The sequence below is a fragment of the Lampetra planeri genome, chromosome 43, assembly GCF_965212315.1.
Source record: "Lampetra planeri chromosome 43, kcLamPlan1.2.h2, whole genome shotgun sequence".
Taxonomy (NCBI): domain Eukaryota; kingdom Metazoa; phylum Chordata; class Hyperoartia; order Petromyzontiformes; family Petromyzontidae; genus Lampetra; species Lampetra planeri.
The window spans coordinates 9,684,044-9,828,222 of record NC_136149.1 but is presented as its reverse complement, the minus strand read 5'-3'; the positions used below and the strand labels follow the sequence as shown (position 1 = coordinate 9,828,222).

The 144,179-nt window shown below is 48.5% G+C and overlaps 2 protein-coding genes across 10 annotated transcripts; both read right to left on the bottom strand.

The window, feature by feature from the left end:
• Positions 1-24,868: 24,868 nt before the first annotated feature.
• LOC144732707 (uncharacterized) lies at positions 24,869-115,873 on the bottom strand. 6 transcript variants are annotated; one of them, XM_078614288.1, is made up of 22 exons: positions 115,693-115,873; positions 87,640-87,696; positions 83,033-83,117; positions 80,696-80,766; positions 70,842-70,913; positions 66,425-69,968; positions 64,665-64,753; positions 63,916-64,014; positions 63,195-63,314; positions 61,832-61,975; positions 57,953-58,220; positions 56,530-56,630; positions 50,763-50,840; positions 48,505-48,642; positions 47,558-47,679; positions 44,390-44,566; positions 39,557-39,665; positions 37,317-37,431; positions 34,346-34,552; positions 33,860-33,996; positions 33,156-33,357; positions 24,869-31,102 (listed from the first exon to the last, which is right to left on the bottom strand). In XM_078614288.1, exons 1-22 carry the CDS (start codon positions 115,696-115,698, stop codon positions 31,026-31,028), a joined length of 6,018 nt encoding a protein of 2,005 aa, XP_078470414.1. In that variant the 5' UTR covers positions 115,699-115,873; the 3' UTR covers positions 24,869-31,025. The 6 variants fall into 6 exon arrangements, 5 of the variants coding, with proteins under 5 accessions (XP_078470414.1, XP_078470416.1, XP_078470417.1 ...); XM_078614290.1 differs by lacking the exon at positions 115,693-115,873 and adding an exon at positions 86,890-87,096; XM_078614291.1 differs by lacking the exon at positions 44,390-44,566.
• Positions 115,874-116,554: 681 nt separating this feature from the next.
• LOC144732706 (putative GTP-binding protein 6) lies at positions 116,555-142,151 on the bottom strand. 4 transcript variants are annotated; one of them, XM_078614285.1, is made up of 10 exons: positions 140,693-142,150; positions 139,691-139,828; positions 132,562-132,632; positions 131,450-131,580; positions 130,587-130,657; positions 129,898-130,056; positions 129,178-129,386; positions 126,404-126,552; positions 125,152-125,301; positions 116,555-118,782 (listed from the first exon to the last, which is right to left on the bottom strand). In XM_078614285.1, exons 1-10 carry the CDS (start codon positions 141,039-141,041, stop codon positions 118,653-118,655), a joined length of 1,557 nt encoding a protein of 518 aa, XP_078470411.1. In that variant the 5' UTR covers positions 141,042-142,150; the 3' UTR covers positions 116,555-118,652. The 4 variants fall into 4 exon arrangements, with proteins under 4 accessions (XP_078470411.1, XP_078470410.1, XP_078470412.1 ...); XM_078614284.1 differs by having other exon boundaries at positions 125,152-125,304; positions 140,693-142,148; XM_078614286.1 differs by lacking the exon at positions 132,562-132,632 and having other exon boundaries at positions 125,152-125,304; positions 131,496-131,580; positions 140,693-142,151.
• Positions 142,152-144,179: the final 2,028 nt, after the last annotated feature.

Here is a 144,179-nt window from a genome sequence, read left to right as displayed (position 1 = left end):
GTTTGTAACCATGAGGTGTGTAACCATGAGGTGTGTAACCATGATGTGTCTAACCATGAGGTGTGTAACCATGATGTGTGTAACCATGAGGTGTGTAACCATGAGGTTTGTAACCATGAGGTTTGTAACCATGAGGTGTGTAACTATGATGTGTGTAACCATGATGTGTGTAACCATGAGGTGTGTAACCATGAGGGGTGTAACCATGAGGTGTGTGACCATGATGTGTGTAACCATGAGGTGTGTAACCATGAGGTTTGTAACCATGAGGTGTGTAACCATGAGGTGTGAAACCATGATGTGTGTAACCATGAGGTGTGTAACCATGATGTGTGTAACCATGAGGTGTGTAACCATGATGTGTGTAACCATGAGGTGTGTAACCATGAGGTGTGAAACCATGAGGTGTGTAACCATGAGGTGTGCAACCATGAGGTGTGCAACCATGAGGTGTGTAACCATGAGGTGTGAGACCTTTTTAAAACCGAGAAATTAAGTGAGCGGCAAACCACGGTGGCAGAGATAGAATCAGAACATTTCATCATACTGGAAGTAATCATATTAGCTATAAAGCTATTTTAACAGATGTTCAATAGGGGCGGGTCGGTCCATTACAACAACAAAGTGTCTCAATTCAGTCTCCCGTTGCGACAGTGGAAAGAATAATGCAAGATTCCCCCCTCCCCGCCTTTGACTACCGCAGTAACGTCATTTGGCAAATTGCACGCGATGGGGTAAAGCGTAGGTATATCCCCCACCTCTTCTGACACGTCTGGTCGGCGTGGTAAAATCAAACGACACCCCCTAAAGCTCCCTCTTAGTGAGAGGGCACATTTCACCATCACCACAAGCAACACCAATACCAATACAACCGCCATTCACCACTAAGTGACAGTGACGTCCCCACGGCGCCTGTGCCAGGCCAGGTACACTTTAATGCCACGTGAAGTGTCGAAGGCTCGCTGACAGGAGGTCTCGGAACAGACCCAGGTACCATGGGTTGGCTGACTGAGATGACTGGTAGATGCTCCAGCTGTATCCCCGACTGTTCCGACATGCTGTGTTTTTCCCGCTCGGCGCTCCGCTCGTTGTTGTGAGCGTCGCTCGTCTGCCCTCTGTTCTTGCTGGAGGGCGACTGCCTCCAATTGCCCAGTAGCGTCCTTCACGAGCCTCCTCCATAGAGGCCGATCTTGACATCGCTGGTACCACCAGCACCATCGTCACCACCAGAACCATTACCAGCACTACCAGCAGCAGCAGTTGCGTGAGCGAGCAGTTGCAGGACTGCGCCGTGACCTCAAAACAGAACCGAGACGCGCACTCACGCACACAGTCACTCACACACTCACTCACACACTCACTCACGCATGCACTCACTCACGCACTCACGCACTCATTCACACACTCACTCACACACTCACTCACGTACTCACACTCACTCACTCGTGCACTCACTCACTCACACACTCACGCACTCACTCATGCACCCACGCACTCAGTCAAGCACGCGTGGTGCCACGACCGTAGAGCAACTCCGCAAGCACCGCGATTCCTTCCCGGCCCCCGCACTAAACACACAACCACACGCAGCGCACCCGCGCAGTGTCCTGGCGGGGGGGTTGCCTGGCACATCGGGTTTTAATCCAAAGGGCCCCTAGAGGGAAAGTCCCACGGTTTCCCGGTGCCAGGAGATTGGCCGACCCTCACAGGACAGGTTACATTGCGGTGCCCCTAAATTGGCTTCAAATTGTATGGGCGCAGAAGGAAAACATTCACTGGGCCAACCGCAATAAGTTATTCACGACATTGGGAGAGGGGGAGGGTGGAATATTAGGCAAGAAGTGCAGACCAGTAGGTTAGAATTAGTGCGCATGGGCAAACAATGGGTGGGCGGAGCAGCAGCACACTCCGCGGCACTCCATGTACACGGTGCAGGTAAGCGCGAAATTGGCTGCGCGGTACAATGCAACCCTGGGCCTTTGAAGTGAGGGGATTAGGCCACGGTAGAGACGGTGGAAAGGTACGGCGGCGCGGGTAAACGAATGATTGGCTGCGTGGTACAATGGCACCCCGGGCCTTTGAAGTGAAGGATATAAGAAGAGTAGCCCGGGACGATTGGGGGCAGTTGTCTTCAACCTCCGGGCCGTCAAGACCCACTCCCTGCCGTCCTGCCTCCTGGAGCCGCTCGCAGCATCCTTGTGATGCCAGCGAGTGCTGCTACAAGGCAGTTATATGTGAGGTTTTCGCTCGTCCTTCTCCCTCTGACTCTCACAGCGTCTGTGCAACGCCGTGAGTACAGCTACGAGGTACGTGGTAGGACGTTTGAGTGACTTGGTTCGTAGGCAGAGTTAGGCTAAGCTATTCTCGCAAAATATTCCCCCTCTAGGTAGAGTGTATTTGCGCCGTTAATAAACTTTAGTACAGAGTATCGGTGCAGTGTGATTTCTGTGTGTGTGGGTAGAACCTCGGCATGGTGTCTGCGATTTGTGTGTGGTGCGACTGCGCGAGAGAACGAGTGCAGGGCTGCAGCGTCAGCGCGGTGTTGGTAATTTGAGTGTTTGTGCGAGGTGCGCGTGTGTATTAAAACATAGACGGCCGTTGACGCGCCCGCGTCTGAGCAGCCATGCCGCGCGAGTATTAGGGCGGGGTGCGTTAACCCCGCTCGCCGACGCTCGCGCATGTTTACGCAGCAGCAATAGCATTAACGGCGAGGCACGCGCACAAATTCGCATAGCACTTCGGCGCTAGCCTTTGTGTGCAAGCAGATTAGTGCTTAACCCCCCGGAGATTCGCGCGCATATTCATACCGCCGTTTTTAGCTCGAGCCTTTGTGCGAAATAAGCGCCTGTAGGGGCGCACGTGCACGCCACCACGTTCTCTTTTGTGGTGGTGTACGTGGGCGTGTGCGAGATAACCCCGGGCGGTGGTGAGCAGGCCGATTAGCTATGTCCCTCAGAGAGGGCGCTGGCGCGGGGGGGGGCGATCACCTGATCGCTTTGGGCCCTGCGAGAGGCGGCCGACGAGGAGGAGGGGGGAGTGGAGGGGGTGGATGTCGCACCCCGCCCGCTCACAGGGAGTGGGGAGGCGGGCGTCACGCACTCACTCACTCCCGCACGCACTCACGCAAGCACTCACTCACGCAATATGCCAAGCAGCTTCCACTCACGGCACTTTCACAGCCGATGCAAAGACAATGCCGCTCAACTGATTCGGAGTGAAATGTCTGCCGCCGATCAGAACTGGCTATGAGCACACTCTCACTGCTCGTGTGAGAGGCCTCTCGGCACCTTGTCACCCCACTCACTCGCGCGACAGTTAGCGAGGGCCTGGGGTGCGTGGGAAGGGGAGTGCGCTTGTGACGGCTGATTTGACGGGCTGAGTTGATTTTTTTTATTTTGTGCCCTAGGGGCAAATGGGCCTCACTGCCCCAGAGAGAAAAAAATGTGCTTGGCAGCTGAATAATGTCACGTGTGAGTGCAGGGGTTTGTGGGGATGTGCGGTGGGGTGTGCATGTGTGTGTGTGCTTCTAACGTAGTGTAGCGGTTAGCGCGATGCGCTACGAACCTGGCGACCCGGGTTCGATTCCCGTTCACGGCCAACACCAGTGACGATTATTTGCACCGGTCCTGGGCCTCCCCTAGGTCGACTCGGCCTCAAATAAATACCTGGTGCGGTGTCTAAACATCGCCACTGAGGGGACAAAGGCGGGCCGAGCGTGGATTTTTCCGGCCACACCAATCTTTAAGGTTCCATGACAGCCTTAATATGTGCTCGCTTGTATATATATATATATTTTTTACCACTGTAATTGTGAAGAGTAGCAGGAGTTGGCCGCTTTCTACCGACTTTAGCGTCACACTCCGGGTGGGGTGGGGTGGGGTGGGGTGGGTTGGGGGGCGGCGAATTAATTGGTTAACCAATTATTATTGTATTAATATTTCGCCTGTTTGGGTAGGAGGGCCCTGCTATGTTTTGCACCAGGGGCCATGGGATTCCCAATTGAGCAATCTACGAGAAATATTTCTAATTTGGCAAAATAATTATGGAGTTACCAAGATATGTAAAGCAGTTTAGAACTGTATGATATTTGGGTAGCGCAAATAACAAAAATGATGTTTGGATTGTTCTAGTAATTCCAGTTATGAGAATAGACTCGTCTAAATATTAGCACCGAACGTCATATTTCTTGTGCACCTAGAAAGTCATTATATTAGCATTAGCCACTCGGTGACAATATCCTTTGTATATTAGATTAGATAACACGCTTCCGTGTATCTGTCCATCCAGATACAAAATGAAAAAAGTATGTTAATTTTTGTTACACATTCCATCAGCTACACGGCCCTCTGAGAGTGTATCATTTAAGCAGCATTAATTCATCTATGAATAATTTGACACTCAGTGTCCCATCAGCAGTCAGGCTTGCCTGGACCAATGGGTGGTGAACTTCCAGATGTTTGTCGGCAAAGAGCCCCCTCTCAGATATGAGTCATTGTTTTAGGCAAAATCATACACTCAAAAATAAACGTTCTTTTGTACACATTCAATATCAACCGTAAGGCCTTCTGTGAGTGATTATTGACACGTGCAAACTTTGCACCAATTTCGAAATTCAGTATCTCATTAGGAGAGGCAGGCTTGCTTGAAACGAAGCTGGTGAACTGCCAAATGTTTGTAGGCAATGGCCCTCCTCTGTTAGACGTGGGACCCAGTTCGACGCCAAACCTTATACAATGCATAGCACAGAATTACAATTAGCGTCATCATGTGGAACACCCAAGTAACACGCTACGTGTGGAAAAAGAAATATGTGCAAAAGGGAGGGGAATTGTCCACCGATGTATTTTATTATATCCTCCACAAGGATGCCAATGGTGATTATTTAATATATTAGACATGCAAGTCTGTGTTTGTTATCTCAATACAGCGACTTAGTAAGAGTACTTGGGATGCGTTACTGCCCTGACGCCTGCCATCACCGCTGCCCGGCGCACCTCGCTGAGAGGCTGATTGATTTGGCTGACCTTCACCAGCAGGCGACGGGCGCTCTGAATTTAATTTCCAAAAGAATTTCGCACCGCGACTCTTCGGAATGGAAATATCCCCGTGAAATGTTGAATTGGAGGCCATGGTCAGGTCAAAAAAAGTCAGGTGATCCATTTCTGAGTGCGAAAAATAGCAATAAATAAATAAAGAACACCCAAACTAAAATATTGAGAGCCTTGCATGGAATTGCCCGCGATATTCAGCGAGCGTGGTCACAGGTCACAGGTGGGGCCTTACCATCAGCCCCTCCAAAACTAAGCATCTGCCTTGGTGTTTTGTGTTTTCAGACGATCCACCCTTCAACCCCCATTGGTGATGGGACAGTTGAAGAAAGAGTGGACAGGTTTCCATACTTGGGCAGTGTGCTTATGAAAAGCTCCGGTTTGACAGCAGAGGTCTCACTGAATCAGTCGAGTGGCAATATATTTTAATCGACTGCGTAATGTTGTGTGAAAGCTACCTAATCTGTCGTTCCACATGGAGCTTCTGGTTTTCTCGGCCAGTCATACACTCCCTTCTCTATGCTTGCAAAACGTGGACCTCCCTAATTGAACATCTGAGCCAGTTAGAAACATTCAGGCTGACTTGCCTACGATCCACCCGGGGTTTAATCAGGCTGGATTGTGAGGAGCTCCCATCGGTGAGCTACTCCGGCAGGCAAGGCTGCGTTAGCTGCATCATATAGTCCGCATGTCCGGTTACTGCATGCCCAAGCAGGTTTAGTTTAGCTGGATAGAGCTTGCTAAACGGGCACTTCACGGGCTAGAGAAGAGATGGACTGATGTGGTAGAAGACAATATGGAGTTGAGTTGAGTTGCTGATGACTTGTACCAGCGGTGTCAAGGTCGGCCTCTGTGGAGGAGGCTCGTGAAGGACGCTGCTGGGCAATTGGATGGAATGAGTCGGCCTTTAGCAACAACAGAGGGAAGAGGAGCGACGCTCACATCAATGAGCGGAGCGCCGTGCAGCTAAAACACAGTCAGTTGGCATAGCAAGGGGCACAGGTGGTGCATCTGCCAGTCATCTCAGTCAATCCATGGCATCTGGGTCTGTCCCATGACCTCCTGCCAGCAAACTTTCGACACTTCACGTGGCCTCACGTGAAGTGTCGTCACCACGTACAACAACCGCAAATGGCGGTTGTTGTACGTATGTGGGGAGCGGTAGCACAACAGTTAGCGCAGTGCGCTATGAACCTGGCAACACGAGTTCGATTCCTGCTCATAAGCCAACACCAATGGCAATGATCTTAACCGGCCCTGTGCCTCCCCTAGATCAACTCAGCCTTAAATGTGTACCTGGTGCAGTGTAAACATCAGCACTAGAAAGACAAAGGCGGCCGGGCGTCGTGTTGGCATCCCGAACCCTCATAGATGTGCCGTGTTGACCTTCATAGCTGCTCACTAACAGCACTTGCCCCAACAGTCTGTTCAGGCTACAGGACGGATATGAGTGGGGTAAGGGTATTTTGTATGTCTGTGAGAGCCATTCGGCACTACGAGGCTAAGTGAATGGTGGTCGCGATTTGCGGGCAGAAGTGGAAGCTGCCTTGACAGCTCGTGACTACAAATCACTCTTCAGTTCCATCACAAACCCAACCCCTCTCCCTATTCGCCTTTCCCCAAGGGGTAAGGGGCCATCCATTTAGTACGTATGTGTAATGTGAGGTTATATCCGGGTCGTTGACGGATTACAACTCGTCACGACGATTGGCTCTGCCGGTCCTGGTTCATAGCCAATGGGGGTAGCCTAGGGGCGTGGCCCTGACGTAATAAAAAGGTGACAGCTGGTTGTAGAGGATTGGTTCTGCTGGCTTTAGCCACAGCCAATGGGGAGACAAGTCAGGGGCGTGGTCCCGGGAGCCTCTGGAATATTCCATAGAGGCTAACCAGGATTGGTGGAAACGTACCACGTGACCCGGGTATTAAATAGGGGTGGAGACGGACGACACGTGGTCAGAACGGGAACGAACGGAGGAAAAGGGCCACGCATGAGCGGGGCTCCGGGTTACATGGCAGTGCGTCTCTCTCTATCTATCCCTCTCATGCTGCCTGTCAGCAGCGTGAAGGAAAGCTGTAATGCAAAGTTGAATAAAAGACCGGATTCCGGAAGTCGCCTCAACGACCTTTATTACATTGGTGTCAGAAGCATCTCTTGAGACCGTTTGGACGATTATTTTAAAATGTCCAAGCACCTCAAGAAGAGAAACCCACCGGACCCTCCGTCGGAGGAAAAGGTTGAGGCGGATGAGGATGAGCTGCTTGGAGCTGCGGGTCCTCTGCCTCCAGCTGCTGCTCTCCCCGACGCCGCTCATCGCCGACAGGCTAGAGAGGCGACGTCTGCGACTGCGGACGAGGGATGGCGGCGATTGGCGGAGCAAATTGATTCGCTCCGTGCGATTTTGCTGAATCTGGTGACGGCGGTCGCATCTTTAGGGGCCCTCGGTCGACTGCGTGGAATGCAACCAAGAACCGATGGCCAGGATTTTCAGCGGGATTCAACGTCCGCCATTGCTCCTGCCGCGGAGGGAGAGGCCTCCATCTTGGGCGGGCTGCTGCAACGAAGCTGCCGAACGCCATCTTGGGAGGGGCTGCCAACACGCAGCCGCCGGACGCCATCTTGGGCGGGGCTGCCGACATGCGGCCGCCGGACGCCATCTTGGGCGGGGCTGCCGACATGCGGCCGCTGGGCGCCATCTTGGGCAGGCCTGATGCCACGCGGGCGCCGGACGCCATTCTGACGGAGCTGCGAAATACGCGGGAAGCGGGATTGGGGACGCTCGAGGAGTTGGACATTCACCACGGACATCGCCTTCCTCAAATCAAGGAATTTGTCGCTGGGGACGATTGGAGTGCGTTCACGTGGCGCTTCGAGTCAGCCTTTCGGTCGGTGCGATGGACGGAGGCGGAGGCGCTGGAGGCGCTGCCCACGCTGTTGGATGATGTCTCCTTGGCGGTCTTCCGATCCATCCCGGCGAGCAAGAAGAGGACGCTACGTGACGCTTTCACGGAAATGGCGGAGTTTTACGAACCGCCGACGGCGGCTACAAGGAAATTTATGTCACGTCGTCGAGGACCAGAGGAATCGCCCTTGGCGTACCGAGGGGCGCTGTTAGCGCTTGCCATGGCCGCCTACCCTGACTCGTCAGCTGATCTCCTGGATCCTCTCATCCTTTCCAGAATGATTGAGATGGCCCAGGAACTTAACATCTCGTTGCCGGTGTGCGGCCACGAACCGCTTACGTCACGATGGGTCGCGCGCTGCTTGGACGCCAAGTTCAACCTAAAACGCTGGGATCAGATGACGGCATGGACGGGGAATCCCGAAATAGACGGTCCACCGTTGGGGTGGTCTCCACGTCGGGTCGTCCACGGCTCCAATGACTTCAGCGACGACGAGGTGATGGCTGCTGTTCCTCGCTGGGTCCTGAAACGCCGGCCGCGCGAGCAGCGTGATGGGGCCGGACGACCACGTGCAGAGACCGGGACGAGCGACCGCCGGGCGACGGTGGCCACGTGTTTTAAGTGTGGCCGACGAGGCCATTTCGCCCGGGATTGCCGCTGCCGACCTCTGTCTTCTCAGCTCCCGTCGGGCCGGCTTCCATCTCCTCCACCGGACGCGGATCCACGGCACCCTCGGGCAAGTCGGCACACATCAGATACCCGGCAGGTCTTGTCACATCACCCATCCACTCGCATACATTTTTGCACTCCGGACGGTAATTGTCGTGTACCTGTGTCGATGCCGCACTTTGCGACACAATGGAAAAAATTGGCCCATAGGGTGGTGGCAGCCGCGTCGGGGTCCTCGACGGTACCCCGTACCGTCGAGGACCCCGACGATGTTCGGATTTTGGTAGACACTGGCGCGTCTGCCACCATCATTTCCGATGTTATTTTTCATCTCCTGTCCATTCCTACGTCACGGATCCGACCGGCTAATGACGCGTGCGTTGCTGCTAATGGGGGTAGCATGAGTATTTTGGGGCGAGTTGATGTGCGCATTGCTATCGGGAATATCACCGCGGAGGGACCAGTGTTGATCTCACGTTCACTGGCCGTCCCATGCCTATTGTGCACCGATTTCTTGCACCGCATGCCAGTTAAGATACTCGTCGACCAACGTTGCTTAGAAGTGCCAGGGGGCCGTAGGATGTCGTTCTTGCCTTCCCTGCTGGGCCGTTCGCCCCCGGGTAACGCGGTTAACGCGATTGTTGCTGCCACGGTGGAGGTGCCGTCGGGCTCGCAAATGCTTGTTCGGCTGCGTTACCGAAAGCGGTTGTATGCTGCGGACGGTGCGACGGGTGTGCTGTTGTCCCCGTCGAATTCGGTGGCAAGATCCTTTTCCCTAGTAGCGGCTCAAACTATCGTTCGGCCTGGTCAGGCCCCGTTCATACAGGTGTTAAATGGGGGCCCGAACCGGGTCGTCGTCCCGGCTGGATCGGTATTGGCTCACGCCACTACCGATTTCACCAGCTTTGAGGGTAAACCACCTACTAAAATGGCCGTTGGCGGGCCTCGATACGATCGTTCACACGATCGATGGATCGCAGATTTGTGCGGGGAAAATACATCTTTGTCGGCCACGCAAAGGAGTGCTTTGCAATCATTATTGTTGGAGTACGCTGACGTTTTCAGTAAAAACGATTTGGATCTGGGCCATACCTCGCTCTTGTTGCACCATATTGACACCAGTGCGGCGGGACCGATTTGTATGCACCCGCATCGCATGAGCCCTGCTGAAAGGGAACACGTGCGCGGCGCGGTAGAAGACATGTTGGCGGCCGATATAATTTCGCCGTCCAACAGTCCTTGGGCGCGCCGGTGGTGCTGGTTAAGAAAAAGGATGGTGGGATGAGGTTTTGTGTAGATTTCTGCCGATTGAATAAGATATCCATGGCAGACGAATACCCCTTGCCACGGATGGACGACTCGTTGGGCGCTTTGTCAGGGGCAAATTTTTTCTCCACCCTCGACCTGTCATCTGGGTTTTGGCAGCTTCCCCTCGATGACACGTCCAAACCAGAAACGGCGTTCCGCACGCCACAAGGCCTCTTTGAGTTTAACCGTTTACCTATGGGCTTGAATGCGGCACCGGCGACGTTCCAACGCTTGAGGGAACTGGTGCTAGCGGGGCTGCAGTGGGAAACATACCTCATATATTTGGACGATATCATCGTATTCAGCCGCACGTTGGAAGAACACCTCCAACGCCTGGAGACTGTCTTTCAGAGGATGCACTCGGCTGACCTAAAATTTAAACCGAAAAAGTGCCACCTTTTGCAACGGTCCGTCTGATACTTGGGTCACATCGTCAGCTCGGACGGTGTGTCCACGGACCCTCAGAAAACGGCGTGTGTCCGAGAATGGCCCACGCCCACTTTGGTGGGCGACGTACGGCGGTTTATTGGGTTTGCATCCTACTATCGCCGTTTTGTTAAGAACTTCGCGACGCTGGCTAAGCCACTGCATGTTCTGACGGGGAAAAATCAGAGATTTAAATGGGGCCCGGAAGAGGAGCGCTCTTTTCAATCTCTTCGGGATCACCTCGCCACCGCGCCGACGCTCGACTACCCGGACTTTTCCCAGCCATTCATCCTTGACACGGATGCTAGCGATATCGGCATAGGAGCCGCTTTGTCGCAACGGAAAGACGGGGTCAAGCGAGTGGTGGCATACGGCAGCAGGGTTCTGTCCCCTGCCGAAACGCGATATTGCGTGACGCGACCTGTTAGCAATCGTACATTTTGTTCGCCAGTACCGGCCGTACCTGTATGCAAGGAAATTCCTCGTACGCATTGACCACGCGACCTTGCAATATTCGTTGAAATTGGAACAACCATCGGGTCAATTGGCTCGGTGGTTCGAATCATTACAGGAATTTTCCTTCGATATCACATACCGCAAGGGTACTCGCCATGGCAACGCAGACGCTCTCTCCAGGTTGCCCCCGACTCCTCCCTGCGCCTGTCTGACGGATACGCACCACTGTGCAGCGCTGCCTACCTTGCCCTGTCCGGTTATGGGGGCGATGTCGAATGATGAAGGCCAGGATGTACCCGTTGGCGCCAACGACACGCTGCATTTGCCGCACTCGGTGTGGCTACACGAGCAGGAGGCCGATGCCTCTCTGGCTCCGCTGCGGAAACTGATCGGGAAACCGAGATCTTATTTGGCGGGATGTAAATGGCAGATGTTCCGGGGCCAGGCGGGATTATTGATGTGTACGGATGGAGTGTCTGACCGTTCACGCCTGGTTGTGCCGACATCCCTTCGCCACGACCTGCTCCGCGCTCTGCACGCCGACAAACTGATGCACCTCGGCGTGCAAAAAACGTTGGCCGCGATGCAGCAGGATTTCTTTTGGCCCGGCATGACGGCAAATGTCACTAACTTTATCCGGTCATGTCATGATTGTGCAAAGAGGAAACCGCCTCGTCAAAATTATATTCCGCCACAACGTTCGATTGAGGTGTCCCGTATTAATGAGCTAGTTGCTCTGGACATCCTGGGCCCGTTCCCTCCATCGGCTAGGGAAAACAAATACCTTTTGGTCGGGGTCGAATATTTTTCTCGCTGGCCTATGGCCTGGCCTCTGCCTGACTAAACGGCCTCGTCCATCACCGAGGCTTTCTTGAATGGTTACGTCATGGATAAAGGAGCACCAGAAGGGCTGCTCACGGATCAAGGACGTAACTTCTCCTCCAAATTGCTCAAGGATGTATGCGCTGCGCAGGGCACAAAGAAAATCCGCACTTCCCCTTACCATCTGCAAACGGATGGCATGGTGGAACGGTTCAACCGCACCCTTTCGGCCATGCTTTGTCACACGGTGAGTGAAAAACAAACCGATTGGGACTTGCATATACCGGGCGTCCTGGCGGCATACCGCATGGTTCCGCACGCGTCCACAGGATATTCGCCATTTTTCTTGATGTATGGCCGTGAGAATGTACCCCCGATTGATGTACAACTGGGTGCGGCGGGTAAACAACCGTCCCCTTCCTTGCCTGATCACGTACGGGACTCGCTTAAACGGGTTACGGAGGCGCGAGAGGCCGCCAGATGTGCGACGGCCCGTACGCAGGCAAGGAACGAGAGGTATGCGCGTCGATCGCGAACTGACATGCCCTGGTCGGTGGGCGATCTGGCATGGCTCCATTGCCCTCAAGTGCCAGTGGGCACGTCCCCTAAACTGCACAAGCCTTGGCGGGGGCCTGTGAGGCTGGTGGACATTCGGAATCCCCAGAGTGTTCGCATCCAGTACGGCCAACGTCATTGGTATGTCCATTCGTCACGGCTCAAGCCCTACGTTGACCCACGTGCTGGCCCTTCATCTCCACTTGTTGACCTGCCGGGGTCTGGCGTGCCGAATGTGCCACTTGCCTCGCCGATTGAGCCGATTGATCCCCAGCAGGGCTGTGTTCTACCCCCCGCAGACGCACAGGTTTTGAAGGACGATGAGACCCCGGACGTTCCACCTCCAAAGGGGCCTGTCCCAGATACAACGGAAACCGAAACTTCTTCTTCTCCACGGCAACCACCTCCTGCTGAACAGTCGGCGAGGCACCCACGAACGAAAGGAGAGGGTCCGGCGTCGCGTACGCGGTCGAAGTCTCTCCCGTTTCGCTAATACTGCTTGCCTTGCGGTCTGTCACCCTGGTGTTACTGTACTCCAGGGGCGCCCTAATGTATGTCTGTTGTTAATGTTTTACATTCCTCGGCGCGTTGACACCTACTCCCCCTTACCTTGTTAATGTGTCTCAGACGCCCTAAGATTATTCACAGGGATTCGGCCTGTCACCCCTTTTCCCAGCCGAGACGGCTGACCTTTTACACCGGGGGGGGGGGGGTGATGTAATGTGAGGTTATATCCGGGTCGTTGATGGATTACAACTCGTCACGACGATTGGCTCTGCCGGTCCTGGTTCATAGCCAATGGGGGGAAGCCTAGGGGCGTGGCCCTGACGTAATGGAAAGGTGACAGCTGGTTGTAGAGGATTGGTTCTGCTGGCTTTAGCCACAGCCAATGGGGAGACGAGTCAGGGGCGTGGTCCCGGGAGCCTCTGGAATATTCCATAGAGGCTAACCAGGATTGGTGGAAACGTACCACGTGACCCGGGTATTAAATAGGGGTGGAGACGGACGACACGTAGTCAGAACGGGAACGAACAGAGGAAAGGGGCCACGCGTGAGCGGGGCTCCGGGTTGCCACGTGGCAGTGCGTCTCTCTCTATCTATCCCTCTCACGCTGCCTGTCAGCAGCGTGAAGGAAAGCTGTAATGCAAAGTTGAATAAAAGACCGGATTCCAGAAGTCGCCTCAACGACCTTTATTACATATGCAAAAATCTGTCAAAAGTTGACTCCTCCCCCCTCCCTGTACGCACGCGTACTTTTTACACCCCCGCACCCCCACCTGCGTACATACGCTTCACGCACACGCCCCCCCCTGAATCCTATAGAACGGCCGATATCACTGGTCAACACACCTTTTCTGGCATAAGGTATTCCAACGGTTTTAAGGTAATTTTGGGGTGCTGATTCCAAATCTGGCATCAGTTTTTGTCTATCACATCAAGTTTTTGAGATATCAAATATTTCATTTTCAATAAAAACTGCAGAAGAAAAATATTAAATAAATGTGGATATCTACATAAAATGATATTATAAACACACTATCCTAAAAATACAGCACCATATTTTAACACTAAAGCAGTCACTGACTCGCAACAACTTGCAATCATAAGTGACAGAGTTAATTTTGGATAAAATAAATGAAAATGTGGTATGCCGATAGCATAAAATGAGATGTGATAGAGCAATTCTGAGATCAGATTTGGAATCAGCACCCTGAAATTAGTCTAAAACAGCTGCAAAAGTCCAGGCCTGCATTTTTTGTTGTTGTTGACCAGTGTATTTAATCCACGCAGAAACGATCAAGGATTCATAATATCAACGTGTTTAAGCAAACAGATAGTCCACCGCCGGACTATCTAACTCATTTTAAAGCCAATGTAGACAAATTATTATAGAGGCTTCACCCCCCCTCCCTCTTCGTTTCCTGTGCGTACGTACATTGTCAATAGACCCCCTATACGCAGGCGTACACATTTGGGTTAACCGCCCCCCCCCCCTCCATGCGTACGTACTAAATGGATGGCCCCTAAGGACGAGGACCCAATCTCCCAGCCCCCAAGGTCGGTCGGGCCTGGTGCTGAGCATCCCTGCGAGACGTGGGGCGGGGGGGGGGTGAGCGAGCGAACTCATTCAGACGCAAAAACGACATCATGGGTCAAGGGGCTTAGGCCACGTGATGAATCCGGTCAAATTAACGTCAGAAAAAGTCTCCCATCCCTCCACCCCGAGAGCAAAACGAATGAAATCGTCGCGTGGTGTGACGTGCATTTAGAGCGCTGATTAGGATCGTTTCAGCTCTCTCACCGGTGGCGAGTTGGAGAAACGATTCTCACATCCACGTGTAGCGGCGGATAATACAATTCAATTACGAATCATAACACAGTCCGTTCTCCTATAACGTGTCGTTCCTACAACGCAAATTGGATATAACGTGATGGAGTAAATGGAGCTATGTCACACGAGTAGGAATACGCGGGCGTATGGCTGCCTCGGTGTAGCATCGCACAAGGTGGGATGCTGCTGGATGCTACTATATGCTATCCACGCACCTCGGTCTTTTTTCAGCCTAAGTATGCATCTCACATGTTATCATGGACTGTGCTTTACCCTATATTATATATTCTTCATTATAACGTGATTTTTTTCCATAACGCAGTGTTCTTCAGGAACGCAAAACCTACCGTTATAGTAGTAGTTGAGTTATAGGATGACTGCATGTGGGCCACAGGTTCTGCAGCACATCCTCTGGTCCGTATACTATTTGACCATTTTACTGGTTTGAGCTGTACCAGAGGAATTTTCTTCTGGTAGATACAATGGGAGGCTGAATGATGTCCGGGTGCGGTTAAATGATGTGCTCCCTACTGGCCAATCATGTTGTGTATTTCGATGATCTTGTAATTGCTGCTCTGCCTGATATATGAGTTGGAGACTATGCCTCCCCACCTGGAGTTGGGGGCCATTACAAGACGTCACCAGTTACATGACACCTCCCGAAACGACGATCGAAGCAATGGTGCAAGTTTCTTACAATATCACACCGTCTATTTAGGAATACACTGTAAATGGGTTCGCCATAGCCACAATACTGTAGTGGTCAGCAGGATACCGACTGGACTTGCAATGCTGAGGTTGCCGGTTCGAATCCATCTCCCGTGGCAGTTGGAATGGGGGGCACCGCTCCCCACGGTGAAGTCACCACCGCACTTGTACCAGGCCATGTGCACTTCAAGGCTACGTGAAGTGTCAAAGGCTCGCTGGCAGGTGAAGGGACAAACCCAGGTGCCATGGATTGGCTGACTGAGATGACTGGCAAATGCACCAGCTGTGCCCCCCTGTTGTGCCAACTTGCTGTGTGTTAGCCGCACAAGGCTCTGCTCATCATTGTGAGCGTTGCTCCTCTGTCCTCTGATGTTGCTGGAGGGCGACTGCCTCCCACTGCCCAGCAGCGTCCTTCACAAGCCTCCTCCAGAGGACGACCTTGAAATTGCTGGTACCAGTCTTTGGCAAGTCCAATCAGCTCCAAATGGACGAATTGGAGATACACCGGTGCAGCATAACACACCGGTCTTCATAAAAGTCTAAAATCTAAATTTGAATCAGCAAATCTGTTAATCATTCTTTAATTGACTCTGTTGCTAAGTTTGACGCGATTCGAAGGTTTATTCAGTCATCTGAGACTTGCTACAAAAGGTCAACATTGACCGTTTATTTGGGTCCGTTAATTATATAATCAAGGAATAGTCCAACTAAACTAGATTGAAAGCTTTCGTGACTGCAGGAATTACTCTTTGGTTCTTTCGGTAAATTCTCGTAAAAAGGATATAAATTATTTAATAAAATAGGGGGAGGGGTGAGAGAGAAAGGGGGGGGGGGGGTTGGGTAGAGAACAATGAGAGAGTTGCGTGGAATTCCTGCCCATAGCGGCCGGAGGAGAGACAATGGATATATAAACAAACAAGCAAGGCACAAAATTTAGAGAGAGATATAGGAAGTTTGAGAAAACAAATTTAGTAAAATTAGGAAGTGTAATACAATGCAACACAGAGAGTCGATTAACACACAGTTAACGCATAGCCTGGTTGATTACGTTCTCACAAAGATTGCTAAATTAGAAGTTAAGTGTGAGTTGAGGAAATCCTCCCCGTAGAGGTGGTTCAAACTAAATTCGAAGCTTTTGTGACTGCAGGAATTACTCTTTGGTTCTTTCGGTAAAGTCACGTAGAAAGAAAAGAAATAATAAAAGAGAGATAGGGGGGGGCAGAGAGAGAGGGGGGGGGGTAGAGAACAATGAGAGTTGTGTGGAATTCCTGCCCATTGCGGCCGGAGGAAAGAAAATGGACTTATAAACAAACACCAAGTCTAGAACGAGGAGTCAAATCTGCCTTTGGAACACGGAGACAATCGTCAGCTTCAGGGTAAGCCCACCTCTTCCAACGCGTGGGGTCAACGTGAAAGAGTAGACCAAGTACCACTCTAGAGTTGCTCAAGGGGAGGTCTATTCTCAAGCAGGGGCGTGAGTGAGTACTTGCAGGGCCGCCCCTTTACCCGTATTTAAAAGAACCAGGTATACGTATATCGTAATTATCATTGCACAGTGGAAATGTGAAATTAAATGTGATAAACAGAGAACGACTCTTGCATTTAAAACCACTCGACTGTGTTCTACGACACAGCCCATCTGCTGGCACGAGTCTGAGTGCCGGGGAGTGAATGCAGCGCACACAAAAACACACACAAAAATTGCCAGTATAGCTTTACAGACTTGTAGGGGCAAGTGAGAGTGCCTTAATTAATGCCGACACAAGAGCGCAATGTGTGTGTGTGTGTGCGTTGTCTCAAATGAGTACCTGGTGTGGTGTGTAAACATTGCCAGTAGGGAGACAAACACGGCCGGGCGTGGTGCTGGCGACCCACCCCCTCGTGTGCTGTGCGCTAACAGCACTTGCCCCAATAGTCTCGAAAAGGCTTTCGGGGGGATGTTTGTCTTTGTGGTCAGAAATCATGCCTAGCCGCCTTTGCCACACCAGTGCTGCTGTTCTCACAGAGCGCCACAGGCTTATGGCTGAGTTCACCTAGGGGAGGCCAACCACCAAAACAGGTGCAGATGTCACTCGTCGCTGGAGTTAGCAGTGACTTTTCAAAAGATAATGATCAAATAGCGCAAGTCAAGATCTATAAGTATCTTGGGGTCATCCTTGATTCAAAACTGAATTTTCAAGAACACATTGATTATATTGCTAAAAATTTTACCCGTAAAAACAAAGTTTTTCACTATAAATCCTTTATATGCGTGGCGGCTAGAGTCCTCTCGTCCTCTGGCTTGAGATGGCTGCCACCTATGGGTCAGATGATTGCCTGCCACCATTAAGCAATTGGTTATTAAATATAATATTTTTCCCCTAAAAAGTGTAAAAATTTGGAAAAAAATGTTCACGAAAATTAATTGTCACGCACAACGAGTGTGTGTGCAAAATGTCAGCTCGATTGGATCACGGGAAGTGGGTTAAAAAACGACCGAAAGATTTGCACGGTCGTAAGTGCGCAAGCAAGCAAGCAAGTGAACTTAATATAAAGGATTTAAAAAAGTAAAAATTGGTTTTCTGTATCGACACATACACTGTTTCCACCTATGTTCCGTTTGGAATTGATAAAAGCTACCATAATGCCTCTACTTGATTACTGTGACATCGTTTATAAATCAGCACCCAGTACTGTTCTGAAGAAGCTTGACTCAATATATCACTCAGCCTTAAGATGTGCATTGAACTGCCATATAGGACCCACCACTGCGATCTCTACATTGGGTCAAACTTAACATCTCTTAATGATCGACGTCTTATGCATTAGATATTATTTGTTTATGATGTACTTACAAAAAAATCCGCAGATTACCTCATGGATCTCCTTATTGTTTCGGAAAACAAATATGAGCTAAGATCTTCGCTCATTTACCATCTTCGCATTCCTAATTGCCGTACAAATACTGGAGAAAGGGCTTTTGCTATAGATGCCCCCAGGGTCTGGAATGCTATCGCAAATAAACTCCAGCTTGGATCATTACCAACAAAACAACCACTCAAAAATGCTCTAGAGTAGTCGTACAACCATAGCTGCCACTGCTATCCTGTGGCCTGAAATAAAAAAATATAGCTATAGATGACCGATGTATGAAATTATTATGTATTTTTCTTATAGTGCGCTGCTACTGCTATTGTTAACCTGGCTGTTATGGATTGACTTATGCAGCTAGCGAAGAATGCTAGGTTTAGTGATGTGTGTTGTGTGTGTCGCTATTGTAAACGTTAAATAACATTTGTTGGGAAAACTGTTACGTTGTTTATATATCATTGTTTTAGTAAGTTTTGGAGGGGCTTGGTTTGACCCGATTTTTTTTATTTAGTATAGATTTATACTTAAAATGTTGATCTGTATTGTATGATTGTTATTGGGATCAAACATCGAAATTGAAATTTTTGCACTTTTTGTACGCAGCATGGACGGGTGGTGCTTTTTCTGTAGGATTTTATTGTTTATGTATGCGATGTTTAGATTTGTGTACAATGAATTGTAGGTGTATCTTGTTTGTTGTGGTTGCACCCAAATCAAGAGCCAAATGGCTCACATGGTAAATCCTAATAAATGAACCTGAAAATTTAAACTGACTCACACGTGACCCATCCATTCACAAATCTGACCTTCCAAATTCCACATATATCACACTCAAGTCGCCACAGTGGCGAGATTTAAACTACCTCGCCTGATATACGGGAGGTCGTGGGTTCGATCACGAGCCTGACGCCTGTATATTTGGAGTTTAGCATATCTCTCTCCCCATGGTTGCGTGGATTTTTCTCTGGGTCCTCTGTTTTTCCCTCCACATGTAGAAACACGCGTTTATAGAATATGACTGCTATAAATTCCCACATGATGATAAGCCACTTCGTTGAGCTATCATTTGCGATAGCCAAGTCGCTTCTGAAAAATATCTATATAGATCAGTGGGCCTTAAGTCGCTTACCACGTAGTCACACGACCGTGGCAGTAAACTGTTCCTGCACTGGACTGCATAGCAACACGAAGACAATGCAGACAACCAAGTCCCAACACCGCTTCTGGGATACCACCGCTGTTACCATGTCTTGCTATAAAATGGGACTGCGATGGAATTACACGTCACGTCGATGATAGCCAATCACAAAAAACACTCGTACATCACGCACATCTTCGATTCATGAATGGAAAATTAAAGACACGAGCTACAAGCGTGCGATTTTGTGAGCGTGCAATCCAAACTCTGGACCATATAGTAAACCGACAGAGACACATCCAGATACATTGGGACACACAGGTGGCCATAGACGCTCACAGAGATACATATAGAATCATAAAGACCAGAGATAAATTATAGACAATCCACAGAAGTGCGATTGTGCCCATGCAACCCAAACTCTAGACCACACAGTAAACCACTGCCTTCTTGTGCGCTTTAAATGGAAGAGGATCAGCAAAACGACACAAACTCTCTCCTGAAGAGCTCTCGTCGCGACCAGCAAACTTCGACATTGGCATCGAGTTCCTGAGCGCGTTGCTTCTGCCATCACACGCAAGAAGATTAATATCGGACAATCCGCTCCCCTTGCACATACGGTCCCTCCACACGCACCTTGTCGCCTGCATTCTCCACAGCGACGCAAGTGATTGTGTCTTGTGTTGGAAAGCTTTGCCTCAAACTAAGACCAATGTCGCACAAGAGCTATGAAGTTATTTTTTTCACAGATGTCCAGCACTACTGGCTAAGGGGAGCCTCACTGAAACAGTGTGGCATGGACACCCCAAAGAATGGACATTAGGTAGCTCAACAGCACAGAGCCCGTCCCTAGGGTGGCACGGCATATCAGGGCGACTGCACCGGGCCGCGCGCTTTGGGGGGGCCCAGATGTCATACTATAAGGTTGATTTCGAATGCGTCTTTGGGCCCACATGGCGCGATTTGCCCCGTGTCTCGCACCCTACAATGGACGGCCTTGGCAACATTTATATAATGACGTATGCAACAATACAAAGACAAGTACTGTATAGTAAATATATAATGTGGCAATGCGCCTCCTTTCCTCCAAATAAACACAGAGGTAGTATGTTAGACATCCGATCAGCCACACGTCCCATTAGGAGTGCAGAATTGCATACTATGTACAGGGTATAGTGTACATGCAGGTATCGTGTACATGTATGCATTGTATACGTGTATGTATAACGTATATGTGCGTATAGTGCATGTACAGGTGTAGTACACGTGTGCATAGTGTACATGCAAGTACGGTGTATGTGCATATATTGTGCGCATGTAGGTGTCGTGTACATATATAGTGTATGTATAGTACACGTGGAGAGGAGTAGTGCGAGCAACCATGAGGGGGCGAACAGAGGGAGGTGCGAGCGAGTTGAGAGTTCAGGATCACGTCATGTCACGGGTGGTGGAAGAGGTACCTTCGGGAACAAAGGTGGGTGCTAGCTAAGGAGAGGAGCCGCAAAATGGGTACTTAAGGGGGACCCCGTGACGAAGGTGGGGTCGTTGTGGGGAGCCAGGGCAAGGAGCGGCTGGAAGAACAGAGCTAAGGGGTTAGCCGAGAGTGGGGTCCGGAGTATTCAGTTGGGGTCGGCTGAGAGAGGGTTTCTCTCTTCTCGTCGCCGGACAGTGTTGGCTGAGCCCCCGTTCCGAGCAGACGAGTGAGAGAGCCCTAAAAGATAGCCGAAGGCAGGAGCAGGTACTGTTGAGAGTCCAGGGTAAGGACCCAGAGAGATAGCACCTACTTCTGGTGTGAGTTAGAGTGTTGAGTTCAACAGTGTTTAATAAACGGCAACAGCCCTGACAGCATTCCTCGTCTCCGCGTGGTTTTACGGCACAGCACACGCACAGGAAGAGTGTACGAGCAACTGCTGCGAGGAGGGGGAGGTGTCTGAGGCTCGGGGAGATGGATCCGTGCCCATTAGTGGAGGAAATTGCATTTCTAGATGAAAACATGAGGAATTCGGAGCTGTTAATAGAGGCAATGTCACCCGCAATGCATAACAAAGACGCATGCACACACACACACACACGCAGATACACAGAAAATCATCAGCCATGATCGATGCACTGCTGGATGAAGGCCTCCCGAAGCCGCCTCCCCCACCTCTCACGACCCTGAGATGTAACAAATCCACTCGGTTAACCAGCATACCCAACATGGGCGGAGGAATCAACGAACGCCGCTCACGGTAACAGCGGCCATGGCAGTAGCGATAGGAGAGTGATAAGGAGGCGACTGGCCGACGATGAGTGAGAGAGTGACCAGAGTGAATCGGTGCTGGATGATCAATCATTCTGACTGCGTCATGTTCTTTCTTCAATATCATTCATCCGTGGCTACTATCATTATCGCTGCTGGTGTATAAATGGGTGCCTTCAACATCCATATGAGCTCATTCAGTATAACGTGCGCAGGTAAACAGGAGACAAAGAGCTCTCTGTAGCTTACACCGGCCTGTTTGGACAAGTGCTGTGAGCGAGCGCCTATGAAGGCCCCAGGACTGGTTCAGATATCAGTCACACTGATGTTAGCCATGGTCGGGAATTGAACCCAGATCGCTGATTTCGTACCACAGATTTCGTACCGCAGTGCGACAACCACTGCGCCACCGCGCCCATTATATAATACTGTACTGGCCTTTTGCCCGTTCAAGGACGGGAGTATTTCAGTGGTATTAATTGCATGCATTCGTGTGCAATTTGTAAGGCCGCGATGACACAGACCTATTTCATTTTAAGGTCATAATCCCTTGTTCATCATGACGCCCTTTTTACTTCTATGTCTCAATATCGTTACGGAGATCGCGTGACGTGAGGGTTCTGCCTTTGTAGTGAGGGTTGTAAGTTGACGCCGAGAAGGGAGTAGGGGCCTCTGCCCCCCATGGAGTGACATCAGCCGCTAATTATTATGAATGGGGGGGGGGTGTCCATTTGGAGGACGTCACCTGTTAATGAATATTAATGAGAGGGGCTGGTCGATATGAAGTGACGTCACGAGCGATAAGGAGATTCCTGGGTGATTATAGTAGGTATTCGTACATATGTAGTGACATCGCAGCTGTCACTGTGGTGTCGGCCCGAGCGAGGCAGGGCGTGCGATGCATTGTCATCGCGGACACCCCGTAGGTGGGTGTAGTACCAGCCCTAGAGGGGGCTCGGTGAGCGCTGGGATAGCGCAGTGGCACCACGCGTGGCGTGCAGTGCCGACTCCGACGGGAGGGAGTGTGAGAACGTCAGCCATGGGATGAGGTTACCTTATGCCATGGCACTCTGGTTGACCCTGGAAGGCACGTGACAAGTAATATCTACACAGGGGCCCCAGGTGGGGGCTAGGGGGTGGTCACGTGTCAGGGTGAGATCCTACGGGAAGGGTCGAGAAACGACAATAGAAGGAAAATAATAAAATAATAAAAATAAAACAATAAAATAATTCTCACGACGTTTCGGCCACAACGCAAGCAGCCGTCTTCAGGTGGAGAACATGTCTGTCGACAGACCTGACAGACATGTTCTCCACCTGAAGACGGATGCTTGCATTGTGGCCGAAACGTCGTGATAATTATTTTATTATGTTTTATTTTTATTATTTTCCTTCTACGTGACTTTACCGAAAGACCCAAATAATATGAATTCCTGCAGTTACGAAAGCTTTAAGTCAAGATTTAACCGCCTCTACGGGGAGGGTTTCCACACAAATATTTGATAGTTATTATTTTGATAATTTTTTCTATCTACGTGGCTTTACTGAGAGACCCAAAGAATATGAATTCCTGCAGTCACGATCTACGTTCTACATCCAAGAAGAAGTCACCAACACGTGAACGAGGACCCAAGTCCGTTGTAGCTACTCCCAGTAACTAGCGTAGTTAGCCTGGTGGTCCACCACCATAGGTTATCTAGTAAAGGGGCAGTAACCAAAGAGTATAGGGCAGTAACCGCTTTGTGTTAATAGGTTGGTGTTAATAAATGTGTTGCCTCCAAAAAGTATGTCTGCGACACAGCTGAATCCACTACATATATACACACACGATCTAAAACCACTAAACATTTTTTTTTTAATTTTACCAGGTAAGGCACACTGAGCTAATTAGCTCTTTTTCAGAAGCGACCTGGCCGTCTTGTGGAAATATATAGCAGCAAAAACTGATGTTGATTATAAATGTGGAGGGAAAAACCGGAGGACCCGGAGAAAAATCGACACGACTACGGGGAGAGAGACATGCAAACTTCAAATATACAGCAGGCGTCAGGGTCGAGAGCGAACCCACGACCTCCTGTATACCAGACGATGCAGTTAACATCCGTCAAAACGTAAACCCACATGACACACACATAGAGGGGGGATGACTGCTGATGGGACACTAGATGTCCAAAGTTTGCTTGTGTTAAACCGATACTTCTGAAAGTATGCACTCCCAAAGGCCGTGCGACTTATAGGATATGTAAAACATAGACTTAAAACTTTCATGACTGCAGGAATTCATATTCTTGGTTCTTTCGGTAAAGTCACTGATGAAGACCGCTTGTGTTGCGATCGAAACGTCGTGGGTTTTTTGCATTTATTTTCAATTTTTTTTCCTATTTACGTGACCAAGAATATGTAAAACATACATTTATGTTTTTTTGTGTGCAGAGACAAATCGGGGGAAGGCGGTGAATTGTTTGTGCGCTTATTTATAATGTAGCCAGGTGGAGCTAGGAGAGGGGGCTGCGTGGTGTCGGTGGCGGCAGGGGTCACGTGGCGGGGCTCTATAAAGGCGCAGTAACCAATTACGCGGCCTCCCCTGATCCCCGTTCGTGCCTCCAATACCCCCCTCGCTTATTATTTAAACACGGGCCGTGGCATTTGGATAAAGGGTGCGCATCCTGGGTGGGTCACCGCAACCCCTCCCCCCTATTCCCCACTCCCCACCCATCCCCGGTCCGCCACACCCACGATTTACTCTGAATTCATCCCCACCAACACCATCGTCGGCCATGGTCAATTCACTGCTGAATGAAGGTCTCCTCCCTAATCCGTCGCCCTCTCTCCCGGTGCCGTGATGATGATGAATAGGGGTCGGCAACCAAAGCAAGAAGATACATTTTTTTCGAATTCGGTAAAAAAAAAAACCTCCCTCAATATTTAAACAGCCGGAATGCACTGTGGTGAATACGAGACGGTGGTTCTTAATGAGCCGCATGTTGCTGACCCTTGCCCATGGTAAACTGGACTCCATGGTGAAGTAGACTTCCATGGTCAGGATTAGGCAAGCAAAATAACAAATCTTTTTTTTCGAATTTCAAGAGCCAAACTGCAGTCCTTAAAGAGCCGCAGGTTGCCCACCCCTGGTGATTAACAATCCACCCATCAACAGCTGCCCGAGACGGTGCACGCATCCTCTCGGGCGCGCTCCCCCCTCTCTTCGCGACCGCTGTGGAACAGTGAACTAGACAGCCAACTCACAGTGACAAAAATAGTTAATCAGACAATTCACCTTCCTTCCCTTATACGTCTCTGCGCATACATTTGTTTTTTTACACATCCCATTCAGGGCCGGATTAAGATTGTGTAGGCCCCTGGGCTACATGTACTGTGTGGCCCCCAATAATATATTCAAAAGGAAAACAACGTTCAAGAATAATGTAATTTATTTTTACAAGGCTAACAACAAATAAAATTCACCATTCACAAGTGAAATAACTTTTCACTTAATCTCTGGAGGCCTTCCAGCTGGCGGAGGACCCTGGGCTGCAGCCCCAAAAGCCCATGCCTTAATCCGGCCCTGATCCCATTAGCCGATCATGGTGCTGGATACATTACTCACTACGTGAGGTTATGGCCATCATAGGCGCTTGCTAACAACACTTGCCCCAGCAGTGTGTTGCAGGCTATACGGGGGATCTTTGTCAGTGTACTTAAGATGATTTATATTATGTAGCTGCTATAAATTTCCACATAAGCCACTTTGTTGACCTATCATGTTTGGCCAGGTCGCTTCTGAAAAATGGGTTAATACCTCTGTGGGCATCATCTGGTAAGATAAAAATGAAGTCTAGTTTTATTTGTACATATAATTTAAGCAATTTGTTTACCTTTTCTATACTTAGCACTCCTATCGTATTTTTATAGTTTTGTTCTTGTAACGTTTTGACCCCGTGCTGGATATCTCTGATTTAGAGCTTCATAGCTCATCGGATTCATCCAGAAAATCAATAAATATTCTGATTATGTCTATGCGTATTCGCGCGTCTGTCCACAACTGCACATAAGAGGCATTCTCAGCTCCCGCATCGCAAACATCGCCACCTTTCTCTCACCCTCCCCATCCCAGACCCCAGTGCACGAGGGACCAGACTTTGCCTCGGCTTCTCACATTGACGGCTGCCCACACGCACAGCAGAAACGCTCTGTGCTCGCATGATTGACGCTGCCACTCAAAGGCCCCATTCATTGCACTGCGCCTGTCATTCATTTGCAATTCATGACGTGGGAGCGCGCGCGCGTTCGTGTGTGTCCGTGCCCGAGTGGGGAGCAGTGGCGCAGCAGCTGGCGAACCTGGCCGAATTCGATTCCCGCTCACTGCTCAACATCCGGTGTCCAATGTGAAAGGATCCTGGGCCTCCCCTCTGTCGGCTCAACCTTAAATATATTGAGTTGTGTATAAAACATCAGTACTGGGGAGACAAAGGCGGCCGAGCGTAGTGCTGGCCACGCATCCCTTCCGTGCTTGCGAACAGCACTGCCCCCATAGTCTGCTCTTGTCCTTCCATACGTCTGTGCTCCCCACCTTAACGAAACCGCACTGACCAGCGTGGTGAAGTATGGTCAAATAATCCACATAACCGACCCGGCGTGGGCGGTATATTGCGAAAAGCGTGACCACATATGGATCATGCCTTCATATGGCAAGTCCAGCTTCTCTAATCACAATGTAAAAACATAATCCTTTATTAGCCACTTTATACAACGAACACGTAAGGAAATGTCTAGAATTCTGAACACAATCCCTTATTTAACCTTCACCGTATAAAGCGAGACAAAACATTCAGCCAGGTCCAATCAACAGGAGTCGTCCTTTTCCTGTTGTTCAACATCACGTAAATAATTAGTTTCCCTGATTTCACGTTCGATGAAGAGCCGCCGTATTATGGAAGGAGTTTCCACATCTTGCAACCAAGATATTCATCTCGAATGCTGACGGCGACACGTGTGGTCCATTTGGTCCGCAAACTCGAGTTTCGTGTCTCACTCGCACCACCTTCCGAGAAGTGAACCCTACCCACGACGTTGGACTCGGCGCTCGACATAGCGTCCGGCTCATAATGGACAAGTCGGACACCACCGAGACACTACGCAACAACATGAATTCGTGCAGCAGTGGCGGCTAGCAGCAGCAGCGGCGTCTGAACCAGAGGTCGCAATCGGGTACCCGATACCCATACCCGGCTACCCGGCCGGGTACGGGTACCCGTTTGCGACCCTGGTGCGGCCGGGTACGCGTACAGGTAGGCCGTGAGTCACTGGTGAGTAACCGTTTGTCACTCATTTCCCAACGTCTCGTCTCTTCTCACAATTCAAGTTCCTAGAATCAACCCACCCACGCCTGCAACATGGCTTCATCCCAGAGGTCGCAATCGGGTACCCAATACCCGTACCCTACCCGATACCCGGCTACCCGTACCTGGCCGGGTATCGGGTACGGGTACCCGTTTGCGACCCTGGTGCGGCCGGGTACGGGTAAGGAATCAAAACCCGTTTGCGACCTTTGGTCTGAACGCAAGCACTATCTCAAGTAGCGGCACAGCAACAGCTGGACATGGGCATCCAGAAGTGTGGACATTATTTAAATTAACAAAATAAAGAAATATAATCTTAATTTTTTAATATGAACAATTACTTATTTCTCCAGGCGGTAGTAGTTACCACATACAGAGGTGGCTACGACACACGTGGTCTGTATTCCAGCACTAGAGGCAGTACAGAGGGCTGTATGTATATGTACGTTGAACTTCTTTCGTAACGTACGTAAGCTAACCTTGCTAATCGAAGGTGCGGGGGAAGGACAAGAGTGTTGGCGGATCACACAGAGATGTTGCGAAGCGCCCCCTTCCAGGAGCGCATACCCTGGCTCGCCAGTAACAATGTGGACTCCACCTGTTCCATCTGTATGGGATAGAGCGTTGCCCCGTCGCATGTGTGGGTGTTCTCCAGGTGCTCCGGAATTCTTCCACTGATTGTCCGATAAAACCTTTATATACAGGGTGGCCCAAGAATTAGGACACACAGGGTCATTATATTCGTTTGAATAATTTAACAAACGTTCAAACTGACTTCCATCAAATGAATACGTGCAAAAATTATATTAAGAAATTAATTAGCCGTTTTAAAAAAGATTACACTGTGTAATCTTTGAACAATCATCAATTATATTTCGTCTCAATTAATTCATGGTTCTTGGTCAAGTTTTGTAAATGACAGATTTGATGTATCCCCACAGGAAGAAATATTGATATTAATAATGACAATAGATAACAAAAAGTTGAACACGTAGACTTTCGCGACCAATATTATCCATAATAAAGGTTTTTGGGTTAGATCGCGTCAGTATAAATGTGTCGTAACCCTCCACCACCCGACACAGCCAGTAAGGTTTGTCACGTAAACAACGTGCCAATTAGCTACTACAGCCCACCGGTGTGTTGGAGATTAAATCCACAACATTTAAAATTTGAATACGTCTCTGATCTCTGCACCTGATGTGTTCAGTGATGACGTCATCTTGCTCTATTTAAGAACAGAGGTAGATTGGTTCACTATTCTGGCAAATCGCCCAATGATGCTGGATGGGTCCGAGCATAAAGCTAGGACCCATCTTTAAAAGGGCTCTTTCCTATATAACAAAAAAAAAACAATTAAATGTTTTAATAACCCTGTGTGTCTGACTTCCGGGCCACCCCGTATAGAGAGCAGCAGAGCTTGGGCGATTGTTGGCACTCGCTCAGCCGGTGGCCACGTTCGCACTCGCTCGTCTGTAGCTCCTCGTGTCTCCGAGTCGTCCTCTCTCTCCGAATATTGTATGGCGGCGTGTTAAACGTTGAAATTATTATCATTATAAAATAAAATAGGTTATTTTTCACACATCCCATCAGCCAAAGTCTTCCGGCAGTTAATTTATTTCAGCAGCAGAGCTTTAAGACAGCAATACCCTGGACTGGATTTAACATTCAGTGTCTCATCAGCAGCCATGACTGCTTGAACCCAGGAGCGAGAGCTGAGCTTGGAGCGGTTTGACAAGAAAGAGACAGCGTTCTGCTAGGTGTGATTAAAGCCCTGAGCCATCAAAGACAATGGCTCCATGAAGCTAAATACGCAGACAATACACCTCTTTTACGTATCTGGCATTGTGGCTGATGGAATGTGTAAACGATGCTTGAAAAAAAATAATGTAGAGGGGCAGATACGTGGAGACACTGTTTGCTTAGTTATTTTATTATAGTCTCCAAAACACTCTTGATTAGGTTTTGTTGTGTATCAAGAGTTTTACGTAAAGCTAGGACCCATCTTTAAGAGGGCTCTTGCCTATAAACATCTGGCAGTTCACCACCATTGGCTCAGGAAATCTTGACTGATGATGAGACAATGAACGTCAAAACCAGTCAAGCGTTTTTCTCGTGGTGAGCCAATGCTGCTGAAATTATGCACTCCCAGAAGGCCGTGTGGCTGATGAGATGTGTAAAAAAAAAGTACATTTTTTTCATGTGGAGGGACAGATAAAGGGAGAAGATGAATCGTCTGCCCATCAACGAAGGGAAGTGACTCCTTGGATTCACTGCGGGCTGCGTCACCTCACAGACCGAGCAATCACACCGCACGCGTCCCGCAAACCACTGATCCAATCAGCAGAGAAGTGCAAAATAAAATTAATTGCCCAGAACTTTGAACTCAAAAAAGACTACTACTGTGCCCACAGTCCCCGGCTATTGCACCATAAACCCCAATCAGGACAAGCATCACTGGTGGCTACAACTGATGAGTTCGAATCTTGGGAGTCAAACCCATCATCATTACTCTGGGGTTGATAAAAAATAAACAACTACTTTGCAGGAAAGCAGCATGGGTCATCCTATGGGAAGACTGACCTCTGCCATGGGAATGTGGAATTATCCAACACTGGCTCTGAGCTGACCATTGACCTGGAATGTAGGGAGCGGTGGCCAGAGGTGGGACAAAGTCATTGTTATGCAAGTCCAAGTCGAGTCGCAAGTCATCAAATTCATGACTCGAGTCTGACTCGAGTCCAAGTCACATGACTCGAGTCCACATGTCATAGGTGGGACAAAGTCATTGTTATGCAAGTCCAAGTCGAGTCGCAAGTCATCAAATTCATGACTCGAGTCTGACTCGAGTCCAAGTCACATGACTCGAGTCCACACCTCTGGCGGTGGCACAGTGGTTAGGGCACTGGACTACAAACCCGGTGACCAGAGCTCAATTCCTGCTCACAATCAACATCGATGACGAATATCTGAACCAGTTCTGGGCCTCCCTTAGACCGACTCAGTCTTAAATGAGTTACTGGTGCGGTGTGTAAACCTCGCCAAAAGGGAAACAAAGGTGGCCGGGCGTGGTGCTGGCCACCCACCCTCTCTTGTGCCATAACAGCCTTCATAGGTGCTCCCCAACAGCACTTACCCCAACAGTTTGCTGAAGTTAGACGGAAGATCTTTGTCTTTGTTACATGTGTGAATGTGGGTCGAATGTGTGCCTGTGTTAACATGTGTGTATTAACGTGTGTGTGTGTGTGTTAGCGTGTGTGTGTGTGTGAATGTGTTATATAAATATCTACTCAGGGATAACTGTTCAAATGCCCATACGAGACTGTTTGGAAACAATCTTGATTTAAAGCTTTCGTGACTGCATTTGTCTCTCATTGGACATGCTAATTTCTCTGCCACCCCCCCTCTCTCTCCCCCATGCCGCTGATCTCTATACTATACCTCATCACAGAGGCGTTGTTTCTCTGTGTCTCTCTCTCTGTGTGTCTCTCTCACTGTATATGTCTGTCTCCGAGCTTGCACCTGATGGTTGCTTGTGCTGCAATCGAAACGTCGTGATTTTTTTTCCTTTCTACGTGACTTTACCGAAAGAACCAAAGAGTGTTTGGAAACATTTGTAAAAAAAGTTAAATCTGGAAAATATTTTAAATTGCATTTCTACCCAGGCCCCTTGGTATCCATGGTGTGCACAGTGTCATCTCCAACTACAATGTCATCTACCCCGTATTCCTGGCCTCTCTGTGCTGTGTGACGAAGGTCCATCAACGGAAACGTCGCCGATTACATGCGCTATTCAGTATTACTGACACACGTGTGTCGAGTTTGTTATATTATGCTGAATTACATCGATTCCTAGGCTCAGGGCCCGACTTGCGCGTGCAAGGAGCAATGCTTTTCCGGGGTCACTGGTTCGAATTGATCTTGGCGTGGCGGTTATAATGGGGTACACGTTTCTTAAACGCCCCCCCACCACCTCTTGCCACCCATACAATTAATCGGGCTCACCACGGTCTACGATCAGCATTGCGTGTGGCAGAGTGAAGTGTTCGAACCCTGACCCTCTTCCAACACATCTGGTTAGTGTGTAGGACATCAAACAGCACACGAGAGCTCCCTCTAGTGGAGGATTTTCCTTTTGCCTTGAACACGGTCTTCCCACTGAGCTGTACGGCGTGGTCTGTGTGGTGTCGCCCACTGTGCATTGTGTGTGTGCGTGGGCGAGTGGCTCCCTCTAGCGTAACCCGGACCAGCTGGGCAGATAGGAGACCCAACCTCCTGACGTGCCACCCGAGTCCAGCTCCTCCTCTCCTAAACAACAACAAAAGCCAACATTCACTACTAAGTGGAGGTGACATCACCACAGCGACTGTGCCAGCCTTGGTGCACTTTGAGCCCATGTAAAGTGTTGAAGGCTCGCTGGCAGGAGGTCATGGGACAGACCCAGGAGAAATGGGTTGACTGACTGTCTTGCTGCGTTTTAGCTGCCCAGTGCTCCACTCGTTATTGTGAGCTTTGCTCCGCTGTTGATTGTTGTTGGAGGGCGACTGCCTCCAATTGCCCAGACGCATTCACCCCAAGCCGCCTCCACAGAGGCTGGTCTTAATACCACTGGTATCAGTCATCGGCAAGTCCAATCAGCTCTACATCCTCCTGCACCACATCGGCTCCATCTCTTCTCTAGCATGTGCCATGCCAATTTCGCCCCTTCTATCCATCTAAACAGAAGCTGCTTTGACATATGGTGGCTGGACATGCGGGCTACATGACCCAGCCAACACAGTCTCGCTTACCAGAGGTCATCAATATCTGTGAGATCCTCACATAATCCAGTCTAGTTAAACCCAGGATGGATCATAGGCAGGCCAGTATTGAAGTCCCTTCAGAGGGGTCCACGTTTCAGAAGGGAGGCCATAATTGTGGCTGAGAACACCTGGAGCTTTGTATAGAGCAACAGGCCAGGCAGCTTCCACACAATTATGCAGCCAAGGAATAGATAATATAATAACACTGAAATGATTAAAAGTGAAACCTCTGCTGTCAAAACGGACCGAGTCATTAGCACACTGCCCAGGTATGGCAACTTCTACACTCTTTCCACAACCGCCCATCACTCATGGGGAGTTAAGAGTGTGGATTGTTTGTCAGTTGCTTTGTTTTTGTCTGGCTAATGGTAAGGCCCCACCTCTTAGCGGTACATTACAGGTTCAGTCTCTAACTCCTTCTCAGAATGAGCTGCAATTACGATATTTGCATCGTGCATAGTATGGTTCACCAATATGGAGCCATCCCTTGACTGCACGCAGGCATAGATCAGCCTCCCATTGTTTCTGTATCAAATGGAAAGAAATCCCTCTAATACAGCCATGAAAAGCTTCTCAAACTACGTGGTGTAAGAAGATATTAATTTTTTTAGGAGCCAGAGGACATCCCTTTCACACCCCAAGGTGAAGGGGGAATGGCTAAGACTTCTGCCCAAGCAGCTTTACGCGGGCATGCCCACTATTATGAACGTCCTTAATCACTGTACACACAGAAACACGCAAAAATACAAAACAAAGATTCCCATATAGCTTCAACAGATTGTTGGGGCAAGGTTTGTTAGTGAGCACCTATGAAGCCTGGCACGGTGCACCAGGCGGTTGGTGGTTATCACTACGCACGGCCGCCTTTGTCTCGCCAGTGGCGATGTTTTAACAGGCCAACTATCGTACTCATTTAAGGCTGAGTTTACCTAGGAAAGACCCAGGACCGGATTAGACATTCTCTGTCACCGTTATTGGTCGTGAGCGGGAATTGAACTTGGTGACTCGGATTCAAAGTGCAGTGCGCTAACCACTGTGCCACTGATCTCCACACACAGAAGCACACACACATGCACGCAGGGACAAAACCACACTGGATTAGACAGACGCATGCACGGAAAAACACACATGCACAGACAGAAACGCACAAAAACAAAACAAAGATCCCTCAGTAAAGCCTAAACAGACTATTAGGGCAAATTCTGTTAGCGAGCTCCTATGAAGGCCAGCAAGGCAGACGAAGGGGTGGGTGGCGAGCATCAAGCCTGGCCGCCTATGTCTCTCCAGTCGCGATGTTTACGCACTGCACCAGGTACTAATTTGAGGCCGAGTCGACTTAGGGGAGGCCCACGACCAGTTCAGATAATCGTCACTAGTTTTGGCTGTGCGCGGGAATCGAACTCAGGTCGCCGGGCTTGTAGTGCAGCGCGCTAACCGCGACACTACCACTCCCCACACAGAAACACACGCACGGACAAAACCACGCATGCATGGTCAGAAACACACATGCACAGAAAGAAACACGCATGCACGCACAGACAGAAACACACACCACGCACCGTTGGCAATGTGAGCGAGAAGGCCACGCTCCTCAGGGCTGAGCCTCAGCAGGGTGTGCAGCACGGGCAGCAGGGCCTGGCGCTCGCTGCCCGGTGGCAGCGATACGAACTTGAGCAGCACGTTCTTGAGGTACTCAAGGCTGGAGACGGCGCCGTCGCGCTCCGCGTTGCGCTCCAGCCGGCGCACCTCACTCTTGAGCACCTGCAGGGCGAGCGCGAGGCAAGCAGCAAGGTTTCGGCTTTAGTTGAGAAGAGGCGCCGCAGGGCGAGCATGCCGCCGCGTGGCATGGACACCTGGGCAGCAGCTTCTGGTACGACAGAAGTCCTCCATTTTTCTCTCACGTCACGCGGAGCGCAGGCGAATCGGCGGTGTGAGAGAAGGGAAACATGAGATATGTGTGTCCCAGAGATGCTTACGAAGTTATGCAGAAGCGTGAGAATGATGACAGGGGGTCTATGGTGACAGGAATAATTCTTAGACGAGTTTGTTTAGTTCCCCAGGAGAGAGATCAAGATACCAGGATGAGTCTCATGAGTAAGAGTCACACGTGCAGTGACGTGTGGAGTGACACGTGGAGCGAGTGCGGAGTGAGGTGCACAGTGAGGTACGCAGTGACGTGAGGTGCCGAGTGATCGGAATGAGCGTGAGGTGACAGTGCGGTGAGCGTGGGGCGGGCGTGGGGCGAGCGTGGGGGTAAGGCCACCTTGATCTGCTCCAACAGGACAGCGTTGGTGGCCTCTGCCTCGTGCAGCACCTCGCTCAGGTGGTCGGCCCGGCGCGACGCGGCGCCCAGCGCCAACGCCAGCTGCTCGCTCGACGGCTCAAGCCCCACGGGGCCGACTGGGGGCAGGGGAGCAGGGACAAGGGCAGCCACGTGTTAAGTAATGAGAGCCAGGCGGACAAATCAACACAATGGTGTGTTTTTTCCCACAAAATAAAATGTTTTCACCTATTTAGGTCGGTGCTCGAGTGGGTGGTGTGGCCAGCACCACGGCCTGGCTGCCTTTTTCTCCCCAGTGGAAAAAATGTACACACCACACCAGGTACTCATTTTAGGCCAAGTCGACCTAGGGGAGACTCAGAACCTGCACGTATACTCGTCACTGATGTTGGCCGCGAGCGGGAACTCAGATCGCCGGATTCATAGCGTGGCACGCTAACCGCGACACCACCGCTGGTTATTGCTCACCACTCTTGACATCTGTGCTGTTGAGGAGTTGCTCCAGCGAAGGAGACTGCTGCGGGGTGGGGGGCAGGGAGGGGGGGCACGGTGGGGCTCGGGGCCCCGATTCCTCCATCCCCTCCCCCTCTTCGCGAGCCGCCACACCCCACGAGCCCCCCGCCTCCAGCACCTCCCGGGCCCCTGTTCGGCCTGGGGCCTGTGCTGAGGCCTGGGCTGCAGATTCAGGCAACGGGGGCGGGGGTTGTGTACGGAGATTTAATCCTTTCCCTTATTATTGAAAAAGGAGCCTACTTGTTAGCATATTTATTCTGTTACTTGCATGCTCCACAACAATGTTAACTATTACGATGTAAACTAATTATGGACATTATAAAGCATGTGAAAAATGTGAGACAATGATACACATTGAACGTGCTTTTGGGATAAATCGTTCGACTGTTGGGACAATTTTAAAGGATAAGGACCGAATTATGCAAAATGTGAAAGGTTCTGTGCCAATGCAGTCCACGATGATTAGTAAGAAAAGAAGCATAGCGATTGAAGAAATGGAAAACTCTTGTGTGTGTAGCTGGAGGACCAGCATCAGCGTTGAATGCCTATAAGCCTTATGCTAATTTAGGAGAAGGCCTTGAGTTTTTTTGCAGATCTAAAGGCGAAACAGGGCGAGAGTGTTGCTGATGAGACATTTACTGCTAGTCATGGTTGGTTCCACAGATGTAAGGCTCGTGCGAAACTGCATGGTAGCAGCCAGGGAGTTCCCGAAGGCTCTGTCGGAAATCATCGATGAGGGGGATTACCTGCCACAGCAGGTGTTTAATGTCGATGAGACAGGACTATTTTGGCAGAAAATTCCAGATCGGTCATGCATTGTCAAAGAGGAGAAGAATATGCCAGGTTTCAAGGCTGCGAAGGACAAGCTTACTCTCTTACTTGGTGGAAATGCTGCTGGGAACTGCAAACTGAAACCCTTGTTAGTTTAAATTTTGACCTTGTTAGTTTGTTATGCCTAAAACCTAAGGGTCCTCAATAATATTGCCAAAGGTTCACTGCCTCTTGTGTGGAAGTCTAACCCTAAGGCCTGGGTGACTCAGGCCCTCTTCCAAGATTGTTTTTTTTCCATCACTTTGTAACTGAAGTGGAAATATACTGCAACAATAACAACCTGCCCTTTCAAGAACCTGCTGTTACTAGATAATGCCCCTGGTCATCCATCTGTCCTGGGCAGTTACCATGCCAACATCCAGGTGGTGCACTTTCCTCCCAATAACACTTCTCTCCTGCAACCTATGGACCAAGGTGTCATATCTACTTTCAAGAGATGCTACCTGTGGATAACTTTCAGAAGGGTGTGAAGGCTACAGGAGGGGAAAGTGGAGTGACGCTGAGACAGTTCTGGAAGGACTATGACATTTACAAGGCAGTTAAGAACATTGATGCTTCCTGGCATGAGATCACAGCTCCCAACATGAATCGTGTGTGGAAGCAGCTCTGCTCCCAGTTTGTTCCTGACTTCTAGAAATTTCAGGAGAATGCAGATTCAGTGATCAACAAGCTGGTGGATATGGTCAAGGAACTACAATTGGATCTGGAGGAAGAAGATTTCCAGGAATTGTTGGAATGCCACACTCAGGAGTTGACCAACAATGATTTGATGGAGCTGGAGTCACACAGGGTGGAGGATGAGGTCACTGAGGAGGAACAGGAGGCCGAGCAAACTAAAGGGTTCAACACCAAATAGCTGGCTGAAGGTTTCAGCATGATTGAGAAGGCACTGGCCTGTTTTGAGTCTCAGGACCCAAACACTGAAAGGTTTACCTAGGTGTCGGCAGCTGTTCATGATGATATTGCCTGTTAGAAGTTGATTTATGAAGGGAAGACAACTGTGCAGACATGTCTTGGTAAGTTTTTCAAAACACAAGCACCAAAGGGAATTAGCATCAACATCTACAAAACATAAAGAACCAGTGGCATCTACATCTGCAAAACATGGAAAACCAGTGGGATCTACATCTGCAAAACATGGAGAACCAGTGATATCTACATCTGAAGAACATGAAGAACCAGTGGCATCTACATCTACAGGAGATTATACAACTTTTAAAGTCATTCCCTGTGTTTGGTGTACACGCCGTCCAACATGTTTGGAATCGACAGCAATAAAGTTTGACTCGCGAACAAATCGACATACGAACAGACCTCTGGAACCTAACTCGTTCGTAAGTAGAGGAGTCCCTGTACTGCTGAGAATCCGGTAACGCACTTCGAAGAGGCCGAGTGTGCGGCTAATGGGATGTGTAAAATAGAATGTATTTTTTTTATTTATGTGGAGGGATAGATGTGGGAAGCAGGTGTTTGTTCAATGAATATATGTTAAACTTCTTATGTACCGTACAAAGTCAAGCGTGCTCACTGGAGGTGCGGGGAAGGACAACAAACTAAACACAAAAATTCTAGATTTGAAGCTTTCGTGACTGCAAGGATTCATATTCTTAGGTTTTTTCGGTAAAGTCACGTAGGTAAAAAATTAAAATTAATAAAATAAAATAAAAATCACGACGTTTCGGAGGCAACACAAGCTTCCGTCTTCAGGTGGAACCGTCACAGCATGATAGCTGTATCAAGTATTTTTATTTTACTTTTATTAATTAAATTTTTTTACCTACGTGACTTTACCGAAAAAACCTAAGAATATAAACACAAAAAGCCAGTTCTAAACAAATTAGTTTATAAATATTAATTATTTAAAAGCGCAAAGCTCAAAGTGGCTTCCCAATATCAGAAGGAAGAGCGTTTCAGACGGCCGCAGAAGTGCATCCAAAAGCGCTGCGTGATGCGGTGACCATCTTTGTACGATAGCCAGCCACCCCTCACTGGAGCAGCTCCTCCACTCGTGTTTGGGATAGGGTTGTGCATGTGTGCGTGCTCGCGTGTCTGCATGTGTGCACGTGCTGGTGTGCGCATGCGTGCGTGGCTTCACCAGTTACCGCCGGGCTGCTGGCGCCGAGCGCCTGTGCCTCAAGACGGCTCATTCGGCCGTGCATGTCGTGAGCGGCGCGGCGACTCTCGTCCCTTTCTGCCTCCGCTCGCTTCACCTGCGCCCGCATGGGGGGGGTCACCGGACGTTGAACCGTTTATGGTTTTTCCGCACACGCAGAAACGTCAGCAGCACCGGACGCAATGCATTTAGGCTCTTTAGCCTCTTTGGATTTCTTTCGCAGACCGCACGTAGCCAACCGCGCTCATTGAAGGTGCAGGGAAGGAACAAAAACGAAACACCAAAAGCAGTTCCAGTGGCTTCTTAATATCGGAAGGAAGAGCGTTCCAGGTAGACGCAGAAGTGCATCGGAAAGCGCACGATGTGGTGACATTCTTTACACGTCTCCACAGGTGAGACAACGGCGGCTGGGCACAGTGCCGGCCACCTATCCACCCCCTCCGTGTGCTTTGCCGGCCTTCACACTCGCTAACAGCACTTGCCCCAACAGTCTGTTCATGCTATAGGGGGGGATTTTTGTCTTTGTTGGAAACCAGGGTGCCACGGTGGCGAGATGTTAATCCCCTCTGAGAAGAGCGTGGAGCTGCAACAGTGGGTGTGTAATGGTCAGCACACTCGTCATACAATCTACAGGTCACCGGTTGTTTTCCATCTCCCGGCTCGGCAGCTGAAACAATGAGACAAGTTTCTTAAATCTCCACGCCCACCGCTTCTGTCCGCCCCTTCCGCCAGCAGTGGCGCGAGCGAGCAACTGTAGGGGCTACGCCTGTTACCGTTAAACTGCTGAAACGAGGGCGAGAGACGAACCGAGCGGTGATTTAGGCCTTCGTGCCATTTGTGCGTCCCTCCGTGCGTGCCAATCGTTGCATGTGTGTTCGTTACGAAATACTCCACTGGAAAACGGTTACCGGGTTCCTGAGTAAGAAGAGACGGTAATTGACTTGGAAAACGGCTATCGGCTCATTTAACACGCAGTAGGCTTCCGCGACCAATGTTACTTGCGTAAATATAAATGCGTCGTTAAACCTGCCACCACCTGACTCGGTTGTTGTTTAACAGACCCAGCCATTAAAACCTTCCCTGTGGCCCTTATACGAATGTTAATAACAACAATAACAATCAACTATCTATAACCTTTGTCATTATATAACTTGCTGACGTGCGCCTAGTTGACATCTGTGAAAAAAGAGTTTTATATTATAGCTCATCGGATTCCTCCAGTCTAAATAAATATTTTTATTCAAGCGACAGCCACAACTCTGGCTGTCACCAGATGATGCTAACTAACGTCGTAAACCCACAACATTGTAAATGTTGTCGTTAAACCTGCCACCACCCACAACATTGTAACATTGTAAATGTTGTGGGTTTACTTTCCAACACACCAGTGTGCTGAACGAGTTAAGAAATGTAATTTTTGTTTACATGACAAACCTTACTAATTGGCGGTATCAGGTATTGGCGGGTTTAACGACATTTATATTTCCGTGATCGAACCCAAAACATCTCAATTATGGATAATATTGGTCGTGAAAGCTTCCGACTACAACGTGTTAATTAGAATGGCATCCTCCAGTGGCAGCTGTCCATGTGCGGCACAAGGTGACTCAGCACCTGGACCGCGAGCGGGTGTTGCTAGTTGGGAGCGATGAAGGCTGCTGTGTATCATCCCATTTGAGCGGTAACCTTTCTAAGTTGGTCAATATGAACCATGACGACAGCACACAATGGCCTATTCATTTCAAATTACGTCACAGGAACTTTAATGTCCACTGTGAAGCAGAAGCCTCGGATTGTATGTTTAGTCCAGACAGTGGATCGTTACACCATGGTGGCAGCTCCATATGTCAGTTAAAAACGTTAAACGTTGTTTATTACTATAGATATTTCTATCTGTGCAACAAAGCGGGAACCAAATATATGTTTGCCGGCATGTCATGCAGTTACTGGTAAAGCAAACTAAATTATTTGAACAAAACTAATTCATGAAGGCATGAAGCGAGGTGATGGTGGTGGTGATTAAACTATACCAAGGTCCTGGAAGGAAGCATTGGCTGTGCCATTGGCAATGGGACCAGGGAAATGGAAAAAAACATTACAATATGTGATAGAATTAATGGCACTAGCTGTAATAACAATGAAGAGTTAAAATCTGACCCATAAGACTCACACTGGACCCATAGACTTACACGGGTCCCACAGACTTACGCAGGATGACTTACCTGTTCTTTCAATGCTCCTTTCTCGGACTCACTCTGAGCTCTGAGTGTCGTGATGGAGCTCGTCAGCTCTGCACGCAGACACGCGCATTCAGCCCGCACCGCAGTCAACCTGCACAGAACAACAAATACAAAGATCCCCCCCCCGGGTAGCCTTAGGAAACTGTTGGGGCAAGTTCTGTACGCGGGCACCGATTAAGGGCGGCACGGCGCACTGAGTGTGTGATGTGGTCAGCACCACGCCCAGCTGCTATCTTCCCAGTGCTGATGTTTACACATCGCACCAGGTACTCATTTAAGGCTGGGTCAACCTAGTTTTGACCTCCTGCCAGCGAGCCTTCGACACTTCACGTGGTCTCAAAGCGCAACCAGCATGGCACAAGCGCCATGGTGACATCACCGCCAAATTTGTGGTGAAAGGTGGTTATTGTTATTATTGTTATATCTGGTACAGATACAATGGAAGGCTGATTAATGGCCCAGTGCAGTCAGGGGATGGCTCCCTACTGTTGACCTGAAGTGTGCTACTAAGGCTTTACCATCAGCCCTACAAAAACAAAGCACCTGCCTGGGTGTTTTGTGTTATGGGGCAGTTTTGGAGACAGTGGAGAGGTTTTCATACTTGGGCAGTGTGCTTATGACCAGATCCGGTTTGACAGTAGAGGTCTCACTCTGAATCAGAGTATTTTATGACATCAAATATAGTAAAACCTCTTTCTTTGTCGATTTTTCTTTAAAGAAATTCGATTATTTGCCATTTTATATTTGTACACCACATCGTGGGGAGGGGGAACTTGCGCTGTGCAGCAGCGGTGGTTTTGTTTTACTTAATTCACTGGGTCTAAGCGTCAGGTGAGTGGAGGAAATGCGAGCAACAGTAAAATGCATAAGTGATGAATTTTACTTAAAAGGCAGAATTGTTGGATAGATTTGCTCGTGGTGACGGTGTGTCTGCTGACCATCATCATCACACCATCATCCAAGGTAAATTAAACTTCCAAATTTACAGTATAATGTATGTGTTTTATTTAATACTAGCGGTAAGTACACGTCGTTGCCCGGGCGAAAAAGACAGACACACACATCGACTTACACACACTTTCTATGTACATGAGTATAGTGGAAGTAGCAAGGAACAGAAATATGATTTGTCTGCACACAAACATTATGACTGTAATATTATCAAGGTGATTATTGAAAAAATTGGTTTCTATCAAGGTGATTTGACACCAAAAAAAAAAGGAATGCAGAGCAAGTTAATAATAAAATAATAGTTGTGAGCACACAAACGAAAATATGCGAATATTTTGAAGGCGATTATAAAAATACCAGGTTTCTGTGTACAAGAGTTGAGCGAAAGAAGCAAGAAATACAAAAATTAATTGTCTGCACACAAACATTATTAATGTACATTGATTGTGTATTTCGGTAAAGTCACGTAGATAGAAAAATAATGAAAAGTGTAAAAATATCACACAATACCATACAACAACAACCGCCATTCGGAACAAGTGGCGGTGATGTCACTGCGAAGCTTGTGGCAGGCTATGTGCACCTTGAGGCCATGTCAAGTGTCCAACGCCCACTGGCAGGAGGTGACGAGGCAGACCCAGATGCCACAGGTCGACTGACTGAGACGACTGGCTGATGCACCACCTGTGCCCCCTACTGTGCCAACTTACTGTGCTTTAGCCACCCGGCGCTCCGCTCGTTGTTGTGAGCGTCGCTCCTCCGCCCCCCGTTGTTGTTGGAGGACGACTGCCTCCAACTGGCCAGTAGCGTCCTTCACGAGCCTCCTCTACAGAAGCCGATCTTGAGACCACTGGTACCAGTCATCAGCAAGTCCACTAAGCTCCACGTCCTTTTGTACCACATCACTCCATCTCTTCTCTAGCCCGTGCTGCGTCCGTTTAGCCCCCACGGTCCGGCCGAACAAAAGCTGTTTAGGCATGCGGTGGCTGGGCATGCAGGCTACATGGGCCAGCCAACGCAGCCTTGCCTGCCGGAGCTCACCGATGGGACTTTGGCCACATCTTTCAAGGATTTGTGAGCTCCTCACACAATCCAGCCTGGTTAGATCCAGGATGGATCGTAGGCAGGCCAGCCTAAATATTTGTAACCGGTAAAGATGTTCCATTAGGGGGGTCCACGTTTCGCATGCGTAGAGAAGGGAGGGAATGACTGTGGCCGAGAAGACCTAAAGCTTCGTTGCGGAACGACAGACCAGGTAGTTTCCACACAGCGTTACGCAACCGATGAAAAGACAATGCCGCTGGACTGATTCGGAGTGAGACCTTTGCTGTTAAACCGGAGCCGGTCATGAGCACACTGCCCAGGTATGGCGAACTCTCCACTCTCTCCACAAGCGGCTCATCACCAATTGGGAGTTGTGGGGGTGAAGTGTTTGATGGTAAAAAATACCCAGGCAGGTGGTTAGTTTTGGTGGGGCTGATGGCAAGGCCCCACCTCTTAGTGGCAAGCTCCAGGTTCAGCAGCAGTGCCTCCAACTCCTCCTCTGAGTGAGCAGCAATTACCAGATCATGGGCATACATAACATGGTTGACCAATAGGGAGCCATCCCTTGACCGCACCCGGGAATCGATTAGCCTCCCATTGCATCTGTAGCAGATGGGAATTCCTCCGGTACAGCTACTGAAGGCTTCACAAAGTACGTGGTAAAAATAGATGTAAAATAATGTGGGAGCCAGAGGACATCCCTGTCGCATCCGAAGGTGTACAGGCAATGGCTCCGACTCCCGGCCACGTAGTTTTACCCGGGCGGCAGTCACGGAAGTTGTAAGTGAAGATAAGTAATGTAATAATAGGAAGGTGATATTTTCAAAAGTTGGTGTATTTGAACGTGAGTTGACACAATAATGAAGATGACATTTTAACGTGAGTTGACACAATAATAAAGAGGAAAGCAATGGCCAAGTTATAAGCCAAAAAAATTCCGTATTTTTCCGCATATAACCCCCGGGGCATACCACTTTTTACAAACAAAACAAGACCCTGTGGGGTATATGGAAGTGCGGGCTATCCCAAAAATATTATACACGTGTGACATGTCATAACTCGTTTAATGTTTTCATGGTCAGACTATCCACTATGCAACACTTATCTTTGACTAAAGCACTGCTGAATAAACCACTCACACTAAAATTGCACATGTTATCACGTTTTAAATTATTCGAATTGTTTGTACAATGAAACGACAATTTTTGAAGTGGGCGCACTTTGTTTACCGTAATACTTCCAGTGGCTGTAGGGGGGTGCGAAAGTTTCAGCTGAGGCTATGGATTGAATAATGGGAAGGGTCTTAACAAGCGTCTACCAGACGCGGAATCATAATTGCTGAGTCCCTTAGGCCGCTGATATTGGCTGAGCACTATACAGTCGCGACCATGAGCTTTGTTTCAAACTTCCAATGGCTTTGTTGCCAGGAGGCAATGGCGTTACCGTAGTGCCACTATTGTCTGCACAGTGCGCAATCTACCAGTTATTTTTGGTTTATTACATGCCCTTTAATTTCATCTTCATTATTGTGTGAACTCACGTTCAAATATCAACTTTTAGAACTCACGTTCTAATACACCTATTTTTTAAAATATCACCTTCCTATTATTACATTACTTCTCTTCACTTACAGCTTTCGTGACTGCAGGATTTCACATTCTTTTCCTCTTTCTGTTACGTCACGTAGCTACATTTTAATAAATGTAGCATTTGTCACAATGCCATACACACCATACAAATCCTACACCTAATATTTTTTGCTTATAACTTGGCCATTACTTTCATCTTTATTACTGTGACAACTCACATTCAAATACACCTATTTTTGAAAATATCATCTTCCTATTAATACATTATTTATCTTCACTTACAGCTTTCGTCACTGCAGGATTTCATATTCTGGGATTATGTAATACGGGAGGACGTGGAGCTGAGTGGACCTGCCAATGACTGGTACCAGTGGTGTCAAGATTGGCCTCTGTGGAGGAGGCTCGTGAAGGACGCTACTGGGGAGTTGGAGGCAGACGCCCTCCAACAACAACGGAAGGTGAACGAGGTGACGCTCACAACGAGCCGAGCACAGGCAGCTAAACAGAGAAAGTTGACACAGCGGAAAGTACAGGTGGTGTATCTGCCAGTTATCTCAGTCGGCCAACCCATAACACCTGGGTCTGTTCCGTGACTTCCTGCCAGTGAGCCTTTCGACACTCCGCACACACCTAGCCTGGCATAGGCGTTGTGGTGATTTGACTGCCACTTAGTGGTGAACAGCAGTTGCTGTTATGTGTGAGAGACCCACTCGTGTGTGTGAGATACCCACTCGTGTGTGTGAGAGAGACCCACTCGTGTGTGTGTGAGAGACCCACTCGTGTGTGTGTGTGTGTGAGAGACCTACTCGTGTGTGTGTGTGTGAGAGACCCACTCGTGTGTGTGTGTGTGAGAGACCCACTCGTGTGTGTGTGTGTGAGAGAGAGACCCACTCGTGTGTGTGTGTGTGAGAGACCCACTCGTGTGTGTGTGTGTGAGAGAGACCCACTCGTGTGTGTGTGTGAGAGAGACCCACTCATGTGTGTGTGAGAGACCCACTCGTGTGTGTGTGTGTGTGAGAGAGACCCACTCGTGTGTGTGTGTGAGAGACCCACTCGTGTGTGTGTGTGTGTGAGAGAGACCCACTCGTGTGTGTGTGTGTGTGAGAGAGACCCACTCGTGTGTGTGTGTGTGTGAGAGAGACCCACTCGTGTGTGTGTGTGAGAGACCCACTCGTGTGTGTGTGTGAGAGACCCACTCGTGTGTGTGCGTGTGTGTGTGTGAGAGACCCACTCGTGCTGCAACCTGGCCTGCGTTTCCGCGTGCTCCCTCTGGGCAAGTGCGTGCCTCCCCGTCAGAGCCTCCACCTGTACCACCAGCTCCTCAGCGTCCCCTCGGCTCACATCCAACGCCACGCGCGTCTCCTGCAGCCGCAGCGTCAGCTGATCCACCAGCCCCGACAGGCGCTCGCTAACAGACAAACATCCCCCGCATAGACTTCAAAAGACTGTTGGGGCAAGTGCTGTTCACGAGCACCTATGAATAATCAACGTTTTTGGGTTTAGATCGCGTTATTTATAAATGTGTCGTAACCCTCCACTACCCGACACGGCCAATCAGTAAAAAAGTGTCACGTTGACAAAAGACAATTAGTTCACTGCTTTAGCCCACCTGTGTGTTATATAGAGCAGCAGCAGGGTGCTCTATATAGAACGGGAGACACAGCAGAGCCTCACCATTCTGGCGAATTGTCCGATGATGCTGGATGCAATTACCAGCGAAACGTCGTACTCAAATTGTAAATGTTGTGGTTTCACGCTTCAACACACCGGTGGGCTAAAGCAGTGAACTAATTGTCTTTTGTCAACGTGACACTTTTTTACTGACTGGCCGTGTCGGGTGGTGGAGGGTTACGACACATTTATAAATAACGCGATCTAAACCCAAAAACGTTGATTATGAATAATATTGGTCGCGAAAGCCTACGTGTTAAACTAAGTACCTATGAAGCCGGCAAGGCACACAAGGCAGTGTTTTGGCCAGAATTACGCCCGACCGTCTGTCTTCCGTGCTGTTAACACACCGCACAACATTTAATGCTGTGTCGATCTAGCGGAGGTGTCGGGACTGTTTTAGATATTTGTCACTGATGTTGGCCGTGAGCAGGAATAAAATTTGGGTCACTGGGTTTGTAGTGCAATGCGCCAAGCACAACACTATCGCTCCTCACACACGAAGAACACACGCAACAACACTTGCCAAACACAGGCAACACACACCACTCACACAGCACAGGCAGTTTCAAGGGTATTTTTTGTAACCAGGTCCACATGATAAGCCACTTCGTTGAGCTATCTTGCTGTACTGTTTCTCCTGGCGAGCCAGGGTTATGGATGCTCCTCCTCGACACCCACGGGAAGGGAGTTTAACAAACATCTCTGCGTGTGATCCACCAACCCTCAGTGCCTCCACAGTTCTGGATTCAGGCTACATGGGTGGCTACCACCACAGCCCGTCTCAAGCTATTTAATTACAGGGTGCAGACCACCGGTCGCTATAAACTGTGTTTTTTTTTATCTTTCTGGCTGATGATGTACAATTGAGTTGGTGGCATGTTTTCACGTGTCTTGTTCGGTTTGTAACAAGATGGTGATCTAACACTCACTGTACCATGGGGTCAATGCAAGTTCATGCTTGGTTGTGCAATATCAGTAGCTTTAATGTTCACAAACTGGTTTCGACTGGTTTCTACCGATTGTTAAAAGTGTGATACGATATTCCTCGTTATTCACGAACTTGCTATCCGCGATTTTGTCTATCCCCTAATCAATTCCGGAACTCTACATGACTACTACATCGAGACAAAGAAAGTGATGAGATAAAGTGATGAGAGAGAATGTGAAGCAAAGAAAGTGATCGAGATAAAGCAATGAAATAAAGTGATGACAAAAAGAGGTGAGACATAGAGAGAACTTCTCGATGCTTTAGAAGCATCTGCAGACGCCACGCATAGCATATTCGTTGGCTAATATCATTATCCGCAAAATTAGCAATTTACGAGCATCTCCAGAAAATATTCCTCGCAAATACTACAATTGCTTTGATGTCTACAAAATATTCAGACATAGTTTATGTAATGAAATCACCTATACAGACGGCTGTTCAGATAGTAAGAGACAACAATGCCAGAGGAGGAGACATCAGTGAGGCTGAGAACTCAAATTTGAACAGGGAAGAAAGAGTGATTCTGTTGTCCCTTTATACTGTAATAAGATAATATAGATGCTCATAAACAAAGATTTAAAGTTATTGTTCCATTGGAAACGGACATGATTATTTAACTCAGTGTTACTAGCCGGACTAAATGTAAATAGTCACATTGAGAGAAAGGACGTATTCAGTGAGTGTTGATATTCATTTTCACCAGCCTGTTCTGCGGTGGTGACAACGATCCCCATACGGTCTGTAACGAGGTGGAACAAGCTGACTGGTGATGCCGCTGCAACAACCGTGGCATTGTTTGTGGTTGCGTGGGTCTCGAACACGAGATCAAGAGAGGGCCAGGGTGTTGCCTACGGGGGGGGGGTACAAGTAACACCACTCTCGTGTTGTCAGCGACACACACATTTACACCTCACAGGACTTGTTGAGAGAAGTGGGGAGATGTTAACTACCTCACCTGGTATACAGGAGGTCGTGGGTTTGATCCTGACCCTGACGCCTGTATATTTGGAGTTTGCATGTCTCTCTCCCTGTGGTCATGGGGATTGTTCTCCGAGCTCTCCAGATTTTCCTTACAAATTTATAAACATGCATTTAGAGTATTTGGCTGCTATAAATGTCCACTTGATAAGCCACCTCGGGTGAGCTTTCATTTGTGGCCAGGTTGCTTCTGAAAAAGAGCTATGTAGCTCAGTGGGCCTTACCTGGTAAAATAACGTTGGGTTTAGTTTTGCTGTATTTCGCTTTGGTGTTCAGTAAATACTACACTAAAAACTGACATCTCCTTCGGTGTCCAATCTGTCACTGATACAAAAATAAGATTTTCTGCCTCACTACACATTCTCCCAGTACTCTTCATTTCCCCGTAGGTGACAGGATTTATACTCTCAGGACAGTGCAATCGAACTTGTGCCCTAAAGTTAAGCCAAACTACTCAATAAATGAAACTTGAATTACGGATTACACATCGCAATCATCGCCCCCTAGTGGCAGGCTATCAATTGCTTGTAGGTCAGGTGCTGAGTCACCTTACCCTGCATAGGGACAGCTGCCACTTGGGGGTGCCCTTCAAAACCACAAAAATACCTGAGTTGTCATGTGATGCGAGTCTCTTAGCACTTGTATGCACGTAAGCATGTTGGACTTTTATCGCACCGTGCGTAGCTAACCGTCCTTATCGGCGTAAAAGGAGGGTGCGCTCCATTCGAAAAACCAAACCGCGACCAGGGAATGCCTCACGTCTCTTTCTCAGCCAGGTCGGTTGGGGCGACGGCGGGCGAGCGAGACTTCTGCTGTTTGAAGACACTGTGCACGCGCACCTTGTAAGCCTCAAACTCGGCACGCACCGACTTCAACTCCGCCTGGGAGATGCGGCGGGGAGGTGCAGGGGAGACACGGAGAAACACGGGGAGGTGCAGAAGACATGGGGAGATGGGGGGAGACACAGGGAAATGGGGGGAGGTGCAAGGAGACACAGGGAGGCACGGGGAGACGCGGAGAAACACGGAGAGATGCGGGGAGGTGCGGGAAGACACGGGAAGGCAACGGTTGATACAGGGAGACAAGAAGATACGCGGGGGGGGGGGGGGTGCATGGGGAGGAGTGAGAGACAAGGAGACAGAGGTGGACAGACAGGAAGACACATCGAGACATGAGTGTTAATAGCAATAGCCACAAGCATAGTCGCCTGTGCAAACCAGAGAGAACACACACAAGACAGTGCACAAACCATGAAAGCAAGACAGAAAAATGTTTACGTTTCACAATATTAATGAGATAATACAAGTGAGATGGAACAGGACTGTAAAAAAAAGGAAATACAACACGGCAACATGATAAAAACCACAAACCAGACACACAAGACAGGAAAACAATACATAAAATAAATTATACACGATGATTGAGACAACGCAAATGAGATGGCACAAACAAGACAATGCAAATAAGACTGTACAAACGAGACGAAGCCAATCAGACTGTACAAACGAGACAATGCAAATCAGACTGTACAGACAAAAAAATAAACGATTCATGTCTCATGTCTACACGTTGCGATGGCTCGTCAAGGCTCGTCAAACCGCAAGGCAAGAGCGCGGATGAATGCCCCCTCTCGCTCCCCCTCCTGCTCAACTTTGATCTCCGACCTTTGCCCGAAGCTCTGAACCCACGAGCTCGTAGCCACCGACCTTGGTGGAGGAGCATGCCTCCTCCAGCACGGCGGCCCTGAGCGTGAGCGCCGTCACGGCGGCCTGGTGCTGCAGGGCGGCCACGCGGGACTGCTCCTGGCAGCGGTGCTTCTCCCCGCTCACCTCCGCCAGCAGCAGCTGGGGGATCGGCAACGTCCACGCGGTGTGTCACGTCATCGCACTCGACAACCATGTCTTTTAGCGCATGAGTACATAAGTCACCCGATAACCGTTTCATGTTTCTGTAACTTAATTGTAATTAAATTGCAGTTATTTTTATTTTAGCAGTTAAGGCTCACTGAGCAATATAGCTCTTTTTCAGAAGTAACCTGGCCACAAATGATAGCCCAAAGAGGTGGCTTATCACGTTGAAATTTAGAGCAGCCAAAATATATATATATTTGCAAGTGTGGAGGGAAAAACCGGAGGACCCCGAGAAAAACCCACGCGACCACAGGGACAATCTGCAAACTTCAAATATGCGGCAGGTGTTGGGATGGAACCCACTACTTCCTGTATACCAGGCAAGGTAGTTAACATCTCGCCACAATTGTTACAATGATCAGTCTGACAATAATCTGCCCGAGTCGACTCACGTTACAGGAAATTCAATGCACAACACCGATTTATGTGTGAATAATTTTTTCTTCAGGAGACACAGTTCTTGTTGCTTTTATTTCTATCTGCTAGAAATGTGGCAAATTAAAATGTCATTACTCTGCTTCCATAACGGATTTAAGACAATACACTGAGCAAAAAGTTAGGAGAGACCACTCTTACGTCGAATGTCAAAGTAAAAATAAATAAGCATAACAACATAAATAATTATACTAATATGAATTACAACAATGATATACGGATTACTCTTTGGTTCTTTCGGTAAAGTCACGTAGAAAATAAATAAATAAATGTAATAACAGACTACCGCGTTTCGATTGCAACACAAGCAACCGTCATCAGGTAGAACTAAATTTGACAGAGACAAAACACAGACACGGAGACACACAGACATACACACAAGCAGGGGGGGGGCAGAGAGAGAGGTAGGTCTGCTGGAGCAGCTGCTGGAGCAGAGAAATACGCATGACATATCTGTGTGTCTATGTTGTGTGTCTCTCTCTGTGCGTCTCTGTGTTGTCTCTCTCTGCTTGTGTGTCCGTCTGTGTGTCTCCGTGTTTGTGTTTTGTCTCTCTCGCAAATTTAGTTATACCTGATGACAGTTGCTTGTGTTGCAATCGAAACATTGTATTCTATTATTTAATTTATTTTCTTTCTACGTGACTTTACCGAAAGAACCAAAGAGTAATTCCTCCAGTCACGAAAGCTTCAACACAAGTTTGAACCACCTCTATGGGTAAGATGTAAGTTTGTTTTCTCTCTCTCTGTGTCTGAGTATTTAAGTTTGTTTTCTCTCTGTGTGTCTCTGTCAAATTTCACACTTAACTTCAGATTTAGCAATCTTTGGAGATCATAATCAACCAGTTTATGCGTTAACTGTGTGTTAGCCGACTCTCTGTGTTGTTCCAAAACTGCCTATTTCTCTCTCTAAAATTTACCAGGCTCTCAAAGGTCCATTCGCTCTTTCTCTCCCTCGGTCGCTTCGGGGTGAATTTCCACACAACTCTCTCTAAAATGTACCAGTCTTGTTGGGTCTTTCATTGACATGCTTATTTCTCTGCTCCAGCAGGTGCTCCAGCAGACCCACCTCTCTCTCTGCTCCCCCCCTCTCTCTATTTAAGGCCTCGACACAGAGGCATTGGGTCTCTGTGTGTCTATGTTGTGTGTCATTGTGTTGTCTCTCTCTGCTTGTGTGTCTGTCTGTGTGTCGCCGTGCCTGTGTTTTGTCTGTCAAATTTAGTTCTACCTGATGACAGTTGCTTGTGTTGCAATCGAAACATTGTATTCTATTATTAATTTATCTTCTTTCTACCTGACTTTACCGAAAGAACCAATGAGTAATTCCTGCAGTCATGAAAGCTTCAAATAAAGTTTAATATACGGATATAATCAACATTATAAACATAAATATACATCTCTCGGCCACAGGCGAGCTGAAGTAGTACATCCAGCGATTACTTCTTGGCACCCAACAAAATAGAAATTAATACTTTAATTTTGTAAGTGGAGGGACAGATATGTGAAGGAGGCATATTGTCTGCTTATTTTGTAACTTTAAATTCTACACAATGACACCAATGATCAGTCCCCGAATAAAGTTACAAATGAAGAAAAGAAGGAACGGGTGACAGGATCAATACCTTTTGTTCTTCCATCTGTTGCTGGGCTTGCTCCAACTGAGACTGTGAGGTGTCGAGAGTGGCCTGCTGCTCGGTTTCCTGGTGACAAAGTGATATTTAAACGATGCGGGGTTAGCGACTCGGCCACAACCCATCATTACTATGAAGAAAATAGTGATGAGCTCACATTGCACGGCTATTATGAACCCCAAGAATGAGATGGACACCCAACCCTAATTTTCCAGTGGTTGGCAGCTCATTGCGCGTGTGAGCTTTCTCCGCATGCACCAGTTTCCTCCCACGTGTATAAACGTTATTTCCATATTTTCTACAATGATCGTTGTTTACCTGGGAAAGTTTAACTGAATCTCACATAACTCTTATTTCAGGGGGGTCCAGCCAAAGTCTTTGAAATAGAGGGCAAAGATTGTGCACCTCCGATGAGCGTGGTTGGCTACGTACCGTGCCAAAGAAGTTCAACATACATACAACATACAAAGGTTGCTATTTAAATCACAACTGGATAATTTTCAGGTAATTTTGGATCATAAAGCTGGCACACAATGGCCTACTCTTGCCACGATGGACCTTAAAGATCTCGGGAGGTATAAACTCATTGTGTGCCATGTCACCACTCATGAATAGAGTTGACATACGTCCCAATATAGGACCGCAGAGCTTGGAAGACTGTTGGTACCAGTTCTGGCTGGCTTCCCGCCTATCTGTGGTCTACTGCGCCTCCATGTGAAATCTGTGCACGTTATAAATTCTACGGCAGTGTTTGATTTGCACTTTGCATGAATGAACGCTGTGATATATAAAAATAAGGCATTATTATTGCCTCTCCCATGGCCGTTATGAGAGCCTGGTTTAGTCAAATTTTAACCCGAATTGGCCATTATAAGCCTGCTGAGCCACTTGGCCACCTCTCATTGTTTGATTCAAGCGCTCAGATTTTTACTCCAATTGTTTTTGCTTGGATTAATATTTTATTCATTGTTGTACTTGTTTTTTTCATGTAATTTTTTTGTCATTTTGGTGACATAAGGGTCTGAGTACAGAAAATGTGCGTAAAATCCGACAGATAGCGATTGTCGTAGGATCTAAAATGGTCTCGGTTAAAATGTCAACTACTTGTGACATAGCAACGCTGCGTGAGTGGCATAGGTCGCTCAAGATCGCATCATCGCTTCCACTGCACCAGCCAATCAGTTGCAAGGCTGCAGACAGGCAGCTGCAAAATGACAGCCAATTGGCTGCAAGGTTAATTACAGTTTGGTGCTGAGCAAGAGTGAACTTTGCAGATGAGGAGTAGACACGCAAGTTTATTGTGGGTCTCCACCTCCGTGAATAAAACTCTTCATGGCAGCAGCAGGAGGCGCCATGCAAGAAAGAATCAGGCATGGGCAGCAGTAGCCGCACACGGCTTCGAGAGTGAGCTGCGTGCGTCTATGTCGCTCCATGTCAGAGATAAGTACTGCGGTCATAACAGTTTATCATAACATTATAAATAATGCTCAAGTTATGGGCATTAATGCTCATGGATACCGGACCCCTCCACTTTGTGCAACGCGAGTGTGATTTTGAGTGCTTTTATGTGTGCGAGTGCGAGGTGAGTCTACGTATATGTAATCGAACGTTGTTACATTGCATTGGATTGTCTTTATGTGTGTGTGGGGAGAAGTGGCACAGTAGTTAGCACACTGCACTACAGACCTGGCAACCTGAGTTCGATTCCTGCTTACGGTCAACACCAGTGACGATTTTTTTTCACTGGTCCTGGGCTTCCAATAGATCAACTCAGTCTAAATGAGTACCTGATGCGGTGTCAAAAAAATTTCACTGGGGAGACAAAGGAAGCCGGGCATGGGGCCACCCACCCCTCGTGTGCCGGCCTTCACAGATGCTTGCTAACAGCACTTGCCCCAACAGTCTGTTAAGACTAGAGGGGGAACTTTGCATTTTTGTGTTTGATTGAGAAGGAGAGTGTGTGGCTGTGTGGGGAAGAGTATTTGTATGTGATTGTGCACATACTCTTAGGTTTTTTCGGCAAAGTCACGTAGGTAAAAATAAAAAATAAAAGTAAATAATACAGTAAATTTTTGCTGTGACGGTCCCACCTGATGACGGAGACTTGTGTTGCCTCCGAAACGTCGTGATTTATTATTTTATTTCTATTATTATTTCTATTATTTTTATTATTAACTTTTATTTTTTATTTTTACCTACGTGACTTCACCGAAAAAACCTAAGAGTATGAATCCTTGCAGTCACGAAAGCTTCAAATCTAGAATTGATTGTGCACACACGTGTTTGCGAGTTTGGATGATCAAGTGTGTGTGACTGGCTGTGTATGTAGTCGACTCAGGCTGAAATTAGTACCTGGTGCAATATAAACATCTCCACGAAGGAGACAAAGGTGTGGTGCTGGCCACAAACTCCCTCATGTCATGCCGGTCGTCATGGGTGCTACTCGCGAACAGCACTGTCCCCAACAATGTCTGTTTGTCTTTGTGTAGGCGTGTGCCTCTGCGTGTATGCGTTTCTATAAACAATACCCATCTATCTAAATATATAAAAGTCAAAAATTGTCTGTTTGTCGGTTTGTGTGTGTTCGCACGGTGAGGTATACGTTGAATAAACATAGCCAGGTACCACGCCGTAAGCCCCGCCGTGAGCAAGCGCTATTCCTTTGTCACATCTGTCAACTTTTAATAAGTTTAATTAGCGATTTAATGCGATTTTTGTTGCGCTATTTATTTATTTACTAGCGGTAAGTACCTGGCGTTTCCCAGGTGAAAAAGACAGACACACACATCGACCTACACACACAGACATTGACCCACACACACAAAGACATCAACTTACACACACACACATATGGACTCACACACACAGACATTGACTTTAGATACACACACACATGGAGTTACACACACAAATCGATGTACACACATACAGCGACTCAAACACACACACACATCGACCTACGCACATATATGGACTTACACACACACATATCGACTAAGACACACACACATGGAGCCACGCACACACATGGACTTACACACACACATCGACACACACATACATAGACTCACACACACATTGGCCTACACACACATACAACAACAACAACAACCGCCATTCGCCACTAAGTGGCGGTGACGTCACCACGACGCTTGTGCCAGGCCATGTGCACCCTGAGGCCACGTGAAGTGTCGAACGCCCGCTGGCAGGAGGTCACGGGGCAGACCCAGGTGCCACGGGTCGACTGACCGAGATGACCGAGATGACTGGCTGATGCACCACCTGTGCCCCCTACTGTGCCAACTTGCTGTGCTTTAGCCACCCGGCGCTCCGCTCGTTGTTGTGAGCGTCGCTCCTCCGCCCTCCGTTGTTGTCGGAGGGCGACTGCCTCCAACTGCCCAGTAGCGTCCTTCACGAGCCTCCTCCAGAGGCCGATCTTGACACCGCTGGTACCAGTCATCGGCAAGTCCACTCAGCTCCACGTCCTCCTGTACCACATCACTCCATCTCTTCTCTAGCCCGTGCCACGCCCGTTTAGCCCCCTCGATCCGGCCGAACAAAAGCTGTTTAGGCATGCGGTGGCTGGGCATGCCAGCCTAAATGTTTCTAACCAGCGAAGATGCTCCATTACGGGGGTCCACGTTTCGCAAGCGTAGAGAAGGGAGGGAATGACCGTGGCCGAAAAGACCTGAAGCTTCGTGCGGAGCAACAGACCAGGTAGCTTCCACACAGCATTACGCAACTGATGAAAAGATATTGCTGCTCGACTGATTCGGAGTGAGACCTCTGCTGTTAAACTGGAGCCGGTCATAAGCACACTGCCCAGGTATGGGAAGCTCTCCACAACTGCCCCATCACCGATTGGGAGTTGTGGGGGTGGAGTGTCCGATGGTACAAAATACCCAGGCAGGTGCTTAGTTTTGGTGGGGCTGATGGTAACACACACACAGCGACTGACATGCACACTTGGACTTGCACACACACGTCGACGCACACACATAGATATCTGGCGTTGCCCTGGCAAAAAGACACAGGCACACATCATGGTGGTACCTGCTATGATTACATCAGTGCATACTGTGGTGGTACCTATGATAACAGCAGTGCATACTGACTGCGGTGGTACCTGCTATGATTACAGCAGTGAATACTGTGGTGGTACCTGCTTTCACTACAGCAGTGCATACCGACTGTGGTGGTACCTATGATTACAGCAGTGCATACTGTAGTGGTACCTGCTTTCACAACAGCAGTGCATACTGACTTTGGTGGGACTGGCTATGATTAAAACAGTGCATACTATGTGGTGGTACCTGCTATCACTAAAGTCGTACATGCTGACTCTATAGCAGTAAATATCTGCTGTTTATCACAGAGTACTCACCTGACAGAGTGCCGTGGTGAGGCCTAGTCCCGTGCAGAGCCCCCGGCCTCGCCTAGATTGCCCTGCCGGCCAAGGCTGGGCCGCTACCCCCCCCCCCGTGCTACAATAATACTGTCTAAGCGCTATAATTTTAGTATCTACCGACCCTATAATAGTAAGTGCACACATTGGGGTGGGGGGTGAGAGAAGAGGACATGACACTTTGATGAATTTACCTCAGCGTTGCGTGTATTTTTTTTTGCATTTTGAACGCGAATGAGAAATCCCCCCACCCTCCAGCTATGGCGTGTGTGCGTTGCCAGTGGCAACTCCTGTCAGCGTTTCATGCATGCGCAATAGTGTGCTTTGTCCCGCGCCTGGTGGCAAAAGGAAATCAATAAATAAAGGTAAATCGTACAAAAACTATATTTTAACTACTTTAAAGTTTACGGATGGGAAAACGGAATAGCCTATTCCCACCGTGGGGCTTAGGGTGTGCTGCATGCCAATTTTTTTTCGATATAAACCCCACCATTAGAGCCAAAAATCCCTCGCAAGCGCGCGTACACAGACGGACAAACAGACGGACAGACAGACAAAGAATGCCTTTTTTAGATAAGATGATGTGTGCACGACCATACCAACTGACGTGCCTTTGGTGGGGGGGATGGCCCATGCCAAGTCGCACGCCTTCGGTGGGAGTGAGGGGACATTTTCTTTCGCGTTAGAAATGCTTGAAAAATACACTAAACGCTGAGCTTAAATCTTCACTGTGTGATGTCCCCCCGACCCCGATGGGTGCAGTTACTAATATATACAGTCGCTAGATGCTACCACTATAGTACGTAGATATTACTGCAGAGCGGCCGGGGAGATTGTGGCTGTGGAGGGGGTCAAGGGTAGCAGCCCAGCCTCAGCCTGCCAAGGTGCCACCTCGGCCGGCTGGACAATCTAGGCGAGGCCGGAGGCTCTGCACGGGACTAGGCCTCACCACGCCACTCTGTCAGGTGAGTACTTTGTGCTATAGAGTCGATAAATACTGCTATAGAGTCAGTATGTACTACTGTAGTGATAGCAGGTACCACCACAGTCAGTACGCACTGCTGTTAGATTTTTAATAGTATTGAAATATTTTTTTGGCCCGGGCAATGCCGGGTATATAAGCTAGTTTTATATAAATACCTTCCACGGATATAAAGCTCGTCCCGACCACCCCTCTCTTAACTTACACTGTTTTCTTTGCATAACTATCTTAGGTAATCCGAGTTAAAATAAGTCTTATGCGATTTCCGATGCAATTTAGTTAAAAGCACGAGTAATTCTGTGTTGAAGCACCTGGTCTCAAGTGTTGTCACCTGGTTGAACACTATCCATTTGAAATCTGAATGCACGTACGGTTTTACGAGAATCCGCGAGTTCTTTCTTGATCTTGACAAGAAGCTGCTTCATCTTTCCGTTCCGCTCTTCCGATGCCTCCAGAGAAGCTTTTAGTGACTCTGTGGATATACACCTGTGCGTGAAATTGCGCATGGGCATGGGTCTGAGTGAATGTGTGTGCATGTACAAGTGAATGTGTGTGTATGCATGTGTGGCAGCGGTATTGTAGCAGTTAGCGCACTACACTACAAATCCAGCAGCCCGAGTTCGATTCCTGCTCACAGTCAACACCAGTGTCCATTATCCGAATCAGACCTGGCCCTCCCCTAGGTCGACTCAGCCTCAAATGAGTAACTGGAGCGATGTGTAAATATTGCCACTCGGGAGACAAAGGCGGCCGAGCATGGTGTGCGCCACCCACCCCTCGTGTGCTGTGCTGGCCTTCATAGGTGCTTGCTAACAGCACTTACTCCAACAGCCTATTAAGGCTATATGGGGAATCTTTGTCTTTATACATCAGTATGCATGCAAGTGTGCAAGGGAGACAAGGTCAAAATAGGGAGACAAGATGGAACCATTCCCAAAACTGTATCTCCACGTAATAATGAAGGTATTTTGTACACATCCCATCAGTCGCATGGCCTTCTGGGAGTGCATGATTTCAGCAGCAATGGACTAAATCTTGACTTAAAGCTTTCGTGACTGGAGGAATTCATATTCTTTGGGTCTTTTGGTAAAGCCACGTAGATAGAAAAAAATGGACTAGTTCGACATTCAGTCTTATCAGCAGTCATGCTTTGCTTGAATCAATGCTGATGAACTGCTAGATGATTATTGGCAAGGACCCACTCTGTTAGATAGGGGTCCTAGTTCAATGCAAATGTTGCATTTACTGCTCAACCAGGAATGAGGGCAGTGCTCATCCCTGGTTCTCCCTGGGTGTCTCCCTGTGTCTAACACCTCCTCGTCTTATATCCACATACATTTTTCATCTCCCTATGGTTCATGTTTCCCTGTGTCTCCTCCTACAACTCGCCCGAGTTGCAGGAGGTCGTGGGTTGGATCCCGACCATGACGCCTGTATATCTGGAGTTTGTCTCTCTCCCCATGGTCGGGTGGATTTTTCTCCAGGTCCTGTGGTTTCTCCCTCCACATTTAGAAACATGTGTTTAGAGTATTTGGCTCAACGAAATGGCTCATGTGATGAGCCATTTCGTTGAGCCATCTTCTGTCGCCAGATCGCTTCTGAATAAGAGCTATATAGCTCAGTGGGCCTTATCTCGTAAAATAAAATAGTGAAACAGTTTAAAGTTATAATGTCCCGTCTTGACTCTCATTTCTTCCCATGACTTATGTCTTTCTCTGCTCCGCTCCTTGTTTTGTGTTTCCCTCTCAACCATCACATCCCTTCTTCCCTCCTTCTCCCCCCGCTCTCTCCCACCGTGGTCGGCCCTCATGGTGGTGGCGGTGGCTCCGTGGGTCTCCGCGAGGTCTCTCATGGCGGCAACGGTGGCGTCTCGCTCGGCAAGGCGCGAGCGCAGGTCGGAACTTGCTCGCTCCAGGTCCCCCACCTCCAATGCCAGCAGTTCGCCCCGGCGAGCCTCCTTGCGACTCTCCTCCAGCTCCCGGCGACTCTCCTCCAGCTCCCGGCGACTCTCCTCCAGCTCCCGGCGACTCTCCTCCAGCTCCCGGTGGGCAGCCTGGGATTCCTGCAGGCAAATACGTGTGCACTTAACTTGTGTCTAATCTACGTTGTGTTCAACCAAGGTCATAAAAACGGCCGCCATTCGTCACTAAGTGGCCACCAAAGCTCTTGTGCCAGGCGAGGTGCATGTTGAGGTCACGTGAAATGTCGAAGGCTCGCTGCGGACAGGTCACTGGACTGCGTAAATATAAAAATGCGTCGTTAAAACCCGCCACCACCCGACACAGCCAACTAGTAAGGGTTGTCACGTAAAAAGAACATGTAAATGTTGTGGCTTGGCTCTCCAACACACCGGTGTGCTGTACTAGTGACGAATTGGCATGTTCTGTTTACATGACAACCCTTACTAGTTGGCTGTCGGGTGGTGGCAGGTTTTAACGACACATTTATATATTCAGTTTAACACGTAGGCTTTCGCGACCAATATTGTTCATAATCAACGATTTTTGGGTTTAGATCGCGTTATTTATAAATGTGTCGTAACCCTCCACCACCCGACACGGCCAATCAGTAAAAAAAAAAGTGTCACGTTGACAAAAGACAAATAGTTCACTGCTTTAGCCCACCGGTGTGTTGAAGCGTGAAACCACAACATTTACAATTTGAGTACGACGTTTCGCTGGTAATTGCATCCAGCATCATCGGGCAATTCGCCAGAATGGTGAGGCTCTGCTGTGTCTCCCGTTCTTATATAGAGCAGCAGCAGGGTGACGTCATCATTAACTCATTAACTCATCAGGTGCAAAGATTTGAGGGGGGGGGTTATTGTAATTATATACTTGATTAGTAATAAGGCTATTGTTACGATGCGAGTTGTAGATTAGTAATCATTTGGAATGTGTTCTATTGTGATTATGCTACATTAATAATCAGTTAGTGCTTGTTTCCCTTATAAGGAATTGTAATGCATCTTATTTAATAATACGCTTCCAGGCCGCACTAAGCCTGTAGCTGTCTGAGCGATTAAAGTTATTTCTGTTTCTCTCAATCTCAATGGATTCTCTAATTAGTCTTTGCCAGTAGTAACTAGTTTTACACAACACTTCAACGTTGTCAAAATCAATTGAGTGTCCCTGTTGACAAGCATGTTCTGCCACTGCCGACAGTTGTGTTTGCGATAGTTTAATATTTCTCTGGTGTTCTTTTAGTCTTACACTAACGTTACGCCCTGTCTGTCCAATATAGCATCTGCCACATACACAATTAATCCGATATACACCTTCTGTTGATAATTTAGGTAATTCGTCTTTAGTGCACGTTACTAATTGTTGAATTTTGTGTACTGTACCAAATCTTACTGTAATGTTTTGCTTTTGCAAAACACGGGCTAATTTGTCAGTTACTCCTGAGATAAATGGTATTTTTATTGTTTTAATAATCTGATCGCTTTCAGCAGTGTTGCTTTGCGATCGTGATTTGGCATTTAGTGCTCTGTTAATTTGAGCATTATTGTAGCCATTCTGTCTTAGTGCTTCTTTAACATGTTTAATCTCTCTCACTAGACTTTCATCATCTGACACTGTTTTAGCCCGATGTATGAGCGTCTTGATTAGAGAGGATTTCTGAGCTGGGTGATGATGCGATTTCGCATTCAGATAGGCATCAGCTCAGAAATCCTCTCTAATCAAGACGCTCATACATCGGGCTAAAACAGTGTCAGATGATGAAAGTCTAGTGAGAGAGATTAAACATGTTAAAGAAGCACTAAGACAGAATGGCTACAATAATGCTCAAATTAACAGAGCACTAAATGCCAAATCACGATCGCAAAGCAACACTGCTGAAAGCGATCAGATTATTAAAACAATAAAAATACCATTTATCTCAGGAGTAACTGACAAATTAGCCCGTGTTTTGCAAAAGCAAAACATTACAGTAAGATTTGGTACAGTACACAAAATTCAACAATTAGTAACGTGCACTAAAGACGAATTACCTAAATTATCAACAGAAGGTGTATATCGGATTAATTGTGTATGTGGCAGATGCTATATTGGACAGACAGGGCGTAACGTTAGTGTAAGACTAAAAGAACACCAGAGAAATATTAAACTATCGCAAACACAACTGTCGGCAGTGGCAGAACATGCTTGTCAACAGGGACACTCAATTGATTTTGACAACGTTGAAGTGTTGTGTAAAACTAGTTACTACTGGCAAAGACTAATTAGAGAATCCATTGAGATTGAGAGAAACAGAAATAACTTTAATCGCTCAGACAGCTACAGGCTTAGTGCGGCCTGGAAGCGTATTATTAAATAAGATGCATTACAATTCCTTATAAGGGAAACAAGCACTAACTGATTATTAATGTAGCATAATCACAATAGAACACATTCCAAATGATTACTAATCTACAACTCGCATCGTAACAATAGCCTTATTACTAATCAAGTATATAATTACAATAACCCCCCCCCTCAAATCTTTGCACCTGATGAGTTAATGAGTTAATGATGACGTCACCCTGCTGCTGCTCTATATAAGAACGGGAGACACAGCAGAGCCTCACCATTCTGGCGAATTGCCCGATGATGCTGGATGCAATTACCAGCGAAACGTCGTACTCAAATTGTAAATGTTGTGGTTTCACGCTTCAACACACCGGTGGGCTAAAGCAGTGAACTATTTGTCTTTTGTCAACGTGACACTTTTTTTACTGATTGGCCGTGTCGGGTGGTGGAGGGTTACGACACATTTATAAATAACGCGATCTAAACCCAAAAAATCGTTGATTATGAACATTTATATATTTACGGATCTAACCCAAAAACCTCTATTATAGACCCAGGTACCATGGGTAGACTGACTGAGATGACTGGCAGATACACCAGATGTGCTCTCCACTGTGCCAACTCGCTGTGTTTTAGCCATCCAGGGCTCCACTCGTTGATGTGGGAATCGTTCCTCTTTCCTTTTTTTTGTTGTTGGGAGCATCCATCACGAGCCTACTCCAAAGAGGCCGTTTTTGATACCAAAAATCTGACTCTTTGGTATCAGTCTTCAGCAAGTCCACTCAGCTCCACATCATCCTGTACCACATTAAACCACCTGTTCTGCAGCATGTGCCTTGCCCGTTTAGCCGCCTCCAAGTGGCCAAACAGAAGCTGCTTGGGCATGCGGTGGCTGGTCACTAACCCATTCACACACTAACCTATCACTCACTCACCCACTCAATCACCACACTGATTGAAGTTCACAACACCCACTCACTCACCACACTGTCGGTCATAACACACTCCCAAACCCACTCACTAACTCACCACACATAAGTTCGCAAATCTTCTCTTTCTGCTCCATTTTGAAATTTCCTTTTCCAAAGCTCTTATAACCTGGCTCAATAAAAAATATATACTAACTCGTATCTATTACAACTTGATATTGCTGTTGTCACTGGCCGTTTGACATTTTGGGACTGTGCTCAGCCACCGTGTAAAAAAATACCAGCAACTACCACAATTTGCCACTAAGTGGCGGTGTCATCACAACAGTTTGCAATGACTGTACAGATTGGAACGAGTGAGAGTGAATGTACAAACAGCACAGCGGCCTAAGTCAGCCATTGCGTGTCGCTCTTCTGTCCACCACTACCGTCATCGTCGTCGCCACGCTCACCGTGGCCGTGTGCTGGTGGAGGCTGCGCTCAGCATTGAGCCCCTTCTGAGCCTCCGCCAGTGCCGCCGTCATTCTCCGCACCGTGGCCTCGGCCAGGTTCAGGCGGCCGGCGATGGCCTCCCTCTCCGCACGCACAGACTCGTACTGATGCACGCACGCACATGGGGGAGGAGGGCATCATCGTCCGTCGTCCGTCAGGGCCCGGGGGCCACTCGCCGCATGAGTCGTGGCACATCAATGCTGTTGAAGCAACGAGCGTAACTGTACGAGCTTAGGAAAAGACGTGATGCGAGGGAGAATTTCTAAGCTGAGCAGCACGTGCGGAAAGAAGCCAAAAGAGTAAGTGTTGTGACCTGTAGTGTGGTGGTGTAGTGGTGGTGCACCCGGCCTGGCACAGGCGCCATGGTGACGTCACCGTCACTTAGTGGCAATGGTGGATATTGGTATTGGTGGTTAAACATAGTGAGGTGGAGAAGAAACAGTCAGTACCTGGGCTTAGACCGAGCTCTCAAAGTGGGTAGAGGAATCAATGAGGGAGGGTCATGGGAACAGTAACCATGGTAGTGATAGCTGCAGAAGGGTGATGAGGAGGTAACCGATGGCTGGTGAGAACGTAGCTAATTAGTGAGTGCTGGATCATCAAAAAGCCTGGGTCGGTGGAAGCGGCAAGCATAGACGTTTTAGCATAGGACTGTATAACAATAGCATTTGCCGCACTGCCCTCTGCTAACACAGAGCCCCGCACCAGCCTATTACACTTTTTACGCAAGGTGGTGACCCATCAAAGCACGATCCAGGGTCAGTCCCGCTTATATTATGAGATAAGACGAATATTGATGAATTCCATGCAATGTGTTCAAAGTCAACTAATAATAATAATAATGTTTTATTGTTATTTAGCGGGCGTCATTGATTAAAATTGCAGATCAAAACGCTGCTGTATAAAATTTGTAACGTGGCACAGTTTTCACACAGAGGAAACCACGGAACAGCGAGAAGGCAGGCAGGGCCAGCGCAAACAGTTGCTCCAAGCTCTGCGGTCTAATACGTGTGGCCAAATCCATTAACAAGTGTACAGAGTTGTGCCCGGAGAATACCCCCACGTGCAAGGGAAGTAATGCTCAATCGCCATACAGGAGGAATACGGATGGAAAGGCATCCACCTGCTGCACTGCCATCATGCCCTGGCAAGCCAGGAGACGACAACAACGATGCACACCGGCAGGGAGGGAGTTGTGATCCGACAACCCTTGCTGCCTGCTGCAGTGCTGGGTTACAAGGCCAAGTGCAGCAGAGCCACCAGTGGCCGTCCTTTTGCAATGATCACTGTTGTAGCACACGTGTGTGTGTGGCGCGAGATTACCTCCTGCGTACTGCCCTGAAGACTTCTGCAAAGTTGTTCGATCCTCTTGTCTGCAGCTTTCGATTTCTCTCTCTCTTCATCAAGACTCCTGGCCAGCTTCTCAAACTCCACCTGCAGGCTCTGCACAGTTTCCAACAAAGCTAAGAGGCTAAAGAACTCTGAGCTGGATTCTTAACCAGGGGAGGTTCATCGCTTAAGAGTTTGAAGGTTAAACACTATCAGTCTAACACGTTTTTGAAACTTGTGACAATGCAGTGCGGCCTCCACCGCCACCTAGAGCATGTGGCTTACAGCGCACGCACCCACAAAGGAGGTGGCCGCATGTTCTGTAGCTGGGTATAGCTACAAAGAAAAAGATCCCCCGTATAGCCTTAATAGACTGTTGGGGAAAGTGGTGTTAGCAAGTTGCACCTATGAAGGCTGCCACAGCACATGTGGGAGTGGGTAGCCAGCATCACGTCCGGCCACCTTTGACTCCCAGTGCCGATGTCTACACACTGCACCAGTTACTCATTTAAGGCTGAGTTGGCCTAGGGTAGGCTCAGGACTGGTTCAGATAGTTCAGACAATAGTATAGTTTAGTTCTTCGTTATAATAGAAATTCGTCACCGATGTTGGCCATGAGCAGAAATAAAACTCAGGTTGTCAGGTTCGTAGTGCAGTGCACTAACCATGACACCACCACTCAGTGTGTGTGTGTAGAGTATATGCAAACACTCACCTTGAAGCTGTTGGTCTCCTGAGTGAGCTCCGCGAGGGAGCCCAGGGCTGAGGCTCTCTCCGCACGCACAGACGCCAACTCCTCTGTCAGCTGCTGAACCTACCGGTCATCATCATCATCACGACTAGCAACATCACCTTTATCACTATCACCACCACCATCATCATCAATAGAAATGTCACTAATCACTAACATCACCATGAGTACCAATCATCACCACCACCATGATCATCACCAAATAAAAAAATCCCCCGTATAGCCTTAACAGACTTTTGGGACAAGTGCGGTTAGAGAGCACCTCTGAAGGCTGGTAGGGCACATGAGGGGGTGGGTGGCCAGCACCACGCCCGACCGCCTTTGTCTCCCTATTGCCGATGTTTTTCCACACCACACCAGGTACTCATTTGAGGCTGAGTCGACCTAGGGGAGGCCCAGGACATGTTCAGATAATCGTAACAGGTTTTGGCTGCGAGTGGGTATAGAACTCGGGTGGCCGGGTTCGTAGCGCAGTGTGCTAAACCGCTTCACCACCGCTCTCCACAATCATCACCACCATTATTGTCTCCATATAATCAACACCGGAAAAAATGATGACAGTGGTCCGAGTCATCCATCATGACCATCTTTTATATTTCACCAGGAAAATCCCGAGATGGAATGCGTCTTTCACAAGGGTGTCCAGGGTGTCGATTACCACACACATGGCAATCTCCACCATCACTCGTCACACAGAGTGCATCGATTTGTACCTGTTTACGACATATGTCGAGTTCTCTCCGCGCTTTCACAGCCACCGCCTTCATCTTGTTCATCTTCTCCTCGCCCTCACGCAGAGCAACTGCCGCCGATAACACACAATGCAGCTAAACACTGAGCTCTTTTTCAGAAGCGACCTGGCCATATATGATAGCTCAAGGAAGTGGCTTATTATCATGTGGAAATTTATAGCAGCCAAATACTCAAAACGCGTGACGTTGATTGTAAATGTGGAGGGAAAAACCGGAGGACCCGGAGAAAAATCCACACGATCACAGGGAGAGAGACATGCAAACTCCAAATATACAGGCATAAGGGTCGGGATCGAAGCCACGACTTCTTATATACCAGGCGAGCTAGTTAGCATCTCGCCACCGCAGCGCCCTCTTAAGACAACAGGGTGGCAGCGCTGTGGTAACACGTGCCTCACAGTAAGAAGGTCCGGGTTCAATTCCCAACTCGGGCACCTTTCTCTGTGGAGCCTGTATGTTCTCCCCCTGTTCTGCAGATTGGGTTAGTGACTGTGAGGTGTCTGCATGTTCTTCCACTGCTCTGCATTGGTTTCCTCCAACTTGTCCGGTTTCCTCCCATAGCAAAAAAACAAACATAACTGCTACTACTGCTAAGCTACCCGTGGAAAAATGATAGTTTGCCTCAGAAGCTTAGAGTTAGTGGTTTTATTATCCTTTGTTTAATGAATGGTCTTAAAACTACGGTTTTTGTAATACAGGAAGGGTTGAAAACTAATTTATTTCTAACTGCTTAATTTGTTGTCCTTTCCCCCACACCTCTGATTAGGGTGGTTGGCTACTTATGGTGCAAAATAAGTTCAACATACATACATACATGGCTAAACAGACCAATCCAGATACTTTCGCAGTGACCGCAGGGCTAAGCGGACGAGTGATCTTCATCCCTAGCAGTAGAACGTCCTTGTCTCTCTCTAGGGTGCTATGAAGGCGGCGACCCCGATCCAGCCGCCATGACTACAAAATATTTGGAAGACAGTAGTTGTTCGAGATTTACGATTATGCTGTAAATCCCTTTCACGAATCAGCCCCCAAATGTAGTCTCCAATAATGTTCTCGTTATACTGTCCTTGGTAGCGGTGTTCAAATTCCAGTATATCCTGGTGGAAGTGCTCGCCTTGCTCCTCCGAGTACGCTCCCATGTTCTCCTTGAATTTATCAAGATGAGCATCAAGTATATGGACTTTGAGGGACATCTTACAGCTCACTGTGCTCTAGTTCTTCACCAGTCCCAACCAGCTCCATAGTTTTCGACCTTGTGATTGCACAGGAAGCCACAAACCACTGCGACAAAGCTGTTCCAAGCCGCTTCGTCCCTACTACTGAGCTTCTTTAGGAATTCATTGCACTCCAGGATTTTGACGTTGTTTCTCCTCACAGAGAAGTCGGTCCTGCTATGGCCAGTCCCAACTGTGGTAGTGCGCCTTGGTTTCTAAATCTTTTGAAGTAATTTTTGTATTACTTTAGTATAAATACATGTTAATTTTGATTTATATGTTTTTTTTTCTGACTTCATGCAAATGAAAATACACAAATTCGCCTGTTTTCTCATTGACAATAGGTAAATTTAAAAACATGATTGTCCTGGTCACAAAAGCAAAGTTTGTGTAGAATAATATCCATTTTCTGTACATTGGAGGCATAAGCAATTAGGAAATAAAACTGACTACCCAGGAACACAAAACTAAATAAAAAATTGTTACAGTGTAATTAATGCACCATACCTATTTGTGAGCGAAGTTCCTCCACCTCTGTTGAGGCCGCAGAGCCAGTAGCTCCTAGTCCCACCACATGCTCCTCCTCCGCCTCCTTCTCCTCAACCTTGTCCTCCTCCAGCAGCCGTCTCATTTCTCCACACAGCAGCCCGCTGGTCTCAACAGCCACTTCCAGCGTCTCTCTCAACCTGCTCGCAGCATCCATCGTCCGATCCCGCCACTTGCTCTGCAATGTCCGGTTTGCAGCCTCCTCCTGCTCGCCATTGCCTTCGCCCGGGGGCTCTTCATCCTGCTCCATCTCACGGAGGAGAACCTGCAGCTGGCTTGCCATGTTGGTTAGACGTTCTTGGTTCTTTTCTGCTTCTGAGGCACAGTGGTGCAGCAAAATGGCCCGAACGCCACGCAGGCTTCCCACTATGCTGCCCTCCCTATTATCAGAGATTCTCTCTTGATCCTCTTTGCTTCCCTCCTGATCCTGTGTGCTGCCCCCTCGATTCCCAGTGTTTGCCCTCACACTGGCCACGGTGCCCCACTCCACCTCCCTAGCGTGTAGCTGCGTGTCCTCACCCGTCATCTCCTGCACCTCTTCCCGCTCCACCACCACCTCCACCCCTTCCTTCTTCTCGGTCTTGTCATGATGGGACACAGCATGATCAACAACTACCGCTTGGACAGAATTCACATCTTTGACCTGTTCTGTGTGCGCCAAACTTATCCTCTTCACCTCGTCTTGATGACAAGACTTAAGGATTTCTACCTCTTCGCTGTGGTTACACCTCAGCTTTTCCATCTTTTCTTTGACAAGAGTTGTCTGCCCTTCCACCTCTACTTGGTGCTCATCGTTTAGCCTCTGCACTACCTCGGCGTGATGGCACCGAAGACTTTCTAGCCGACTATCATAATCGCATCTCAGCTGCCCCACCTCTTCTATGTGAAGATCTTTCAGTCTCTCCACCTCTTCTTCATGATCAACCGTTACTTTGCCAACCTGATCCTTGTGATGAACTTTTAGCCTATACACCTCTTCACAGTGATTGGACATCAGTTTCTCCACCTCTTCTCTATGAGCAGACACCAGATTTTCAACCTCTTGCAGATGACCTTCTCTCATTTTCTCTATCTCTTCACTGTGAAGGCCCTTCAGCTTCTCCACCTCTTCCTCAGGAAGTGTTTTCAGTTGTTCCAAATTATCTCTGTGAGCAGATGTTAGGCTGTCCACCACCTGGCAATGATCGGCTCTCATCTTTTCCATCTCTTCATTATGAAGAGCTTGCAGTTTCTCCACAGTGACTGAACCTTGCTCACATTGATTGCGCGTCAGTTGTTCCACCTCTTCTTTGTGAGCAGACACGAGTTCGTCAACCTCTTGCTGATGATCCGCTATTAATTTCTCCACCGCTTCACTTAGCTTCTCCACCTCTTCACAGTGGGCAGACTTGAGCGAATCTACCTTTTTATCAAAGTCAGACTTCAGTTGTTCCACATCTTCCCTGTGAGCAGATGTTAGACTGTCCACCTCCTGATGATGATCAGCTCTCATTTTCCCCACCTCTTCATTGTTAAGGCACTTCAGATTCTCCAAATCTTCATCATAATATTTCTTCAGTTGATCCACCTCCTCTCTGTGAGCTGACGTCAGATTTTGAATCTCGTGTTTATGATCGACTTTCAACCTTTCCACCTCTTCGCTGGACAGGCACTGCAGTCTCTCCACCTCTTCATAATTGGCAGACTTGAGCCTTTCCACCTCTTCACCATGATTAGACTTCAGTTGTTCCACCTCATCTATGTGAAGTGCTTTTAGCCTCTCCACCTCTTCACCTGGAACTGATGTCTGCTCTTGGACCTCTTCACACCGATCATTCTTCAGTCTCTCGATCTCTTCTGTATGCAGGGTCTTCATATTTTCCACCTCTTCACAGTAGTCAGACTTCAGTTGTTCCACCTCTTCCCTGTGAAAAGATGGTAGACTGTCCACCTCTTGATAATAATTGGCTCTCATCTTCTCCACCTCTTCACTGTGAAGGCACTTCAGCTTCTCTACCTTTTCACTAAAAAGTGACTGCAGCCTCTCCACCTCTTCACCATGATCAGACTTCAGTTGTTCCACCTCATCTCTGTGAAGTGCTTTCATCTTCTCAACCTCTTTACCCGGAACTGATTGCTGATGTTGATCGTCTTCACCACAATCAGACTTCAGTTGTTCCACATATTTTGTGTGAGCAGATGTTAGATTTTCAACCCCTTGTTGATGAGTATATTTCAGTTTCTCCACCTCAACAGAGTGTTCCACCATCATCCTCTCCATCTCTTCAGAGTGAAGGGCATTCAATTTCTCCACCTCACTATGTGGAAGTGTCTTCAGCCTCTCCACCTCCTCACTGTGAAGGATCTTCATCTGCTCCATCTCTTCAGAGTGATTAGACTTGAGTTTCTCCACCTCTTCAGCAATTTCTAGCTTTATCCTCTCCACCTCTTCATGTGGAAGTGACTTGAGCTTCTCCACTTCTTCCTTGTGGATGGCCATCATCCTTTCCACCTCTTCACAGTGAAGGGCATTCATTCTCTCCACCTCTTTATGTGGAAGTGTCTTCAGCCTCTCCACCTCCTCACTGTGAAGGATCTTCATCTGCTCCATCTCTTCAGAGTGACTAAACTTGAGTTTCTCCACCTCTTCATCAATTTCTAGCTTTATCCTCTCCACCTCTTCATGTGGAAGTGACTTGAGCTTCTCCACTTCTTCCTTGTGGATGGTCATCATCCTTTCCACCTCTTCACAGTGAAGGGCATTCATCCTCTCCACCTCTTCATGTGGAAGTGACTTCAGCTTCTCTACCTCCTCACTGTGAAGGATCTTCATCTGCTTCATCTCTTCAGAGTGACTAGACTTGAGTTTATCCACCTCTTCATCAAATTCTAGCTTTATCCTCTCCACCTCTTCATGTGGAAGTGACTTAAGCTTCTCCACCTCTTCCTTGTGGAGGGCCACCATCCTCTCCACCTCTTCACAGTGCACAGCCTTCATTTTCTCAGCCTCTTCATTTGAAAGTGACCGAAGCTGCTCCACCTTTTCACAGTAAAGGGCCTTCGACCTCTCCACCTCTTCACAGTGTTGCACCTTAATAGTCTCAACCTCCTCATGTGTAAGCGACCTAAGCTTCTCCACCTCTTCACAGTGAAGGGCCTTCATCCTATCCAACTGATGCAAGAGCTCCAGGATTTTCGCTCTTGTCGCTCCCACCTCCACCTCCGCCTCCACGTCGCCGCACTGCTCATACTGTGCCACCATCCTCTCCACGCTCCGCAGATTCTCCCATCTTGGCTGCTCCATCTCCTCCTCCCTCTCCTCCACGGTGGCAGTGGCTCCCGCCCGCTGGCCTATCTCCAGCTCGGACGTGAGCCGTTCCACGTCGGCCTGTAGGCGCAGCGCGTGGGCGGCTGTCTCGGCGAGCCGCTCGCCCAGCTCTGCGGCGTGTGCCTCATGCAGGACGTCCTGCTCGTGGTGCCGTGAGCGGGCGCGCTCCAGCTCACGCTCCAGCCGCGCTGAGCCGGCCTACATGTGGGCGGGGGGGGGGCAAGTGATTTGAGCAGAAAATCACTGACACTTACATTTTTCTAAGAATCTGCTGTTATATTGCTGCTCTAAGGAGGGGTATTGGTCATCGCAGTTGTGAAATCGCCCCACCCCAAGCCCTACTGTCCCCACTCACCATTACCTACTGCTGCACAGGTTCAGGGTGATTCCACGTTACTTAAGTTCCAGGTTCAATCACTGATACTAGTAGAGTGTCTTTCAACGAAAATCCCCCTGAGATGCAGACACCAAGCACCAGGGATTTAATGATTCCATGCAGTCTATGTAGGGGAGGTTAAAGGGCGCAGCGGTAGTGCATTCCTCTTGTTGCAGAGGTTCACGGTTAAAATCCGGCAGGCCGACCTGGCTATTGCTGCAGATGCTTTAACCATAAATGATATGCGCTGTATGCTTCACGGTGGGTGTTCAAATCTATTGATGTCCATCTAAATTAGGCCATTGTGTACCGGTGTCATGGTCCAAATTGACCAAATTCGACAAATGACTTGTGAATGAATCACTTGAGACACACAAGCGATCATTGCTCCCGACTGGCAGACTAATTCCTGCTTGCAGGCTGGTACCGAGTTACGGGGACACATCTGCCACTAGGGGTGCCCTTTCAAATGATGCGAGGTGAGATGTGATGCAAGTCGCTCATCACGTGTCAGGCAGTCTGAGCAGGGCGGCTCCATCAATCACACAGAGATCATTATTGTTAATAATAACACTATTGTTATTATTATTACCCAGCCACCTCCCAAAATAGATATTCCAGATTTCTTGGAATGTCAGCGAGAAGACGTTTCCATAAGAAAGCTGTGACAATCCTGTGGGAGAGAGTGGGCATACCTTTGCATCCTTCAATTGCAGCTCAATTTCTGCCTTCTCATGCAGAACAGAGCTCACCTTCATGCTCAACTCCTGCACATACACAAACACAAAGGTTGCTGTTCGTGAGCACCTATAAAAAGGCCGGCACGGCACAAGAGGGGGTGGGTGGCCAGCACTATGCCTGGCTGCCTTTCTCTCCCGAGTGGCGATGTTTACACACCGCATCAGGTACTAATTTGAGGCCGAGTCGACCTAGGTGAGGCCCACGACCAGTTCAGATAATCATAACTGGTGATGGCCGTGAGCTGGAATCGAAGTTGGGTCGCCGGGTTCGTAGCGCAGCGCTCTAACTGCTACACTACCGCTCTCCACATAAAATAGCAGCAGCAACAACAACCGCAATTTTCCGTAAGTGGCAGTGACGTTATCAAAGTGCCTGTGCAAAGCTAATTGCACTTTAAGGCCACGTGAAATGTCAAACGCCTGCTGGCAGGAGGTCATGGGACAGACACAGGTGCCATGGGTCGACCAACTGAGATGACTGGCCGAAGCACACACACAAACACACACATAAACAACAAAGACACAGACCACGCACACACAAAAAACTAAAACACAGACCACGCACACAAAAACAACAAACACACCCACCACACATACACAAACAACAAACACACCCACCACACACACACAAACAACAAACACACCCACCACACACACACAAACAACTAAGACACCCACCACAACAACAACCGCCATTCGCCACTAAGTGGCGGTGACGTCACCACGACGCTTGTGCCAGGCTATGTGCACCTTGAGGCCACGTGAAGTGTCGAACGCCTGCTGGCAGGAGGTCACGGGGCAGACCCAGGTGCCATGGGTCGATTGACTGAGACGACTGGCTGATGCACCACCTGTGCCCCCTACTGTGCCAACTTGCTGTGCTTTAGCCACCCGGCGCTCCTCCGCCCTCCGTTGTTATTGGAGGGCGACTGCCTCCAACTGCCCAGTAGCGTCCTTCACGAGCCTCCTCCACAGAGGCCGATCTTGACACCGCTGGTACCAGTCATCAGCAAGTCCACTCAGCTCCACGTACTCCTCTACCACATCACTCCATCTCTTCTCTAGCCCATGCCGCGCTCGTTTAGTCCCCTAGATCTGGCCGAACAAAAGCTGTTTAGGCATGCGGTGGCTGGGCATGCGGGCTACATGACCCAGCAAACGCAGCCTTGCCTGCTGGAGCTCACCGATGGGACTTTGTCCACATTTTTCAAGGATTTGTGAGCTCCTCACACAATCCAGCCTGGTTAAACCCAGGATAGATGGTAGGCAGGCCAGCCTAAATGTTTCTAACCGGTGAAGATGTTCCATTAGGGGGGTTCACGTTTCGCAAGCGTAGAGAAGGGAGAGAATGACTGTGGCCGAGAAGACCTGGAGCTTCGTGCGGAACAAGAGACAAGGTAGCTTCCACACAGCATTACGGAACCGATGAAAAGATAATGCCGCTCGACTGATTCGGAGTGAATCCTCTGCTGTGAAACCGGAGCTGGTCATGAGCACACTGCTCAGGTAAGCGAAACTTTCCACTCTCTCCACAACTGGCCCATCACCAGTTGTGAGGGTGGATTGTCCGATGGTAAGAAATACCCAGGCAGGTACTCTTTGGTTTTTTCGGTAAAGTCACGTAGGTAAAACAATCAATAAACTAAAATAAATGAAAACAACTAAATTAAATCACGACGTTTCGGAGGCAACACAAGCTTCCTTCTTCTTGGTTCTTTCGGTAAAGTCACGTAGAAGGGAAGTAATAAAATAATAAAAATAAAACATAATTAAATAATTCTCACGACGTTTCGGCCACAACGCAGGCAGCCGTCCTCAGGTGAAGAATGAAACACCACCAAGCATGGAGCGTATATTTAAGCTGGGTTGGAGGGGGGGAGGTGGGAAGAAGAGCGCCTTGACAAAATAATTTGCATATCAAGAGGAATTTAGCATATGGAAAATATGTAGGAGGTGGGCGGGGGGGTTTCAAATTAATATTATGCCCGTGCATTATGCAGGATTAGCAGCATCAAAGGGTGGGGGAAGGGGGGTAGCATTAACAAAGGAAAGGAATGTTAATAGTATGTAGCTGCAGTTACTAAACAACCACGTAAAAAACTAAAGTATAAACTACATAAACAACTAAAGTATGAACTACATAGCATCATCAGTATACTTACTATACTCTACAATAAGCTGAGTTACTAACAGTAAATAATACATTACAATTCTACGTCGTAAAAATTATATAATATGCTTCCATCTAAACTTTATTCTCTTACATCACACGAGTCTACACCGTACTATATAATGCCATAGACAAACCCAACATTAAATTATATACTGTATTGCTATAAAACACCTTATACATTTTAATATAACACTATGTATTATTCTACCCACCCTAATGTGCATCACACTGCTATAGGTTTACTATACAATTACGATACTATATATTACTTTGTACATTGTATCAAGCATATAAATGTTATACTATTTGTTATTATACACTGTACCATTGACCGTCGTGTCAATGGGTGAGTCGTGGGGGGAAACTTGCAGCGGAGCAAAGAATCCATTCCCTGAGGAGAATACAATGCCAGTGAGTGGAACGCGGTCTGAAAGTCACCGTAAACGTGAACAAAATCAGTTAAGATCCGAAATGGTTTATTACGTCCTTCCAATGATTGCTAAGCCAGAATCCATCTTCTCGGTTGAAATTGTCTCTGTGTTTGTATATGTGGATCGCCTCATGAACGAATCTCTAATGATAGCCAGATGGCTTGCAGAGAACCTCTGTCTTGGAGAAGTCAATGTCATGTGAGCCCACTGAGTTGTAACAGTGATCTGCCACGGCTGAGGTGTTTGTCCTACCGTGTTTCAGGTCTGCTTTATGTTCACGGATGCGGTCCGAGACATGTCGTTTGGTTTCTCCAATGTAACTGCTACCACAGAGGCAACTTAGTTTGTAGACGCCAGGGTACTGTATGTCTGGAACCACATCTTTTACAGATGGGATCAGATCACAGATTTTATGTACTGTGTTGAATCGGACCTGGATCTTGTGTTTAATCAGGATTTTGGAGATCTTTATTGTGACCCCAGCAATGTAGGGTAAGGTGATGGTCTTGAAAGGCTCCTCAACAGGATCCTTCTTGATGGTTGGAGTGATGGCTTTGCGGATTGTGTAGTCGGAGTAACCATTAGCCTTAAGAGCTTGGCGTACGTGTTTGAGTTCACTGGCAATGTGTTCCTGGTCGGAGATGCATTGGGCTCTATGATATAGAGTCTTGATGAGGGAATTCTTCTGGGATGGATGGTGGTGGGAATCCGGTTTTAGGTAAGCATCCGTATGGGTGGATTTCCTGTAAACAGAGTGGCTCATTGAACCATCAGGTCTCCTTTTAATTAGGACATCCAAAAAGGGTAGCTTGCCATCTTTTTCGACTTCCATGGTGAATCTGATGGCTGGGTGTATGGAATTGATGTGGTCGAGAAATTGGTCTAGAGCAGGCCGGCCATGTGGCCAGATGACAAAAGTGTCGTCTACGTACCTCTTCCATAAGGTCGGGCGTAGAGTGGCAGTCTGGATGGCGTCAGTCTCAAATTTCTCCATGAAGATGTTGGCTACAACCGGAGATAGGGGGGAGCCCATTGGGGTGCCCTCAGTTTGCTTGTAGAAAGTTCCATTCCAGGTGAAGTATGTATTGGTTAGGCAGTGTCTCACCAGGAGGGGTACCCCAGCATTCAGTCCTTGATTAACCAAGTCTTTAATGATTGCGATGGTGTCAGGTACAGGAACTTTGGTGAATAAGGAAACCACATCAAAACTGCTGGGGTCACAAAAAAATCTCCAAAATCCTGATTAAACACAAGATCCAGGTCCGATTCAACACAGTACATAAAATCCGTGATCTGGTCCCATCTGTAAAAGATGTGGTTCCAGACATACAGTACCCTGGCGTCTACAAACTAAGTTGCCTCTGTGGTAGCAGTTACATTGGAGAAACCAAACGACATGTCTCGGACCGCATCCGTGAACATAAAGCAGACCTGAAACACGGTAGGACAAACACCTCAGCCGTGGCAGATCACTGTTACAACTCAGTGGGCTCACATGACATTGACTTCTCCAAGACAGAGGTTCTCTGCAAGCCATCTGGCTATCATTAAAGATTCGTTCATGAGGCGATCCACATATACAAACACAGAGACAATTTCAACCGAGAAGATGGATTCTGGCTTAGCAATCATTGGAAGGACGTAATAAACCATTTCGGATCTTAACTGATTTTGTTCACGTTTACGGTGACTTTCAGACCGCGTTCCACTCACTGGCATTGTATTCTCCGCAGGGAATGGATTCTTTGCTCCGCTGCAAGTTTCCCCCCATGACTCACCCATTGACACGACGGTCAATGGTACAGTGTATAATAACAAATAGTATAACATTTATATGCTTAATACAATGTACAAAGTAATATATAGTATCGTAATTGTATAGTAAACCTATAGCAGTGTGATACACATTAGGGTGGGTAGAATAATACATAGTGTTATATTAAAATATATAAGGTATAGGGTGGTTTATAGCAATACAGTATATAATTTAATGTTGGGTTTGTCTATGGCAGTATATAGTACAGTGTAGACTCGTGTGATGTAAGAGAATAAAGTTTAGATGGAAGCATATTATATATTTTTTACGACGTAGAATTGTAATGTATTACTTACTGTTAGTAACTCAGCTTATTGTAGAGTATAGCAAGTATACTGATGATGCTATGTAGTTTATACTTAAGTTGTTTATGTAGTTTATACTTTAGTTTTCTACGTGGTTGTTTAGTAACTGCAGCTACATACTATTAACATTCCTTTCCTTTGTTAATGCTACCCCCCTTCCCCCTCCCTTTGATGCTGCTAATCCTGCATAATGCACGGGCATTGAAACCCCCCCCGCCCACCTCCTACGCATTTTCCATATGCTAAATTCCTCTTGATATGCAAATTATTTTGTCAAGGTGCTCTTCTTCCCACCTCCCCCCCTCCAACCCAGCTTAAATATACGCCCCAAGCTTGGTGGTGTTTCATTCTTCACCTGAGGACGGCTGCCTGCGTTGTGGCCGAAACGTCGTGAGAATTATTTTATTATGTTTTATTTTTATTATTTTATTACTTCCCTTCTACGTGACTTTACCGAAAGAACCAAGAAGATGAATCCCTGCAGTCACGAAAGCTTTAAATCGAAATACAAGCTTCCTTCATCAGGTGTAAAAAAGGCACAGCAAAATAACTGTAGCAAGAGTTATTTGTGATGAGACATTGTTATATAGGGTAAGAGGAGGGGGAGGAGCCAATGAGGACAGGCGCAGGATGGGGGGGGGGGAGCCAGGAAGGTGAAGCTGATACTAAACGATGGAGCCACGGATGGGGGAGGGGGGACGCAGAGCGGGGGAGAGTAGCGGTTGAGGTTTAACATGGTTAACCACATCTTTCCAATGATTGCTCAATTTGAATCCATCTTCTCGGTTGAAGTTATGTCTATGTTTGTATATCTGTATGGCCTCATGGACAAATCTTTGGTGGTATCCAGACGGCTTGCAGAGTACCTTGGTATCGGAGAAAACAATATCATGATCATCCACAGCGTTGTAACAATGATCAGCAACGGCCGAAGAATTTGTTCTGCCGTGTTTTAAATCTTATTTGTGCTCGCAAATTTGGTCCAAAATGTCGTTTAGTCTCCCCAATATAGCAGTCACCGCAGGTACAATTCAATTTGTAAATACCGGGGTACTGTAAGTCCGGAATGACATCATTTACGGATGGGATCAGATCACGGATTTTGTGCACTGTATTGAACCGGACCTGGATCTTGTGTTTGTTTAGAAATCTTTTTGGTAACGCCTGCTATGTATGGCAGCGTGATGATTTTTATCGGAGTTTCAGGTGGTTGTTTCTGCATGGTGGGAGAAACAGCTTGGCAGATGGTACGGTCTGAGTATCCTAAAACCCTCGGCTGCAAGACCTCCCAGATTCTATGGTCTTCCCAAGATCCATAAAGAAGGTACCCCACTACGGCCTATCGTGTCCACGATCAACTCTCCTACCTACAAGCTAGTCCGTTTTTTATCGGATACTCTGCTTCCCTTCACTGGCAAGACCACCTCAGCAGTACTTAACTCAACCGAATTGGTTTATATGGTCAAGGACATTGTACTGTCTCCTGCCGATATCCTCGTCAGCTTTGATGTGGTCTCTCTGTTCATCAAGGTCCCAGTGCCTGACACCATAACAATAATTGAAGACTTGGTCCAACATGGACTGAACCCTGATGTACCTGCGCTGGTTAGGCACTTCATCACCAACACTTACTTTACCTGGAATGGTACCTTCTACAAACAAAATGAGGGTACCCCTATGGGTTCCCCCTTATCACCAGTGATAGCCAATGTTTTCATGAAGAAGTTTGAATCAGACGCCATCCAGACATCCACCCTTCGTCCTTCCCTGTGGAAGAGATATGTGGATGATACTTTCGTCATTTGGCCACATGGCCTCCCGGCATTGAACCATTTCCTAGACCACATCAATTCTAGACACCCATCCATTATATTCACCATGGAAGTGGAGAAAGATGGCAAGCTGCCATTCTTGGATGTTCTGTTTGAGAGGCCTGATGGTTCTTTGGGACATTATGTTTACAGGAAGGTCACCCACACAGATTCCTACTTGAAGCCTGATTCCCACCACCACCCAGCTCAAAATAATTCCCTCATCAAAACTCTATACCATAGGGCTCATTGCATCTCTGACCAACACCACCTGGCCAGTGAATTAAAACATGTACATCTGGCCCTCAAGATGAACGGATACTCAGAACGTACCATCCGCCAAGCTGTTTCTCCCACCATGCAGAAACAACCACCTGAAACTCCGATCAAAATCATCACGCTGCCATACATAGCAGGCGTTACCAAAAAGATTTCCAAAATTCTAAACAAACACAAGATCCAGGTCCGGTTCAATACAGTACACAAAATCCGTGATCTGATCCCATCCGTAAAGGTTGTCATTCTGGACTTACAGTACCCTGGTGTTTACAAATTGAGTTGTACCTGCAGTGACTGCTATATCGGGGAGATGAAACGACATATTTCGGACCGAATTTGAGAGCACAAATGAGATTTGAAACACGGCAGAACAAATTCTTCGGCCGTTGCTGATCATTGTTAGAACGCTGTGGGTAATCATGATATTGTTTTCTCCGATACCAAGGTACTCTGCAAGCCGTCTTGATACCACCAAAGATTTGTCCATGAGGCCATACAGATATTCAAACATAGACATAACATCAACCGAGAAGATAGATTCAAATTGAGCAATCATTGGAAAGATGTGATTAACCATGTTAAACCTCAACCGCTACTCTCCCCCGCTCTGCGTCTCCCCTCCCCCATCCGTCGCTCCGTCGTTTAGTATCAGCTTCACCTTCACCTTCCTGGCTGCACCCCCCCCCCCATCCTGCGCCGTCCTCCTTGGCTCCTCTTACCCTATATAACAATGTCTCATCACAAATAACTCTCACTACAGTTATTTTGCTAATGAAGGAAGCTTGTGTTGCCTCAGGGACTCCGAAAGCATGAAGAACAACCCAGAGCCCAGGCCTACTGATGGTATCATAGGCCTTGACCAGGTCAATAAAGCAGAGATGTAGGTCTTGTTGGAATTCCCTACACCTCTGCTGTAGCAGACGGATAGAAAATATGGCATCTGTGCAAGACCACCCTTTCCTGAAACCGCATTGGGGCTCCGCAAGCCTCTCCTCAGCGTGCCTAGCAAGGCGATGTTGAATAATCCTTGCCAGGACCTTTCCCGGCATACTGTGGAGTGAGATGCCCCTGTAGTTGTTACAGTCTGTGCGGTCCCCCTTCTTAAAGAGGGGGACCACCAGGGCATCCTTCCAATCTTGCGGAATCCGTCCAGTGGTCCAGACTGTTGTTATGATGTCATGTCGGGCAGTCTGCGCACAAACGCCACCCTCCCTCAGCATTTCGCTTTGGAGATCATCTCTGCCCAGTGCCTTTCCTGGTCTCAGACTCTGTATCGCCTTCAGTACTTCCTCATCAGATGGCACCTCAGCCAGCCACTCACAGAGGATGACTTCCTCCTCCAATATTTGAGGCACCGCAGCCTCAGCAGGGTCATCCCAACTTTGTCCCATGTTTTCCAGGCGGAGGGATTTCCCCTCCCCCAAGACCTCACAGAAATGCTCAGCAAATCTGGAAACCTGTTCCTGGGGATCGGAAATTAGATCACCGTTCGTTCCCCTAATGATGGTAATAGGTGTGGCGCTGCAGGTTACTTTTTTGATGGAATTAAAGAGCGATTTGTGAACGCGTGCCATTGAGGCAGACTCCATCTCCTCAGCAACCCGCGACCACCACCCATCCTTGCAGCGCCTCACGGCTCTCCGAACCTCCGAGCGAAGGTTGCGGTAAGCCTCCTCATTCTCCGACGTGGGATGCTGTAGCCAATGAGTGGGCCTGCCCCTTTTCTCAGCCAGCTTGAATACCTCCTGTCAGCCAGGGGAGGTCTGGACCGTGGACCCAAAGCAGCCATTGCAGCTGCATGAGCCACAGTCCTAAACCTCGCCCATTTCCCCTCCACATCAGGAGAAGTGGGGGACGTTGCCAACCCCAGCTGAAAGTGATGATGAAATTCTCGCTTGCATCAGCTAGCTGAGACCATGCCACTAAGGGTTTGAATGGGGTCCTGGGTGTACACCCATCACCAGAGTGGAAGAATGGCAGGCGCATCTTACAGATGACAAGTCGATGGTCAGTGGGCAGATCAGCTCCACGGTAGGTCCTGGTGTCAAGGACATGGGCCCGCATCCGCTGTTCCATCACTATGTAGTTCAGCAGATGTTCTTGCTTGGACTCGGCATGCATCCATGATGTAGTGTGGATGCGCCGATGCCGGAACAGCGTGTTGATAATTACAAGCCCGTGGGCTGCACAAAAATCTAGCAGGCTCCTACCGTTGTTATTGAGCTGATCTGGCCCATGCCTTCCAATTACTCCAGACCAGGTGCTAGCATCATGACATACTCGGGCATTGAAGTTACCCAAAAAGATGACTATCCCGAGGGGCCACTTTAGCTAACACCTGTGGCAGGTCATAGAAGGCATCTGACTCATCGGCCTTGCCTGCATCCCTCTACAGATGTTCGTCTTCAGTGGGGGCATAAGTAACCACGACCACCACTCCTCGCCTCTGGTTGATGGGAAGGTGAGCCCAAAGTAGCCTGGGGCTTACAGCTTCCCACACCTCCCCGCCACGCTCCCACGTCCCCTTCATTATTTTATTCAGAAGAAGAGCCACACCCTGTTGTTTGGTAGTCTCCTGCCCCGAGGAGAGGACTGTCCACCCCCTCATGGTGGCAGGAGCCAGAGCCGGTCCACCGGACCTCCTGACTACCAGAGATCCAGGCGGTACCGGTCCAGCTCCTGACAGAGGAGTGGCAGCCTCTCCTCCGCAGTGAGCGTTCGAACATTCCACGTGGCCACACGTAGTGGTTTTTTGTTGTTTCTGGAGGAGCCCCGAGGGTAAGGATTCAGTCTCCTGCCTCTGCCAAATGGGGTTTGGCCAGGAGACGTCACAGACGCCTGTCCCCCCGGGGCCTCCGCACAAGCTTATTTATTACATTTTGTGGTCGTGGTTTAGTGGTAATTAATTGAAGGTGGAGGGGTTACCAGCCCCTCGCACCCATCCAGAGCACCCACCACACACACATAAACAATAAAGACACAGACCACACACACCTCAATGAGGGAGGAGTCGCCCGTAGGTGGAGCGGCGTTCTGAGTTGTTGACTCAAGTTGGCGGCTGAGCTCTGAGAAAACGAAGAGACAGTTGAAGACATCTCAAGTCTTTATACTGAAAACTAATTTCTTTAGAACTGCTTTTTGTGTTTAGTTTGTTGTCCTTCCCCCCACATCTCCGATTAGCACGGTTGGATAAATACAGTGTGAAAGAAATTCAACATACACACATATACATACATGTCAAGTTAAATAATGTGGCAATAGCTCTTTCCGAGCACTCTCCGAGCTTACATTTACAAGCAAATTTCTTACATTGACATGCTAATCTCTCACAATACAATGGCCACCCCCACAGCTTCGTTTGTCAAGATATACCTGATCTTCCATTTACATGCAAATTTCATTTCTAGCCCCTCCCACACCCATCCCAAACCTTTATAACTCCTTACCTTAGCAGCGCTCCCACCATATATTCTCAGTAGCTCTCCCGCGATATTTCTCACCTGATGAAGATTGCTTGCGTTGCGATCGAAACGTCGTGATATTATTATTTTTATATTTTATTATTTGATCTATCTACGTGGCTTTACCGAAAGACCCAAAGAATACAAGTTAATTTTGTTTAACCAGGTGAGAACTCAAGAGACCAGGAGAGAATCTCGTTTGCAACAGTTAGCTGGGTCACCAACATGACAAAATCAAAACAAATACAAGTTTAGGAAAGAATCAAACAGAAATCAGAGCAAAAATAACCAAAAATAGAATACACAAAATCAACGTTAATATCGTTGCGGAGAATACAAGGAAAAAACATAAGCAAATACACCTCCATGTAAAATACATTTAATTTACACTTCCCATCAGCCACACGGCATCATTTACACAGCATATTTTGACATTCAGTGTCTCATAATAATATTCATAAAGTAATACTCAAAAGTCTTCATTCAATCTCATACATGGAGAACGACTCAGAGGCACGAGGAACCACAAGGATGCAGGAAAGGAAGCCACGCGCTGGGCTGGTGCCAATAATAGCCCAGGCTCTGCAGTCCTTTATATATTAAGTTATCGGCCATGTGGAAGGAAACCGAAGCACCCGGCGAAATCCACGCGTACAAGGGAAAATCGACTATCCCTGACATACAGACATAATGAGCCAAGAATGTCTGTGTGTAAAGCGCGTGACGTCACTCCATGTCGACTAGCCCCCCTCATTAATAATCATGAACAGGTGGGGTCCTCCACATGGACCCCCCCCCCTCATTAATACTCATGAATGGGTGATGTCACTCCGCATGAAAAAGGTGGAGCGGAAACGAAAATTTTTTACGCAAATTACCTTTCATTTTGATCTTTCTTTCTGGAAAGTAAAGCTAATAAAGAAATCAACGCAGCAACTAATATAACGAGCCAAAAAAGGCTGTGTGTGTCCCGCTTGTGACGTCACTCCACATGCACCCCCACCCCCCTCATTATTATTGTGCCTAGATTTTTGACTAACGCAGAAGAAGGTCGAGCGGCTATGATAATATTTTTACGCAAATTCGCTTTCGATTTTACATATCTTTAGAGAAAGTGAAGGCAATAAATAATTATACGCCGCATCACAGTGCATTTGGTGCCTTTATTTATTTCTTCGGCACGTCCAACAAAAGGTAAGTGTACTTTACGCTTCAAAATTATGCTACAACAATATCGTATACCGAGGAATCTTCCAAAGTCCTTAATTTAATTTAATAAGTTAAGAAAAAATTATTTATGTGCTACATTTCCTAATAAAATGAACAATCACACAATAAACCGTTAATTTACATCTTTAATATGACAGCTTCCATCCTAGGACGGGCTAACAAGCTCGTACAGACAGAAGAGGCGAAATCCGCATATTTGCTGTGACCGCATTCTCCTGGCTAGCTCGGGTTCGGCACCTCCTTGACGCCCACAGGAAAGGAGTTCCACAACATTTGTAAAATCTACCAACCCTCACTGCCTCCACCGTGCTGGGTTAGAGGCAATGTGCATAGCCGCCGCCACCACCCCCTGCTTCATCAGCAGAGGCAGGCTATTTTAAGCTAATGCTGGTGAACTGCTCTGTTTTTCGGAATATATATTCCAGATTGCTTCGTTCTTTACCCATACGCACACTTTGTATACTGCAGACCTTTTCCGAACGACATAATGACGTGCAGAGAGGCGTTCCAAAATGGATGGTTTCTGCACCTCGCCATGCAATCAGCACTCCCACAGAGAGCAGGGAGAGTGAAAAGGAGAGTGTGTAGAAGGAGAGAAGCAGAGATAGTGTGGACAGAGAGTGCGGAGAGATGTACGAACCATCGCATCGCGCGCGCGTTTTCTGCAACAGAATCATCTGCTTCTTTGTGAACTTGACGAGGTCTTCCTTTGAGAGGGAGTCAAGCTGTAAGTCACACACACACACCGCGTAGTGTTTAAGAGTATGCATGTAAATGTGCCAAGTGAGATATTGAAGCCAAGAAGAAATGGGCGTACATAGCCAAAGGTGCTAATCGGAGGTGCGGGGAAGGACAACAAGGTTCAGGCAGACGAGTGAATACCATAATAATACTCTTTGGTTCTTTCGGTAAAGTCACGTTGGTAGAAAAATAAAATAAAACAAAAAATAATATATATTCTTGGTTCTTTCGGTAAAGTCACGTAGAAGGGAAATAATAAAATAATAATAATACAAATTCTTATTATTTCCCTTCTACGTGACTTTACCAAAAGAACCAAGAATATGAATCCCTGCAGTCACGAAAGCTTTAAATAAATAAAAAATGATATATCACGACGACTCGATCGCAACACAAGCGGTCGTCCTCAGGCGGAAAAAATAATCCAGCAGTGGAACTGCTGAACCAGCGAGAGAGCTGTTACGACAAGAGGTTATTTACGTGGCGATGGGAAAGCAAGCGGGGTCTGAGCTGGAAAGGAATTCCATCCCCGGACGCAAGCACGTCAGTTGTGTTAATGGGGGAGATCAGGGAGAGAGAGATTAGGGAGAGAGATAAGCATGAAATGAGCTTCCGTCGCACATAAGAGCATCGTCCCGCATATGCGCACAACAGCAGTGTTAATGGGAGATTAGCACTATGTTGATAGGAGAGATTAGGTAGGGAGATTAGGGGGATTAGCAAGTTAATGTCATGTTTATGTGTAACACAAGCTGCGGCGCTGCCAACTGCGCCATGAGGCAAGCGTGTCCACGCAAGAGAACCACCGCAACGGTGGTCGCGCCAGTGAGACACACAGCCCATGACACAGCCAGAACCAGTGATACATCGAGGCTAAGGAGCAGAGGTTAATGCAGAGGCACCTAACAGGGCAATGCAACTCAGAGAGTCGGAAATAACAGCCATCGCCACGTAAATAACCTCTTGTAGTAACAGCTCTCTCGCTAGTTCAGCAGTTCCACTGCTGGATTCTTTTTTCCGCCTGAGGACGACCGCTTGTGTTGCGATCGAAACGTTGTGATATTTTATTTTTTGTTTTATTTTATTTTTCTACTGACGCAGATGCTCATTCCATTGCGTTATCGGAAGCCCTTGCCTGGGGTTGAGGGGGCGGCGGGGGTGTTGTTGTCGCCGTCCAACGCAGTTACGGCTGGCCTGGCGCTGGTCGCAGCACGGACGATTGTTCGGCCGGGTCAGCCTCCGTTTTTGCAAGTGTTAAATGGAGGCGCGGACAATGTTGTCGTGCCGGCCGGAACGGTTCTGGCCCATGCCACGACCGCCTTCACGGCCCATGATGATCCGGCTCACCGGGGCCTCGTAGGGGGGGTTCGGCCTCGACGTCGCAGGACGATCGATGGATCGCCGGGTTGTCAGGAAAACGCGTCCTTGACTACGGACCAGCGGTCCGCGCTTCGCGCGCTGTTGGAGAAATATTCTGACGTCTTTAGCAAAGACGATTTCGATCTGGGACGCACCTCGTTGCTCTCCCACCACATTGATACCGGGGATGCTACTCCCATTCGGATGAATCCTCATCGGTTGAGCCCGGCGGAGAGGGATCATGTACGCGGCGCAGTGGATGACATGCTAGCCGCCGACATTATCTCTCCGTCCAATAGCCCATAGGGCACTCCGGTGGTCCTGGTGAAGACAAAAGATGGTAATCTGCAGTTTTGTGTGGATTTTCGGAGGTTAAACAAGGTGTCGGTTGCGGACGCTTACCCCCTGCCGCGTATGGATGATTCCCTCGATGCCTTGTCTGGGGCGAATTTTTTTTCGACTCTTGACCTCTCTTCGGGGTTCTGGCAGCTCCCCCTGGACGAGTCATCAAGGGAAAAGACGGCTTTCCGTACGCCGCAGGGCCTGTTTCAGTTTAATTGTCTTCCCATGGGGTTGAACGCCGCCCCTGCTACGTTCCAGAGGTTGATGAAACTCGTGTTGACCGGTCTGGAGTGGGACACGTGCCTGATACATTTGGATGATGTTATTGTGTTCAGCCGTACGTTTGAGGAGCATCTTCAGAGATTGGATGCTGTTTTTGCTAGGGTGCGTTCCGCCAAATTGAAATTTAAGTCCAAGAAGTGTCACCTTTTGCAACGATCCGTGCGCTATTTGGGCCACATTGTCAGCTCTGACGGTGTGGCCACGGACCCGGAGAAAATGGCGTGCGTTCGGGACTGGCCGATTCTGGCCACGGTGGGTGACGTGCGTCGATTTGTCGGGTTCGCTTCCTATTATCGCAGGTTTGTTCCAAATTTTGCTACGATCGCTAGGCCGTTGCACCTCCTTACGGCAAAGAACCGGAGGTTCAGCTGGGGGCCGGCGGAGGAGGCGGCGTTTCACGGCCTACGCGATCGCTTGGCGTCAGCGCCGACGCTGGACTACCCTGATTTCACTCTGCCTTTTATTCTGGATACCGACGCTAGTGACACGGGGATTGGGGCCGTCCTATCGCAGTTTAAGGGTGGCGTCGAGCGCGTTGTGGCTTACGGGAGCCGCGTTTTATTTCCGTCGGAGACCCGCTACTGCGTTACCCGACGGGAATTGTTGGCTATTGTGCATTGTCTGTCAATACCGCCCGTATTTGTATGGCCGTAAATTCATTGTGCGCACGGACCATGCGGTTTTGCAATATTCCCTGAAAGTTGACCAACCGTCTGGCCAATTGGCGCGATGGTTGGAAACTTTGCAGGAATTTTCGTTTGAGATTCAATACCGTAAGCGGTCGCGTCACGCAAATGCAGACGCGCTCTCCCGATTGCCGCAGGGATCCACCTGTGCCTGTGCCTCTGGCACAGATAGATGTACGCGGGTTCCACAGCCCCCGCGTCCTGTCATGTCCGCTGTGGAGATGCCCGCGGCTTCCACGTGTCCGGAACCGGCCGATGGGGTTTCGAATTTGCCACGTTCCGTGTGGGTTCGAGAGCAATTGCTCGATGATTCGCTGGGGGCCTTGCGGAGTCGGGCTGCGAAGGAGAGGGGATATCCGTCGTCCGATGGGACGCCGGGAGCGGCTCTCCGTGACGGCTTGTTGATGTGGAGGGAAGGTTTGCACGATCGCTGGCGCCTTGTTGTGCCGTCGTCATTGCGATATGAGTTGATTCGAATTCTGCACGCTGAGAAGTTGTTACATCTAGGGGTGCAGAAAACCTTGTTGACGTTGCAGCGTGATTATTTTTGGCACGGCATGACGACTGACGTCGTCGGGCATATTCGGGCGTGCTCTGACTGTGCCCGGCGGAAGCCGCCTAAGCAACCGTATGTTCCCCCAGTGCAGTCGATACAAGTGTCGCGGGTTAACGAGTTTGTGGCGTTGGATATTCTGGGGCCCTTTCCCCCGTCCGCGCAGGGGAACAAATTTTTGCTGGTCGGGGTTGAATATCTTTCCCGCTGGCCGATGGCCTGGCCTTTGCCCGACCAGTCGGCGGCGTCTATCACGGATGCAAATCTGTTCGGGTATGTGATGGACAAGGGGGCGCCGGAAAGGTTGCTTACAGACCAAGGGCGGAATTTTTCTTCCAACCTATTGCGGGATGTGTGCGACACACTGGGGACTAAGAAAGTTCGGACGTCTCCCTACCATCCACAAACTGATGGGATGGTTGAACGGTTGAACCAGTCATACGGTTAGTGAGAAGCAGGCCGATTGGGATTTGTATATCCCTGGGGTGCTCTCCGCTTACCGGATGGCGCCACATGCGTCGACGGGGTACTCACCTTTCTTTTTGATGTACGGCCGTGAGAATGTGCCGTCTGTGGAGGTGCAACTTGGCACGCGGGCGAGGGGTCCTGTTAAGCCCCTCCCCGGTATATTCGTGACGCCGCTCGGCGCGTGGCGGAGGCGCGGGAGGCGGCCCGATTGGCTACGGCCAAAACCCAGGCCCGGAACGAACGTTGCGCCCGGTGCTCTCATCGTGGGTCCCCCTGGTGAGTGGGAGACATGGCCTGGCTCCACTGCCCACAGGTACCGGTGGGGACCTCCCCTAAGTTGCACCAACCCTGGCAGGGGCCGGTTGTGCTCATTGAGGTCCCTAGCCCGCAGTCCGCGCGCGTTCGAGTCGGATCGCGACGTTGGTACGTTCACACGTCCCAATTGAAACCCTACGTAGCCCCGCGTGTGGACTGAGTTGAGGAGTTGCTCGAGTCCTGTGGTGAGGACCTGCCAAATGAGGATCTCAAAAGATTATCTCAGAAGTAGCACTGTGACATCCACATCTATAGGCTGTTCCCTATGAGACGGGGGTTTCGCTCCTCTGCAAGAGTTCTGAATGGATGCATCACCTCATGATGTAATGCCAATAGCACAATCGGGATAACATTGCGTGGGGGGGGGGGGAGTGCAAAGTAAAAATGTTTAATAAATAGATTTAAATTGTATTCCATTGTAAATGCTGATCGATAATTAAATATGTGTACCTCAAAAACTCCAAATACATGAACAATGAAAGGCAGAGGAGCGTTTCGTACCTTTGAGCGGCCTTCTGTCCTTGGGATGCTGACAGCCCCAGCCTCCTGCTGAGGGTCCTGGGCGAGGGTAGGTGCACGGAGAGAGACAGACAGAGAGACAAAGAGACAGAAAGACAGAGGAGGTAGTTTTGGGGTAAGAACATCAAAATTAGGTACTCGCTATACAGGAATCCTCCAATATAAGTTGCCACATTATGCGTCATTTCGCATATACATTTGCCGATTAATTATGGAAGAAATTTGCTCATAAGTGTAATGTTTCGCAAAATGCGTTCTATAAAAAATGCACGACACAATGTTTGTGCAATTTTTTAATGAGGAACGCATGTGGTAAAAACGCACTATTTTGCTTTGTAATACCCTACTGTACGTGCATAGAACGTACCAGAGAAAAATCCCTCCGCGATGTGAAAGGGAGCAGTGGTGCTGTGGTGAGCGCACTGCACTATTAATCCTGACTCCCCAAGTTCGATTCTCGGCAATGGCTAACATAGTGGCGAGTGTTAACTGAACCATTTCTTGCCCTACTCTAGATCGAACAATCATTAAATGAGAATCGGTTTCAAAATTAACGCTAGTAAGACAAAGGCGGCCGGACTTGGTTCTGGCCACACCACGCTTGGCGGCCTTGACAAAGTAATCGCGAAGCATACTTGTCCCACGTGGTGTGTTAAAAGATTGCAGTGTTTCTAAGTGAGGGTCTATGTGTGTGTGTCTGTGTCTGCCACAGACACACCTCACATACACCCTCACTTAGAAAGGAGCTGTAGTATAGCGATTAGCTTGCTGCAATATGAACCCAGCGACCCAATTTCAATTCCTGCTCATGGCCAACACTAGTGACGAATATTTGAACCGGTCGACTCAGCCTCAAATGAGTAACTGGTGCGATGTCTGTTAAGGCTATATGGGGGGTCTTCGTCTGCTACATGGAGGCATATTCCTCCACATGGCAGAGGGAAGCTGGACTCGACAAGCAATTAAATGAGTATCTGATGCAGCTGGAACAACGAGCTGAAGAAGAGGCCAATGAAACGATACCAGTGACCACCACCACCACGAATACAGGCAGACCTCGCTTAGCGCGACACTGTGGAACACCGATTGTTATCGTGCTCTTTTTCCGGGAGAAAAAATATATATATAAGAAAATCTAAAGAGAGCTTATGAGAACATGCAACGCTGACCGAGAAAACATAGCCGCCCCCATAATTTGCTCAGCCAATAAGAGCGACGCACGACCCTGAGCCAACCAAACCAAATGTTATTACATTAATAATAATGACATTCATAATGCGCCAGATGTTGCACACAAGTCAACAACTCAGAGGCACGGAGCTAAGCTCAGGGCTGCTCGAAATCCTGACCCAGACAGATAGAGAGACCTTTAGATATTTTTTGAAAGTCAGAGTGCATTTGATGTTGCGGATGTTAAACGGGATTAGAAAGTTCCACACCGAGGGGGCGACAGCAAAGAACCGACTTGAGGCTGCAGGAGTATAGTGTAGTGTATAGTGTAGTGTATACTATATAGTAGTGCATAGTAGTGTAGTGTATAGTAGTGTATAGTATAGTGTATAATAGTGTAGTATGTCGTAGTGTGTAGTGGAGTGTATAGTGACATAGAGCTGTAACAGTTAGAGACCCCCACGGTGTCTGAAGCATGTTTTGAGTTATGCTGCTGCTGCGTAGGGTTCTACCATGAGCTTCAGTGCAAGGCGAGAGTAGTGTGGCGAGGCATGGTGGGGAACCGGTGGTGAAGGCACGATGACAAAGGCAGGCGATTTTAGCCGTTTAGCCCGGTGAGAACTCATGAGACCAGGATAGAGTCTCAGGCTCTACCTAAAAGAAACCTCACCACAGAAATTCAGACTGAGGGCATCGCTAAGGCCATCATGGACAGGTCCTGGAGCTCTTTGAGAGTGACCCCGGATTGGCAGTACAGCAGCAGCTCCTCCAACCTCGTCTCCCACCACTGCCTTGTAAGTGTAGTGGTGGTGTTGACGTGCGCCGACAGTGATGGATCACGGGGCGGCACGGGGTGCGGGGTTGGGCACGCGATGTGGGCGTGGTGTGGACGCGCGCGCCGGGAGTGAGGGATTACGGGGCGGCGCGGCGTGGGTGGTGAGGCGCGCTAACACGAGGTGGGAAAAGAGGATCGTAGCCAGCGCCCAGTGATTGGTCAAATGGGAGGGGTGCTCTCAGCGACGTCCGCAGGGGGACGCGCGAGAGCACTTGGGGTTGTTGTTAACCAGTTGAAGATCGAAGACGGAGTTGAAGAGGTAGTGCCCTGAGACCCCTAGTCCCGCCGTCCTTGTCGGGGCCGGGGCCCTGTGTGGCTCGGAGGCGAGACTGTGGGACCCGTGGTCCGACGCCCATGTGGGTCGGGACTGTGGGACCCAGAGTCGAGAGGGACACCCCGGCTGGGTGTGTTCCGAGAGGCTACGGGGCGTAAGAGCCCGTGTTGGTGTAGCCAGGAGAACCCTGTGGGGTAGGCTGGTGTTAGCCACCCGTGTAACTAAGTGGGTGTTAGTCACCCGAGTAACTAAGTGGGTGTTAGTCACCCGAGTAACCAAGTGGGTGTTAGTCACCCGAGTAACCAAGTGGGTGTTAGTCACCCGAGTAACCAAGTGGGTGTTAGTCACCCGAGTAACCAAGTGGGTGTTAGTCACCCGAGTAACTATAGTGGGTGTTAGTCACCTGTGTAACGAAGTTGGTGAATAAAAGAGTGTGCTACCCGTGAAGTCGTCTCCCGCCGAGTTACTACATTACAACTGGCGTCAGAAGTAAACCTGTCTTCAAGAAGAATGGATACTAGGAAGACTACCCGTACCCACGAGCGAGATCGGGAAGACGACGGCGTACCGGAGACACCAACCTCGGGAGGAGAGGACGAGGAGTTGCCGCCGATGCAGCACTTCGCGGCGATGGCCGACGCTCCGCTCGCCTCCGACACCAGCCTACAGGACGCACACTCCCGCCTGGCGAAGTTGCTGCTCGCCGCCGCTGCAATTTTGGCGGAAATCTCCGTTCCAGCGGGCGGAGGGACGGCTGCGGGGTTGGAGGAGGCAGCGCGGCTGGAGGGATCCCGCCAGAAGGCGCTTCGCGCCAAAAGTTTTGAAGTTGGCGCCGTTTTTGAGGGTCCGCCATCAATTGGCGGGAAGCGCGGACACCACGTGGGCGGAGATCTCCACTCAGCGCAGCCCGCGTCATCGGCGCGCGCCGGAGCTCTCCATTATGCGCCTGCAGACGGAGCCGACATTTTCTACAACCACAGCGGCGCGCGGGAAAATCGTTTCGACGACGACAACGACCGGGTCCTCCAGCAACGATTGCCCGCGCTGTCGGCGTTCAAGGCAGACGGGGGCGACTGGGGAGCCTTCCAACGAAGGTTCCTCGCACATCAAGAAATGTCGGGGTGGTCCGACACCACTGCCCTGCGCGCGCTGCCAGCGATGCTCGACGACGACGCGCTTGCAGCCTTCACATCTGCCCCAAGGTCGTCCCGCTCATCGCTCCAGGCCGCGCTACACCTAATGGCTAAGGTGTTCGGGCCGCCCTCGACCTGTCGCCACCATTTCTACGATCGGCGAAAGGTGGTTGGAGAAACAACGCTCGCCTATCGCACGGCGCTGCTCGCCCTGGCGGACGCAGCTTTTCCCCGCATGGACAAGGAGGGGAAGGACGCCATGGTGACGGAGCAGCTGCTGGCGTTGGCTCACGACTTGGGAGTCCCCATCAATACGGCGGACGAAATGGACATCTGCTCCCTGGGGATTGCCACGAGTATTCACGCTTACGAAGTCCTCAAGCGCAAGCCGACGGTCATCTGCGCATCGGCGGGGAACGCGGCACCGGCCGCCACGGTCGCCGAGCCTCAGCCTGCTGCGGTTCGGGAGGAGGCCTTCACCGTATCGAGACCGGGGGAGTGGAGAACGGGAGGTCGTTCGCCCACACGTTCTTCCCGCAAGCTGGAACAACCGAAACCTACGACGTCCCTTGTCGTCTGCTACAACTGCGGCCTTCGGGGTCACGTCGCGTCCGGGTGCCGGGCTCCGCGTCAGCGCGCCACGGGACCACGTCCGGACGACGACCAGGGCCACAAGTCATCCCAGCTAAGCCCGGCAAGTCGCGGCACCTCACACGCTCGGTCCACATACACGGCATGTTCGGGTCGCCGCTTGGCGGTGGGGGGACCGCGTATGGGCACCGGGGGTTCGTTTCGGCGAGGGGGGTTCGTACACGGCCCGAAAGCAGTCGAATGGTCCGAATTGGCCCACAGGATAGTGGCTGCGTCGGCCGGGTCGTCCGTGGTAACGGGGTTTATTGACGGGGTTGAGGTCCGGGTGCTTGTGGACACGGGTGCGTCGGCCACTATCATTTCGGACCTTATTTATAACATTCTTCCCGTCCAATGTCGACCCCTTCTGCCGGTGGATGTACCATTTTACGCGGCGAACGGGGGATTCTTGGGAATCATCGGCCAGATTCGGGCGACTATTTGTATTGGCGATATCAAATTGGCAGGTCCTATTTTTGTATCATCATCGCTGGCCGTTCCTTGTTTACTAGGTACGGACTTTCTGTCTAAAATGCCCATCAAAATTCTCATAGATCAGGCCTGCATTGAGCTTCCATCGGGACGGCGGGTTGCGTTTTTGACGAGTCCTACTAAAATACGCACGGTTTGTGCGACGGTGCAGGCGCTGGCAACTCAGACTGTACGGGTGCCCCCGGGATCACAAATGTTGGTACCCCTTCGGTTGAGAAAACCCCTCGGGGTGGATGCGGGGCACAGGGAGTTCTGTTGGGGCCGTCTAACAGAGCAAAAGGGGGCCTCGACTTAGCGGTAGCTCAGACCATGGTGAGGGGGGACAGTGAGCCGTTCGTTATGGTCCTGAATACGGGGTCGCGGCCGGCCGTAATTACACAGGGAATGGTGCTGGCTCACGCCGCGCCGCTACCCGTCGAGGAACAACTCGTTGCTCACGCGGATTCGAGTGTCGATACGCATCCTCAAAGTGAGGAGGAGACAGAGTGGTTGGACTCGTTGTGTGCCGGATCTAGTAACTTGTCCAGTGTGCAGTTGGGAGCATTGAGGGGCTTGCTACTCGAGTTCGCTGACGTGTTTAGCAGACACAAGTACGATATTGGCTGCACAGACCTGTTGCGCCACCACATAGCTACGGGGGACGCGGCCCCTATTCGACAGAATCCCTTCCGGCTCAGCCCAGCCGAGAAGGAGCATGTGCAGTCGGCAGTTAATGACATGTTGGCGGCCGACATCATTTCGCCCTCTTCCAGTCCGTGGGGTGCTCCTATCGTCCTGGTTAAAAAACAGGACGGGTCCTTGCGGTTCTGTGTCGATTTCCGCCGCCTAAACAAAATCTCAATGGCCGATGCGTATCCGCTCCCCAGGATGGATGAGTCGCTGGATGCCTTAGCGGGAGCAGTTTTTTTCGACGCTCGATCTGCTTTTGGGATTTTGGCAATTGCCCCTCGATGACGAATCGAAACCAAAAACCGCTTTCCGGACACCGGGAGGCCTATTTGAATTCAACCGATTGCCCATGGGCTTACATTCCGCTCCCGCCACGTTCCAGAGGCTCATGGAATTGGTTTTGTCAGGCCTCCAATGGGACACCTGTTTGATTTACCTCGATGATATCATCGTTTTCAGCCGGACTTTTGAGGAGCACCTCCAGCGACTGAGAGCGGTGTTCCTCAGGATGCGTTCCGCGAAGCTTAAATTTAAACCGGCTAAATGTTATCTGCTTCGGGAATCGGTCAGGTACTTGGGCCATATCGTTAGTCGTTCAGGGATCTTGACAGACCCTGCTAAGACGCACTGCGTCAGCTCATGGCCAACGCCAACCTCGGTCAGTGAAGTCCGCAGCTTCATAGGATTCGCCTCCTATTACCGTCGTTTTGTCAAGCAGTTTGCCACCATAGCCAGGCCCCTGCACGCTTTGACGGCTAAAGGTGTGCGGTTTCACTGGGGGCCGGAAGAGGAGGCTGCGTTCTGCTCCCTTCGTGACGCCTTGGTGCAGGCTCCCCCCTTGTGTTACCCCGATTTCACGCAACCGTTTTTGCTCGACACGGATGCCAGTAACACGGGTATCGGGGGAGTGCTCTCACAGGTGGTCGGGAGGGTCGAACGGGTGGTCGCCTACGGTAGCAGAGTTCTGTCCCCTGCGGAACAACGCTACTGCGTGACACGTCGTGAATTGCTGGCGATTGTTTTTTTCATACAGCAATTCAGGCCGTATCTTTACGGCCGTCATTTTACGGTTCGTACGGACCATGCGGCTCTCCAATACGCTATGCGGGTGGCGCAGCCATCCGGCCAATTGTCCCGATGGTTGGAGGTCCTTCAGGACTACCAATTCACGACGATTTACCGCAAGGGATTGCGCCACTCGAATGCGAATGCCTTGTCGCGGTTGCCGCCGCGCACGGAATGCGCATGTCTGCTGGGATCGGCGCGGTGTAAACCCCCTGTCGCCGTCCCCGCGGAAGTTGCGCTCGCCGCCACTGATACTACGGGGGTCGACGCTCCCACGGGGAGGGACTCACTGTTAGCGTTGCCTCTCATCGAGTGGGGCCGTCTCCAAATGGCCGACAGCTCCCTACTCACGCTACGTCGGAAGGTTGACGCTCCCGAGGGGGGGGAAACGCGGGTCGGTTCCTGGGTGTGCAGACAGGGCCTCTTGATGAAGTGGGACAACATGTCCCGGCGTCACGCGCTCGTTGTGCGATTTGCTATGCGGGGTAGGGTCGTTCTGGCTGCTCATGAACGACTCATGCATCTGGGTTTTCACAAAACGCTCGCCCTAATCCAGCGAGACTATTATTGGCCGGGGATGGGCAACGACGTGGCGAACATTCTTAAGGGATGTGTAGGGTGCGCCCAAAGGAAACCGCCACCAATAGCGGCTAATCCACCGCTGCAATCCATTCAGGTTTCGCGCACAAACGAATTGGTTGCGTTAGACATCTTGGGGCCCTTTCCCGCTACACCTAGGGGAAATAAGTTCCTGCTGGTTGGCGTAGAGTACTTCACCCGCTGGCCCATGGCATGGCCACTCGCCAACCAGTCGGCTGCGGCAGTGGCGAACGCCTTTGTCCAAGGTTATGTTTTGGACAAGGGCGCCCCTGAACGCTTGCTGACGGACCAAGGGAAGAATTTTTCGAGCGTTTTGTTGCGCGAGGTGTGCGACCTGTTGGGCACAAAGAAAGTGCGTACCTCCCCGTACCACCCGCAGACTGACGGAATGGTTGAACGTCTGAACAGGACGATTACGTCTATGCTGTGCCAACAGGTCTGCGACGATCAGGTTGATTGGGACTTACAGGCACCGGAGGTACTCGCGGCCTATCGAATGGCCCCTCATGCGGCGACGGGGTTTTCCCCATTTTTTCTTATGTATGGGCGGGAGGCCGATCCGGCCATGGACGTTCAACTGGGGATTTCCCAGCCACGTGCAAAATCTAAATTGGCAGACCACATCAAGTTTAATATCGCCAAATTGGCTGAAGCGCGAGAGGCTGCGAGATTGAATTCACAGTCTCGGCAGATCGCGAACCAGAGATTGCATGGACGGAGGGTGCATACGCACGATTGGAAACCAGGCGATAAGGCCTGGCTGCATTGTCCACATGCACCGTTGGCTACGTCCCCCAAATTGTTGAGACCGTGGAGGGGACCGGTGGAAATTGTGCGGGTTGCACGACCCCAGAGTATACAGATTAAATGGGAAAAACGCCGATGGTACGTGCACCCCTCCCGACTGAAACCCTACGCGGCACCGCGTGACCCCGTTTTGTGCCGTAACGACCGAGCGTGTGATGTGACCGTCGACTCGGGGAGGGATGTGTCGCAGGCTGATCCTCACGTGTCTCCACCTGACCCACCCCCAGGTGTCTCGGACCTGACGGCTGTTGACCGTCGGGAACCGGAACCCCGCGGCACGCGCGGATCCCCGATGCCTGGCCCGTGCCTTCCTGAACTGCCGGCGCCACCGGACGGTCAACCGCGTCTGGTGCCGTACGACGGACCGGCAAGGCGGACTCGGGCTAGGACACAACACTTTTCGTGAAGAAAAAAAAAAATTTTCAAACCCGAGCTCGCCGCCGTGTTCCCCCTCTGCCGGGGTAATGTCCCGTTCAAGGGACGCTTGGAAAGAATGGGACGCTGCACGAGTCAGAAGAAGAGAAAAAAAAAAATTTTGCATACACATTTATTGTTGTCACTCGCCGGATTGTACATATTGTTCTTGTTGTTGTAGTGGCATTTGCCGATTTTTGCGGATGGCGGTGTTCGTGTTGTGTTATGTTGTTATGTTTGTTGTTGTGTTACGGGGCACACATGGGGGGAAGGGGGTGTTGTATATTTTTATAGCAGCCGGGTCGGCTGCGAGCTATGTGGTAGGGGGTGATGTAGTGGTGGTGTTGACGTGCGCCGACAGTGATGGATCACGGGGCGGCACGGGGTGCGGGGTTGGGCACGCGATGTGGGCGTGGTGTGGACGCGCGCGCCGGGAGTGAGGGATTACGGGGCGGCGCGGCGTGGGTGGTGAGGCGCGCTGACACGAGGTGGGAAAAGAGGATCGTAGCCAGCGCCCAGTGATTGGTCAAATGGGAGGGGTGCTCTCAGCGACGTCCGCAGGAGGTGCATAAAGGGGGACGCGCGAGAGCACTCGGGGTTGTTGTTAACCAGTTGAAGATCGAAGACGGAGTTGAAGAGGTAGTGCCCTGAGACCCCTAGTCCCGCCGTCCTTGTCGGGACCGGGGCCCTGTGTGGCTCGGAGGCGAGACTGTGGGACCCGTGGTCCGACGCCCATGTGGATCGGGACTGTGGGACCCAGAGTCGAGAGGGACACCCCGGCTGGGTGTGTTCCGAGAGGCTACGGGGCGTAAGAGCCCGTGTTGGTGTAGCCAGGAGAACCCTGTGGGGTAGGCTGGTGTTAGCCACCCGTGTAACTAAGTGGGTGTTAGTCACCCGACTAACTAAGTGGGTGTTAGTCACCCGAGTAACCAAGTGGGTGTTAGTCACCCGAGTAACCAAGTGGGTGTTAGTCACCCGAGTAACCAAGTGGGTGTTAGTCACCCGAGTAACCAAGTGGGTGTTAGTCACCCGAGTAACTATAGTGGGTGTTAGTCACCTGTGTAACGAAGTTGGTGAATAAAAGAGTGTGCTACCCGTGAAGTCGTCTCCTGCCGAGTTACTACATTACATAAGGATTAGTAGAGTAGAATTCACTCATGGGTACAGTCCATACTACTTACTGATGTTATTACGGATCAGTGGACATTACCTAGTAAGCTAAAAAAATGGTTTAGTTTTAATTGTATATATTTTAAAGTGATTCGTTTACCTTGGCTATAATTTGCACCCCTATCGTGTTTCTATATTGTTTGTTATAATGTTCTGATCCGCCCTTACTGGACATCTGTGAAAAAGAGTGTGATAGCTCATCGGATTCCTCCAGTCTAAATAAAGATTCTGATTCTTTTAAATGTTTTAATGTTTACCATCTGCATTGTCAGCACTATTACCGATACCCCCAATGAAACCTTCATATATTGCTCATAAGAAAGAAATAACGCTGTGGGGGACGCATCCCTAAGTATACAATGATGGTATAATGACCCCATGAGCACTCACTTCTCCAGGAACGCATCTCAAGTGCGAAGCGAGGTGTCTCTGCACGGTATTCACTTTAAAAAATATTTTCAGAGGCTTTGATTCATTGGGAATTAGTGACAGAAATCTTCAGAGAGGATGATCCAAACAGAGAACACGGCTGTAGCATTAACAGCACATTAACCAGTGGTATTCACTGCTACTAACTGTTCCAGCAGAAGAAAAATGTTGTCTCGCTGTCTTTGGAAATATTTTTACAGGTAGGAACAGGTTCAACATTGCCCACCAGGGATTATTTGTCTGTCTGTCGTGCATATTCGTCTGTCGTGCACGAATGTGCTGTCCAATCAAGTTCCTACCTGCCCACTCCGAAGGAACGTGTTTTAAATGTTCTGTAATAAACCCAGAAGGTCTGGAGAAGAGGCTGAAGAGAGCCAAATTCCTCTGGTGAACATTCCTATGGCTGCAGTGTCATTGTAGATGGAGAGGAAGCCGATTTGTCTGCATAACTCCACCAATGCTTACCCCAAGATGCCTCAATAAGCAAGCTCTTCAGCCATCTCTGGTAAGTTGTATTTAATTATCACTATAGGTTTGTTAAAATATGCCAAATAAAAATCATATGCATATTTGTACAGTGCATGCCATTGTGTCATGCATTTTTTTTACATAAATGTCTGCCAGGAACGCAACCCCTGATTGTAACATTATGTCTATTGAAAATAAGGGTTAACTTTAAGAAATTTTGAGTTAAGTATCGGGGGATTCCTATGCAAGAGTAGTGACATAAAATGGGTCACTACGGCGCCTAGCGCCAGTTACTGATAGAGAGGGGAACTGGGAGTGTAGTAGCCCTCTCTGCCAGTAAGGCATGCAATGTCATGGAACAGGTCCATAGGGGCGTAGTGCTGGTGGCTGACAGAAAGGGGGCATCCGAGGACGTAGCAGCCTGGTTGGCTGGCAAGGGCACGTGATAGGCCAGGGTAAGGATGTGGGCCTAAGGTGACAGAAGGGACACGTGGTGTATGGCCCAAAACCTTCTTGTAGGTTCCGGAAGCAGGTGTGGTCGAGGGCGGAGTCAGGCCACGCTGGGGGGCATAAAAGGGAGGTCCCGAGGCTGGGTCAGGGCTGTCTGCTGGAATGGAGTCCTCTGTGTTACGTCTTCCCCTGGGTCTTCGGTTTTCTTGCTCGGCATAGTGTGTCAGGCAGTGTGCCGACTGTCCAGACCCGGTTTAAATAGTTATCCCGTTGTGGTCCATAGAATAAACGTGTTGCCTCCTGAGTTAGTGTGCGTCTCTCAGTGAACCCACTACACAAGCAACGATCCACCTCCCTCTGGAGGATTTGATGAATTGCTATGATTCTGGGTCACGATATTTATCAATTGTTTTTGGTCTGGTTCGTACCAGCTTTTCATTTGTATTGTTTTTTATTGTCATTGATTCCCAACAGAAGTTATCCTACGGAAAAATATATCCTGCCATAATAAGATAGAAATTCCACCACTAGTCCAACTTTGCCAAATAGCATGATTATCCCTGCTCCAATGGGGAATGGCTCAGCTTTCACCTTTGGCTCAGTAGTGTGAATTCCACATGACACTGGTCAGAAGCAGGTTTTCCCACATGAGAACTGCTAAAACTCCACAGAGGCAGTACTTAATCACCAGGAGAATTTGACAACAGTGATCATCTCAACACAAAGTCAATGACCAAATCATCAAACATGCATTCGACTTGATCACATTTGGAAGCTAAGCAATATTGAGTCTAAATAGTGCTTGTATGTGTAGTGTCTTAAAAAATTACTCACACCGACACGTTGTAACAAGTCACCTGCTTACACTTTATTCACCTATTCTTGCACCAGTTGTAGGCACTCCTATAACTATCTATACAGTCACTTGTGTTTAACCTCTCCCCACTCTTATCTAACTTTCACCTCCCTTATCCTGCACTCAGCAGCTCTGCTCTCATCGACTCCACACACAGCGTCTTCACACACAGCAGCTTCGCACACAGCGTCTCCACACACAGCGCCTCTGCACACAACATCTCCGCAAACAGCGTCTTCGTACACAGAAACTCTACACCTCCACCACTGCCCTCACCTATGCTCCCTCAGACCCGCTCACCCGTCTGTCCCAGGCAGGGGGTTCAGCCATCACCTGCCCGGCGACGGCGTGAGGGTTGAGGTTGCGTTGACGGCTGGAGCGGCGAGATGTCTTCACACTTGGTCCCCAACAACAGCTCCTCACTCCGCTCACGTACACGACCTTATATTCCTCTGCTAAATATCCGAGACCTCTCGTCCTTCTCTTTAAGCTCTCGCCAGGCTGGCGCCTGTCGACCCATCAATCAACCCTTATCTCCCCTCTCCCTGGCAATACCTCCGGTGTGTCAGCGTGCACAACCGTCGACCCCGTTTGCACCTACTTCGCCCCTTACAACTGGCGGTTTGTCTGTGCAAACCTCGCGCGCACCTGTTTGCCCTCAGTTGCCCTCGGTTAACTGTGTGCACCGCGTATTTCACTACACTACATATGGATAAACACTATGCATAAAAAACAGGTGCTATATGCTTGTGGGGCTACATGGTAGGCAATTCAGAAACATCAATTTCTGTACAAAATCAATTACTTCGTAATGCTTTTGCTGTTCCTTTGGCAGTGGTGAACAAGCCAATACAACAACAAACTTACACGGATCAATAGCTCTGCCTTGAAAAGAAAACCTAGATATATGTATTTCCCTCATAAGTCACTGTCGTACTTTACTTACACACTCTTATGTCTCCTTCCATTACACCGCTCCGCTCTGCGTTTTTCCCTTATAGAACTTCTCCTTGCAACCTAAATATTAACTCACATGTGTCCCCCCTGGATATCTGTAGCGACCATTGCTGGGCTGTCTTCATCCTAAAGGTCCTCTTAAAGAGAAACTGTCAATGACCTTAAGTACCCCTTGGTTGCTTTCACTCCCTCCAATAGCCTCATAAGTGCCTCCTTGTTTGGTAAAATATCTCTCGGTGTTGCTGCTCCACGTTTCTGGAATACCCCTTGCAACTCATCTACAGCTTGGTTTCTTCCCTTCACTCTCAAACCCCGCCCCCCACCCCCCCCCCCGTAATGCCTCCAATTAAACCAAAACACAGAGCTTACCTGCACCTATAGCTAGCTTTTTCTGGCGCCTCTTGCTCTCACATGTGTTTTAAACAGATGACAATATATTAAAAACTCAGCTGCCCGGGTTTTAACCAGATCCAAATCGTGTGACTGTATTACTCTTATTCTTTTATCCCTGCACTGGCTCCCTGTAAAGTACAGAGTCGACTTCAAGATTCTGCTTCTCACGTATAAGGCCTTGAATGAGCTGGGCTCCTCCTTATCTCGCCAATCTGCTCAAATATTATAAACACTACTGCAACTTAGAACAGATGATTCTCGTCTACTTATCATTCCAAAGACAAGACTGTGATGATGTTCGATGGGAGACAGAGCCGTCTGCAGCCAGGCTCCGCGATTGTGGAATCCCCTTCCTCGGATCATTAGGGATTGATTCTGAGTCTGTTACTTTTAAAATCAGTCTTAAAACTCACCTATTTGTACTTGCAGGCTTTCCCTGTCACTTAAGATTTTATAAAAATATTCTGCTGTCTAATTGGATTACTCTGGAATTATTATTCGTATTTATCAGTTATTTTTACTGGAATATCGAGAGTTGTTTTTGATATTGTTATTATCAGCTTTCCATTTCGCTTACATTTTATCTATATCTGTGAGTGTAGTTATATTGTTATGTTACAGTGCTTTGAGATACTTCAATATGAAAGGCACTTTATAAAATAAAGGTTATTATTATCACATGTTGGCAGTTAACAGAAGCAGCACGCTCGATTCCCGAGTTCACGACTTGATGACGTCTGAGTGAAATGTCGTTATACGTTTGGTGTTAAATTCAGTCTTCAAAAGTCTCAAGCCACCGGTGAGGAGCTGAATTGGTTAAAATATGATCGATACATTGGCATGTTTGAATAACATCTGTGTAATCATGACAGTCCCGTCAGGTTGTGGAGGGTTGATGACAAGAAATTTTACACAAAACTACCATATGGCCTTACCCAAACTAAACATGGGTCACGTGGGTTATTTTACCATACTTAACCACGTTGGTCAGTTCAGGTTGGTGAATATGGGAAGCATAGACATAGTTTGAGTTTATTTCTCTTCTTATTAATATTATCCTGTTTAGCCAGTTTCCCGGGTATGTTAGAAGGGAGATCCATGGTGCATGACCACAGCAGCAAAAAAACAAATGACAAAAACTTCAACACAGCAGAGAAACCAGGACAGGGTCTGTAACGAATATTACACAACTAACAAGGTACAGTAGATGATCGATTATTCGGGGGGGAGGGGGCGCCGGATTTTCGAATAACGCTGGATAATCACTAATCATTATTAAAAATAGCTTATTTTTGCACATTTTTGCATGACATTGTTTGTTGTAAATGTTATATATGTTTGTCTTTGAAATTTGTTTACTATATGAAATTGGCATAAATAAACATACAAATATACAAAAGTTTAACACGTAGGCTTTCGCGACCAATATTATTCATAATCAACGTTTTTGGGTTTAGATTGCGTCATTTATAAATGTGTCGTAACCCTCCACCACCCGACACGGCCAATCAGTAAAAAAAGTGTCACGTTGACAAAAGACAAATAGTTCACTGCTTTAGCCCACCGGTGTGTTGAAGCGTGAAACCACAACATTTACAATTTGAGTACAACGTTTCGCTGGTAATTGCATCCAGCATCATCGGGCAATTCGCCAGAATGGTGAGGCTCTCCTCTGTCTCCCGTTCTTATATAGAGCAGCAGCAGGGTGACGTCATCATTAACTCATTAACTCATCAGGTGCAACGATTTGAGGGGGGGGGGGGTTATTGTAATTATATACTAGATTAGTAATCAGGCAGTTGTTACGATGCGAGTTGTAGATTAGTAATCATTTGGAATGTGTTTTATTGTGATTATGCTACGTTAGTAATCAGTTAGTTATTATTTGTTTCTTTCGGTTAAGTCACGTCTAAAGATAAAATAATAAATTAAATTAAATAATTTATTATTTTATCTTTAGACGTGACTTAACCGAAAGAAACAAATAATAATTCCTGCAGTCACGAAAGTTCTAAAATTAAGATTAATCAGTTAGTGTTTGTTTCCCCTATAAGGAATTGTAATGTATCTCATTTAATAATAAGCTTCCAGGCCACACTAAGCCTGTAGCTGTCTGAGTGATTAAAGTTATTTCTGTTTCTCTCAATTTCAATGGATTCTCTAATCAGTCTTTGCCAGTAGTAACTAGTTTTACACAACACTTCAACGTTGTCAAAATCAATTGAGTGTCCCTGTTGGCAAGCATGTTCTGCCACTGCCGACAGTTGTGTTTGCGATAGTTAAATATTTCTCTGGTGTTCTTTTAGTCTTACACTAATGTTACGCCCTGTCGGTCCAATATAGCACCTGCCACATAAACAATTAATCCGATATATACCTTCTGTTGATAATTTAGGTAATTCGTCTTTAGTTCAAGTTACTAGTTGTTGAATTTTGTGTACTGTACCAAATCTTACTGTAATGTTTTGCTTTTGCAAAACACGGGCTAATTTGTCAGTTACTCCTGAGATAAATGGCATTTTTATTGTTTTAATAATCTCATCGCTTTCAGCAGTGTTGCTTTGCGATCGTGATTTGGCTTTTAGTGCTCTGTTAATTTGAGCATTATTGTAGCCATTCTGTCTTAGTGCTTCTTTAACATGTTTAATCTCTCTCACTAGACTTTCACCATCTGACACTGTTTTAGCTCGATGTATGAGCGTCTTGATAAGAGAGGATTTCTGAGCTGGGTGATGATGGGAATCTGCATTCAGATAGGCATCAGTGTGCGTTTGCTTTCTGTAAACGCTGTGTGTTATTTTACCATTTAGGCCATGCCCAATGCACAAAACCCGGCCATTCAGTTCACCATGGAAATGGAGGTGAATAACACACTCCCGTTCCTGGATATTTTACTTGGGCATGGCCTAAATGGTAAAATAACACAGCGTTTACAGAAAGCAAACGCACACTGATGCCTATCTGAATGCAGATTCGCATCATCACCCAACTCAGAAATCCTCTTTTATCAAGACGCTCATATATCGGGCTAAACAGTGTCAGATGGTGAAAGTCTAGTGAGAGAGATTAAACATGTGTAGGGGTTATTACGGGGAGAAGGGCGGACAGAAAACACAAGGGTGTTTGCACCCACACACGGGTGTCTACATCCACGTCCGCAGCCGTTAACCCTGGGGGGCCATGGGGGCGATGTGATCCCCCATAACTCCACCCCTCGGAGGGGATTCCTATAAAAGGCGGGGAGCCAGAGAGCTCGGGGCCAATGTGGAAGAAGCTTACCAGTGAAGTCTGAAGACCGGCAGAATAGGCCCTGGGACTCCCCTGTCTCGCTGCCCTTGTCAGGGCCGAGCAGGGCAAGCCAGTGGCGCGGCCCCAAGAGCTTCTGGACCTCTGCTCTTGTAAGAGCAAGGCCGGGTTAGCTGGGTGCCGGGATCCGTGCTTTACCAGGGCCGGATCAGATAGCCTCCCATATCACTATTAGATGAGGACTGGGAATAGGACAGGGGAAATAGTGCAAGGGGTGTTTTCCCATCTAGTACGGGTGAAGGGGCCGTTACCCCTTCAAGTATTGTTACTGCCCTTGAGTTGAATAAAAGAGTGTGCCTCGACTCCGTCGTCAGTCTCCCTGGAACTCACTACATCTGGCGTCAGAAGTGGTCGAAAGAATGGATACGAGACGGACAACTCGTACCCAAGACCCCGAAGAGGACGACAGCTTGGGAGAGGCGGTGCAAGATATCGCCGCCGATGTACCTGGCCAACCGCTGCCGGCTCCACCACCAGCAGGGCAGTCGGAGAGAGCCGGGACGTCGGCTGATGAGTCGGCATTGGCCCACTCCCGATTGGCGGAGCTCCTATATGCAGCGGCCGCCACGCTGGAGCAGATAACCCGCCTGGGGCCGGGGGGAGCAGCGCGGCGTGAAGACGGACAGCGCCCGCCCGAAACTCCCACCTTTGCGATGGGCCGGAGGCTTGAACTTCCCACCACGGGTACAGTAGGAGCCGAGGGAGGGGCCCCAGCACGTCACGCGGGCGACGGGGCCCAACCAGCAAGCACCACGTCATCGGCGGGGGCGGGTCGCAGTGGCTACCTATCAGCGGTCGCCAGGTCATCAACAGCGGACAACAGCACCGACCAAGCCGAAACCAGCGCGTAACCGACGGTGCGACCTCCATTGGGGTCCGCCATTGCTCTCCATACTGTCCATGGAGACGGTACGGGTGCTGGGCGATCGTCGGAGACGGAGCCGACATTTCAGCAACGCCTGCCGGCCCTGCAGGAGTTCGTATCAAGCGACGGCGATTGGGGTGGGTTTCAGCGCCGTTTCCTCGCCCACCAAGAGATGGCTGGGTGGACGGACAACGAGGCGCTGCGTGCTCTTCCAGCGATGCTGGATAGCGACGCCCTTGGCACCCTCACTCCTGCACCCATGTTGGCACGCTCCACACTGCGGTCGGCGCTTCAAGTGCTGGCCACGGTTTATGGGCCGCCTTCCGACTGTTGCCAGCTTTTCTACGAGCGGCAGAGGGGCGACAAGGAGTCACCACTCGCGTACCGCACGGCCCTGTTGGCGTTGGCGAAGGCGGCCTTCCCGCGCATGGACGAGGAAGGGGTGGACGCGATGGTGGCCGAAAAAATTCTGCTTTTGGCCGACGACTTGAACTTCGTCATCCTGGCGCAGGATGATGCGGACATGTCTTCATTGCGGGCTGCAAGGCACATCCATGCCAACCTGATTTCCCAATGGAGGAAGGCCAACAAGGCAGCTGCGGGACACACCGTGGCGGCAACCACCTCCGAATCCGAGGGGGTCTTCGCTGCGGGCCGTTCTGCGGGATGGCGGTCTGGCAGGCGACCGGCTCGGGACGCACCGAGCCACCGAGAGCAGCCCAAGTCTTCTGGAGCACTCGCCGTGTGCTACAACTGTGGCCTCCGGGGCCACGTGGCTTCGGGATGCCGGGCTCCTCGACAGCGCGGGGCAAGAACTGGGGCTGAGGACGGCCCTCTTCAAAAGCCTCCACAACATCCTCCGGCAAGTCGTGGCACCCGACATGTTCGGCCTGAACGCACACCCACTTCTTTCTCACATGCCCCGACACATGATTCTCGGGATTCGGGTGCTGGTGTGTCGGGTCGCGGCTTGATGGGGAGGGCGCTCCAACCGGGCCAATGGTCCGAGTTGGCTCACCGTGTTGTGGCTGCGTCGGCGGGGTCGTCCGTTGTCATGGGGCACATTGATGGGGTGGAAGTACGGGTATTGATCGACACGGGAACATCGGCAACTATCGTTTCCGATTTAATTTATAATATCCTGCCCGTTCAGAGTCGCCCGTTGCTCCCCGTCGACAAATTCGAGCGCAAATTTCTATCGGGGATATTAAATTATCTGGGCCGGTGTTGGTCTCCTCCTCTCTGGCAATTCCGTACCTGTTGGGGACAGACTTTTTGGCCAAAATGCCTGTCAAAATTTTAATTGACCAGGGATGCATCGAACCTCCATCGGGCCGACGTATGACATTCTTGCCCTCCACCCCTGCCTTGCGTACAGCCTGTGCAACGGTACAGGCGCTCGTTGCTCGAACAGTGCGCGTACCCCCGGGGGCACAGATGCTCGTGCCCCTGCGGTTGCGTCGACCGTTCGCTAAAGGGGTCTTGGACCAGGGCATTTTGCTGGGGCCGTCTAGGGCCGGGGTGAATGGGCCAGATTTGGTGACGGCCCAGACAATTGTTAAAGGGGATGAGGACCCGTTCATCGCGGTCCTCAATGTCGGGACACGGACGGCTGTGGTTTCCCAAGGAACCGTGTTCGCACACGCGATTCCGGTACCTGCGGAAACGCCGATCATTGGCTAGGTGGCCACCGCTTTTCAGCCGCAACTGCAGTCAGACCATGACGAGGGTTGGCTGGAGGCGCTTTGTGCTGAGACACCTGACCTATCTGACTCACAACGTGCTAAATTGCGTACCCTTTTGCGAGAATTTTCCGATGTGTTTAGTAAGCACAAATATGATATCGGATGTACAAAATTGCTGCGCCACCATATTGACACCGGTGACAACGCTCCTATCCGCCAAAATCCTTTTCGGTTAAGTCCCGCCGAAAAGGATCATGTTAAAGTCGGCTGTAGATGACATGCTGGCTTCTGACATTATTTCTCCCTCAACCAGCCCTTGGGGTGCCCCATAGTGTTGGTTAAAATGCAGGATGGGTCCCTAAGGTTTCTACGTTGATTTTCGGCGTTTGAATAAAATCTCGGTGGCCGATGCTTACCCGCTTCCTCGAATGGATGAATCTCTGGATGCCCTGGCTGGATCACGATTCTTCTCCACCTTGGATTTGCTGTCAGGCTTTTGGCAACTTCCTTTGGATGACGAATCGAAGCCCAAAACGGCTTTTCGAACGCCGCACGGCCTCTTCCAATTTAATTGTTTGCCTATGGGGCTCCACTCAGCTCCCGCAACGTTCCAGCGCCTAATGGAATTGGTTCTCGCTGGCTTGCAATGGGAGGTCTGTTTGATTTACCTAGATGACATGATCGTATTTAGTAGGACATTCGAGGAACATCTTGATAGGCTTCAGGCCGTCTTTCTCAAAATGCGCGCAGCTAAATTGAAGTTTAAACCACAAAAGTACCATTTGCTCCACGAATCTGTGAGATATTTGGGTCACATCGTCGGACGGTCAGGTATCTCAACCGATCCCGCCAAAACGCGTTGTGTCAGCTCCTGGCCGACTCCCACCTCGGTGGGGGAGGTTAGGAGCTTCATCGGTTTTGCTTCATATTACCGGTTTGTCGCAGAGTTCGCTTCCATCGCTAAGCCGTTACATGCCTTAACGGCAAAGGGGGTGAAGTTTCATTGGGGGCCGGAAGAGGAGGCCGCCTTTAACTCTCTTCGTGACGCCTTGGTGGGGGCCCCGCCGTTGAGTTACCCCGATTTTTCTGTACCTTTCGTGCTCGACACGGACGCGAGCAATACGGGGATTGGGGGCGTGATTTCCCAAGTTGTTAGTGGCGTGGAGCGCGTAGTGGCTTACAGTAGTAGAGTATTGTCTCCTGCCGAGCAAAGATACTGCGTCACCCGCCGTGAACTGTTAGCTATTGTTTTCTTTATTCAACAGTACCGGCCATGTCTGTACGGCCGGCATTTCACCGTCCGTACAGATCATGCGGCATTGCAGTATGCCCTGCGTATTCACCAGCCATCGGGGCAATTATCCCGATGGCTGGAGATCATTCAGGATTTCGATTTCTACACAACATATCGCAAGGGGATTTCGCCACACTAATGCCGATGCCCTGTCGCGCCTTCCGGCCACTTCGGATTGCACTTGTTTCTTGGGCTCGGGGCGTTGCAAATCTGCGAGCGACGGCCAGGATCGGGTCCTTGCGGCTGCCGTTGAGGCTCCTTCGAGCGTTGGCCCTATTGAAATGGGAGGGAAGGATTCCCTACTGGGGTTGTCAGGTGCGGAGTGGGGGCGCCTCCAAATGGAGGATACTTCCCTCCTGGCGCTACGCGTCGCGCGGGATGATCCGGTCAGGGGAGGTCGGGCGTTGACTCATGGGGGTTGTGCCAGGGCCTCCTCATGCATTGGGACAGGAAGATCCGCCGCCACAGGCTGGTGGTGCCTTCCACGTTGAGGGGTAGGGCTGTAAGGGCTGCTCATGAGCGGCTCCTGCACCTGGGCACCCACAAAACCCTTGCCATGCTCCAGCTTAAATTCTTTTGGCCGGGCATGGCAATGGATGTGGACGATCTCTTGCAGTCTTGTACCCAGTGTGCTCAACGGAAGCCGCCAGCAAGGGTAGCCAGCCCACCGCTCCAGTCTATTTCGGTCACCCGGGTTAATGAGCTTGTCGCTCTTGATATTTTGGGGCCGTTTCCTTCCACGCCTAGGGGTAATAAGTACCTACTGGTTGGCGTGGAATATTTCACGCGATGGCCTATGGCTTGGCCCCTCGCCAACCAGTCGGCAGCAGCCGTTGCGGAGGCTTTTGTCCAGGGCTATGTCCTCGACAAGGGCGCTCCGGAACGATTGTTGACCGCTCAGGGAAAGAACTTCACTAGTTCCCTTTTACACCAGGTGTGTGAGCTTCTCAGTACGAAGAAAATTCGTACTTCCCCTTACCACCCACAAACGGATGGGATGGTAGAACGCCTGCATAGGACTATTACGTCCATGCTGTCCCACCAGGTATCTGAGTCCCAAACCGATTGGGACCTTCAGATCCCGGGAGTTCTGGCAGCTTACAGGATGGCTCCTCACGCGGCGACCGGATTTTCGCCATTTTTTTAATGTATGGCCGCGAAGTTGACCCGCCTGTCGCGACCCAGCTGAGAATTTCCACACCACACGCTAAGTCCAAATTGGCTGACCATGTTAAATTTAATATCCTCAAGTTGGCTGAGGATATTCAAAACTCTGACTCTCGCCAGAAGGCGAATGAAAGGTTGCGATTGCGCCGGTCACACACGCACGAATGGCACCCGGGTGACAGAGCGTGGCTACACTGTCCCCAGGTGCCATTGGCTACCTCGTCTAAGCTGTTGCGACCATGGAGGGGCCCCGTGGAAATTGTGCAGGTTGTGCGACCCCAATGTGTTCGCATTAAATGGGGGAAGCGTCGGTGGTTCGTCCACCCTTCACGGTTGACGCCGTTCTTTGCGCCACATGCTTCCTCTCACAACTATGGCCGAACATGTGGGGGGTCCACTGACTCCTGGAGGGCGGGTTCACCACCAGCCTCTGATCCGCTGCTAACTGTTCCGCCTTCAGGGGTCCAAGGATTAACGCCCTCTCAGCCGCCAGCCTCCCCCGAGGGGGTCAGCGCAGGCTCGTCCGAGAAGCCGGAGGGCCGTGCGCCTGAACTGTCAACACCCGCCGCCGGCCCGACCGGGTCGGGCCCTTGTGACGGGCCCGCTGCACGGACACGCGCCAAGACGCGCTGGTTGTTGTGAGTTGCTTCCCGCGCGTGTTCCGCTGCCGTGGGGCTCGCTCACCTTTTATTTTATTTCATTTTTTGGGAGGGGGTGGGGAATCACACTCTGTACATATGTTTGCATGTTGGGGCTGGGGTATTTATAGGGGACCGTCGGTTGTTTGTTACCCTTGTTATTGTTACGGGGCACACACATGTTGACTGTGTTAAGTCTTTATTGTTGTTGGCTTTTGAGGGGTTTGTTGCAGCCGGGACAGCTGCGGGCTGTACAGGGGGGGGTGATGTAGGGGTTATTACGGGGAGAAGGGCGGACAGAAAACACAAGGGTGTCTGCACCCACACACGGGTGTCTACATCCACGTCCGCATCCGTTAACCCTGGGGGGCCATGGGGGCGCTGTGATCCCCCATAACTCCACCCCTCGGAGGGGATTCCTATAAAAGGCGGGGAGCCAGAGAGCTCGGGGCCAGTGTGGAAGAAGCTTACCAGTGAAGTCTGAAGACCGGCAGAATAGGCCCTGGGACTCCCCTGTCTCGCTGCCCTTGTCAGGGCCGAGCAGGGCAAGCCAGTGGCGCGGCCCCAAGAGCTTCTGGACCTCTGCTCTTGTAAGAGCAAGGCCGGGTTAGCTGGGTGCCGGGATCCGTGCTTTACCAGGGCCGGATCAGATAGCCTCCCATATCACTATTAGAGGAGGACTGGGAATAGGACAGGGGAAATAGTGCAAGGGGTGTTTTCCCATCTAGTACGGGTGAAGGGGCCGTTACCCCTTCAAGTATTGTTACTGCCCTTGAGTTGAATAAAAGAGTGTGCCTCGACTCCGTCGTCAGTCTCCCTGGAACTCACTACACATGTTAAAGAAGCACTAAGACAGAATGGTTACAATAATGCTCAAATTAACAGAGCACTAAATGCCAAATCACGATCGCAAAGCAACACTGCTGAAAGCGATCAGATTATTAAAACAATAAAAATAACATTTATCTCAGGAGTAACTGACAAATTAGCCCGTGTTTTGCAAAAGCAAAACATTACAGTAAGATTTGATACAGTACACAAAATTCAACAACTAGTAACTTGCACTAAAGACGAATTACCTAAATTATCAACAGAAGGTGTATATCGGATTAATTGTTTATGTGGCAGATGCTATATTGGACAGACAGGGCGTAACATTAGTGTAAGACTAAAAAAACACCAGAGAAATATTAAACTATCGCAAACACAACTGTCTATATAACCAACCGTGCTAATCCATGGTGCGGTGGAAGGACAACAAACAAAACACAAGCAGTTCGAAAACAGTTGTTTTCAACCTCTCCTGCATTACAAATACCTATTTTAAAAGCAATAATTAAACAAAGGATAATACAACCACCAACTCCAACCTTCTGAGGCAGCCATCATTGTTTCCATGGGTAGCTTAGCAACAGTATCGGTTATGTTGTGTGGGGAGGCCCTCAACCAGCAGTTAATTGACGAAAGGATGAAATCTACACCCTGCCAAAACAATGTATAATTTCCATTAATATCCTTCAAAGTATCCCTTCTAAAATGTGCTGCCTTTCATGCACTTTGCTTTGACCTAATAGCGCAATATTTTTTTTAAACAAATTTCTCTGCCTGCCAACTTGGGTTATTTCAGGATTTCATAAATACTGAGCAAATATTGCACCAGTAAATCCCCGTGGCCAGTATTTATTTTACAAGCGAATGCGTCAGACGTGCGATTAAGACATTACATTACTGCATTATAAATCACACGCAGGAGAAGCGCCCGAGTGGTTTAGCAAAGTTCATAATGGCCATGTCAGAGACACCGAGCCGACATTGCTGAGTGCTGGGCTCTCTATGCCGGCGATCAAACTGGAATCTGAAATGTAGAAAGTGAAGGGTCCTCTGCTTGGCAACCAATTTGTTATGTCATTTGGCTTATATTCCAACTCAAAACAGGACAAAGCAGAGCAGAACTCCGGAAAGAGAACAGGTGCATTTAAATGGCGGCAGGACAAGGGGAGTCCCGATTGGCGAGATGATTGCCACGAGTCCACCGACCAAGGCGAAGAGAAGATCTAAGCTTAAGTTTATATAATATGTTACACGGATGGTGCTGTTTAGCTAGTTTCCTGTGGCGTGTGGCGAGATGTTAAATCCCCCGCCTGGTGTGCAAGAGGTTCGTGGGTTTTATCCTGACCCCGGAGCCTAGAAATTTGGAATTTGCATTTTCTCCCCGTGGTCGCGTGGATTTTTCTCCGGGTCCTCCGGGTTTTCCCTCCACATTTAGAAACATGTGTTTGGAGCATTTGGCTGCTATACATTTTCACATAAGCCACATCATTGAGCTATCATGTGGCCAGGTTGCTTCTGAAAATAGCTATATAGCTGAGGGCCTCACGCATGTTTTTCTAATTGTGGACGGAAAAACCGGAGGACCCAGGGAAAAATCCACGCGAAGACAGGGAGAACATGCAAACTACAAATATACAGGCGTCAGGGTGGGGATCAATTTCACGACTTCCTGTATACCAGGCGAGGTAGTTAACATCTCGCCACCATGGATTTAACTAACCACCGTGGATAAAACGTTTGGTGCAGGTGCAAGCTCTATATTTTAGTGTAACAGTAAGAGCAGATGGTGGGAGACTGTCGGGGCAGATATCAGAGGTCGCTCCGTGTCTACTAGGCAGAACAGTGGGATCTGGCAGACAAGAGAAAGCATTGACAATTCGGTGTGCTCACTGGAGCTGAAAATCACTCTGACACTTTACTTCTGTTGAAGCGAGAGTTGAGGGTTTTAATGTGATGCGATACATCTTGTGAGGCATATAAAAGACGTGCTTCCTATTGTGAATAAAGAGGCATGAAGTTACTGGACAAAAGTGCAAAGTCACCTTCTGAGGCCCGTTCCACTTTGAGTTCCTCAGTGAATATTTGTCTTGTGACAAGATGAATAAATGACGCAATGCAGTCAGGCTCCTTTATTTAACTAGGATATTAAAAATAGACCCATTGTGATGCTTGAGACCCCATTGCCTCATTTGTAATGAGAATCTTGTGCACATGCGTTGTATAAATGCAAAATAAGTGGACAAAACACCAGGAGCAAGATTAAATATCAAGGTGATCAACAAAAGCAGATTAAAAAAACTGGTCTCCCGACCATAAATTTACCGATACGTATCGTAAGATGATTATCATTTGTTCCGATGGTAACCAAAACAGGCCAGCGATTTCCTGCTCAAATGGGCATAGAAGCAGTGCTCATTTCCTTTTATACAGCCCTGAGCCAGTGGTGGAAATTATGCATTCCTATGGCAGAGGCGAGTACATCCAACCACTGTTAATTTACCAGAAAAGCATTACTGATTGTATCAAGCCCAGACTGATGGACTAGGTCAGGCGTCGGGCAGCCTGCGGCTACGGAGCCAACTATGTTGGTCGAAGTTAAAAACAAACAAGAACGGTCTTCTTCTTTGAAAAGTTGCTGAACCCTGGGCTAGATCAACCCCTACAAACATGATTTGAGCTGGCAAAACTTCCCAATTGTGAGCCACTCGCTCGCTCTAGCACTGAAACCACCTGGCTGACGATGAGAATCTGAAGTTAAAACTGCACCATAGTTTTGCTGCTAAAACAAATACTGCTGGAAAAACTACTGGTCCAGAGGATTATAAAAAAAAAAATCAGAATATGTATTTATACTGCAGGAGGAATCCGATGAGCTATAAAACTCTTTTTCACAGATGTCCAGTAGGGGTAGGTACGAACGTTACAACAACAAACAATACACAAACATGATAGGAGTGCAAAGTACAAGAAAGGTAAACAAATCACCCATACAAATGCAACTAAACCATCCCCATCCTACCATGCAAAGCCCACTGAGGTATTAGCTTATTTTTCAAAGGAGACCTGGCCACAAATGATAGCTCAACAGTGACCCATCATTTGGACATTTCATAGCGCCAAAATAATCTCCATAATCTCAATGCGCGCTTCAATTGTTGGGCACGGGCCCAGAAAGGTTGGCAACCAAGAGGGCGAATTAACTTAAACGTTAAGTTACTTCATTTTAATAGTCTCATGCTTATTTACTCATTAATTGGTGATAAGTCACTGGCAATTGTGCTCAAGCACAGAGATACAAAAATATCTCAGCATGTTCGTCAATAACAATGTGGCCTTAAAAAAGAGAAATAGCTATTCTGCATAGCCACATCTATGTACAATTTTACTGTATTTAATTCGTAAGTTGATTTCAAAACATTTTCGTGCATTTTTTTTACTTTTTTAATTCATGGCATCAACAATTACATCCTCATTGCACTAAGTACTTCTTGAGTTGCCTTGACCATCAATAAATGCTCCTCCTTAACCCCCTGCAAGGCAGGGCAGACCGGGCTAAATGAGTGAATGTCTCACAATAATCATACAAAAAACAACTTTATCATTCGCGTAGTGGGAACATAATTAACAAAAAAATAAATGAGCAGGTATATGCCTCCTTCACATATCTGTATCTCCACGTACCCTTTAAACTGGTACAAAACTGACACCTTTATACAAGGCATCATGTTTGCAATAACCGCAACACAAGCAGTCAAAATGCAAACAAAAAGAAACAACTCTGATAATGGTAATGATATGCACTGTCCTTGAAGTTGATTGGTCCACACCCGAGACAGCTTTCCTTAGAGCCTAGTCTCCATTGGTGTTGGACCAGATGACGCCAAAAGGCATACAACTCAAAAACAGTGCACTATCAGAGTATTGAGAGCTCGGGGTAAGCATCTACACTATGAGACCTCCTTTACCAGTGGCAAAATATAGTAGTAGGTTTTTACCCTTTAAACTGGTACAAAACTGACACTTTTATACAAGGCATCATGTTTGCAATAACCACAACACAAGCAGTCAAAATGCAAACAAAAATAAACAACTCTGATAATGGTAATCATATGCACTGTCCTTGAAGTTGATTGGTCCACACCCAAGACAGCTTTCCTTAGAGCCTAGTCTCCATTGGTGTTGGACCAGATGACTGCAAAAAGGCGTGCAACTCAAAAACAGTGCACTATCAGAGTATTGAGAGCTCGGGTTAAGCATTTACACTAAGAGACCTCCTTTACCAGTGGCAAAATATAGTAGTAGGTTTTTACCATTACCATTATAATTTGTATCATTACCATTATCAGATATGTTTCTTTTTGTTTGCATTTTGACTGCTTGTGTTGCGGTTATTGCAAACATGATGCCTTGTATAAAGGTGTCAGTTTTGTACCAGTTTAAAGGGTAAAAACCTATTACTATATTTTGCCACTGGTAAAGGAGGTCTCATAGTGTAAATGCTTACCCCGAGCTCTCAATACTCTGATAGTGCACTGTTTTTGAGTTGTACGCCTTTTGGCGTCATCTGGTCCAACGCCAATGGAGACTAGGCTCTAAGGAAAGCTGTCTCGGGTGTGGACCAATCAACTTCAAGGACAGTGCATATCATTACCATTATCAGTTGTTTATTTTTGTTTGCATTTGACTGCTTGTGTTGCGGTTATTGCAAACATGATGCCTTGTATAAAGGTGTCAGTTTTGTACCAGTTTAAAGGGTAAAAACCTACTACTATATTTTGCCACTGGTAAAGGTCTCATAGAATAATAAAACAAATGCAGAATCTCAGAATCTGTATTTATCAAGGAGAAATCCGATGAGTTATAAAGCCCTTATTCACAGATGCGCCCGGTAGACACGTTTACACAACCCATCATCCACATTGCCTTGTGGGAGTGCAGCATTGGTTCAACACAAACAAACCCTCCACCGGTTTAGACCTTCAGTGTCTCTTCTAGATTTGAAGCTTTCGTGACTGCAAGGATTCATACTCTTAGTTCTTTCGGTAAAGTCACATGTCTCATCAGCAGTCAACTAAATTGGGTCTTAGCCAACAAACGGCTGGCAGTTCAACAGCATTGGTTCAAACAAGCCCCACTCTACTGAGACGCTGGATGTCGAAACAGCAAATAGAGTTTGCTTGTGTTCAAACGGCGGCACTTTATGATATCAATCCAAGCACATTTTAGCAAAAACCTTCAAAACAAACTGCGGGACTTACGCGGCACCCCCCATCCCGCCCGACCACCGCGCCCCCTATGTCGGCCGCGAATCTAGGGAACGTCGAGGCTATGCCGGAATCCCTAGGCCCTTGCGTTTACAAGGGGTGTGGGAGAAGCGAGCCCGGGCGGTGAAGGTGGTGGTGGTGAGGCGGCGTGGGGTGAGAAATCTGCGGCTCACCTCCATGCCGGCGCTTCTAGGAGCCCTGCGGAGACAACGCGGAGACAGCGCGGTAGCGCGGCGAGAGTCGAACCAGAAGTCCGCGTAGCCGACCCCCGGGTTCCGGGTGTTACGTTGAGACTCGTGACGTCACCCGCCGGGGTGCCACGCGGCTGGTGACGTCACGTGTTGTGATAATCCACTGCTGGATGATACATTCAGAAACTATAAAACATTAACTACTTTGTAGTTAACCAGGTAAGGCCCCACCGAGCTATCTAGCTCTTTTTCACAAGCGACCTGGTTATCACAAATGATAGCTCAACGAAGTGGCTTATCGCGTGGAAATGTATATCAACCAAATACTCTAAACGCGTGATGTTGATTCAAAATGTGGAGGGAAAACCCGGAGGACCCGGAAAAAAATCCACGCGACCATCGGGAGGTGAAAATTCCACATATACAGCAGGCGTCAGTGTCGGGATCGAATCCACGACCTCCTGCATACCAGGCGAGGAAGTTAATATTGCGCCGCCCCTGCAATGCTATTTCATGAAACTACCATGACATTCTTTTTATATTTTTGCAACGAACGAGGACCCACATCCTTGATACAAGAAACCCTGACTGCTGTTGAGGCACTGAATGTCGAACTCGGGTTTGCTTGTGTTGAACCAATGCAGCTGAAATGATGCACTCCAGGAAGCATGTGTGGCTGATAGGATGCGTGTACCTTTTATAGATTGAGAAAGTGCCCAGAGCGATCTGTTTTCTGGGTGAGGTCTCACGCGCATACCACTTGCACTGCAGCGGTGACATCCAGTTTACCCCAATGACGCAGGCCCTCCAAGCTCACAAAGACCCCAGAATAATAAACATGAAATAGAGTATATATATTTTCATTTTATTGCCAAAGATATCAGTTCACCGTTCAATTTTATTGTGCAAGCCAATGTATGTCAACTCGATACATAAACGTATATTTTGTGGTTAAGCAAGTCTGGCTCTGCTGATGAGCCAATGAATGTTGCACCAATGCTGCTAAGATACACTCCCAGAAGGCTGTGTGATTGATGGGATGTGTAAAACGTCACTTTTATGTGGAACAGATATCGGGAGGAAATTAATTGTCTCCGCTTGTATTGTTGCTTGCGGTTGGCGAGCTTCGCTACAAACCTGGCAACCCGAGTTTGGCTCCCACTGACGACCAATACCAGTGACGAATATCTGAACCAGTCCTGAACCTCCTCGAGGTTGACTCAGCCTCAAATGAGGACCTGGTTTGTAAACATCGCCTTGAGGGAGACAAAGGCGGTCGGGCGTGGTGCTGGCCACCCATGCCCTCGTGTGCCGCACCGGGCTTCATTTGGTGCTTGCTAACAGCACTTGCCCCAAAAGTCTGTTAAGGGGCCGTCCATAAATGACGTCACGCACCTAGGGGGGGTCAGACATTTGTGACGATGTGTGACGGGGGGGGGGGAGAAATGTGACGTCACATCAAAATGCGCAACTTTAAATATAGACAACACGTTCTACCTCATTAAAGACTTTTTAATAAATGTTTTCTCCTACATCAGAGTGCATCGCCACATTAAATACGCACTACAATGACAATAGTTTAAAGCGTTTGAAGCATGTTTTATTTGGGGGGGAGCAGAGCTTTGTGACGTTCTTTTTGAGAGGGGGTCTGACTTTATTGTGACACCGTGTGACGAAGGGGGAGGGGCAAAAATCGTCATTTATGGATGGCCCCTAAGGCTGTACGGTGGATCGTTGTCTTTGTACTCCACAATGACGCCGATTACTAAGTGATATTGATGTCTTGCTGTGGGATTCCATCTCAGCACGGGTAATGTTGAATGTGTCTGTGCTTAATGTACAATTATTTTGTCATGCAGTTTTTGCTCATTTCTTTTTTTATTGTTTCTGCTCCGAATTGTTTGATTGCTTGCTGCACCTTGTTTGAATTGCATTACTTTTGTCCTTTTGATGACCCAGATTACTCTTAAAAATGATGTATCCTGGTGTCGTTGAAATATCATCTGGTTAAACAAATACACTTTAAATCCAAGGTCGGTACACTGAGGTTGGTACGTTACACACGCATGCGCGTGACCTGGTCTCATAGGTGCGGTGACGTCCGCTGTAGCACCAGAGACTCAATTATAAAGAGAGCGGCTAAAAATTATAGAGAGCGGTCGTCAAAATGAGTACCCCTTCATGGGTAAGTCAAGTGGTTATCCTATGGACTCGCCCCCGCTATGGTAATGTGTAATTTCTAATACTGGCTCAGTGCTAAATACAAGAGATAAGCACCAATGCCTCGATGCTCATTGGAGTAGGACATCACTGGCTTGTTTTTGTTACCATAAGTACAGGTGAAAATCATATTGTGAAACTTTCATGTTGGTTACTTTACATTCTGGAAACCAGTTTTTTCTGGCTGCTTTGTTAATCGCCTTGATATTGTTTGTTTTATCCAGTTTCTATTGTTTTTTTCCAGTTGTTTTGCAATTTGTATTACATATTGGCACAAGGTCATCGTGCTAAAGAAGCAATGATGTTTCGAGCATCTCAATGGGTCTAGTTCATCTCCTGATTAAAAAAAAAAGCCTGACTGCATCGTGTCACAAACCCAGCATCACTCCAGGGTCGAAAAAACGTGTGTTACTTCATGGGAAAGTCAGCAGTGGTCGTCCTATAGAGAAAACAACGCCCAGGGGCGGATATAGAAACGTCCCAAGGGGGAGCAGAAGTCCCTAAATTTCAAGAATTTGAAATAAATGTATATTCATAAACTTTCCATGTACGTTCTCTCATAGGATTGATCTTGGATATACTTGCCCCCTGCCATAAGTGGTGTTTCACCACTGGCTCAGTGAGAGATGACCAACCACATCAATGCTCATTTTAGCAGGTGATCACTGTAACCTGTTGACCTGTTTGTTGGGGAACTGGACGGTCACGCCGGGGTTGAATTGTCACAATGGGCGACCAAAGCGTTTGTAGAACTTTCCGAGGGCCGCCTGGCTGATGATGACAGAGACGTGGGCGGTGGATGACTCGGGGATCACTCGTACATCCTGAACCGCAGCCTCGCGGTACAGCCAGCTGCTCACGCACGCACAGAAAGACAGAGATCCACCATGTAGCCTTTTCAAGCTGCTGAGGTAAGGGCTGTTGGTGAGGACTATAAAGGCGCCCGGTGGCGTGATGTTAACTGCCTCGCCTGGTATACAGGTCGTGGGATTGATCCGACTAACACAGTTTGCATGTTCACCCACTCAACCACTCACGCAAGAACAAAGATCCCCCATATAGTCTTTGACAGACTGTTGGAGCAAGTGCTGTTATCAGGCACCGATGAAAGTCAGCATGGCACACGAGGGGGCGGGTGGCCAGCACCATGCCCGGTCACCTTTGTCTCCCTCTTAACAATGCTTACACACCGCACCAGGCACTCGTTTAAAGTTGAGTCGACCTAGGGGAGGCCCAGGACTGGTTCGGATAATCGTCACTGGTGTGGCCGTGAGCGGGAAATTAATTCTGGTCATCGGGTTCATAGCGTAGCGTGCTAACCGCTGCACTCTCGCTCCCCATACACACAAAACATCCCCACACTATATACACACAGCACACAATAATTGTCAATAATTTAGAACATTTGGTATTTGGCACTATCATTCTTGTCATGCACGGCAATCATCACGAAGGTGACATATTTCACATACATAGTCTGCAGTAGTTTCACAGTAGGGGCGATTTTGCTACGTATAATTTTTATTGAATAATTTGGGGTGTAATTTTTCAAATTTGGACAATGACGCCAGCACACAATGGCGAATTCCATCGCGGGATCTTAAACGTGCCCATTGAGGCCGACGGCGCACAGAACTTCACGGTTAATACACAACGCAGCAGTAATGACCAGTGGTGTCGTGGGCATACCATTGAACAAGTTCGCGGTGAATAATAATGCGTTCATTGTTGTGGTGTTTTTTGTTTAGCAAATATATTAATCGAAATGAATTTTGCACAACAGACAGGAGTTAAACTTGACTTGAGAGCTATTGAATAATGAGAACCCTGTAAAAAGGCATTGAGGTTGACTAAATGTGCTGGAGAGATTCCCTCCCTCCTCCAGGTGCTAATTTTACTGATCAGCTGCTCCGCACACGCAGTGGCACACGAGGCAAAACATAAACTACCCTCATCTCTGAAGGAGGACAGGTTGATGGCCAAGCTGTAAAAGTCCAATTACATTGGCAAATTTTCTCTCTCCATTACCTCACAAAACGAGAGGGGACTTCTATTACTCATGGAAAAGATCGGAATGTAAATACATAATCCGTATACAGTGGTCAATTCATGATGTTAGAATATCCACGCATACCACCACTAAAGTGTGGGCGGACCAGCGGTGGCTACGGCACCGCGTGGCGATTCACGTCGGCCGAGTGCTATAGCTCGTGTCATTGGACAGTCATTGAGCAAACAAAATCACGAGTTAATCTTGTACATAAACTGACTAGAACATGGCGAGCAAATGCTCCGGACGGCCACCACAGCACGTCTTCTCTGCAGCAGAATATCGCACAGCAGCCTTGAGCAAAACCGTGCACACGAAGCTGGTGGATACACAACTAAATGCAACCATGAGGATCATCTCATACCGTGAGGCCATCGGAAATCCAAACCTTCTAATAAACAAGGACATGTTTTACTTAAAACTTTCGTGACTGCAGGAATTCATTTTCTATGGTTCTTCACGTAGATAGAAAAAATAAAAAGTGATTAAAAATATCACGACGTTTTGATCGCAACACAAGTGGTCATCATCAGGAACAGGGAGGTTGGCCTCTGACGGTAAGCTGTTTATAAAGGTATAATGAGCGACTTCCGCGACTAGTCTGTAGAGGGTACTCTCTTCTTTATTCACATTCGGGCACACCACAGGCCAACCTTATCCTCTTCTCCAAGTACACACGTAGATATTAGCATCCCTAAAGGGTACACGTGGTCGATCCCACAGCGTGGTTCCGTCTGCCCACTCCCGGCCTCGCCGCTGGTTGACAGCGTGCCCGTGAGGGTGGTGGGACTTCGCAGGAGATCTGCTACGTGGCCGACGACGGAGAGAGATGATGGCGAGCAGCGACGCAGTCCGGACCCAAGGCTCCCCACACCGACCACGAGTCCTCCCCCGCCTCTGCTTATCTTGCCGCAGGTGCGGCGAGGCTCCACCTCCGGCCACGCCCTCTTGTGGAACCTTCTAGCCGGTTGCCGGAGTATCTCGGCCAGCCCCGCCCTTTAGCTTTGGCCCAGATACCTCTCCCTTTGGGATTGGATGTTTATAGTGGTGCCTGTACCCGTGCTTCCCTTTTCCAACCAGTAGATGTCGCTCTGTCATTACAAAGGTTTAGAGATGGGCGGAGCAGCTAATGTTAATGTAGGAGACAGCTCCGACACTGGCAGTAGGTCTACACCAATCACAGCATTGCACCTTGCTCCATACACCCACACTGCTGACAATGGAGGTTGACAAGAAAACACAAATCAAGACATGACCCAAAGTGGTTGATGACATCTTTCCAATGATTGCTGAGCTTATAACCATCCTCTCAGTTGAAATTGTGTCTGTGTCTGTAAATATGGATGGCTTCGTGAACAAATCTTTGTTGATAGCCAGTAGGCTTGCAAAGTACCACCATCTTAGAGAAATACATTTCGTGTGAGCCAGCTGCATTCAAATAATGATCAGCCACGGCAGAAGTATTGGTCCTACCGTGTTTCAAATCTGCCTTATGCTCACGAACACGGTCCGAGACATGTCGCTTAATTTCCCCAATGTAACTGCTGCCGCAGATACAGCTTAGTTTGTAGATGCCGGGATATTGCATGTCAGGAATCTTGTCCTTCACAGATGGGATCAGATCACGAATTTTATGTACTGTGTTAAAACGGACCTGGATCTTGTGTTTGTTCATGATTTTGGAAATAGTTTTGGTTACCCCTGCTATGTATGGTAAGGTGATGGTTTTGATTGGATCCTCAGATGGCTCCTTTCTGACAGTTGGGGTGATGGCTTTGCGGATTATGTAGTCAGAGTATCCATTCGCCTTGAGAGCTTGGTGTACGTGTTTGAGTTCACTGGTTAGATGTTCCTGGTCGAAAATACATTGAGCGCTATTGTGTAGCGTTTTGATGAGGCAATTCTTCTGGGATGGGTGGTGGTGGGAATCAGGTTTTAGGTAGGCGTCATTATGGGTTACTTTTCTGTAGACAGAATGGCTCATTAAGCCATCAGGTCTCTTTTTGATTAGGATATCCAAGAAACGTAGCATGCCATCCTTTTCTACCTCCATGGTGAATTTGATGGCTGGGTGTACGGAAATGATGTGATTGAGGAATTGGTTCAGAGCCGGTCGGCCATGTGGCCAGATGACAAACGTGTCATCCATGTACCTCTTCCACAAGGACGGGCGTAAAGTGGATGCCTGGATGGCGTCCTTCTCAAATTTTTCCATGAAAATATTGGCTACAACCGGAGATAAGGGAGAACCCATTGGGGTGCCTTCAGTTTGTTTGTAGAATCTTCCATTCCAGGTGAAGTATGCATTGGTGAGGCAGTGTCTCACCGGGCCGGTACATCAGCATTCAATCCTTGTTGGACCAATTCTTCAATAAAACAAGGACATCTCCTTGCAACCACTGCAGAGGTGGCTCAAATCCAGAAAACCTTTCTGGCAATATGCAAAGAACCTCCATGATAACAAGACCACCGAAGCATGATGGAGGGAAGCCTGGGGCAAAAAACACCAACCTGCTGCAGAAATCCATTGTCAGGGACTCCACAATCCTCTAAACCAGGATCTGAACTATCGAGGAAGATCCTGGTCCTCTTTGAATTGGATCCAGACACTCGATGGAAGATGTGGATACTCTCCATGATGGAAAATTCACGAGTCCAGTTTGTGACTGTGGTGGTGCGACATCTCAGACCGTGCAATATATTGTAAACAACTGCCCAATCAAATCATTCAACGGAGTTTTGAAACAAATCCATGCGGCTACTCCTGTAGCAGTTGAATGTATATCAAATCTCAACATCAATTTGTAATCTGTTGCAAGCCCCAAAAATGCCACACGAAAGAAGAAGATTGGACAGCTGCCCCAATCATGATACGCGGCCCTTACGCCATCACAAAGATAAAGAGCCACCCCACTGGACGTGCTAGTGGAAGGCAGTGGAGAAGTAGAAGTGAGATAAGCTGTAACACAGGTATCGTAAGTCAATAGCAGTGAGCTATAGATGCGCTTCAGGAGTTGGGAAGCTGAACTAATACAGCTGTGGAGTTGTTTCGAAGGAGATTTTAAGATCTGTCATTGTTGAAGCCTCAAAGTGTAAAGAGTCTATGGGACCTTTTTGCCAGTATCGAAATATGAAAAACAAGAACAAGTTTTACCCTCTCTGGCAATAACACAGGAGGTGCAAGGAATCAAGTCTGCATTAACCACACATACTTGTGGCAAAACATGCAAACAAACATGTTCTGATAATATATGCATTGTTCTTTTGGCGTTCTCTGGTCTGACACTGGTGAGACAAAACATAAAGAAAGTGTTGGAAAATGAGTGGAGATAAGTATGCCTCAAGGAGAAGGCTCCACAAAGAGAGGACACCCAATTGCACTGAACTTTGCGAATCACGTCACAAGCCGTAATTACCACAAGCTAAATAGCGACTTCATAACTACAAGTTTGTGTAATAACAGCCATAGAGGGTTCACGTGGGGATTGGCTTGCCGGTCCCGCTTTGTAGCCAATAAGGGGTGAGCCAGGGAGCATGGCCTCGGCGTGATCACGGCATGTTAGCAGGGGTGATTGGCCTGGCCAATCGGGGCCTCAGCTAATAGGAAGCCGGATCAGAGGCGTGGTCCCGGGATTGACAGGGAACCATCGGGAACGGTCAACGCTGTCTACGGAGGATTGGCTGGGGGGTACCACGTGACGAAGGGATTAAGAGAGAGAGGGAGAGAGAAGTCGGGAGCAGACTTGGGAACGAGAAGAGCAGGAGTCACGCGCGTACGGGGCTCTGGGTGACACGTGCGCGGTGGGGACTTGGCGGGAAGTCTGCCCGCTTTCCGTTGTCTGTCAGCAACGGGGAGTGTGTGAAGTGTAACTGTGGAAGTTGAAAATAAAAAGGACTGATTCCGGAAGCCGTCTCAAGAAGGTTTATTACATATATGTGAAGTTGTCACCCGACGGGGAGAGAGAGTGCTGCACAGTCTACATCCATGAGGAGATCGCGTCTGCACTTCAAGAGAGTTCAGCGCTGACAGCGCCGCCGCTGCTGCTATGTCGTTATTAACGGAACATGACCATCGGGAACGGTCAACGCTGTCTACGGAGGATTGGCTGGGGGGTACCACGTGACGAAGGGATTAAGAGAGAGAGGGAGAGAGAAGTCGGGAGCAGACTTGGGAACGAGAAGAGCAGGAGTCACGCGCGTACGGGGCTCTGGGTGACACGTGCGCGGTGGGGACTTGGCGGGAAGTCTGCCCGCTTTCCGTTGTCTGTCAGCAACGGGGAGTGTGTGAAGTGTAACTGTGGAAGTTGAAAATAAAAAGGACTGATTCCGGAAGCCGTCTCAAGAAGGTTTATTACATATATGTGAAGTTGTCACCCGACGGGGAGAGAGAGTGCTGCACAGTCTACATCCATGAGGAGATCGCGTCTGCACTTCAAGAGAGTTCAGCGCTGACAGCGCCGCCGCTGCTGCTATGTCGTTATTAACGGAACATGACCGCCTCATCACCGTGACGGGGACTATTGTTCGTCAAGCCGCCGGCTGCTGGAGTGTGGCTGTGTCGCTGTGCATCTCACTGTTAACATCGATCAGTGAGAGTTGTGTGGAACAACTCCTACAGGCAAGAGAAGACAACTGCTCATCGACTGCGACTGTGGTTACCGGAATGAGCTTGAAAGTCCATTCATCGATAAGTATCACAACTGTACTTCGGGTCCGTCGTTTTAGTCCAGCATGTCTTCAGAGGCTACTACAGCTGCAGCCTTCTGGAGGTTTACAAGCATTTTCTGTACTTAGGTCCCAGCTGCCGGGTTCGAACTGCGAACCTCTGCAAAAAGCGGTGCCGGATAGACACCACACGATGCACACCAAAAATAAAGAAAAAGATCCCCCGTATAGCCTTAACAGACTGTTGGGGAAAGTGCTGTTTGCGAGGGTGGGTGGCCAGCACCACACCCGGCCGCCTTTGTCTCCCTGGTAGTGATGTTTACACATCACACCAGGTACTCAATTGAGGCTAAGTCGACCTAGGGGAGGCCCATGACCAGTTTAGATAATCGTCACTGGTGGAGACCGTGAGTGGAAATCGAACTCGGGCCATCGGGTTCGTAGCGCAGTGTGCTAACCACTACACGACCGCACCCCAAAGATACACACCACACACACACACTCACGCCAGATGCTCCCCTTCCAGTGGAATGATGAGTTCCATGATGGCCTTATTTGTTGCAGTGAGCACAGCCTCCTGTACTCGTTCCTTGAGCTCCTCCAGACCCCATTCGTGCAGCGCGGACACCTGAACCCCAACCCCAGCACACAGATCCCTACTGGGGTCAGGGGGTACATGGGTGGGGGGAGATCATAGGGGACAGAGTTAATGTAAAAAGGCCATTGCACCTGATACCACTCCTCCCCCAACGCCAGGTGCTTGTGACCCTGTTGCATGTGGCTTGTAACCCAACATGTTGGGGAAAAGCTAAACTACTAAACTATTAGATCCGAAGCTTTCGTGACTGCAGGAATTACTCTTTGGTTAATTCAGTAAAGTCACGTAGAAAATAAAATCAAATAATAATAGAATACGACATTTCGATTGCAACACAGGCAACCGGCATCAGGTAAGAATGAATGAGAAAAAAACCAACATAGTAAACTTAGAAACACAATGCAACACAACACAGAGAGCCGGACAACAAAACAGCCAACACCCCACCTGGCTGAGCGTGGTCAGCTAGGTGGGGTGTCGTATTCTATTATTATTTGATTTTATTTTCTACGTGACTTGACCGAAAAAGAGTGCTAAACTATTTTTAATTTACCAGGTAAGGTCCACTGAGCTATGTAGCTCTTCTTCAGAAGCGACCTGGCCACAATTGATAGTTCCTGGCCTGTGTCAGGCCAGGTACACTTTGAGGCCACATGAAGTGTCGAAGGCTCGCCGACAGGTCACAGGACATACCCAGGTGCCATGGGTTGGCTGACTGAGATGACTAACAGATGCACCAGCTGTACCCCCGTACCGTGCCAAATTGCTGCATTTTAGCTACCCACTCATTGTTGTGAGCATCACTCGTCTGCCCTCAGTTATTTTTGGAGAGCGACTGCCTCCAACTGCCCAGTAGCGTCCTTCACAAGCCTCTTCCATAGAGGTCGATCTTGACACCGCTGGTACCAGTCTTCAGCAAGACCATGTAGCTCCACATCCTCCCGTACCACATCAATCCTTCTCTTCTCCAGCCCGTGTCATGCCCATTTAGCCCCCTCTATCCGGCCAAACAGAATCTGCTTGGGCATGCGGTGGCTGTGCATTCAGGCTATGTGCCTTGCCTGCCGGAGTAACTCATGAATGGGAATGTGTCCAGATATTTCAAACCGCTCCACACACATACACGAGGTACTTGTGTACATGCACTGCGGGGCCCTCACTGCTGCATGAGGTCGATTTTGTTGTGAACCTCGAGGATGCGCGATCGCGCGGCCTCCGAGAGGCCGAGTTGGGCGAGCACGTGGAGCACCGTGTCCTTCTGCCTCTCCGTGCCTGTGTTGCTGATGTCTCGCACATGCACGATCACGTCCTGCACACACACACACAGGCGTGGCGGTCGCAGACTCCAGGATTCCGTTTTCTACTCATTGTCACCATACTCGACGAGAATATGTTGTTTAATCACCATTTACAAAATATAGTCAAGACCTGCAATTTTCATATCAGGGCTCAACGACACATTCAACCACTCTTGAGTCGTGACATAGCCGAGACGATGGCATGTAGCAAAGTATGGACAAGGCTCGATTATTGAAAATCACTACGGGACGTCTGACAAAAACATTCGCAAGCTGCAGCGTGTACAACATTCTTTGGTACTGCAAGATCTGACCATGTTCGTCCAGTGCTCGCCAAGCTGTATTGGCTTCAGTTTGCTGAACAAATACATTATTAGGTTCCACTCATCACACACAAAATGCTTGCCACCAGTGAACGACAATACCTTGCTGATCTCATCAAGGTACATCACGCGAACTCCGGTCATCTTCACAGTGGCCGTCGAACAAAGACGGTCACTGCATCGCGCGCTTTCTAATGCGCTTCTGAGGCCATCTGGAATGCTCCAGATTGAAAAATAATTTCATTTGAACTGCTTTTTGTGTTTAGCTTGTTGTCCTTTCCCCGCAACTTCGATTAGCATGGTTGGCTACATACAGTGCAAAAGAAGTTCAACGTACATACATACAGACACAACAAATATATAGACTGTTGAGGGAAAGTGCGCTGTAAGCAAGCACGTATGAAGGCCGGCACGGCACACGAATGGGTCGTTGGACAAAACCGCGCCCAGCCACCTTTGCCTCCCAAGTGCCAATGTTTCCACACAATAGCAGGTACTCATGTATGGCTGTCAGTTGTTGGTCTTGAGGGGGTCGCCAGGCTCCACAGCGCTGTGTGCTAACCACTGTGCCACCGCTCCATCTCAAAGACACAAAATACAAACACCCCCCGAATAGCCTTAACAGATTGTTGGAGAAAGTATTGTTCGCGAGTACCTATGAAGGCCGGCATGGCACACGAGGGGGTGGGTGGCCAGGACCATGCCCGGCCGCCTGTCTCACAACAACAACAGCCGCCATGTGCACAAGCGTCGTGGTGACGTCACCACGACGCTTGTGCTAGGCCATGTGTACCTTGAGGCCACATGAAGTGTCGAACGCCCGCTGGCAGGTTGTCACGGGGCAGACCCAGGTGCCACGGGTCGACTGACCGAGATGACTGGCTGATGCACCACCTGTGCTCCCTACTGTGCCAACTTTCTGTGCTTTAGCCACCCGGCGCTCCGCTCGTTGTTGTGAGCGTCGCTCCTCTGCCCTCCGTTGTTGGAGGGCGACTGCCTCCAACTGCCTAGAAGCATCCTTCACAGAGGCTGATATTGACACTGCTGGTACCAGTAAATTAGCAAGACTAATCAGCTTCAAATCCTCCTGGACCAGATCTAGCCCATGCCACACCTGTTTAACCCTCGCTATCAGGCCAAACAGAAGCTGCAAGGACATGAGGTGGCTGGGAATGCTGGCTACATGACCCACCCAACACAACCTAGTCTGCAGGAGGAGCTCACTGGTAGGACTGTGTCCAGATAGGGAAGTAATAAAATAATAAAAATAAAACATAATAAAATAATTCTCACGACGTGAAATCGAAATGTGTCCAGATATTTCAAGGATCTGTGAGCTTATCCCACAATCCAGTCTGGTTACACACAGGATGGATCATAGACAGACCATCCTGTGTGCAGATGTTCCTTTAAAGGGCTCCACGCTTCGCAGGCATAGAAAATAGGGTGCATAAGATGGAGCAATATGCCAGGTAGCTTCCACACAGCGTTACGCAGCTGAAGAAAATATGATGCCGCTCGACTGATTCAGAGTGAGATCTCGGCTACCAATTATGCACACTGGTAAGGTACGGAAACTTCTCCACTATCACACACACACACACCGACCCGACCACCGACCAACCCAACCATCCAATAGCCATCATCCATTCACCCACAAACCCACCCAACCAATTAACTACTATTCGCAAGCATCTATGAGGGATGGAACGGTGCACCTATGATGGGGGTGGGTGACCGACACCACACCTGGCCACATTTGTCTTCCCAATGCTGATATTTACACACTGCCCCAGCTACTCATATGAGGCTGAGTCTATTTTAGGGAGTTCAAGGACGGATTCAGATATTTAATCACCGATGATGGCCGTGAAAGGGAATCGATCTCGGGTCGCCGGGTTCGTAGCACGCTAACCGCTACACTACCGCTCCCACACACACCCACTTACCCACTAACTGACCCATGAACTCACCCACCCACTCATCCACCCACCCGCACGCATGCCGGCCCACCCACACGCATGCCGGCCCACCCACCCACCCACCCTTTCACCCACCCACCCATCCACCCCCTCACCCACCCACCCCCTCACTCACCCACCCATTCTCCCACTCACCCACCCACCTACTCATCCACTCACCCACCCGCGTGCACGCCGGCCCACCCACCCACCCAGCCACCCACCCACCCATCCCCTCACCGATCCACCCACACCCTCACCTATCCACCCACCCCCTCACCCACCCATCCACCCACCCACCTACCCACCCACCCACCCACCCCCTCACTCATCCACCCGCCCGCCCGCGCACCGAGTGCAGGACGTCCTCGAGGGTGGCGGAGAATGCGTGGACGAGGCCGTGGGGTAGGCGCGAGAGGAAGCCCACTGTGTCCACGTAGAGCGCCGTGGTGCGGCCCGGCAGGAGGCCCGCGTGTGCCGTCACGTCCAGCGTCGCGAACACTGCATCGTGCGGCTCCAGCGATAGGTCACGTGTCAGGGCGCGCGCCAGCGTCGTCTTGCCTGGGGTCACAGATGGCAGGGGCAAAGGCACGAGGGGAGCGAGTTGCAGGGGAGTGCATGAGAGTGAATGGGAGTCTTGTGAGACCAAGAGGATGAAAGTATGTTTAATGTAGGGTTAGGGAGCATTAGGGTAGTACAGAGTAAGGCTGACAAGGTAGGCAAGTGTGGGAGTGGAGTGCTGGTGTGTGGTGGCGTCAACGTGTATATATGCATGTTGAACTTCTCTTGCATCTTACGGAGCTAACCGTGTTAATTGGAGGTGCAGGACAACTAAACAAAAAAAGCAGTTCTGAGGAAATAAATGTTCAACCTAGATGATTTAAGAGTTAATAGCTCCAATGGCTTACTAATATCGGAAGGAAGAGTATTCCAGACGGCCGCAGAAGCGCATCTGAAAGCGTGCGATGCCGTGACCCTCTTTGTTCGATAGTTAGCCAAAATCCACTGTGCAGTGGACTCACCGAAGTGGGCGAGCGGTGGACTGACCGAAATGGGCGAGCAGTAGACTCACCAGAGTTGGTGTAGCCGACCAGCGCCACGACGGGCAGCTCAGCCCGGCTGCGCTGGCTGCGCAGAAGGCTGCGCTTGCGTGCTACAGTGCCGAGTGCACGCCGCAGCCGCTGCTCACGCTGCTCCAGCACGCGGCGCTGCGTTTCCAGCGCCGTCTCCCCTGGCAGCGCAGACGTAGACGCAGATGCACGCCCGGACGTGTCAAAAACACGGGGGTGCCGCTGAGCTCTCTCTCATTCGCAAGCAGTTGGCTGGGATATAACAATCGTCATCCTCACGATCATGAATATTTGTTTAAACTGGAGGAGGAATCCCATGATCTATAAAGCTCTTTTTCACAGATATCCAGTTAGGGGCACGGGCTTCAGAACATTACAACACAAATATAAAAACACAATAGGAGTGCAAACTATAAGAAAGGTAAATAAAAACTTTTCAAAAAATATATACAAATAAAACTAAATGATTTTTATCCTACCAGGTGAGGCCTCCTGGTCACAGGGGAGGGGACCTACGACTGCCTGGAACTCACAGCCTCTAAACCCTCACTGCCAAGCTCCCACAACTCGTTACCCTGTTGTGACGGTCCAAAACCACTGCGCCACGAATCCACCCAATGGGTATGAATCTAATACTGTGTTGACAATCAGCAAAGCACATGTGAAGGAGGTTATGCGTCGCGGTTCTCACCTGGGCCTTTCAAATACCGCGATCCTCCTCCTTGCTGGTCTAGATGTTTATGCTCCTTTCGCATCCGAGATCTACAAAGTCAAATGAAAAATAAAAATTAGATTTTACCCGCTCGCTTATCACAGGCCCAAAAGCCAAAAGCCAAAAGCGTCTAGTAGCCAGCAACAAACAACGTTATTTAAGGTAATAATTGATAAGAGTGAAACACGTTTCATGAACTGAGCAAGGTTATTTTTTTATAAAAACTTGGGTGAAAGGTGAGATGGGAAAGAGATAATTCCAATGTGCAGCAGTGCGAGGGAAGAAGCAGAAAGAGAAATGTTGTGGTTTGCAGTGTGGTGTGGGTGAGTTGATGAGTGAGTGGATAAGTGTGCACGTGTTGTTGTGACCTGCAATTTGGTGAGTGAATTGGTGAGTGGATACAATGAATAGGTGAGCAGGTGGGTACGTTAGTGGGTGAGTAAATGCTTGAGTGAGCCAGTGAGTGGATGAGTGTGCGTGTGTTATTGTGACCTGCAGTGTGGTGAATAAATGGGTGAGTGGATGTAGTGTATGGATGAGCAGGTGGGATCATGAGTGGGTGAGTAATTCAATATGTGAGCGAGCTAGTGAGTGGATGAGTGTGCATGTGTTGCTATGACCCGCAGTGTGGTGTTCTGTTTACACAGAACATGCCAATAGTTGGCTGTGTCGGGTGGTGGCGGGTTTTAATGAGACATTTATATATTTACGTGATCTAACCCAAACATCTCTATTATGGAAATACGAAAGACACTACGTAAGTATAAATATCTACATATTAATAATTAATTAGGGTTAACCCTCATAATTACGATCACAATGTTGCTGATGGTTCTGCTTGCCGCATGAGGGGGATGCTGGCCAGGGCGATCTGTAGTTTGGCCTCACGTGTCCGCGCGTGCAGTTGGAAGATGCGGAGTACAAGCGAGTAGCGGTCCAGCACAGGCAGGCCCCACGCCTCCTCCAGGCACATCTGTGAGCACACAATGACAATAGTCCCCCATGTTCAGATAACTGTCACCGGTGTTGACCGTGAGTGGGGAATCGAACCCGGGTTGCCGCGTTCATAGCGCAACACGCTATTCGCTACGACACTGCTCCTCACCTAACAGCACACAAAGATAAAGATCCCCTGTAAAGCCTTAATAGACTCTTGGGGCAAGTGCTGTTCGTCAGCAGCAGCACCTATGAAGGCCAGTCCGGCACACAAGGGGGTGCAGTTCGCTGCACCATAAGCAGTAAGAAGAGGCGCACACCACCATGAGAGCCAGGTCAGGATGACCTGGCGGGAGAGAGAGATCTAGCGGCTGGGGCTGTGGCTCAGGACCGTCGACAAGACAGCGCTGTCCTCCGAGTCTGCATGTGTGATGGTGAGCAAACACACACACACTCAGCTTGGCTGGATTCATTTCGGGTGAGCATCAAGGAGAATGTAAGGAGGCCCATTAATGTCTGCACCTAAACTAAACTAAATTTATAATACCAGGTAAGGCCCACTGAGCTATATAGCTCTTTTTCCAGAAGTGACCTGGTCACAAATGATAGCTCTACAAAGTGTATCTCACAACGTTGTGGTTAGGGGTGCGGTCAGGTAGGTTAGGGGAACATTAGAGGTATGTAATTTGTGTTCATGTTACGGCCCAGCAATTCCCATCATTGGCCAGGGCTGCGAGGCCATTTAGGGGGGCAGCTGTGGCAAGCCCCCCCGCCTCCCCAGCTCTGCCCACCCTTGTGGTCTCAAAGAGGATCATGGGAGACCTCACTGTCACGATCTGAGGTATAATCGGCCCCATGGTCTTAAGCAGCCTCCCAATCCCTCGGATCCCTTGAGTCGCGACTACGAAGATCGGCCAGCTCTACACGGCTCAACGCACGGTCACCTGCTTACGCGTCGGGTTACGCCGAGGGGGCGACTCGTGTGCACCGCGGTCGACCTTCACACTCCACCGCTCACCTCCTGTGCCACAGTGAGTCGCTCCATGTTCACGAAGACGGCCGACAGACGAGGAGATGCTCGCACCTTGTCTATTGGCACACAAAGACAAATATCCCCTGCGATAGCCTATAACAGATCGTCGGGGCAAGTGCTGTTACCAAGCGCCTGAGGTCAGAACAGCACACGAGATGGTGGGTGGCCAGCACCACGCCTGGCCGCCTTTGTCTCCCTAGTGGCGATGTTTACACACCGCACCAGGTACTTATTTGAGTTGATCTAGGGGAGGCCCAGGAACGGTTCAGATAATCATCACTGGTGTTGACCGTGAGCGGGAATCGAACCCGGGTCGCCGGGTTCGTGGCGCAGCATACTAATCGCTACGCCAACGCTTCTTGCCTAACAGGACAAAGAGACAAAGATCCCCTGTATAGCCTTAACAGACTGTAGGGGCAAGTGGTGTTAGCGAGCACCTATGAAGGCCAGAACGGTACACGAGGGGGTGGGTGGCCAGCACCACGCCCGACCGCCTTTGTCTCCCTAGTGGCAATGTTTATACACCGCACCAGGTACTCATTTGAGGCTGAGTCGACCTAGGGGAGGCCCGGGACCGGTTCAGATAATCGTCACTGGTGTTGGCCGTGAGCGGGAATCGAACCCGTGTCGCTGGGTTCATAGTGCAGCGCGCTAACCGCTACACTACCGCTCCCCACACACTCTCTCACACACACGCATACAAACATTGCGATCACTCAACTGGGATTACACACAGCAGCAATCACTGCCTGCTGGAAGGTCAAGGTCACCTCATGCCACACAGAGTCACTTTGTGCCACATAGGGACATCTGCCACTAGGGGTAACCTTTGAGATGTGTTCAGATGTAAGTCGCTCATCGTGTGTGAAGGGCTCTGAGAGATGCCCCTGGAGTTAAGAAAAACAGCTCTTAAATTTCGATTTAAAGCTTTCGTGACTGCAGGGATTCATCTTCTTGGTTCTTTCGGTAAAGTCACGTAGAAGGGAAATAATAAAATAAGAAAAATAAAACATAAAATAAAATACATTTCTCACGACGTTCCGGCCACAACACAAGCAGCCGTCCTCAGGTGAAGACAGAGCTGGCTGAAAGACAGTGCTCCAATGAACACTGCTAAGCTTGGCAGCGTATTTTAAGCTGGTGGGAGGAGAAGAGCGCCTTGACAAAGGAGTTTACATATAAACAGAAGAATTTAGCATTGAATAAGCTGTGTTAATGTGACAGAATTAGCAGGATGTTAAAGTCAGAAATTAGCATGTAACTGGGAGATTAGCATGATGTTAATGTGAAGAATTAGTATGTAACTGGTCACGGAAGTGGCTAGGTTAAAGTCAGAGTTTACATATCAACAGAGGCATTTAGTATATTGACGCTAAGGAACTGCAACCACCCACTATCATACAATAAACCGATGTGAAAGAACTAAATATAAACTACATCAACATAATAAATGTACTCAATATATTCTCCAATAATCTGAGCTATTAACATTAAGTAAAGTGGGTATACAAAACACTATATAATGACTATCATATAGTGAACCGGTAAAAAACAAAAATATAAACTACATCAATATCATCAATATACTCAATATATTCTCCAATAAGCTGAGCTACTAACAATAAGTCATTATACATTACACTTCAATGTCGCAAAAATGATTATAATATGCCTCCATCTAATCTTTTTTCTTACATCACACGACTATACCCCGTATTATAAACTGCCATAGACAGACCCCAACATTGAATTATACACTGCGTTACTATAGACTAAAATAATATTACACTTGTAATATTACACTATGTATTATTCTACCAACCTTACTGTATGCCACACTGCTGTATATTAACTATGCAATTACGATACTATATATTACCTCATGAATTATATGAAATATTACACTGTTATACTATTTATTATTATACAATCTGGTATAAACCATACCATTGACCGTCACGTGAAAGGTACTACGAGGCAATGCCAGCGAATGGACTGCAGTCTAAAAGTCACCGTAAAACAAAATCAATCAAGACCCGAAATGGTTTATCATGTCCTTCCAATGATTGCTGAGCCAGAATCCATCTTCTCGGTTGAAATTGTCTCTGTGTTTGTATATGTGTATTGCCTCGTGAACGAATCTCTCATGGTAGACGGATGGCTTTCAGAGAACCTCCGTCTTGGAGAAGTCAATGTCATGTGAACCCACTGAATTATGACAGTGATCTGCCACGGCTGAGGTGTTCGTCCTACTGTGTTTCAGGTCTGCATTATGTTCACAGATTCGGTCCGAGGCATGTCGTTTGGTTTCTCCAATGTAACTGCTACCACAGAGGCAACTTAGTTTGTAGATGCCCGGGTACTGTATGTCTGGAACCACATCTTTTACAGGCGGGACCAGATCACGGATTTTATGTACTGTGTTGAATCCGACCTGGATCTTGTGTTTATTCAGGATTTTGGAGATATTTTTTGTGACCCCCGCAATGTAGGGTAAGGTGATGGTTTTGACTGGCTCCTCAAGAGGATCCTTCTTCATGGTTGGAGTGATGGCTTTGCGGATTGTGTAGTTGGAGTAACCATTAGCCTTGAGAGCTTGGTGTACGTGCTTGTGTTCCTGGTCGGAGATGCATTGGGATCTATGGTGTAGAGTCTCGATGAGGGAATTCTTCTGGGATGGATGGTGGTGGAAATACGGTTTTAAGTACGCATCCATATGGGTAGCTTTCCTGTAGACAGAGTGGCTCATTGAACCATCAGGTCTCCTTTTAATTAGGACATCCAAAAAGGGTAGCTTGCCATCCTTTTCGACTTCCATGGTGAATCTGATGGCTGGGTGTATGGAATTGATGTGGTCGAGGAATTGGTCTAGAGCCGGCCGGCCATGTGGCCAGATGACAAAAGTGTCATTCACGTACCTCTTCCATAAGGTCGGGCGTAGAGTGGCAGTCTGGATGGCGTCAGTCTCAAATTTCTCCATGAAAACGTTGGCTACAACCGGAGATAGGGGGGAGCCCATTGGGGTGCCCTCAGTTTGTTTGGAGAAAGTTCCATTCCAGGTGAAGTATGTGTTGGTTAAGCAGTGTCTCACCAGGGGGGTACATCAGTATAAAGTCCTTGATGAACCAAGTCTTCAATGATTGTGATGGTGTCAGGTACAGGAACCTTGGTGAATAAGGAAACCACATCAAAACGGACAAGCAGGTCCATCTTCTTGGTTCTTTCGGTAAAGTCACGTAGAAGGGAAGTAATAAAATAATAAAAATAAAACATAATAAAATAATTCTCACGACGTTTCGGCCACAACGTAAGCAGCCGTCCTCAGGTGAAGAATGAAACACCACCAAGCTTGGAGCGTATATTTAAGCTGGGTTGGAGGGGGGGAGGTGGGAAGAAGAGCGCCTTGACAAAATAATTTGCATATCAAGAGGAACTTAGCATATGGAAAATGCGTAGGAGGTGGGCGGGGGGGGTTTCAAATTAATATTATGCCCGTGCATTATGCAGGATTAGCAGCATCAAAGGGAGGGGGAAGGGGGGTAGCATTAACAAAGGAAAGGAATGTAAATAGTATGTAGCTGCAGTTACTAAACAACCACGTAGAAAACTAAAGTATAAACTACATAAACAACTAAAGTATAAACTACATAGCATCATCAGTATACTTACTATACTCTACAATAAGCTGAGTTACTAACAGTAAGTAATACATTACAATTCTATGTCATAAAAGTTATATAATATGCTTCCATCTAAACTTTATTCTCTTACATCACACGAGTCTACACCGTACTATATACTGCCATAGACAAACCCAACATTAAATTATATACTGTATTGCTATAAACCACCTTATATATTTTAATATAACACTATGTATTATTCTACCCACCCTAATGTGTATCACACTGCTATATGTTTACTATACAATTACGATACTATATATTACTTTGTACATTGTATTAAGCATATAAATGTTATACTATGTTATACTAAAGACATGTCGTTTGGTTTCTCCAATGTAACTGCTACTACAGAGGCAGCTTAGTTTGTAGACGCCAGGGTACTGTATGTCTGGAACCACATCTTTTACAGACGGGACCAGATCACGGATTTTATGTACATAAAATCCTTTTACAGTCTGTAAAAGATGTGGTTCCAGACATACAGTACCCTGGCGTCTACAAACTAAGTTGCCTCTGTGGTAGCAGTTACATTGGAGAAACCAAACGACATGTCTCGGACCGCATCCGTGAACATAAAGCAGACCTGAAACACGGTAGGACAAACACCTCAGCCGTGGCAGATCACTGTTACAACTCAGTGGGCTCACATGACATTGACTTCTCCAAGACAGAGGTTCTCTGCAAGCCATCTGGCTATCATGAGAGATTCGTTCATGAGGCGATCCACATATACAAACACAGAGACAATTTCAACCGAGAAGATGGATTCTGGCTTAGCAATCATTGGAAGGACGTAATAAACCATTTCGGATCTTAACTGATTGTGTTCACGTTTACGGTGGCTTTCAGACCGCGTTCCACTCACTGGCATTGTATTCTCCGCAGAAAATGGATTCTTTGCTCCGCTGCAAGTTTCCCCCTACAACTCACCCATTGACACGACGGTCAATGGTACAGTGTATAATAACAAATAGTATAACATTTATATGCTTAATACAATGTACAAAGTAATATATAGTATCGTAATTGTATAGTAAACATATAGCAGTGTGATACACATTAGGGTGGGTAGAATAATACATAGTGTTATATTAAAATGTATAAGGTAGTTTATAGCAATACAGTATATAATTTAATGTTGGGTTTGTCTATGGCAGTATATAGTACGGTGTAGACTCGTGTGATGTAAGAGAATAAAGTTTAGATGGAAGCATATTATATAATTTTTACGACGTAGAATTGTAATGTATAACTTACTATTAGTAACTCAGCTTATTGTAGAGTATAGCAAGTATACTGATGATGCTATGTAGTTTATACTTTAGTTGTTTATGTAGTTTATACTTTAGTTTTCTACGTGGTTGTTTAGTAACTGCAGCTACATACTATTAACATTCATTTCCTTTGTTAATGCTACCCCCCTTCCCCCTCCCTTTGATGCTGCTAATCCTGCATAATGCACGGGCATTGAAACCCCCCCCGCCCACCTCCTACGCATTTTCCATATGCTAAGTTCCTCTTGATATGCAAATTATTTTGTCAAGGCGCTCTTCTTCCCACCTCCCCCCCTCCAACCCAGCTTAAATATATGCTCCAAGCTTGGTGGTGTTTCATTCTTAACCTGAGGACGGCTGCTTGCGTTGTGGCCGAAACGTCGTGAGAATTATTTTATTATGTTTATTTTTATTATTTTATTACTTCCCTTCTACGTGACTTTACCGAAAGAACCAAGAAGATGAATCCCTGCAGTCACGAAAGCTTTAAATCGAAATTTGACAAGCAGGTCGTCTGGGGACAGGGAAATACCCTTGATTGTCGATACCAGATAAGTTTGTAGGTGGGGGAGTTGATAGTAGAGACAATGGGACGAAGGGGTGTATCTTCTTTATGTATCTTTGGTAAGCCATATAATCTTGGTGGCCTGGCCGCAGAAGGTTTCAACGAGAACTGTTTGGTTTGATCAATTAATGCGGTTGAATCAGAAATGATTTTGTTGTTTTTAATGACGAGGCTGTTGGTGGGGTCTCGTTTTATTTTTGTATAGCTGCCATAGTTGAGCAGTTCTTGAATTTTGTTGTTATATTCTATTTTGTCCATGATGACAGTGGCATTGCCCTTGTCATCTGAGAGGATGACAATGTCATCCCTCTTTTTTAATTGAGATAATTCAAAACGCTCTTCTTTGCTGATGTTGCTCGCTGGTATCTTAGCGTTTTTGAGGGTTGCAGCGATTTCAGTTCTTGCTACGTCTGCAGCGATGTGACCCAGGCCCTTGACAGCCACGTCGACATGGGCAATGATATCATTAACTGGTATGTGTCTAGGTGTGAATGCAAAGTTTAGCCCTTTAGCTAAAACAGATTTCAGACCATCAAAAATAGACCTGTTACTGCGATTAATTACGACTTTGTTAACGTCTAGCTTTTCCGTGTGAGGGTCCGGTCTCTTGTTGGAGAGGCGGTTGAATTTGGAAATCAAGTTGTCCTTACATTTAATCGACAGCTCTATCAAACACAAATCATTATTAACCGTAACGTGGATGTATACAGCGTCTGAATGCCATCACACCTCAAGATGTACAGAAGGCAAAGGTGCAGCCATGCAATGTATTGCTCACGACACTGCTGGCAGAATGGCCTCCAATAGAGCTCTAGAGAACGCCTCAAGAGCAAATTTGGCCTACTCTTCCACACTGTCACACCTCAGCATGGGTTCCATCCAACTTCCCTGACGTACACCCAATGCCCGCTTGCCAAACACATACAGTAGGCCACTAATTTGTAATACATTTTACAGCATACCAATTTCCAAATATAATGGTACCGCTCTGTAAATAATTTTGTGGGATTGTTGTTTTTTATTTAATGCTAGCTTTGAAAATCTGTACGGGGAGAAAGGGTTTGTAATTGGACGCATGCCGCTAAAACCAGTGGGGTGGCCAGGCTCATCCACAAATCATCCCTCCCATCAGATCTCCCTCTTAGCCAGAAATTATCCGACACTGTAAGAGGAAAAAAACCTCACAGATTAAACCCACATAATAGACAAATAATTGGCAATCATTCTAATTTTTCAGTTTTCTTAATAGATGAGTGGCAAATTCATCTTAATGAGTGTGCTTTCTGCAGACAACAGGAGTCAAGGCTTGAGTTGGTATTTATTTTGTTATTCGAAAATGACCAACGGAAGTGATTTTGCGCATGTGTGCGCTCGCCTAAGGGAGGATACGTGTAGCATGCACAATGCCGCAATTGCACACACTGCGTTTTTCTGTACTTTGCCTTCAATAGTTCCTGTCGAGACTTGGGCATGGGAAGGGAACTCACGGGGAGGCCTTTGCCAGATGGGACCCCTCGCGGTTTTGGCACCGGATAGAGGATGAGGCTTTGTGCCGTGTCAGCGTGCATGAATTTGGACCCTCCACTCACCAGTGAGGGTTTCAAAGTTGCCTTTGCCAAACACGAATTTGGAGCCCGGGTTTCGCGAGCGCAGGAGCACGCAGTCGCACACCGCCCAGCCCGGCAGGGTCGCCACCAGAGCCATCGCCTCGCTCACCAGGGTCTCAGCTGCACGGGCAATCGGGGAGATGGAGAACAGGGAACAGGGGAATTCAGGACACGGCACACATTTGGGTAAAAAAATAACTAACCAGGCAACGTGCCCTCTTCCCATATCTGTCCTTCCCCCATACAAATCCAAAATATTTTTTACGCACCCTATTGGCCACACGGCCTCCTGGAAATGCTTAATAGAAGTACACTTAGCACCGGTATTGACGTTCAGTATCTCATCAGCAGTTGGGCTTGCTTAAACCAATGCTGAACTTCCAGATGTTTATAAGCAAGAACCCTGCTAGATATGGGTCATAGCTGTCCTGGGTCCTCCCCCACTAACCAGCGTGATGGTCAAATCTTCATGGCCAGTAGATCATGGGGAGAACCTGTTCCTACCATAGGCACGTGGAATTTCCAAGGTGCTAGTTTGAATAGGGAGACACTTCAATGTAGGCTGAAGTAGTAACTAATTGGCGAGTTGTTTACGTGACAAACCTTACTGGCTGTGTTGGGTGGTGGAGGGTTACGACACATTCATACTTACGCAATCAAACCCAAAAACCGTTATGAACTTCAATGTTTATTAATTATGTTTATCCACAAAGTCCGTATTCCCGAAACATGCATGAGAATGTTTGGACAATTTCCACCTTTTGGATTCAAGTGGAGGGCGAAGGAGAATGCAAATATCTCTCTATCAACACCACGGGGCGATGACACACAGAGCCCCACCAGATGGATTTAAAATCCACTTGGGTGCCCTGCCAACTCGCTGGAGGATTGATGCACACTGAAACGACGCCCACAATCGAAGTCTCAAGAGGCATCGTGCTCGAAGGTCCTGCCGCCACAGGGCGCTGCTGTTTGGGTGCTCACCCTCGTGAGGGCTGACTCCTCGCTCTCGCACCACGGGGTGAACGATCATCACGTCCATCTCGCGGCGCTCTCCCGTCACGAAGAACGCTTCGACATCTTCCTCTAGCTCCTCCCAAATCGGCTCCTCCTCACACTCCTCCGCGTCCTCAACATCACCTCCACCAGCATCACGACCATGACCACCACCACTATGAGGTCCCCTAGCAAGTCCACGCCAGCCTGGCAATTGACAAATCGCGTGAATGGGTCCTGGGTTGGGTCTCAACAGTTTGACCTGCCTGCCAAAGGATTCACCCCGAGGCGTCGTGCAGGCGGCCAGGAGTCGAGCCCACGAGACGCGGCGAATCATGCCTGCGTGTGTGTGGCGGGCAGCCTTAATGGGTACTCGCTAACAGAACTTGCCCCCTACTGCTGTCTGTATGGATAGTGACTGCGCGTGTGCAAGGTCTCTCTGACGTCTGCCTGAGTGGCTGATGCCGAAGTGTCCAAGTGTCTATCTAGTCATCAGTCCAGTCATCAGTTTAGTAACGAGAGTATATTTTAACGCAGTTGCTGAGTACAGGCTAAAAGGCCCAAAACCTCAAGCGGTCATAAACCAACAGCAATAACGTTGCAATATATAAATGTGTAACACTTTCTTGAATTGAGAAATGTTATTTTAAGCGCTTGGGAAAATGAGATGGGAGGGAATTCCAGAGTGGAGCAATGCTAGCGAAGCAGAAAGAGCAATGAGGTGCCCTGTAGTGGTGAGCGGGTGGGTGAGTTGTAACCTGCAGTGTGTTGAGCGGGTAAGTTGTGGTGACCTACAGTGTGGTGAGTGGGTGAATTGTTGCGACCTGTAATGTGGTTAGTGGGGTACGTATGTTGCTGTGGCCTGAAATGGACTGAACGCAGTATGGATGAGAGAAAACAGTCCGAGTGTGGTATAGATCGATTCTTTAACACGGGTGGAGGAATCTACAAATTAAGTTCACTGGTACAGTGACCGTGATAGCAGTGATCGAATACTGAGACGGACTGGCACGATGTTGAACTTCTTTCGCACCGTACGTCGCCAACCTTACTAATCGGAGGTGCGGGGGAAGAACTAAACACAAAAAGCAGTTCTCATGAAATGAGTTGTTAATCTAGATGGGTTAAAAGTGCATAGCTCCCAGTGGCTTCCTAATATCGGAAGAGCGTTCCAGACAGCCGCAGCAGCGCATCTGAAAACGCGCGATGCGGTATCCGTCTTTGTTCGATGGTTCGCCAAAATACGCTGCTCCTGCGAGGATGAGCGGAGTTCGCGTGATGGTTTATGCTCCTTGACGAGATCAGCGAGGTCGTCGTGTGAAAGTACAGCCCGTGTGGCGACTGCAGCGAGGGTGGGGCGGAGTGCGTGGAGCTGTGTGACCCCCCCTACCCCACACGTGTTCCGCTCTCGGCTTCCACCCGGAGGGGGAAGCCCGTGAACTTTGACCGCGGATGCAAAGCACGTGGTTTCACTGCAATGCTGCCGCCACCCACTCCCCCCTGGAAACGCGCTGCTGACTCACAAAGGTTCCGAAGTTACGAGAGTTTGATTCCGACCGTGGTCATTTGTAAAACATGTACTGTATATACTCGCAATACGTTTAATAACAGTGGTAATGAGACAACTATATAATATGCGACGTTTCGGCCAATGGCCCTTCATAGCACATAGGCCAGGGAGATGGATAAGAGGTGGAGACTAAACTTGTTTACATTCTTAAAATGTTTCATCATGACCAGTTTCTTTTAAATTTGCAAACCCTTCAACAATCAAAACGTATTACTGCTAAATAACCTCAATTATATTCAAAGTAAAACTGTAAAAGGGGCCGTCCATAAATGACGTCACGCATCTAGGGGGGGGGGGTCAGACATTTGTGACGATGTGAGACGAGGGGGGGGGGAAATGTGACGTCACATCAAAATGCGCAACTTTAAATAAATATAGACAACACGTTCTACTTAATTAAATAGACTTTTTAATAAATGTTTTCTCTTACAACATCAGTGCAGCGCCACATTCAATACGCACTACAATGACAATAGTTTAAAGCGATTTGAAGTATGTTTTATTTGGGGGGGGCAGAGCTTTGTGACGTCATATTTGAGGGGGGGGGTCTGACTTTTTGTGACGCCGTATGACGAAGGGGGGGTCAAAAATCGTCCAAAATCGCGTGACGTCATTTATGGACGGCCCCAAATGTTGCTGTCACATTGCATTGTGGGCAACCGAGTCGCGGTGTGCAGAATTCCCTCGTTATTCGCGGACTCGCCATCTGCTATTTTGGCTATCCGCGAATCGCATCTGGAACTGTACACGAGAGAGAAAGTGATGAGAGATAAAGTGATGAGGTAATGTGATGAGATAAAGTGATGAGATAAAGCGATGATATAATTTTGACGTATGTAATAGCTTATTTACGTATTTATTTAAGGTAAATCATTAAAAAGGTTTCCGTAGAGCCAATCTCATGAAACGAGAGGATACGGTAGTCTCTTACCTAACCACGAGCTTTGCCCGCTCCGTGACTTTCTCCTCGGCGTCCGTAATCATTGTAATAGTCAGACGGGCTCCTCAGAAGTGTTAGAGGTCACAGGGACTTCAAATGTTTTCAATTCCCGAACCTTACTTTAAAACCAAGCAGAATACTGTATATACCTCCACAAGACTGCCCTGCCACATATCTATCCCTTCACATAAAACTAAAACAATTTGCACATGCCGTCAGTTGTACAAACTTCTGGTAGCGCATAATTTCAGCAGAATTATTTGAACACAAACATTTTAGAGCGGTTTCAATATGCAGTGTCTCATCAGCAGTCAGGCCCGCTTGAACCAATGCTGAATTGGCAGATGTTTGTAGTTGACAGTACACACGACACAGTCCTCTGGTCGGGATTTAATTCACCACAAACACACAAAGCTCCCCCATATAGTCGTAATAGACTTGTGGGACAAGTGCTGTGAGCGAGCACCTATAAAGGCCAGCATGAAAGTCTCTGGAACTTTCCAAAGTTCCTCTCAGCCCTTCCTTTTTACACGCTTTTTATTTAACTCACTTCGTCTGTTGTATCCTCAAAAATAGATCTTGTAACTCAATTTGTACACACTTCCCAATGTGCTATCGACTGCAAACTTCGTATAGCTATGTCATACTGATGACACAATTTTTATTTTTAAACAAACTTTTTAACATATTCTTGGTTCTTTCGGTAAAGTCACGTAGAAGGGAAATAATAAAATAATATAAATATAATTCTTTGGTTCTTTTCGGTTAAGTCACGTCTAAAAATAAAGTAAAATAATAAATTAAAATAACATATTACGACGTTTCGATTGCAACACAAGCAATCATCATCAGGCATAAAAGAAACAGCAACAAAAAATCTAACTAGAAAACTATAGACAGACATACAAGCAGACAGACATCACGACGGCACACAGAGAGAGGACACAAATCGGAAAACTATAGAC

Bases quoted from the DNA above. Each gene is read 5' to 3' on its own strand.
- LOC144732707 (XM_078614288.1), bottom strand. The intron at 56,631-57,952 runs GTGGGAGAGAGC...GTATATCCACAG, and splicing joins CACCATGAGGGCCGACCACG to AGTCACTAAAAGCTTCTCTG. The intron at 33,997-34,345 runs GTGAGCAATAAC...CCCTGCCCCCAG, and splicing joins CAGCACAGATGTCAAGAGTG to TCGGCCCCGTGGGGCTTGAG.
- LOC144732706 (XM_078614284.1), bottom strand. From the start codon at position 141,041: ATGATTCGCCGCGTCTCGTGGGCTCGACTCCTGGCCGCCTGCACGACG. The intron at 125,305-126,403 runs GTGAGGGCCCCG...CCCTGACCCCAG, and splicing joins AAAATCGACCTCATGCAGCA to TAGGGATCTGTGTGCTGGGG. The intron at 118,783-125,151 runs GTGAGTGTGTGT...GTGCGTGAGCAG, and splicing joins CTGGAAGGGGAGCATCTGGC to CTGGCTGTACCGCGAGGCTG.